A 121,896-nucleotide genomic window follows, 5' to 3' on the forward strand; every position below is an offset into this window, starting at 1 on the left:
AAAAATTCGATTAGCCAGAAGTGTATCGGATATCGGAATCCTCCGCATCATTTCACCATGTCTTCATACGTAACATGCATGTCATATATAAACACAGAAAGTTACAAGAAAAGCGTATTCTCGTACCATCACGTCGATAGCAAAGGATGATAACCTCTTACGTCAGATCTATCGGTATATATACATATTTTTTTAATTTACTATCAGCAGCTAATTATATACTAATAATATCGACGGATTAATAATGCTTAATTTCGTTGAAAGTTATTTGCGCCTTAGATTAAATCCATAGTTAAAATAAACAAAATGTATTCAATATTCAATTTTGCTGGAATATTTTTTAGAGTTCATCGCACATGCAATAAATAAAATACACGCCAGAGTTTTACGTTCTGTAGTTTACATGGCTTAGGAGAAAATTACTTCTCAAAATAATGGAAAAATGATATAATATCAAGTGTTCTCTCCGAAATGATACTTTTATGTCGTCGGGCTAAAAATCAAAGACACATCATGAACGGCAAGGTCGTAATTAACTTTCCAAGCATTTTTTTTTTTGGCGGCATGCGTCACGATGATATGCGGTGCAATACTCGGGTCGAGAGGATCCGGGATGCGCGCTCTAGGCTGACCGAAGGACCCTCGATCTTTCGACTGCTCGTACGTAGGCACGAGTGCGAGCAGAAGCGTGAAAAAGGAGGCAAAGGCTTCTTTTATTACCGCTGCTCCTCTCGGCGTTGTCGCTGCCGGCTGCCGGCTGCCGACGCTGATGCTTCTACCAGCTCTTCAGCCCTCCCGGTGAGAGGGATCTCTCCCGGTAGTCAGTGCACAAAGCTTATTATGCCGGCTTGGCTCTCTTCGTCCAAGGAGCTCCGGGAACGTGCTCGCTCTGCCATGGTACAAGTTAAGTTGATGGCACTCGACGAACATCCTTCCCGTCTACATCCCTGAATCGGTGGAATGCCTTTGCCCCGCGCGTCTCTGGCGCGTTTTCTCTCTCGACCCTTTCACCCTCCGTCTCTATCCATCGACATACGCTTCCATATGCGCTTTGATATATCATAACAAATATATCTGATGATATATAACCCTCGAGATATAAGCGAGATATAATTCGAACAGCATGCTGTATTCACTAATAATAATCTTTGCGTTTAAGTTTCGAAGCTTTAAGTTTAGACGAAGACAACTGCGAGAATGCGTCGAAAATCCGCTCGGATACGCCGATGTTTTACCGCGGAGCTCTGCGACTCAACTGATCGCCGTCTACCTCGAAAAGCCTTATATAGGCTTCCCCGAATTTTGTGGTCCACTTAACTAGAAAACCTGGTGCTTATCCGACTCCGGAGCCGCTGCAAAATTACACGCTTCGGCTTATCAAGCCGTGAAACCGGTATTAAGCATCAGACGAACGAACGCGCGGGAGCCGCTGCACGCGCGCGAGAGGAACCTTCGCCTGCCTTCGCCAAAGAGCGGACCCAGAATGCACCAGTAAGCTCGTTTCCTGGGGTCCCTCTGTGTAACTGTGTACAAGCATTTCGTTCACCTGACCGATCACCCAGACGATATACCGATCAGAACGTCCCGAACGACTTGTAAGCGCCGGAGGGACCCGCTTGGTACAATTTTGCAAACAAACTTCTATATATTGCAGCAACGTTGTTTGCGTTTATTACTTAATGCAAGTAAGAGAGAGAGAGAGAGAGACATAGATAAATATAAAGCATTATAGAATACCGATAAAAAAAGTTTTAACTCGTGGAAGACGAGCGGAAAAAACAATCAACTGTGACAGAATATCATTGAAGTTTTGTAACGCAGTTATAAATATTTCTTTAGTATTTATTGTCAGAGTAAAAAGACTGATGTATGTAGAAAATCATGATTCTAAAATTAAATACCCCTATTTATGCCTTGAAGCTCGCCTAGTGTATTAAAATGTACGCTTGCGACAAAATGCAATAATACAAATATAATAATAACAAATCATGTAACTTTGTTGATAGTCCCGCTTAATCAGTCGACGGAACATGATATTATATAAAACGATGTCAGTGGATTGGCCAATTCTATTAATTATTTAACCCGTATTTCATCAATCTCTCGAGTACTCGACGCCTGAGTGCTTTCGAATCAGCTGCTTTATATTATATTGTAAAACGCCGTTAAATTGCGCGGCGTAATTGTACTCGGTGGATTAAATCAAACATTCCTCATTGATTCTAGACGAAATTGAAATCAAAATCCTATTAGGAATATGCGAGTAATTATGTTGTTATTCTCATGCCACTCTGTTTACTATTCCGATGCACGCAAATTGCTCTTTTATTGCTACCGTGTTCGGCATCATCGTGATCGCTTCGCAGTCATTGATGGAATTTGCTGTTATGTCGCATCGCTTCAATATGCAATCTTTTTCTGTCTATCAAAATTGATTGATCAAGCACTGTAATATAGAGGATGTCGAACGTAAAATCAAAATAATAGCTTACAAGATGCTTCGAAAAGAAGCAGATATTAAAATATATATAACATTTTTCGTCTTTTAAAAACTAAATTATTGTAAGATTAAATTATCTAATCAAAATTTTACCTTTTTTATAATGGCATTTTTTCGCGATTATGTTGAAATATAAAATTTGCAATTTTATGTTATAAAAAAGATTTATAAAAATCGCGCACATTTATATATAAAAATTTATATAAAACTTTTTTCCTAAATGTTCGTTTAATAATATAATGGCGCAGTACGGTCGTTGTTTTATTCTTCGTTGAGGAAACAAAGGCTGCAACTTCGCAGCTTCGAAACAAAAGAGCAATGAAGAAAGGAAAAGGAGATGGCAGAGAGAGAGAGAACGATACTCAGAGAAAAAGGACGGTGATGGCAATAAGGCGGATGAGAAACCTGGATACAGAAACAGATGCTTGCATTCCTATTGCCTGGCTTCACCCCCTTCAAGCCAACCCCTGCAATGACTGACTACCGAGACACAGCTAGGTTCTCTCTTCGCGAAAGGTTCTTTTTGCGCCTAATCTCTGACAAGTCAGTAAATGAAGTTCAACGTCAAATTGTGATGGAACAGAACTCCTTTCGTGAGGGCATTTAACAATCAAGGTGTTTAAAGACTTGATTGTTAAACTGTAGAGCTGTAGAAACGTCATTTGTTTCTCTGGGAAATTCTTTGTGGATTAACAACCGGAGCGGTTGTTCATTATACAAAATTATTCCATACAAAAATTTCACGATTACGAATGCTTTTTATGACAACGAACGCGAGAGAAATGTGTGAATTGGATGCGCTTGCCACAAAATATCCGATGAGAAATTAATGACATTTCTACGCTGTCAAAGCTTTCAACGATAGCGATAATGACATAATTTTGCTGTCGGTGTGACGTCGCGCTTCTTCCGCCCTTTTGGCATCGCATTGTTCCGCGTCCAGCCTGCGAAATGACATACGATGTTCACGCATGCGTTAAAAATGGGGGGAGCAGAGAGATATGCGCGAACGGTGTAACCAGGGAACGTGCGAAATGACGGCTGTGGATTTCCGCAGAAACAATTTAGCGTCTAAGAAGAAATCCATGCTATCGTTTCAAATGCTTTTAAATACGTCTTAGTATCAATGGCTCTCGAGTTTGACTTTTATTATTTGTTACATTTCCTTTAAAAAATTATTCGCCATTAAAAAATATTATTTGCTAGTTTTAAAAATGATATATGATGACAGAGGATTAAAAAAAGTATCTTGATTCAATATTGTAATTAAAAGTAATTAAAGATTACGAGTTTATGTTAAAACTAATAATAAATCTAATCACCGTTTCTTTGAAATTCGAAAATCAGATGATTCTTTTTTCATAGTCTCTTTATAATCTCTTTTCTCGCGAAAAAAAAACGAATGCGTCTCTCAGTTGATTGGCGCCATGGAGACCGACGTGAGAATCAACTGTACGTTCATGACGGCATCGATTTCAACTCCGGCGAACAAAGCACGTGGCTACGAGTGCCCAGAAACGAGAAAAGCTCCCCCTTCTCTCATTCTCCCGCCGAAACTTCGTTCTACCCCCGTCGCAACCCCTGGTCGCCGTCGTCGTGTTCCCTCCGTGCATCCTACGGCGGTTGTGCGCGACGTCGGGTAAGTCAAGCGTTCTGCACACAATGGAAGCGGCTTAAACGGCAGTAATTATATTTGCGGGTGAGTGTCGGCTGGATAGCGAGGCTGCGAGTTGACAATGAAAAGACGGCCGGAAAATGTACCGTCGACGAAATACTGCCGTTTCTGCAAATGCATCGAATGCACTCGATGCGAACGATAGCGAGACTCGGCGAGGTTTTACGATGTTGTCTCGATATTCTAGAAATATTGATATTTTTGTAATATTTCAATTAAGCCTCACTAAAGTAACATTCAGGAATTTTTTACCACCAGTTGTCAATGAAATAAGTAACTTATCTTGCCTAAAACTAGGTCTGCATCAAAGCAACATAGAGCAACGTTTGTGTTTCTGTTTCCTATTTCCGTAAAAGTTCCAGTATGTTTCTGGATGTTCCTCATTGTTGCCAGAAACACAAGTTATCAGTTTCCTAATGTTTCCATAAAGAATAAAATCAAAAGAAATATATAGGTAAGATCAAGAAAAATATAGACAACATTCTCTTTCCGTTTCTCAAACTTGTGTTATTATTACCCGAATATAGACTCTTTACGCTTTGTCACTAAAACTTTGTTGATCTGGTGAATAAGTTGCGGAACTTGTTTTTAGCAAAAAGTTCCTTAATGTTCCTTTGGCGAATACGTAGCTAAAACAGACAACTTATATTTCTATTTCTGACGACGATGAGGAACATACCGGAATTTTTACCAAAAACGGACCACACAAATGTTGCTCTATGCTGCTTTGGTGGAGAAAACGTAGCTTAACGTTTTGACGTGTGATACACGCTGATTGTTAAGTCTACAACGCGAACGTCGGGCCGTGCGACAGGGCAAGCGAATGTGGCTCACCCCCGCCTCGTTATTAATGGCAATAGAAATCTCGAGAGTCATCGAGCGTTCTTCAATCTGAATGCCTTCTGCTCGTGACGTCACGCGAAACCGCGCGATTACGCTGCCGTTCTTGGACGCTTCTCTCGCTTCCTCCTTCCGAGCCTTCTCGACTTCTTTCTCATTTCGCGCTGTCAAGCGTTTTCGGCCGCCCTCCCTCGCCGACGGGTTTGTTGTGTTTTTATTCCCGGTGAATGACTCAATCGGTTCGACTTTGAGGCCGTGTAGCATAAGTGCGCGTAGAATCGCGCGTGCCCCCAATGGGAGAACACTCGAGAGCGCGTATCACCCAGAGACCAATGCTCGGGGTCTCGCTCTGGGTGCAGAGAAGTGGGAGAGAAAGAGACGAGAAATCTTCAATTAACTTCCCTGATTACATCGTGCCCACATGCGGTGGCACTCTTGAAGTCCGTGTCGCGTGCGCCCGGCCACGGCTCCCCTCTCCCCTTTCTCTCCTCGCTACGACTCTTAAATTATTTAATTGCACCGCGCGTTACTTCCCCACTGTACACTGTACAACATGGCTCTCGCGCTTTCTTTGTGCTCGCCGTGCGTCGTTCAAACGGGTTTAAACCGTCTAGACTTTAGATCGCCGGCCGAGATGAATAAGTAATGGGAGTAAATTAATCGCAACGCCGATCAATATTGCAACACGGAAAACCTGATGGCTTTTTTTTTTATACCGCTCGTAACCAGAAGCCTATAAGCTCTGTGCAGCTGTCGTAATACTGAATAATCTCGTTGAAAGCTATTTTCTATTTTAGTCGCGAATTTCCGGAGGCGCTCTCATTTGATCCTTGACAGTTTTTGTGTAGGATGCAGCCGTTCTCTGTCATTGCCCCTGTTAAATCCTACATTCGATTTTTGAAATGCCCTTTTCCACAGTTTCGAAAATAAGTAACTTTTTAGCAACGTCATTATCGTTGCACCAGTAGTTTCCTCTCTTTTTCTCTAAAAAAAAAAAAAAAACTTATCACAGCCAGAAATCTTTTTAAAAGCATTACAAAATGTTACGCAAACTATTAACAGATAATGCTATTTTAAAAATTCGTTAAAACAGATAATGCTATTTTAAAAATTCGTTAAAACACGAAAAAGTCCAAGTTTTAAGAAAATTATCATGAAATTTATCGCGAAAATCTTCTACAAATGATCAATCATACCCTGTCGTTCATTGGCGCTATTAGAATATATTATCTAATTATACATTATTAAAGACACATGCTGTCATCAACGTATACCTGTTTTCCTCTTTTGACGGGAGGCGTTAGCCGGTACACCGGAAGCGACGACGAGGAAGGACGTAAGCGTCGGCCTTTGGTGGGCAGGAACATCGGCTCTCTCTATTACCGTGAATCGAATGATAATGAGATTGTTTGACGGCGTCGGGTGCGCGCCTCGCCGGGCCTTCTCTCTCTTTGGTCACCGCCGGAGGCTACTATTCTCGAACTATTCGGCGCGCGTAGTATACACACCTACAGCTTCCTGCTGCTCTCTCTGCACGTGCACCAATGCATGTGGGCATATACGAACGCACACCCGAAACCACGAACTATAATGCAAGCGCCAGCGGTGCATCGGGCGTCAGTAACGAGATGCAGGAAGTACGGGCGAGGGTGGTCTACAGTGGAGAGAGAGCGTGATGAAAGTGGAATGGTACAGTGAAATGAGAGAGAGGGAGAGAAAAGGAGGAAAGAAAAGAGAAAATGAAAAAAAAAGTGCAAGAGAGAATTAGAGTGCAGGGAAGAAAAGGGAGTAAAAGCGAAGGGAGTAAAAAGACAAAATCGAAAATCAAGAGTGTAACAAAAGAGAGAAACGGAGAAAGAAAGAGAGAGAAAGGTACACACATGCGAGGGTAGCGCAGGTTGCCTGGTATAGCTCCGGCATCCCTCTTCCCCCAGGGTATGAGGGAGATGAGGTCGAGGGCACTGATATCCGCCCAAATGACTGCCACGTAATCACCGGCTAATTATCCGATAGATACCCGGGAGCTTCCTCTCTATCTCCCTCCCCACCTCTCACTACCGGTCTCTTCATCTCGGTATCGGCTACAGCCGTTGCGAGACAGCGCGGTGAATTGCCAAAGGGAGGATGAAACGAGGAGCGAAACGGAGAGGAATACTGCCAATATGGCGTATGCAGGCGGCAGGTCCACACGGAAAGCGCAGTTCCTGCTTCAAGCCTAACGGCGAATGTCAATATCGACGGTGATGATGAGCGCTTCAACATGCGTTGCACATACATAGCTATAATAGCCGAAAGAAAAGTTCATTGTTTTCTTTCATTTGTAATTAATAATGTGCAAATTGTATATAGAAATAATTATGTTTTCATGCTTTATTTGATAATTTTTTGCAGATACTTGAATAATGGGACAAATTATTCGAAATAACGGTTTGAAATATATATTTAGAAAGCAGTATATTAATAAATAATTAGCTAATAGCATTTTAGAAATTAATCTCAGGTCAAATAATCATAATCAGATTCGTATAGCATTATTAGAACGCATTATTTGTAATGCGTTTTCGCATCGTTGAGTAACTGTCTGCCTATATTGCTTCATTAATAGAAACAAGGTCGACCACTCTCCGGGGATCTCTTTGACGGATAGCTAATACTTGCAAACTGAATAGCAAAGCGATACTAAAATCCATCATTGGACATTGTACATATCAGACATTAATGTTTCAATTAAATTAAAATTAAACAATTTCATATTTTATTAAATGACATTTTAGCTAAAGTTTATTAATCTTCTTATTCTTAAAAAACTCTTAAATAGTATTTTAATGAAAGAGAGGGAAGAGCAAAATAAAAATAAATAAAATCAGTAATGGGACTCGTAAAATTTTTAAATCTGAATTTATAGACAATTTTATCAATCTTTTTTTTTTTTATTAAAGAGTTAAAAGAAAAGTTGTGAATCGAGTAATATCTTTGATCCAAGTACTGCAAGGTATCCCGCGTACTCGCGATTCTAAGCAGATTATATAAGGTAGCACAGTTTATATCCAGAAGCGACTCCGTCGCGCGGAGGAGAAAATAATAAAGTGTCCGCTATAATTCCATTTTAGTAATGAAATATCGACGGTAAAGAATTCAGCTACTTTTCGCCGTGAAATCCAATTACTTATCCGGAGGCATGCCTTTAGCCCCGTCGTCCAGGTCGCGCGGGTCACCGTTATCCCGGAAGATTTACTTTCATCGCGGGCACCGGGGCGGAAGACCCGATCGGGGGGCTCGCCGGGCTCCGCTCGATTCGCACGCGGTCGAAAGTCGGGCGCAGTCCGCCGCGTTCTTTCGATACCACCGCGCTTGAGATGCGGAATAATTAGTTAACGGTATGTACGTACCTCGTGTGTGCATATATGCACACGCCGTCCGTGTATATATACGTGTCGTGTGTGCGTTGCGTCGCGTCGTGCCCCCGTTGTGTGCACAACCGTGCGCCGCATCTCTCTCTCTTAGATAACATCTAGATCCCGGCCGTCCTAAGCCTGACTGACGTTTCTGTGCAGGCGCGTCCCCGAGTGTCCTCGTCGTCGAGGACCACTCTTTGCCGATCCCGCGTAGATCCCGATGGATATTTTCTCGCCGAACACCCTCCCCTGCATCTCGTTTGGATAAGGTCATCCTCCTCCCCTTTCTCATCCCTCCGCTCCTTTTCTTTCTTACGTGACGCGCAGTGAAAAACATAATTCGGCCTTTTTTTGGCCACGTGGCGGCGCGACACAATGCCGATTCATCGCGGCGACACGTAACAAATCTGGCCACGCATCGTTTGTCTCGCAGTTTGTACAAGCATTCGTCACGCTCGGGCGGGAGATACGCGCCCGACGAGTTGCTCCGGTGCATAATTGCTTTTTTCAGTGTATTTACACATGTGAGATAATGATTCTTTAACCATCATATAAGATAAAATACTATTGACAATGATGATATGAAAATCAATTCCTTCGGAAATGACGTTATGAAATGACAATTTGAAAATCGAATGTAGGATTTAATGGAATTAGCGGTGAAAAAACGATGTATCCTATACAAATATTGTCACAGAAACCGCATGGCATTGCCTCCGGAAAACTCGCGACTTAAATATAAGAGATTTGTATAAAGTAACTTTTGATGAGGCCTTTGAACATTACTACAGTTTATTATTACAGACTTCCGTCTTAATCACAAGAATTGGTAAACGCATCTGTCTTTTTAATTTCTGTTGAATGTATACGTCCGATGTGTACGACATGTTATCAATTTATTATTAATTAAAGAAGACAATGTTAATGCGATGTATACACAAGTCTACAGTATACTTAATTAAACGGACTAGTTGACTAATCAAAAGATGTCGATACAAGTAATGATTTTCGATTTCTGACAGATTTTTGAATGGTCCACAGTTTGCAGTACGCGTTTTTTCCTCTTATCGATGAATGGCTGTACCGTCGGCGAGCGAAATAAACGACGGAGAAGAAAGCGAGAGATCGAGAGCGCATGGCCGAGCGGTCCGATAGGAAAAATACGGTCGCTCGTTCGAGTGAAGTATTTCAATGAATATGAAAGTGACGGGCGCGTAATCCGGGGTAAATTTATCTGACCTCCTGGATATATCTCCCTCGCGTTGACCTGGGACCACCACCGAGCAGAGATGAGACAGGCGGGGACAGAGGGGCCCCGAGCCTCTCTCGCAGATAACGTATCGTGGCTCGCGCCACCATCGAGGACCCTATCTGTTTTATCCGCCGCCACTGCGTATATTACGCCTTGCCACGGATCCGTAAGGATTGACATATAACTCGTGCCCGATGACCTTTTTACGCTCCATCGAGTCAAGCGGGTTGGGCAAGGCCGCGACGGGCGCGTTAATTAATTTGCACAGCTCACGCTCTCGTCTCGTCCAAGCTATCCGTTCCGCTTTCGGCTTTCGGGGAAACTTTCGGAGCAATGATTCGTGAGACGTGCTTGTAAGTGCTGACATTTTTTTCGCGTTAGTCAAGCAGTTATGTCTAATAAATCTTGAATTCTATCACGCAGAAAAAATTAATGCGTTAACATTAATACTGATATATTGTAATTATTGAACGTCTTACTTTGACCACCAAGATTGATTGCGTCGACAGATACGTTTCTAGTGTCATGAGTCATCTTATCCAAATTGTGAGAGAAAGATAGTCATAGTATTTATTAAAAAAATAAAAAAGAACATAAGGGACACATATAATCACACATTACAATTTGCATACCTTTGTTATATGTCTAACGTTAATTGTGACAGCTCAACTTTTATGGCAATTTTTAATGAACACATAAAAAACTTTGCAGGTCAAAAGTAAAAACATCCACAATAATGTAATATTCAACATTGTTATTTTGAATAGTACACGCATATAAGCTACAGTAAATATCGATTATCTTTGAAAATAATTACAAGAACACATTAGTTAGCAATCATTCGAGAAATTAGTCATTGGTCTTTTTCTCCGTATGGCCATCATATTCTAATTTACTTGTACATATTTTATAAAAATATACAATAAAAATCTTATGTTATAAAATGCACTCACTTACGAGTTCGTATCTTAAAGAATCTTAAAATACGAAGGAAAAATATGTATGATGTATTAACAATTAAAACAAAGTTTCTTCAAATTGATGATGAAACTTCGAGAAAATGTTCAATATCACTGTCGAGATGCTGAAATGATCGATGGAGTAGCGAGGCGATGGCATTTTCTCGAAATTGGATCGCTCTCAGGAAGGCAGGGATATAGGATCAGAAAAAAGGGAGGGAGAGAGTCACGATTTGTCGAAAGAATAGGCCTGTCGACAGAGCGGAGCGCGATCTCGTCACCGAAATCGACGATTTGCTCTTGCCAGGCACGTCGTCCTTCGCGGATCCAGGATTTTCAGGATTCCCCCGACCGAGTTGCGCATCGAGGCCGTCACGCGCTTGTTTGCACGCACCTGCGTATACATATAACAACGTCACGCACACACCACGCGTTCGTTTATTTCTTTTGTTCCGCCCCGTAGCCAGGGGTGCTTGCTCGCGATCGCGGGGGTGGTTCCGACAGCCGGAGAAAGACGTGTCAGATCGCGGTGATAAGCGGGACGAAAGTCAAGGATGTGGAATGCACGCTACAACATCACTGGGTTCGTTACGTAAACGATTTGTCAAACTGAAATCCCGCAAATTATATCGTCATTATTTTGATCGTACGAACTTCTTTCTCTTTATATTACGCGATAATGATATGAAAATATTCTCCAGGGAATATTCCAAAGATATTTTCTCTTTTATTCCTTTCAGTAGAGGAAATTCGCCAATATCGACATAAGTTTTTTAAACCGATACTTTATTATTTCTCTGAAACTAAAATCGCACTTTATTAATTCTGACTATAAAAGTAAAAACTATGTAGAATCCTATCCTATCTAAAAAAGGAGATGTTAAATCAAATCGAATTTATTGTTGCCGCTTTTCCGAGATGCTGATTGGCTGTCTCGCTATCTCGTTGTTTAGTGCGTTGTGACTTTCTTCACTTCGTGTCATTTCCAGCTGTCAAACTACTTCGTGTCATTTTCAGCTGTCAAACTGTCACTTTTGATAGTTGATTGAAATAATTACAAAAAATCAGGGAAAAAGAAAAAAGAGCCAAATAAAAAATATACGAGAGGAAGAGAAAGAGAGAGAGAGAGAGAAGGGGGGGGGAGAAGTAAGAATTCTCTTTCTAAAAAAGGGCATGGCATCGATACTTGCATCTCTCGAAGTATTGTTGTCGCTTTTCCGCGATGCCGATTAAACGTGTGTGAAGTTAGCATCTCAAAGTTTAGCATCTCATAAAAATACTGCAGAATTACTTGCATCCAGCATAGTTCTACAGTTCTTGATAGGTATCAACAATAGTTCCGTTGAATTATCTATTTTAATTAAAATTTTATAAATGAGATGCTAACTTCCAAAATCACATAATAGCATCTCACCGTATTTCGAATATACGACCACAGAGAAGACTAAATCTATAGAGTTCTACCGTTTAGAGACGTTCTATCAATAGTTCTGATGATTAAATTAATGAAAAAATAATTTTTTGTTACAAAACATACGTATATATGTGTGTACGTCTGCGCACGTGGATTTGGTGTAACTGGCATCTTAGATAGACAAAATTAATTAATTAAAAAATTTTTAAAGTATTTTTCAACAACTATCTAGATGGGAAACTTATATTTATAGGTCCAGACATGAGATACTGGTTGAATATTGATAGTTCTATTTTTTTTAACGCAGTTTCCATATAGATACGGACGCGTACAATAGTTTTTAAAAAAGCTATGGTGTTATAATTAATAAAAACATTTTTTTTTTAATTATTTTGCCCGGAAAACTTGAATTTTGAAGGCTGGACGTAAAGTGCTAATCGAATATCGACAGATCTATTTATTTGAACGTAATTCTCATATAGTTCTGGACGCGTACAATATGTTTCTATAAAGTTCAGGTGATATAATTAATTAGAACATTTTTTAAACAATTATTTTTCCCGAAAAACTTGAATTTCTAAGGCTACACGTCAAGTGCTAATCGAATATCGACAGATCTATTTATTTTATCGTAATTTTCATATAGTTCGGGACGCGTACAATATGTTTCTATAAAGTTCAGGTGATATAATTAATTAGAACATTTTTTAAACAATTATTTTTCCCGAAAAACTTGAATTTCTAAGGCTACACGTCAAGTGCTAATCGAATATCGGCAGATCTATTTATTTTATCGTAATTCTCATATAGTTCGGGACGCGTACAATATGTTTCTATAAAGTTCAGGTGATATAATTAATTAGAACATTTTTTAAACAATTATTTTTCCCGAAAAACTTGAATTTCTAAGGCTACACGTCAAGTGCTAATCGAATATCGACAGATCTATTTATTTTATCGTAATTCTCATATAGTTCGGGACGCGTACAATATGTTTCTATAAAGTTCAGGTGATATAATTAATTAGAACCTTTTTTAAACAATTATTTTTCCCGAAAAACTTGAATTTCTAAGGCTACACGTCAAGTGCTAATCGAATATCGACAGATCTATTTATTTTAACGCAATTCTCATATAGTTCGGGACGCGTACAATATGTTTCTATAAACTTCAGGTGATATAATTAATTAAAACATTTTTTAAACAATTATTTTGCCTGAAAAACTTGAATTTCTAAGGCTACACGTCAAGTGCTAATCGAATATCGACAGATCTATTTATTATAACGTAATTCTTATATAGTTCGGGACGCGTACAATATGTTTCTATAAAGTTCAGGTGATATAATTAACTAAAACATTTTTTAAACAATTATTTTTCTCGAAAAACTTGAATTTCTAAGGCTACACGTCAAGTGCTAATCGAATATCGACAGATCTATTTATTTTAACGTAATTCTCATATAGTTCTGGACGCGTACAATATGTTTCTATAAAGTTCAGGTGATATAATTAATTAGAACATTTTTTAAACAATTATTTTTCCCGAAAAACTTGAATTTCTAAGGCTACACGTCAAGTGCTAATCAAATATCGACAGATCTATTTATTATAACGTAATTCTCATATAGTTCTGGACGCGTACAATGGTTTTTTAAAGAGTTACGGTGTTATAATTAATTAAAACATTTTTTAAACAATTATTTTTTCCGAAAAATTTGAATTTCTAAGGCTACACGTTAAGTGCTAATCGAATATCGACAGATCTATTTATTTTATCGTAATTCTCATATAGTTCGGGACGCGTACAATATGTTTCTATAAAGTTCAGGTGATATAATTAATTAGAACATTTTTTAAACAATTATTTTTCCCGAAAAACTTGAATTTCTAAGGCTACACGTCAAGTGCTAATCGAATATCGACAGATCTATTTATTTTATCGTAATTCTCATATAGTTCGGGACGCGTACAATATGTTTCTATAAACTTCAGGTGATATAATTAATTAAAACATTTTTTAAACAATTATTTTGCCTGAAAAACTTGAATTTCTAAGGCTACACGTCAAGTGCTAATTGAATATCGACAGATGTATTTATTTTAACGTAATTCTCATATAGTTCGGGACGCGTACAATATGTTTCTATAAAGTTCAGGTGATATAATTAACTAAAACATTTTTTAAACAATTATTTTTCTCGAAAAACTTGAATTTCTAAGGCTACACGTCAAGTGCTAATCGAATATCGACAGATCTATTTATTTTAACGTAATTCTCATATAGTTCTGGACGCGTACAATATGTTTCTATAAAGTTCAGGTGATATAATTAATTAGAACATTTTTTAAACAATTATTTTTCCCGAAAAACTTGAATTTCTAAGGCTACACGTCAAGTGCTAATCGAATATCGACAGATCTATTTATTTTAACGTAATTCTCATATAGTTCTGGACGCGTACAATATGTTTCTATAAAGTTCAGGTGATATAATTAATTAGAACATTTTTTAAACAATTATTTTTCCCGAAAAACTTGAATTTCTAAGGCTACACGTCAAGTGCTAATCGAATATCGACAGATCTATTTATTTTATCGTAATTCTCATATAGTTCGGGACGCGTACAATATGTTTCTATAAAGTTCAGGTGATATAATTAATTAGAACCTTTTTTAAACAATTATTTTTCCCGAAAAACTTGAATTTCTAAGGCTACACGTCAAGTGCTAATCGAATATCGACAGATCTATTTATTTTAACGCAATTCTCATATAGTTCGGGACGCGTACAATATGTTTCTATAAACTTCAGGTGATATAATTAATTAAAACATTTTTTAAACAATTATTTTGCCTGAAAAACTTGAATTTCTAAGGCTACACGTCAAGTGCTAATCGAATATCGACAGATCTATTTATTATAACGTAATTCTTATATAGTTCGGGACGCGTACAATATGTTTCTATAAAGTTCAGGTGATATAATTAACTAAAACATTTTTTAAACAATTATTTTTCTCGAAAAACTTGAATTTCTAAGGCTACACGTCAAGTGCTAATCGAATATCGACAGATCTATTTATTTTAACGTAATTCTCATATAGTTCTGGACGCGTACAATATGTTTCTATAAAGTTCAGGTGATATAATTAATTAGAACATTTTTTAAACAATTATTTTTCCCGAAAAACTTGAATTTCTAAGGCTACACGTCAAGTGCTAATCGAATATCGACAGATCTATTTATTTTAACGTAATTCTCATATAGTTCTGGACGCGTACAATATGTTTCTATAAAGTTCAGGTGATATAATTAATTAGAACATTTTTTAAACAATTATTTTTCCCGAAAAACTTGAATTTCTAAGGCTACACGTCAAGTGCTAATCGAATATCGACAGATCTATTTATTTTATCGTAATTCTCATATAGTTCGGGACGCGTACAATATGTTTCTATAAAGTTCAGGTGATATAATTAATTAGAACCTTTTTTAAACAATTATTTTTTCCGAAAAACTTGAATTTCTAAGGCTACACGTCAAGTGCTAATCGAATATCGACAGATCTATTTATTTTAACGCAATTCTCATATAGTTCGGGACGCGTACAATATGTTTCTATAAACTTCAGGTGATATAATTAATTAAAACATTTTTTAAACAATTATTTTGCCTGAAAAACTTGAATTTCTAAGGCTACACGTCAAGTGCTAATTGAATATCGACAGATGTATTTATTTTAACGTAATTCTCATATAGTTCGGGACGCGTACAATATGTTTCTATAAAGTTCAGGTGATATAATTAACTAAAACATTTTTTAAACAATTATTTTTCTCGAAAAACTTGAATTTCTAAGGCTACACGTCAAGTGCTAATCGAATATCGACAGATCTATTTATTTTAACGTAATTCTCATATAGTTCTGGACGCGTACAATATGTTTCTATAAAGTTCAGGTGATATAATTAATTAGAACATTTTTTAAACAATTATTTTTCCCGAAAAACTTGAATTTCTAAGGCTACACGTCAAGTGCTAATCGAATATCGACAGATCTATTTATTTTAACGTAATTCTCATATAGTTCTGGACGCGTACAATATGTTTCTATAAAGTTCAGGTGATATAATTAATTAGAACATTTTTTAAACAATTATTTTTCCCGAAAAACTTGAATTTCTAAGGCTACACGTCAAGTGCTAATCGAATATCGACAGATCTATTTATTTTATCGTAATTCTCATATAGTTCGGGACGCGTACAATATGTTTCTATAAAGTTCAGGTGATATAATTAATTAGAACCTTTTTTAAACAATTATTTTTCCCGAAAAACTTGAATTTCTAAGGCTACACGTCAAGTGCTAATCGAATATCGACAGATCTATTTATTTTAACGCAATTCTCATATAGTTCGGGACGCGTACAAATGTTTCTATAAACTTCAGGTGATATAATTAATTAAAACATTTTTTAAACAATTATTTTGCCTGAAAAACTTGAATTTCTAAGGCTACACGTCAAGTGCTAATCGAATATCGACAGATGTATTTATTTTAACGTAATTCTCATATAGTTCGGGACGCGTACAATATGTTTCTATAAAGTTCAGGTGATATAATTAACTAAAACATTTTTTAAACAATTATTTTTCTCGAAAAACTTGAATTTCTAAGGCTACACGTCAAGTGCTAATCGAATATCGACAGATCTATTTATTTTAATGTAATTCTCATATAGTTCTGGACGCGTACAATGGTTTTTTAAAGAGTTACGGTGTTATAATTAATTAAAACATTTTTTAAACAATTATTTTTCTCGAAAAACTTGAATTTCTAAGGCTACACGTCAAGTGCTAATCGAATATCGACAGATCTATTTATTTTATCGTAATTCTCATATAGTTCGGGACGCGTACAATATGTTTCTATAAAGTTCAGGTGATATAATTAATTAGAACATTTTTTAAACAATTATTTTTCCCGAAAAACTTGAATTTCTAAGGCTACACGTCAAGTGCTAATCGAATATCGACAGATCTATTTATTTTATCGTAATTCTCATATAGTTCGGGACGCGTACAATATGTTTCTATAAAGTTCAGGTGATATAATTAATTAGAACCTTTTTTAAACAATTATTTTTCCCGAAAAACTTGAATTTCTAAGGCTACACGTCAAGTGCTAATCGAATATCGACAGATCTATTTATTTTATCGTAATTCTCATATAGTTCGGGACGCGTACAATATGTTTCTATAAAGTTCAGGTGATATAATTAATTAGAACCTTTTTTAAACAATTATTTTTCCCGAAAAACTTGAATTTCTAAGGCTACACGTCAAGTGCTAATCGAATATCGACAGATCTATTTATTTTAACGCAATTCTCATATAGTTCGGGACGCGTACAATATGTTTCTATAAACTTCAGGTGATATAATTAATTAAAACATTTTTTAAACAATTATTTTGCCTGAAAAACTTGAATTTCTAAGGCTACACGTCAAGTGCTAATTGAATATCGACAGATGTATTTATTTTAACGTAATTCTCATATAGTTCGGGACGCGTACAATATGTTTCTATAAAGTTCAGGTGATATAATTAACTAAAACATTTTTTAAACAATTATTTTTCTCGAAAAACTTGAATTTCTAAGGCTACACGTCAAGTGCTAATCGAATATCGACAGATCTATTTATTTTAACGTAATTCTCATATAGTTTCTGGACGCGTACAATATGTTTCTATAAAGTTCAGGTGATATAATTAATTAGAACATTTTTTAAACAATTATTTTTCCCGAAAAACTTGAATTTCTAAGGCTACACGTCAAGTGCTAATCGAATATCGACAGATCTATTTATTTTAACGCAATTCTCATATAGTTCGGGACGCGTACAATATGTTTCTATAAACTTTAGGTGATATAATTAATTAAAACATTTTTTAAACAATTATTTTGCCCGAAAAACTTGAATTTCTAAGGCTACACGTCAAGTGCTAATCGAATATCGACAGATGTATTTATTTTAACGTAATTCTCATATAGTTCGGGACGCGTACAATATGTTTCTATAAAGTTCAGGTGATATAATTAACTAAAACATTTTTTAAACAATTATTTTTCTCGAAAAACTTGAATTTCTAAGGCTACACGTCAAGTGCTAATCGAATATCGACAGATCTATTTATTTTAACGTAATTCTCATATAGTTCTGGACGCGTACAATATGTTTCTATAAAGTTCAGGTGATATAATTAATTAGAACATTTTTTAAACAATTATTTTTCCCGAAAAACTTGAATTTCTAAGGCTACACGTCAAGTGCTAATCAAATATCGACAGATCTATTTATTTTAACGTAATTCTCATATAGTTCGGGACGCGTACAATATGTTTCTATAAAGTTCAGGTGATATAATTAATTAGAACATTTTTTAAACAATCATTTTTCCCGAAAAACTTGAATTTCTAAGGCTACACGTCAAGTGCTAATCGAATATCGACAGATCTATTTATTATAACGTAATTCTCATATAGTTCTGGACGCGTACAATGGTTTTTTAAAGAGTTACGGTGTTATAATTAATTAAAACATTTTTTAAACAATTATTTTGCCCGAAAAACTTGATTTTTGAGGGCTAAAGGTTAGATGGTGTTCAAATATCGACAGTTCTATTTATTTCAACGCAATTCTCATATAGTTCCGGACGCGTACAATAAGTTTCTAAGAAGTTCCGGTAATATAATTAATTAAAACATTTTTTAAACAATTATTTTACCCGAAAAACTTGAATTTCTAAGGCTACACGTCAAGTGCTAATCGAATATCGACAGATCTATTTATTTTAACGTAATTCTCATATAGTTCTGGACGCGTACAATATGTTTCTATAAAGTTCAGGTGATATAATTAATTAGAACATTTTTTAAACAATTATTTTTCCCGAAAAACTTGAATTTCTAAGGCTACACGTCAAGTGCTAATCGAATATCGACAGATCTATTTATTTTATCGTAATTCTCATATAGTTCGGGACGCGTACAATATGTTTCTATAAAGTTCAGGTGATATAATTAATTAGAACCTTTTTTAAACAATTATTTTTCCCGAAAAACTTGAATTTCTAAGGCTACACGTCAAGTGCTAATCGAATATCGACAGATCTATTTATTTTATCGTAATTCTCATATAGTTCGGGACGCGTACAATATGTTTCTATAAAGTTCAGGTGATATAATTAATTAGAACCTTTTTTAAACAATTATTTTTCCCGAAAAACTTGAATTTCTAAGGCTACACGTCAAGTGCTAATCGAATATCGACAGATCTATTTATTTTAACGCAATTCTCATATAGTTCGGGACGCGTACAATATGTTTCTATAAACTTCAGGTGATATAATTAATTAAAACATTTTTTAAACAATTATTTTGCCTGAAAAACTTGAATTTCTAAGGCTACACGTCAAGTGCTAATTGAATATCGACAGATGTATTTATTTTAACGTAATTCTCATATAGTTCGGGACGCGTACAATATGTTTCTATAAACTTCAGGTGATATAATTAATTAAAACATTTTTTAAACAATTATTTTGCCTGAAAAACTTGAATTTCTAAGGCTACACGTCAAGTGCTAATTGAATATCGACAGATGTATTTATTTTAACGTAATTCTCATATAGTTCGGGACGCGTACAATATGTTTCTATAAAGTTCAGGTGATATAATTAACTAAAACATTTTTTAAACAATTATTTTTCTCGAAAAACTTGAATTTCTAAGGCTACACGTCAAGTGCTAATCGAATATCGACAGATCTATTTATTTTAACGTAATTCTCATATAGTTCTGGACGCGTACAATATGTTTCTATAAAGTTCAGGTGATATAATTAATTAGAACATTTTTTAAACAATTATTTTTCCCGAAAAACTTGAATTTCTAAGGCTACACGTCAAGTGCTAATCGAATATCGACAGATCTATTTATTTTAACGTAATTCTCATATAGTTCTGGACGCGTACAATATGTTTCTATAAAGTTCAGGTGATATAATTAATTAGAACATTTTTTAAACAATTATTTTTCCCGAAAAACTTGAATTTCTAAGGCTACACGTCAAGTGCTAATCGAATATCGACAGATCTATTTATTTTATCGTAATTCTCATATAGTTCGGGACGCGTACAATATGTTTCTATAAAGTTCAGGTGATATAATTAATTAGAACCTTTTTTAAACAATTATTTTTCCCGAAAAACTTGAATTTCTAAGGCTACACGTCAAGTGCTAATCGAATATCGACAGATCTATTTATTTTAACGCAATTCTCATATAGTTCGGGACGCGTACAATATGTTTCTATAAACTTCAGGTGATATAATTAATTAAAACATTTTTTAAACAATTATTTTGCCTGAAAAACTTGAATTTCTAAGGCTACACGTCAAGTGCTAATCGAATATCGACAGATCTATTTATTATAACGTAATTCTTATATAGTTCGGGACGCGTACAATATGTTTCTATAAAGTTCAGGTGATATAATTAACTAAAACATTTTTTAAACAATTATTTTTCTCGAAAAACTTGAATTTCTAAGGCTACACGTCAAGTGCTAATCGAATATCGACAGATCTATTTATTTTAACGTAATTCTCATATAGTTCTGGACGCGTACAATATGTTTCTATAAAGTTCAGGTGATATAATTAATTAGAACATTTTTTAAACAATTATTTTTCCCGAAAAACTTGAATTTCTAAGGCTACACGTCAAGTGCTAATCGAATATCGACAGATCTATTTATTTTAACGTAATTCTCATATAGTTCTGGACGCGTACAATATGTTTCTATAAAGTTCAGGTGATATAATTAATTAGAACATTTTTTAAACAATTATTTTTCCCGAAAAACTTGAATTTCTAAGGCTACACGTCAAGTGCTAATCGAATATCGACAGATCTATTTATTTTATCGTAATTCTCATATAGTTCGGGACGCGTACAATATGTTTCTATAAAGTTCAGGTGATATAATTAATTAGAACCTTTTTTAAACAATTATTTTTCCCGAAAAACTTGAATTTCTAAGGCTACACGTCAAGTGCTAATCGAATATCGACAGATCTATTTATTTTAACGCAATTCTCATATAGTTCGGGACGCGTACAATATGTTTCTATAAACTTCAGGTGATATAATTAATTAAAACATTTTTTAAACAATTATTTTGCCTGAAAAACTTGAATTTCTAAGGCTACACGTCAAGTGCTAATTGAATATCGACAGATGTATTTATTTTAACGTAATTCTCATATAGTTCGGGACGCGTACAATATGTTTCTATAAAGTTCAGGTGATATAATTAACTAAAACATTTTTTAAACAATTATTTTTCTCGAAAAACTTGAATTTCTAAGGCTACACGTCAAGTGCTAATCGAATATCGACAGATCTATTTATTTTAACGTAATTCTCATATAGTTCTGGACGCGTACAATATGTTTCTATAAAGTTCAGGTGATATAATTAATTAGAACATTTTTTAAACAATTATTTTTCCCGAAAAACTTGAATTTCTAAGGCTACACGTCAAGTGCTAATCGAATATCGACAGATCTATTTATTTTAACGTAATTCTCATATAGTTCTGGACGCGTACAATATGTTTCTATAAAGTTCAGGTGATATAATTAATTAGAACATTTTTTAAACAATTATTTTTCCCGAAAAACTTGAATTTCTAAGGCTACACGTCTAGTGCTAATCGAATATCGACAGATCTATTTATTTTATCGTAATTCTCATATAGTTCGGGACGCGTACAATATGTTTCTATAAAGTTCAGGTGATATAATTAATTAGAACCTTTTTTAAACAATTATTTTTCCCGAAAAACTTGAATTTCTAAGGCTACACGTCAAGTGCTAATCGAATATCGACAGATCTATTTATTTTAACGCAATTCTCATATAGTTCGGGACGCGTACAATATGTTTCTATAAACTTCAGGTGATATAATTAATTAAAACATTTTTTAAACAATTATTTTGCCTGAAAAACTTGAATTTCTAAGGCTACACGTCAAGTGCTAATTGAATATCGACAGATGTATTTATTTTAACGTAATTCTCATATAGTTCGGGACGCGTACAATATGTTTCTATAAAGTTCAGGTGATATAATTAACTAAAACATTTTTTAAACAATTATTTTTCTCGAAAAACTTGAATTTCTAAGGCTACACGTCAAGTGCTAATCGAATATCGACAGATCTATTTATTTTAACGTAATTCTCATATAGTTCTGGACGCGTACAATATGTTTCTATAAAGTTCAGGTGATATAATTAATTAGAACATTTTTTAAACAATTATTTTTCCCGAAAAACTTGAATTTCTAAGGCTACACGTCAAGTGCTAATCGAATATCGACAGATCTATTTATTTTAACGTAATTCTCATATAGTTCTGGACGCGTACAATATGTTTCTATAAAGTTCAGGTGATATAATTAATTAGAACATTTTTTAAACAATTATTTTTCCCGAAAAACTTGAATTTCTAAGGCTACACGTCAAGTGCTAATCGAATATCGACAGATCTATTTATTTTATCGTAATTCTCATATAGTTCGGGACGCGTACAATATGTTTCTATAAAGTTCAGGTGATATAATTAATTAGAACCTTTTTTAAACAATTATTTTTCCCGAAAAACTTGAATTTCTAAGGCTACACGTCAAGTGCTAATCGAATATCGACAGATCTATTTATTTTAACGCAATTCTCATATAGTTCGGGACGCGTACAATATGTTTCTATAAACTTCAGGTGATATAATTAATTAAAACATTTTTTAAACAATTATTTTGCCTGAAAAACTTGAATTTCTAAGGCTACACGTCAAGTGCTAATCGAATATCGACAGATGTATTTATTTTAACGTAATTCTCATATAGTTCGGGACGCGTACAATATGTTTCTATAAAGTTCAGGTGATATAATTAACTAAAACATTTTTTAAACAATTATTTTTCTCGAAAAACTTGAATTTCTAAGGCTACACGTCAAGTGCTAATCGAATATCGACAGATCTATTTATTTTAATGTAATTCTCATATAGTTCTGGACGCGTACAATGGTTTTTTAAAGAGTTACGGTGTTATAATTAATTAAAACATTTTTTAAACAATTATTTTTCTCGAAAAACTTGAATTTCTAAGGCTACACGTCAAGTGCTAATCGAATATCGACAGATCTATTTATTTTATCGTAATTCTCATATAGTTCGGGACGCGTACAATATGTTTCTATAAAGTTCAGGTGATATAATTAATTAGAACATTTTTTAAACAATTATTTTTCCCGAAAAACTTGAATTTCTAAGGCTACACGTCAAGTGCTAATCGAATATCGACAGATCTATTTATTTTATCGTAATTCTCATATAGTTCGGGACGCGTACAATATGTTTCTATAAAGTTCAGGTGATATAATTAATTAGAACCTTTTTTAAACAATTATTTTTCCCGAAAAACTTGAATTTCTAAGGCTACACGTCAAGTGCTAATCGAATATCGACAGATCTATTTATTTTATCGTAATTCTCATATAGTTCGGGACGCGTACAATATGTTTCTATAAAGTTCAGGTGATATAATTAATTAGAACCTTTTTTAAACAATTATTTTTCCCGAAAAACTTGAATTTCTAAGGCTACACGTCAAGTGCTAATCGAATATCGACAGATCTATTTATTTTAACGCAATTCTCATATAGTTCGGGACGCGTACAATATGTTTCTATAAACTTCAGGTGATATAATTAATTAAAACATTTTTTAAACAATTATTTTGCCTGAAAAACTTGAATTTCTAAGGCTACACGTCAAGTGCTAATTGAATATCGACAGATGTATTTATTTTAACGTAATTCTCATATAGTTCGGGACGCGTACAATATGTTTCTATAAAGTTCAGGTGATATAATTAACTAAAACATTTTTTAAACAATTATTTTTCTCGAAAAACTTGAATTTCTAAGGCTACACGTCAAGTGCTAATCGAATATCGACAGATCTATTTATTTTAACGTAATTCTCATATAGTTCTGGACGCGTACAATATGTTTCTATAAAGTTCAGGTGATATAATTAATTAGAACATTTTTTAAACAATTATTTTTCCCGAAAAACTTGAATTTCTAAGGCTACACGTCAAGTGCTAATCGAATATCGACAGATCTATTTATTTTAACGCAATTCTCATATAGTTCGGGACGCGTACAATATGTTTCTATAAACTTTAGGTGATATAATTAATTAAAACATTTTTTAAACAATTATTTTGCCCGAAAAACTTGAATTTCTAAGGCTACACGTCAAGTGCTAATCGAATATCGACAGATGTATTTATTTTAACGTAATTCTCATATAGTTCGGGACGCGTACAATATGTTTCTATAAAGTTCAGGTGATATAATTAACTAAAACATTTTTTAAACAATTATTTTTCTCGAAAAACTTGAATTTCTAAGGCTACACGTCAAGTGCTAATCGAATATCGACAGATCTATTTATTTTAACGTAATTCTCATATAGTTCTGGACGCGTACAATATGTTTCTATAAAGTTCAGGTGATATAATTAATTAGAACATTTTTTAAACAATTATTTTTCCCGAAAAACTTGAATTTCTAAGGCTACACGTCAAGTGCTAATCAAATATCGACAGATCTATTTATTTTAACGTAATTCTCATATAGTTCGGGACGCGTACAATATGTTTCTATAAAGTTCAGGTGATATAATTAATTAGAACATTTTTTAAACAATCATTTTTCCCGAAAAACTTGAATTTCTAAGGCTACACGTCAAGTGCTAATCGAATATCGACAGATCTATTTATTATAACGTAATTCTCATATAGTTCTGGACGCGTACAATGGTTTTTTAAAGAGTTACGGTGTTATAATTAATTAAAACATTTTTTAAACAATTATTTTGCCCGAAAAACTTGATTTTTGAGGGCTAAAGGTTAGATGGTGTTCAAATATCGACAGTTCTATTTATTTCAACGCAATTCTCATATAGTTCCGGACGCGTACAATAAGTTTCTAAGAAGTTCCGGTAATATAATTAATTAAAACATTTTTTAAACAATTATTTTACCCGAAAAACTTGAATTTTGAAAGCTGGACGTGAAGTGCTTATTGAATATCAACAGATTTATTTATTTTAATGCAGTTTTCATATAGTTCCGGACGCGTACATTAATATTTCTAAAGAGTTCGACAGAAAGTGAAAGGTTTGAAAATTGATTGAAAATTAACAGGTAATATTACATATAATATATTATAATTTTTAATTTATTTAAAGGGGATTAAGTTTGGAGATAAAGTATGTAAGAGTGATATTAAGAAACATGAAAATATAATATAATTAGTAATTTGTGTTTAGTGAAAGAGTAAGGGGCGGAAGGGGGAGAGTGGGAGAGCGTGAGAGATAAAGAAGAGGATTAAATAAGAAAGTAAAGTGTAAGAGTGATATTGAACAATATGAAAATAATATAATTAATATCATTAATAATATAATTAATAATTTAGAGAGGGGGAGAAGAAGCGTGAGATAGAGAAGGGCATTAAATATGATAAAGTGTGTGAGAGTAATATTACAGAAGAAAAAAAAGTGCAATGTTCAATATAAAAATGCTAAGTGGCGCGCGCGAAGCGCGCGCTATGTTGTGTTCTAGTAAAGTAAAAGACATATAGTATTATGAGATTTATTTATTAAGTTCGTAATCTAATTTTTATCTGTACAATTTACATCTCACGAAACAGCATAAAATATTTGTATAAATTACTTCCAAAGTCTTATATTTAGTTTTTGTTTAAGAAATATAAAATCCGAACAAATTCAAAAACGAAATTATATTTTAGTATTAGGGACCTTCTTCTTTTTAAATATTATTTTCATATTAAATATTCTCTCAATTTTATTTAAACATAATTTTTATATATAAAATTTTCTAAGATTTTTGCATCATTGTTATACGCGTTTTTCTGCTTTAATAGTAATATTTTAAAATAATATTTCTGGAGTTCAATTCAATTTGCCGCAATTGTTGTAGCCGAAGAAAATCCTAGAGTTTTGTTTTTACTCTGCAGTTTGTAATTGCGTTTCCCACTGAAAGCCGCAGGAAGTTCCGCTGTCTAAGGTGTCAAGACTTGTGCGGACTAACTTTCTGAAGACGTAGCCGGCTTACCAATTGATTCTCAGCACTTTCTCGACAAATTTTAACGACGAAACTTCCGGGCTTCCTATTATTTTGCTGCGTTTCACCGGTACGATTTTAGGTTTGTTTGGGAAGATAATAGGTAAGAGAGTGCCTGCCCGCCGTCATGGCAAGAGAGGCCCGCATCGTATAACAATTTACTGGCTAATCGAAAAACTTTGTTAAGACTGTGAAACTTGGTTAATTAGCATCTTTACCGAACTGCCTGCTTACCTTGCGGACCGGTTCCGCCGACCGGCAGAGGAAGGAAGAAATTATACAAAGTACAAGCTGCATTATCGATTCGACGACTAATAATGCCAATTTTCACCTGGAAAGAGCTAGGGTCGCCCATAATGGCTATATTCTCCAAAGAATAAGAGCCAACTTATAAGATCCTATTCAATAACAAGAATCGTAAATGGATTTCCTTAATACGCAACAAGTAAATTCAAGAAAAGACTATGAGGTAATCGAATAGATCAACATTTAATCAATTTGGAATAGATTAATTAGGAGAAGAGCTCGGGATAGGAGCTGGTTCAGGCTCATTAAGTGAACACACAACAAGATCCCGCAAAGTATTTGTTTTATTTTCTTCAAGGCGTTATAGATATCCAGGGAATAATCTCTGTCTCATATATATATTTCATTCTAGTAAACATGAACAATAATGTGTACAAGAACGTAGAGGGAAAGGGCAGTTTGCTTCTAATCAGGCTGCTCGATATAAAATAGCGCATTTATTATATGGCATCCTCGGCAACAGTTCCTTACGGATTTGTTCCTTTTGATTTCAAAAGACACTGACCGTGTGTCTTTCTCTCTCCTTCTCTATCTTTCTCGTTCTCTCTCACACATACAACACATACACTCTCTTTCTTTCTTTCGTTCTTATTCTCACTCTCTCTCTCTCTCTCTCTCTCTCTCTCTCTCTCTCTCTCTCTCTCTCTCTCTCTCTCTCTCTCTCTCTCTCTCTCTGTCTCTATATATTCGAGTACGTACTTACACTCGACCGCACAAATCCTATGTCCTCGACTCGTCGCCGACCAGCCGGACTTCTCGAATGCGCGCGCGAGATCGTAAAGCATACATAAATATTCATAGCGCGAAGTTTTCCCGACGAATATTCTATTCACCCCTGTCCGCCAGTGTCTGAGAGTCTGCGACTTCGCCGGCTCGACATCGAGGAGCACCGACATCGAGGAGAACCGACGACTTTGCGTCGGCGTCGCATATCGCACGGTCCTACGATTAGCGAATACAACCTCCTCTTTATTGTTCCACTGCGAATCTTTCAGAACACGGTAACAATCAAGCCACTATTCCCTGCCACATCTTAGAGTCGTGAATATTCCGAGATCGATCATTGTTAGCGCTTTAATACCTATGAAGGGGAAGGTAGGAATGTGATGTAGCGTAGTCGTGATTTAATTACGTGATATTAAACATTAAAAATTTTATCTGTGTAATAAAAGTACAAATTATAGTTACCTATAGTATTAGATAAAAACGTACCAAAAATCGTATGTTTGTATAAAATGGAAATCATGTTTTGATATTTCATAAAGTCTTATTTTATCACATCACATGTTTCCACCTTCCTCTATCAACTGCAGCGTACTGTGACATCACGATAATGATGTTCCTCGTGGTATAGAAGTGTAGAATTTCGTCCTGTTTTTTTTAGACGGTAGCAAATTATGCTCATTAAACAGGCGAGAGAAAAATCTGCCACCACTACGCTAAGAATCGACCGCTTCAGCGTCAAGTGACATAAATGCAATTAAGCGGCGATTGCAAAATTACATAGTTTTTTTTTTGTTAAAGTATTTAGCGCAAAGTTACGCTCGCGTTATTGCCAAAATCCCCATTCGCAAATGATGATTGCGCCAAATGCTGCCGGACGCTATTGCGTAAACGATAAACGGATGACGCGTGGAAAATTTATTATTTCCTTCAACGGCGCGCAGCGTGGCGAATGCAACGTAGGAAAGTGATTTTCGCTGCCTCTACTTCTAACAGATATATCCGATATATATCCGTACATAACTATCGATTATCTATCAGCCCTTTCATACAAGCGTTATAACTACTCGTGAGGTTCGACGAACACTCCGTATACACACGTGTTGACAGATTGCGCACTACAATGCGGATTGTTCCCATGAAAATGATTTAATTGAGATAATTGAGCTAAAAGAACTGAGACTTAACTGGGCCCTCCCGTCTCTTTTTGATCCTGCGCCTAAAAAGAGAGAAATCGTTTAAATTCCAGTTAACTTGAACTAATATTTATGGGACTCGCCGTGTATGAGACAGAAAAAGCAGAGTTATATCCAATTTTTTTTTCGAATGCCTCATTCGCGCAACATTCGAAAAAGCGTGACCATTCGATACCAGATTCGTCTACCCTTCCGTTCCAGCGATCACGGCATTTCGCGCCGTGACATTTCAACTTTTAAATCGCTTCTGGTTCGCTTATTTTACATTTATTCTCGCTATGTACACCTCTACATGTATGCGTATATGTGAAGATTCATTTTTCACATTTCGTTCTTCTGGCCCAATTATTCGTACACTTTCGAGCGGGTTTCAAATTTTAATCCGTCTTTCGGCACTCCTTTAATGCAATTTTGAATGTACTTAGAAGATACAAGCCGCCGCAACACACTTGACCTTTTTAACGAGAATTTCTATCGAAGATCAGAAATTTACAGAGTATAGCTTAGCACTATAATAGAGAATGGCGCTAATAGAAAGTCATTTCAATGTACATACGTGCAACGATTTAAGTGATTACAGACAGGTAGATCTTTTTTGTTTTACGCAAGCGATACAGTACACCTCTTTTTGAAAATACCAATGTAAAAGTAATATGATTGTTATGATTAATTAAATTATTATTACATAGAGCTGAAAGAATTATTAAGACTGATTACCGTCAATGAGTAAATATAATAATTTATTTCGGCAGTGAAATTATTTAACTTTGCACCCGCTGTCCAATCTCGTTGCAAAAGTAACAGTCGCGTTCAAGGCGAATCTGCGCGCAGATCTTTTCGAATCTCCGACTTCATCATTCGATGAAGTTTGAAATTGTAAATCTACGTATGAGTAATCACAATCTGAATTAGAATCGACGGAAACGTTTGCGAGATACCTAATCAGCTAAACGAACAGTAAGTACGTTACATTAATGAAGATAGGAATATGATTCTTAAAAGCGCTAAATCCTCCGCCTTTTAATCTATATTTTATATATTTGAAAAGTGTAAAAGATCGATATATTCTTGGGATTGAGAGGCGAGAAGCGATGAGACACCGCGGCTTTCCAAAGTGTCGACGGCATCAGGAATTACGTGAAAATATGAACTCACAACCGAAATTATTATACCCGATTTCAATCCCTATATCGATCGAAATTCGATGCGCCCCGATACAGAGCGCCCCAGACGCGCGAATAGGTATGTTTGCAATTACCTAAGCTGATTAATAATTAACCCATCCGCGATAATGCGTCGTCGATTACGCGGTTGCGAATTGCGGTTTTCAGCTGGCCGCATTATACGACAAAAAAAATTTAGCGCTCATTCGCACGCAAAAACATGTATCCATCTCGAGGAATGCTGCTCTTTTCACCGAGCTGCATCTTTGTGCGCGTATTACTCTACACATTCGTCTCGCTTCACGAGTCCTCACTGGCGCAGGTACGCGGATTAATACCGGGGGAATATCATTTTTCGGAATTAATAACTTTCCAGGACTAGAGATCGACTCGTATAGAGAGAGAGTTCATATATTAAAAAGTATGCAGAAGTTCGTGCTCCGAAATATTAACTCCCGGCTTTAATATCCCTGCTTGCGCGAAAATCAGGAACAGTTGCATTTCGCGTGTAACGATCCGCGAAATGCATCCAACTACGGCCTTAAAAGCGCACAAATTCGCGCTCGCGACCGGAGCGAAGGTAATATCGACAACTGTACACATATTTTTTTTCTATTTACCATACAAAGAACTGCGGATACGCTACCACCGGAATCAGTTTACAGCGACTCACATTTACGCATGTAATTAAACCGCTGTTGTCAAAATCCGTATTGTGTAATCCGCATTTTTAGAACGGTCGACTTTATTACACATAAAATAACAATGCTGTAACAAAAAAAAATCAAATTTTATTGCCATCGTTCAATGAATAATAACAAAAAATATACAGAAATAATAAGTTCATAAATTACGCTATGATATAATGTCATTTTTGCGATATTCCATTTATTTGTCTAAAGCTCTAGTCAAAAGAATATAAATACACCTTAGCGAATTGCACTATTACCAGAACCTTTGTGGAGTTAACCGACGACGTGTCAAAACGCATTTGCTATGCAAATTTGATTGGAGTAAAGCAAATGAAACTCTCACGTTTATAGGATTGGCGTACATGCGATAAATACATTCGATTATGTAATTACACACAACACCACGTCCATACAAAATTAGCGAACTTGATAAAAAAAAAATAGCGGCACTGTTAATAATAATTATAGCATTAATTATAATTATACGCAACGAAACTTATAAATTATGAAATTTTATTTTTAATAACATTATTCTAAAGAACAATATATAATATGATTTATGCTATAGTAATCGTCAAATATACAAATCACAATGATAAAAAGATCACTCGCAATCTCTTTGGTATATCAATGGAAGAAACTGATTCGCGGTGGTCCGTGTAAAATCTATATATACAATGTATATATGTACACATATACTAAAAATCATATATAATATCGACAGCATAAATCTTATGCCACTATCGGTACCAACGAGCACAAGGTTTATCTTCTCTGTGAAAAAGCATAGTGACGAGACACTGCCTCTTATATCTCAACGGTAATCCATAACAAGCAAAATATTTTCGCTTGTTTTTGCTTGGTCCAAAAATCTTTGTTTGCTATTTGCATTTTACGTCTTCTAAAGACCCACCGTGGTACCAAAAGTGATCAATATTGATCTCATAAGGAAAGGCTTTATGAACTATTTCTTATCTCTTTGCCAATAAAACTTGGCAAATGTATGCAAAGTGTTCCTTTCTTTATAATGAATATGATACTTCTTTCTAAAGGTAGATAGTAAACTATTTTCGTGATAAATGAGGCCAAATTTATCATATATATAATTATTATTATATATATCTTATATATTATATATGCATATATTACTTATAAATAAATATATATGTATATATGTAGAGGAAAAGAATCAGATAATAAATTGGGCGAAATAATGAATATTTGCTAACTTTTTCTAATTTAATAACAAATAACGAGTTGAATTAAAGACATTCATTAAAGACTCTATTTAGTAATAAATAATATCTTATATTTTTTATCTTATATTTTAATCTATACATGAAAACAGGTAATATAAAAATGTATTTATTTGTAATTTAATATTTATTTATTATTAGGGAATGATATAATTATAGAAAATACTTTCATTCTTTATAAAATCACAGTATGTAATATAGCAGAAAACTAGACTATAACTAATATTTTTCATTTTTCACGCTATAACATTTTTATTAAGTAAATAATCATGATAAATATCATCTCATTAGCACATAAGAGTAAGATAATGGTGAAATTGATGTCCTTAAGAAATCTGAATTTAAAAAAACTTTAATTCATCATTTCTTTCAATTAATGCTTTTTTTTTTATTATTAGAGCTAACTTCATCTGATTTACTAATTTTGATAGTCTGGTCGTTTATATAGTTTATATTACACAACGGTTTTTTTTCGTCGGCCGCTGTATACGGTCGAACACGGCAATACACTTGTAAGTGATGAATCTTATTGCTCAACTAAAGCTTTAGTGAGTCCGGAAAAAAATGAATCTTAATACTTTTACGTTTTCCAGGGATTAGAAAAAATTAGCAAGTCTCGAAGTCATTACTCCCTTTTCCAGCATAAGATACATTCACACTTATTTTTTATTTATTGAAATCTAACGATGTCAACTTCAGTCTCATTTATCTCAAATATAGCTTACTTTTAATAGCAAGTATTACATTCAAGAGGAGACACTTGCCAAGTTTCATCGAAATAGGTGATGAACAGTTCATAATCTTTTCTTGTTAGTAAACTTGTCTTTCAGATAGATATATCGCTAATAATTATGCGTATAAAAAAAAGGACGGTGAGGAGTAAATCATGATCCAAAAATGTGTATACACTATCTACTAGTTTTGTAATATCCAAGTATTACCAGTCTATTAATACATCATTTTATTTTTATTATCTAATATTTTGTTTATATTTTAATATTGTCCCGGTGATTTACTCCTCATAATTATTGAAAAATGTGCGTTTGTCAGTCATATAAATGTATAAGTATTATATCCAAAAACGGGCAAGGGAAGTTATTGTTCTCTGTTTCCTGCGACGTATTTCTCTGAAAGACAAAAGGCGGTGATCGAATCGAGTACACGATGGGTTTGCGCGTTGGCACTATTTTCAATTGCTTGCGCGTTTCCGTTGCACGTATTCGCAGGCGGGCAAATCGATGGAATTTGCTCGCTACTGCGGAAAAATGTATCGTGCGGTCATCAATGACGAAAACTATTATCTTCTATATACTACGTACCTTTCTCTTCTTTCCTCCTTGTTTTCTACACGATATACCGTTAAGTGGTACCTGTCGACACATCGATAGAACATGCTGCCTATCGACACTACTCACTAACATAGCTGCTAAACATGAATACATCAAATGCGTAGAATACTTGATTACGTTTCGCGGTCGAAGGAAATTCCGCCGTCGATGTCCATGACTATTTCTGTAGATATCTTATAATTGTTAATGCGTAATGAGCTACGTCGATATATAAATACAAAGTGTGCATGCCTACTATCGAGGTGCTGATGATGGTGTATCGTTTTGGCAGTTTGTCGGTTTTTCTTCCTTCGTGATGGTTTGATAAATTCTGTTAATTTTTCCGTTTTTTTCGCATATATATAAGTGTGTTTCTGTGTTTGTGTGTACATATGCATATATTTATATTTATACTTCTTTGGTTTAGAGAGAACATACGAAGAGAGGACGTGTCTACGCTACATAAAGTTTCGTTTCACTGTAGCTTCTTTTCTTTATATGTCGTCGATGGTACGATATATATCATTAAACAGGTAGTTTTGCAAGACAGCTCAGGTCCTTTAGGCCCACGTAATAAAAATGGAGCGATATTCACGTTGTTATCAATACGTCGCCGTGATATCGAATTCACTTTATGATCAACTTCGATTTTTTCTGTAGATCATATTTCTAGTTACATCATAGAAGAGAAAGTCACTTAACAGTGCTTCTTAATTAGAGGTGATGTATTGTGGGTATTCTGAATTGCGACTCTAAATCTCGTGACACTTTTTTTTTATGAAAGCGTCGAATGTTTTTCCTGCTTCTCAACAGATAGCACTCAAGTATCAGACAAAATTCGATAAATATTCGATGCTATGTTTTGCATATATTTTCTGTCCGCGAAATTTTCGCCGGGTAAATATATTAAAATTCGTCTCTCTTTCAATCTAGTGTTTTTTTTTCCTTCTATATTATACGTTACATAAAAATCGCGAAATATAAAACGAGATAAGGACTTTCAGTCTTGGAGAATAAAACGTCGAGGAAACGGTGGCAACTCGAAATCGGAACTTGGGTATTGGGAATGAGAAATCACGAAGAGAGCACGGGGCAAGGGTAGAACACGGAACGGATTCGTTGGTCACCGTTTAACGAGGGATCGATATTGAGCATTGGTGCACTTATTAGCGCGTCGCACCTTTTCCTTCGTGCCCTTTCCTTTTCCGTGATCCAATGGCGAATATCAACGCGTTCTGTGCCACAAACAGCATTTTCAAGACAAATAAAGGCTCCCGATTTCGGGCGAAAATCGAAACCGCCGAGCTTATTCGCGACAGATTAAAGCTGCACATTGAGAATTGCACATCCAACATTATTATTGTAGCGATTTTACGCCTCGCTAAATAATATCGCGACGAGCGTATTTTATGCCCACTCCTGTTATCGTTAATGGTAATCGACATAATAATACTGCTTACTTTAACGACGCGTTTTAAGGAAGAAAAATGTAATGCTTTTCATTGTCCGCCGGAAGTGCGCGCAGTAAACGATCATTTACTCGTCTTGACGAATCACCTTGGCTAACGCGTACCTTGCATGGCATTCAAGATCATAATCACAGCATAATTGTCAAATGTCTGATTTAAAGATGCAGAACATCGCGGGGAACGACGATGTTACTTACCTTCGTCGTTCTTGAGGCCATGTATATATCATTCGTTATTCCCATATATTATCCCACAGCTGAATCTCATAAAAGCTCCTGCCTTCCGGCGGTGAATGTATATATACGAGGGCGACCCCAAAATGTACGCCATTGGCGAAATGACCAAATCCAGTCGCATAAAAAGAGTTAATAAAAGACATTCATTCCTTCTTACGCGTCAAGGAACTATACTAGTTACAATAATAGCGCAATCCCGATTAATACCGCTATTCGAGCGACGGAATGTCGCTCTCGAATTTTTGCGATCGGTTATTAATCTCAAAATCGTGAGAGACGCGTATCTACATGTACATGTATGATGCTTCGCTTAATCTTTCATGCAAACTTCGCGAGTAATACGGAAATATTGCCATCCCGCGTTCATTGTAAATGCCATTAAATATGTTTCTAAATTGAATGATTGGAAAATCGTTACGACATCATTTCTATGGTGCCAGACTTGCGTCATTTGTGTCGTTGCCAATGCGACGCGTTTTCGTCAGATCAAACGCGTACGCGCGTTCACGTGTACCGCGTTATCATGTATTTCAACTCGAAATACAGTTTATAGCTCCTCGGAGAGTGCGATCGGAGCTCTGGAACCGGGTTTCATATCTTTCACCCCGACACCGATATCGTCCACCGGCGCTGGTGCTAACTTCAATTGATTACCGTTTACCTTGATGTCGTTGACGGAATGAGAGCGGCCGTGGGTGACCAAAGGCTTAGTGGTCTGATTAGTGGTGCTGTTCAAGTTAGAGCTGGTGATCGAGTTCGCGCTGGGGCTCGAGGCGGAATTCGAGCTGGGATTGCAGTTCGCGGTGGTCGTCGTTGAGCTGGAACTGGAGTTGGAGTTGCTGTCCTGCGTCGGATTTGGATTAACGGTATGGAGATTTGGATTGGGTATGGACTTTGATCTCGATTTCATCTTGGGATTCGCGCACGACGTGGAATTGAGAGTCGTGGTATAATCCGCATCACGACTAGCGAACTCGGACGCGGAATCGGGGGACACGGACATTTTGGCGGGCGTCGTTGACTTTGACGATCCAGCGAGCGTTGCTAGTTGATTGGCGGATTGGGACCGAATAGCATGACCACCGAGCTTGTCCTTCAATGCCATTTGATAAGCTACCTCGAAAGCCTGACCCAGAGTCAGAATGACCTCCGTCGCTTGATCCTGCAACGGAATGACGGAGCTTCGTACGTCCGAGCGTGAAATACAATCGTAGAAAATTGTGTACGTAAGCAAAAAAAAAAATTGAACGAAAATGTTTCTCTCAGTTCTCCGTAAAATAGATATTTACCATTGTTGGCACGCAAAATACGTGACAAAAGTGCGTGCGACTGGCGTGGTCCTTCGTGATATACGCAAAGTGAGTAAGATCGTCGGCATCTTGGCAGGCGCAATGAATGTTACGGATCTCATGCTCGCAAATTGGTTCCTACAGTATCGGCGATAAAAAAAAAACATGCTTTTCTTTATTTTCGTCTTACACGTGTAAAATGTTGGCTGTGACAAAAAAGAAAACCTTACATTAGTTAACGTGTTGAGAAAACGAACGCCACGATAAGAGATGGCCAGCATAATGTCAGGGGTGATTCTAGGTTCTCGAAAGGTCTTCTTCAGCTTCTGTATCGACTTTTTCGTCGACTCGGTGCCGCGTAATTCCTTGACGACAGTGGAGCCCAGATACTATATTATTTATAAACAGAAAGAACTTCTTTCCTGAGAACCGACAACAGATGATTTAGGTGAGGTTTTTAAGCGATAGGAATCAGAGAACACAAGAGTTCTGCAATTATTATTTAAATATTCTGAATACATTGCGAATGTAAATGGATTCTCTTGGATTGGAATATTTCGAGAAATTAATAGACAGGATAATTTTCTGCACGAAGCCTATTACCGCATCCTACGAATTAACTAGTCACAGTCGGCCTTGAAGCGATTTAACGAGTATCATAATTTACTCGTCATGCATAATTAGCAGAACAAGACAACATATAAATTCAACAGAACATCGTAAAAACGAATAAAAGATTATGTAAACTTACATCTTATTTCTTTAAAAAAAAATTCTCTCTGACGGTAGTTTAATATCTTTTAAACGACACATTTTTTCATGCACAATCCATAGTTTCATGTATCAAACTATTTTGTAGCAAAAGTTTGATATTGTTTTTTCGTAAACGATAGAGTTTGCCGAAAAAAATAGATTTGCCAATCAAATAGTTTTAACGATCGATCGATCTGGTATCAAAAGTGTTACTACTCGTTTTATTTAAAGAATAAATCGCAAAGTGCAATTTTTTTCGGAAATATATATGATGGTAAAAAAACAACGTAAAAACGAGAAACACTTACGTTAGCGATGTACGTGACGCAGCCGGTAACCAGGGCCTTAGGCTGATGCCTCCATTGCGTCTTGAGAGTAGAGGGCACTCCGAAGAGCAGCTCGGACGGAGCCCTGATCTCGAGCTGTTCCGGGGCCGAAATCGCTCCATTATGCGAACTGGGTCGTTGGGGTGGTTGAGGCGCCGGTCTGTTTTTGCGGTGCCTTAATGTGCCCGTGGCCGCCGAATTCGTGCCACTGGTTATCGACGTACCTCCGTTACCCTCCGCCGTGCTTGCTTCCGGCAATTTCTCCCGTATCTCCTCCTTCAGCTGCTGTATGTTCGTCTTCTGCGGAAATAACATCGCGCAACCAGATTTGAGAGCGCGTCCCTCGCATCACGGGATTCCAAACGGGATCATCCGGCCGGTGATCCCGAATTTGTCGGGGATTGATGCGTAGTTTGGACGGTGTGTTCGCGGAATACGTAATCTTTTGTGTTTTAAGTGCGACGCAATGTGTTTAACGGTTATTCGAAAGTGCAGATACATGTGTTTCGGCAAAGTTTTTATTTTGCTGCGAAAAATATTCAAATTGTTCGAATTTATCGCCTCTCGTGTAATCATCGCAAAAAATTGCATGCCAAAGCAGAGAGTTTTTCACATTCCCTCTTACAGATAAATACCAATTTCCGTGCAATTCCGAATAGAGACTGCCATGTCTGCCCCGAGGTCGCAATTTCTCTGGCAGATATTTTTTTATAGCTTTATCATGACAAGAATCTGCTGGACCAACCGGTTTTAACGAAACGCTAGGCTATGTGCAATGTAAAAAAAAAAAGGAAAAAAATATTGCGCTATCCGAACTTTCATACGGTATATTACCAAGTCGAATTCGTCCCGAGTTTACTTTGTGCAACGTGTAATTACCTTTGTAAATGCATTGTGTTGTAAATCGTTACACCAGAAAGAAACCTTTTACCGGCTTTTGCCAAAACGTTGCATCATGCGGCGTCGATAGTCGCGATATTTCAGCTATTGCAAACAAATTGAATTCGAGTCGGGCGGGCGCGACATTCGAATTCGGATTACAACCCGAATCGCCCGCTCCATCTGGCCTCTGCATATAATTCCGGGTATCACTATTGCGACAAATTGCAGAAGACTCGTACGAAAGAGAGATGAAATGAAAACGCGAGAGAGAGAGAGAGAGCACGTGAAATGTTGGAGAGCGTATGGACTACGAAAATCCGCGGGCGTTACCAACGAGAGTGCCGGAGTCAAACTATGGTTCGTCGGGTTCGATAGCTGCGAAAAATCATGGGAGGAAGAGACCGGTTGAAAAGGCAGAAGAGACCAATTTGTCGGGATTATCGCGAGGATAAACGCGAGCCAAGCGAATTTGGTCGTCGGATACGTTTACGAGGATTTAATGAGTTAATTAAGAGAACACAAGCGGGGGAAGTGAGTACAGCGAGACGTACTTATCAACGCCTGACATGGTGAAGGTATACGCGAACAAAAAGCATTGAGTGGCACTCGACGATCGTCTCGGAAAGAACATATGTACACGCGTGCATCACAATACCGAGCCTCCAATTAACCACGATATTTACATTATGACGCGATCGAGCGAAAGCGCGTCAGGAGCGATCAAGCTTGCCACATCATCGCCCATCCTCGACGCTACATCCTACCCTCGCCGGCAAAATGTACGCTCTTGTCAGACACCCTCGTTGAACGTATTATCCTTGTTCACCGATCCTATCAATGTATCGATTCGCAGGATAAATTTTGGTACTTAATTTATCGATGGAAAAACTCATTTTTTGCATTCCACATATGCCTCTAATTTTTATTTCTCAATGTTTTTTTTAATCAATAAAGGTACTTAATTTTTTGTCATTTTAATTCGTGATAATCTCTATGATTATTCATGCAGAAGATGCATGGTTGTTTCAAGAAGAATATTAATATATTTTAAACAACGTTTTAGATTTTATTTACAGTATAAGGAACTAATTTTGCATCACAATACTATCAGAATTATCTGTCGCTTACCAGTGTGTTGAGATCCTTGTTCAAGTCTTCCAAGTTCGCTCCCGTGCCGTTTCGAGTTTGCGCGCGTGCACTATTCGGACCACTCACGGACGCAAGGATGCGTTTGCGATGCGCCGGCTTCTGAATCTCGAGAACTGCCGCCAGCTCGACCTCCCAGATCCGTTTGACCCGATCCATGTCGGTGTACAGGTGCTTCCTGAATGTCTCCGCATAATTTTCCATGTGAATGCTCTTCAGCCACTCCTCCACCGATTGTCCGTGACCGCCGCTACGCTTTTCCACTCGTTTGTTCAGCAAACCAACCGCATCCATGATCACAGCTCGTTCTTGATCGCTGCTGATCCCCATCTCGCACAAATCCGACTCGTCTAACACCCCGTTCTGCAATCACGACGATTAAACGATTTTCCGTATATGTACGTCCCCCGATTACAATCGCGCGATGTGAAAAAAAGGCATGTGTATGTCTGTACTTACTATGAACTCGAGATCGTCGTAGCCGTAATTAACAAAAAGAGACTCGTAATCCGACAAACCTAAGCTGGACAGCCATTGACCCACAGTTGTAGAAACGACAGGGCTGCCACTGTCTGAACTTAAACCTGAGACATAGAAATATATTTCTCTAATTTAATCGTGATAAAAATCTATCTAATAAACTAATTTTAAAATATGTACGATGTTAAAAGAAGTGCACGTAAAGAACGGTTTTGTGTTAAATTATCTTAAAATTTAGCTAGATCTGAAAGTAATTTTATTAGAAAATAATTATGTAGGATTCTCACAGACTAATTGCTAAGATGTCAAAATTTTTTGCGCAAAACATTTATCATGCTTTAACACCCTGCATAATTATTTTAATGATATAATAAAAATTTAGATTTGTATCTAGTTAAATTTTTAGATATCAGCAGAAATACTTACACTCCGTGTATTTTAGTTACGCAAGAAATAAAATAAAACCGATTTCAAACAAATACATGAATATTACGAACACGTTACATGAACATAAAAGCACTCAAGATCAATGCCTTCGTTGGCGAAATCGAAAGCAGAGCGTACACGGCGATAAGATTACCTAGCCTCGTTTGGAATTCTTTCTCGAGCTCGCTGACGAACACCGATTCTCGTACAAGACCAGTTCCGAATGACGCCATGATCTCGGAGATCTTCGCCCATTCCTCCTGTTCGTCGAAAGGGCTCATTATGCTGAGAGACTTCTCATCCCTGTCGCGATCACGATCGCCGGTAAGCCGAAAGGCGACCTCGCCGTCCTCGAGACGATCACCACCCCCGCCGTCACTGCCGGAACCCATTTGACCATAGACGTTTCGCAAACGGCGCAAAGTACGCGGCCGTTCAGCCGTGACGGAGCCCTTTAACAAACCTACCGGCACGCCAACAGATTACTCTTCTCGCAATCTCGCCGTTACATTCATTTTTATGTAATGTAACGTTAAATAGCCAAATGATAAATTTAGAAATTTTTCAAAAATAGAATCTCTAGGTTTAATTAATTCGTCAAAACCTGTAGGTTACTTTTTTATATAAGATTTGGATATTTGTAAAAAAATTTGATATCTTAGATTCGAGGATGTTCACACATTTTTCTGCAAAGTCAAATGGACAAATCAGTTCTTTAGATGGTGGTTAAAATGAAGGAGCAAACGGAGGATGGAAAAAAGAGGGAATTTATGTTGTAATTTGCGTATATAACTTGAATAACTACCTACATAATATAATGCGGCTGAGGCTGAAGAGCGACAGCGGTAAGCAGACGACACCCTCCGCGATGGTGCTTTAATTAAAATTACGTACGTTTGCATTTCGTAACGTGCACACGTTACTCTCTCGCCTTCTCTTTTCGTTTCTACATTTTATATTTTTATGAGCTTTTCATTAAGGACGCGCCTGTATGCATACGAGTATCTGAGCGAGTGTCGCTTGTGTGCGAACGCGTCGTGTGCGGCGTATTCTCGGAGGAGCAAAGGACATCTTTGAAAGAACATGTGACGGCGGATTAAATTGGTTCTTTTTCTTCCCTTCTCCGTCTTGTCGGTGAATCCTCATTTGCGGAATTCGTATGAAGGGATTTCTATCGCGCGCTTACGGGTCGTCGATTGTCACGAATAACGAATCGTCCTTGCAGGAACGCCACAAAACGCGAGCCTCTGTAACAAGCTCTTTTACACGGGATGCGTAAGAGTCGTAATAAATGAGCGAAGGACCGTAAAAGGGAATGAAGAAAAGAGGAAAATTGGGAAATTATTCGCACCTGTGTGATGCGAAGGAATGTGCAGTTCTCGAATGCTTGAGGGGAAATTAGAGAGAAGAGATACGTACGTTGAATATTTTTTCACTGCGCGGAAAGAAAATGTGTGTGTGTGGCACTCTGTATAAGGACGCAAATATTTTTCCTGCCATTCAGAGAAGTTCCTCTGCAACGTGGATTTATCAAAAACCACGTTTGAATGCGAATAAAGATTTTTTGTGCTTTAGTCTTTTTAATTGATGACACGTATTCGTTTTATCAAAATAGCTTTACATGAAAAGCAACGCAGCTGCTCATAAATTCATATCTGAAATTCAAAATCGCTAAAGTGTCTTGTCGACATGATTGTTTAACGATCGTGATGTCACGGGACAGTCTTGATTGCCCTCCGGTGGCTAATTCTCTCGAGACAATGACACATCTACAATGAATATTCAACGTACCTGTAAACTCACTGGTCTGTGCTGCATATGCATTATGAAGATTTGCTAGACAATAGTAATTGACATGTTCTCGAGGCCTGAAAGCTGTCGAAATTGTACAACCTAGCACAACCAATTAGCGCAAAGTTTGAAACACGTCAGATCAGTTCAAGTTTTTTTTAGAAATTCCAGTAATAGAATATAATCGAATATGATAGATTGTATTTACATTTGTGCAAAGATTTTATAAAATCTAATGCTGTTATGTTTCTATATTTTAATGATATAAAATTCTTGACAAATGAGAAAATGAATAACGTTAAATGTTTGTACAGTTATGGAATTATAGAAAGTAAGCGGCTTTCATTTTATTCTGTCTTTTTTTCCGAGTATAAGCGCGCGACTTAAAATTCGTATTTAAAAACATTACGTGAAATATTAAACGTGTGAATGGACGATATCAGAGCACGAAAAGAACTAATAATATTTTAATATGTGTATGACTCTTAATTGTACTTTAATTGCGATCGTTAATCTTGTTCTTGTAAGGAAACGTTACTTTCGATTGTCTTAATCCTTTTTTTATCGTGGAAATTTTCGTACAGTCCATTAAAACGAAGGAAAAATTGGCGAACAATTCTCATGGGGGCTATAAACATTAAAGTAATTCTTGCGTAAATAAGTGCGTGTGTCGCGCGAGTTCCGGGTCTTCAGAGAAAGAAAGAGATTTCAGGGGATATTAAAAATGTATGACCGTTAAAGAGACTCGTAAACGGTACACCATTACAATTTGTAAATCCGTGCTTCTATCCGCGCACTATTAGATCGATCGGAAAAGTTATTAAAATCTGCAATAAACTCGTTCAATGTTATATTGCCCGATTATAAGGGATTATAAAAACCGAAGTTCTCCCTGTAGATAGATGCCAATAGGTCATGGACAGTATCCGCAAAGAACCGTGAAACGGCACAAATTAATTTCAATGTTACAGCAATTTATAAACAGTCGAATTTAATTTCTCGCGATATCTTAGCTTCGGTTAATAAACATTATGTTTTTAACTATAAATAATCTAAACTTGATATATTTTATTATAAATTTTTGTAAATAAAAAATATGTATGTGCACGCATGTTTTTAATCTTCTATATGAAAACTATTGTAGTTCATGTTACATCGAAGTAAACTTTAAATAAGAAATTATCTAAATTTGACACATATTTTTTTATATTTCTGTAAAATAACGTATATGTGTAATGCAGCTATTTTTAATATTTCTATGTAGAGAGAAATTTTGTTTCTATTAAAGTAAATTTTAGATGAGAAAGTTTTTTTAACATTGTTTGATCACGGACGGAAATTCTGCGGATCATAGGCGCCGCGCGATCATCCATAAATTACTTCAGCCCTCATCCAATTCTCAGTATTATCTCTCACCAGCACATTTATCTTATTAAGTAACAAAGACTTCCTAATATTACTATTATTCTCTCGATTATGAGACTACATAGACGCTGAGAAATGATTAACGCGTTAATACACGCGCTATTGCCACACACCACAGAATATTACCATTTTAGTTGAATTAAATGCACGTACAATCAATTAAACCCAATTGGCCGTAGGTGCGATGAATTCTTGGATAAATTACAACTCTCGTGAAATCGCGGCTTGCAATGAAACCAACGATTTACGCAAGCGATAGCGCGGTTACAGCAGATAATTACTGACCTTGTCGGAGCATAATATAAGTTTTGCGTATAGACTTGCAACGAAAATTACTATTTCAAAATTTTTTGTTTCAGAATCTCACCATAGTCTTTTATGTTTTAACCAATAGTTTTGTATTTATTCATTAATATTTTATATAAATAAGTAGACGAAAAGTTTAAGCTAATTAGCAAAAAATCTTTTTTCTTCCTTCTCTTTAATATAAATATTAAAAAATTAAAGATTATCTTGTGCGAAATATATTTTTTCGTCCTATAATAATTATTTATGAGATAATAACTCAATCCCATGAATATCCCCATGGATATTCTTTGTCTGACCCACTGTACGAATTATCTTTTGGCGATAATCGTTATCTACATCAAACAAGAGGCGTGCCGCATCGCTGTATCAGTTTTCTGAGTATTAACAGTCTATTACACGATAATCATTAATTGTTTAGCGAATTTTCCAATCAACGTGCTGTTGCGTCCGATTGCTAGTGACACTGAGACGAACGTATAACGCGCAAGATCATTTTGTGAAAGGTCTGCGTCATAGGAAGCGCTAATGCTGAAGTGAACGAGAATCGAATGAGAATGATGCCTGTGATTGGTGTGAGCTCGAATGTGAGACTGCAAACCTTCGACGGTTTCCGTTCTCATATCGCTGTACTCAGTTATTCAGGATGGAAATTCTGCGAGAACGAACACGATTTAAACAAACAATTTATTACTCAAAATATATTTAGACTTTGATGCAAATTCTGTATTGGAGTTGAAAAAAGTGAAAGCCAGAACATTGCCTGCTTCTTCCGTATTTCTTGTTCCGTGTTCTTGTGAAATATACTTATTTTATAATAAGTATATTTACACTTAGATATCTAAATCAATGATTTAATGATCAAAGTCATTCGTTATTTCTATGATTTTAAATAAATAACAGGCGCAAGTCTCACTTTATTCATTGTTATGATATATCCAATTTTTAATTTTATATTCTTCATACAGCAGCGTTGTTTTATGTCGTACTCATTAAGCAATGAAAGCAGAATTTTGAAACAATAACTCTTGCTACATATACAAATGGCAAAATATTTTCCCTCAAATATGAAAACAGAACGGTGTTGTTTCAACGAAATATCGCGGGCTGAAACTTTTACCAGACTATGTAATGAATCAATTAATGAAAAAATAAGGTGCCTCATATTTTCGCTGTGACAATGAATTTGTTTTTAATATCACATTATCAATATCTAATACTCGTAAGTTGTAGGATTATAACGTAACACTTATGGCAAGACGTGTGCCAGAACTAAAGATAGAATGCCGCACAAGAATAACAGAATCGCGAGTCTAAAATAAACGGGGCGAATAACACTCAGCCAGAAAGTTCCTTGTTATGTAGCATTGATTGTTAAAGTCAAACTATTAATTGTGGAAACAGATTACAAGTTCTTTTTTGGCATATAATAATAAATATGCATAAATTGCATTAAGATGCAAGTTGTAGAATGCTTTGTTAATAATTACATTTAATTTCGCCAGTAAATTTAAACCACTGACATAAAGCTTTCACTATAAATTCTTTTCTAGAATTGTAAATAAGAAAGAGGTAAAAGAACTTGTTTCACACAAACGGATTGCAAACGGCTTTCTTTTTGTCTATAGTTTTCTCTTTTTTTATCTACACGTACTTCCATATGCGGGGCACAAATAAATGCGCTTGGATTTCTTAAGTAGAATTTATCGTAGTGAAATCAAATCATGTATATATGATTTGAAAGATGATTAAATTAAAATAAAAGCATATATCGAGAGATAAGATAATACTGCTGTACGCAACCGTTATACGTGTATATATTCACTATACTGAATCTGTCGTACCTGTTTATTGCGGAACAAAAGCCTGTCCATATCTTGGACAGGTGCAAGCTAAAAAAAACTAGCTTTGTTACTTCTGTAAACTCCCTTTAAACTCCTCTTTTCAGCCGGCCTTTTGTGACGCACACAATCGCCAGAGACAAACTATTATAACATCAAGCAGCGTAACTAGCAACAAGTATCGCGCTTTTTGCGAGGCACGCCAGGAACTTTGAGCACATAATGTTTCTACGGAGTGCACGTGGCATGACACAGACGCAAACTCTCACACAAACACAAATACGTAGAAGAGAACCCACACCCATGAACGCAAAAGTCTGCTGTCCCCTCTACTATCGATACTCTTCGGTGCGCGTTCTCCACTCCTCGTCTCTCAATGTCATCCGTATTCCTTCTCTCTCTTTCGCACTAACTGGACTCCAGCACGTCCTTTTCTCACGCGAGGAACATGTACGCCCCTCGAAACGCCGTCTCGCTCCAATCAACGTAGGTACAGACAACTGGTCGACGACAGTTTTCTGAACGACAACGGCACGCCCCGCGCGCACGATTCATTTCGATCCACCTGTCCGATCGATCGGCACGACACTGAAGAAACGATCGCGCTGCTCGATCGCTAGCAATCACGATAGGTCCCCACCACCTCGCGCGAGAGCACGTGAGCAGCGTGTCACTTCATCGGCGAAGAATTCCAGGCGAGCTTTCTCAGGATTCCAACTACGTCAGCCCGAAATTCACGTTAACGAACAAGCCCGGAGTTAATTGCTCGAAGAGTTCTCGACGATATCTTCCACCTCGGAGCGCATGTTAGAAATTTCGTTTCGGTTCCCTTTAATCGGAATATTTGCGATAAATGTGGGAGCTCTCCGAATTAACGCTTAGGAACGGAAATGTTATAGGCGCAATGTTATATGACTTCATGATTCATCAGAGAGCGACTACGATCGACACGACTGACCTACTCAAGGACGTTTCGTGGTCATTGACCAGCATGACAATCCATTGCAGTATCGATGACATCGAGAGGCATTGAGCTTCCACTTGGTTACAATCGATCTTATACACGATCGTGTTTACTCCTCCGTTTTTCCCGGATTATCGAAAAGACATTGAAGACCAAATTGCACAATTTTCGGACACTTTCGTGAATTCGTATGGCTTACGGCAAATCGGTCAAGCGTACGCGCCGGGCTCTTCGTCGCGCCGCGAGTCTGGTTAACGAGACGACTAATTCGAACGTGTTAAGGTCCACGAAGAGGAGGTGGTCGTGACGGCAGAGCGATGGTAGTGGTGGCGGCAACGTAAAAGACCGCGGGGAAGGAGGCGAGAACGGTCCTCGCCACCCGCACTCCCGATCGAGAATAATACGCGCGAGAGGGACAGTGCAGAAGGAGACCGGAAAGGAAAGAAAAAGAGAATGAGGAGACCGAGAGCGGGACCATGCGATGGTCGTATTGGTGCAAGGGGCCCGGTGTGTTAGTAGCGTGGAAAGATGACCTCAGAGATGGGACTATCATTCCCCGGGACCCTGGGCCGAAATTACAGCGTTCGCTGCACTTGGCGATGGTGGGGCGAGGACCTCTCCGGTCTTGCCTTTCAACTTGCTCTGTCCAGCAGCTCGCTCGATCCATCCACCGTTTGCCTTTATTATTGATGCTAACACGCAGCAAACGAAATTGCTTGGGGTATTCATTTTCGTGTAGATGGTACACACCGAGAGTACAAAATCTCGGGAGGCACTTTTTTCACAGGTTGTTCAGTTATTCCAATGTTTATCAAGGTGTTTCAAAACCGCGCGAAATTTTTGTTATTAAATCGCCAATTCTTCAACATTATTATTACTTCTTGTTTAAGATGAGTTTTAATTTACGAGATAGAGAAATGCCGGTCATTTATTTTCTCTAATCGCCACTTTTATTGAAGTACGTTCGAAGGGAGATACGATAGGGAGTTTTGCCATAAATTCGCAAATAAAAATAGATCTCTTTGAGCGGCTTACGTAAAACTACACGACTGTCACGGTTTGAAGCATCGAAAAGGGGTCCTCTCGTCGGGATTTCCATCGATCGTCGACCACGATCTGCCTTGCTGAAGTACGTTTACTGTACGGACGTGACACGTCGAAACGAACTCGATTGTGCAGTTAATCGCGACTGTGCCTTCGCTATTTTTGAAAAAAATTTGTGATTGCCTAAGTAACTCACGGCGCTCGCAGTTTGAGTAAGAGCGACTATTTCTTGCTGAGGTCACATTGCGATTATAAAGTCTTCTTCGTATGCATAACTGACACGCCAGTGCCAATAAAGGTGGCAGTCCACGTCCGTTTGCGCTTTCGCGAATGATTTATTCGTCAGCTAAATGTCTTAGGTAAAATCTACGGAATAACATATGTGCAAATATAAAATGTCCATTCGTATTCCACTTGAGTTTATTCTTCATTGATAATATTCAACGGACGTATGAATTTCGTTAAACGCATTATTTCGAGTTTTAGGGGCCTCAGAAACCTTGACACGAACCTGACAAGAAGGCTCAAGATGATATAGACAACACAAAGAATACCGTCGCGTCGAGCACGCTTTCAGATGAAGGAGTCTAGTCTCTTGTTACATCTTGACCAGACTTGATCATTGTCATGTTAATGATCAAATAATAGATATTGATCTAGACGAAATAAAACGGTATTGAGTATAATTCCACGTTTCCACGTGCATGTAATTAATTCGTATTCAATGTCACTCACATCAATGATATATTTAGCTTCATACATTTAAGTTTTACGTCGTCCAAAATTATAATACGCAATCGATGCGTTTTATTTTCCATCTAACGTTTCATTTCATTTTTATATAACTAAAGGCGTATACATTTTGATATTGAGATACGCTATAGTTATAATGCGTCTCATAATGGAAAGTGTTACTTCACGTAGGCGACAAACTCGGGTGCCGAACAGTCGACAAGTTTATTAGTCTGCTTTTCTAGGAGGCTTCTTGGGGGTCATGACTAATGCAGCCTGAACTCGGTGAAACTGTATAACACGCACATCAAAACGCTGCAGGTTGCGCGCGCGAGAGCGCGCGTACATGCGAAACTCGTTCTTTTCCCACCGTAATTAGGTTTCAGGCAAATGCTCATCTTGTCAACAACACCAACCACATCTTTCGGAATAAGAAGAGGCCAGATAACCATCGAGTTTCTCTCTTTTCCAAATTTATTCCTTATGCAATGAGACAAGTGCACACGCTCATACATACACGCGCACACATACATGCAGCTACACTGTTTTAAAAATCACAACTCAGGGAAAGTCGCACACGAATGACGGGAAATTTTGCACAACGAAAGTTAATTACCTATTGCCTAATCGCTGATTAAGGTCGCGAGATAACTTTTTGATGTCTCAACGCTGTTCGTTGATGACTGTGGCATAAATCGTTTATCACTGCAAGTATCCATGAGTGCCGGATTAATCGCGAGTTCTTCACGCGACGAATGATCGTTTCGAACCGAAGTGTTGCCGCCAAAAGAACGAAGCGACTTGATATCGCATGAGTCACATCCCACGGTCCACACATTCCTGCGTGATGTCATAATGTTGCTCTCACGCACACATGGCCGTCGCGCGGTGGTCAAGCAACCGCCGAGAAGTGAATCGGACAAAATATTTAATTTCCCTGAATGCGAGTCACACCGTTACTGCTAAACGCGCGATCTGGTTGACACGTTAACGATAGCTGTAGAACAGACCTTCGATTTTGTTGGCGCGTTCTTTCAAAATAGCTCCATTAACTCCAAAGATTGTGACGATACAAAACTAATATATCTCTATAGAAAAATATACCGATAATTCTTTAAAAATCCACACATTTTTCGTTACATTTTTTTATAAACAGTATAATACGCAAAAAATATGTAAAAAAGTTAATTCTGTGTGCATGGAATTATTTTCCACTTGTTAATTTTATTCAATTTTATTCCCCGAATCCTTTTTTAATTTATATATGTATCTCTATTTTTTCGTAAATATAGAAATATCTCTTAAAAAAAATAAGTTTTTTTATTTTTAGAAATAATTATATTATTCATAAAATACTATTATTATATATAAACTTCTTTTTAAAATCAATAACCTAATTACCAAATTGTGTCCATCGCTTTGAAATACAATTTAAATTAATCGTTAAGTGTAGACGCACAATTTTGTACAGTCAATACGAATCAATCATCGGTTCAGTGATCAAGACATTCATTGCCAAATGGAAAGCGTCGCTAATGGCAAAGTGCGCAACGTTCATAATTTATGGAATTACCAATGACGGGCGAACATAACTAATGAGGAATGACCTTTCGTAACGTCCAGTGAAACGTAATTTGTTATATACGCGTGGCTCATTATGCCAACGTAATTTTTCATCGCGGACAAAAAGATTTGACCCTAATAATCGCGTATTCCTTCACGACGCGACGAGAAACGGGACAGACATTGAACGTTATCGAATGCATCGCGTGTTATCGCCACGGTAAACAGAGAGGTCGGTCATCCTAGAACAATGGTTGCTTATTTTCGCAGCGCTAAATCCATAACGGCGAAAGAGGAGGGGAGGAGGGGGTCCTATAATTTCGTGCATAGAGTTTACTGTTCTTCCTGACGGCGACAAAGGCGGCCACATACTTTCTGTTACGGTCATAAACGGAGCACAATGAGCGAGGTTAACTAGCTGCCTGAAAGTGCATACCAGTTTTGCCTCTTCCGAGACGCTTAAAGTTACAAGCTACGATTTTTGTACCGTAAAACGAAGTGCAATAACCACGCATTAATATTAATAATTCGCTTCTACGAAGTAGAAAATCCAGTTGCTTTATCTTCCAATAAGTTCGAGGTAATTTTAGATTTTTATTGGAATAATTCGGATATTTTAATACAAAATACACCGAATGTATTTAAATAGGAAATGAAATAATGATTAAGATTCAGATTTTACCGATTAAAAAAAAATTGAAAAAGCATCCCTTTTCAAAGTATAACTTGTAAATTGCGATACGACAGAGCATAAAAAAGAAAAAAGAAATGATTAATATTATTAAAGTCAAATTAATTTCTCGCGACATTTATCGGTTATTGCTATACAAAACGATTAGTTACGTATGGCTGTGTGCAATTGCCGTATCTTATTACAAGCTAACGCTATTGAGAACGCACGGTCGAAATGTATTCGCCTGTGACACACGTACCCTACCGGATGTCATAATACCGTTCGTCTTACTGCAAGCAACATATTAATCGTCCACTTACTAGCTATCAAGTGTAACACGATTCGTATTAAAACACTTTGTAATTGTTAATGAAATGGAACTTTGAATCATAGATATTTCTCGAAGATGATATATTAATCACTAATTTTAATTAATTTCTTGGTATGCATTGTCGTAATAATAAACTATTATGATATTAATTTAAATGTAATATAAAAATATAGATAAAAAATGAAATCTAGTAAATAAATCTACTAAGTAATCTTGCGTCATATAACTTAGCGCAATTGATTTATTTGATAGCGGAAGAAGGATTTTGTTCTTATCGTAAGGAAAGTTGCACGGATAACATTGTATAGATAAAGAGAGCATTTGATATCCAGGATCTTATCAGTAAATATTACTGTATCTACTCCGAGAAAGAGTTTCTGCATACTCACACGAAACGTGAGAGGAATACGTTGTAATGTTACGTCACTTACGTAGATTTTGAAAGATGCACAAAGATGTATATTACATAAAATTAATAAAAAAATTGTTTCGCGCTTACAAAGAAAAAAAGATAGTTAAAAAGTTTTAACTTACAGTATGCGTAAGTTGCATAATTTGTCATTATGTACATACAGGTGACAAGGAAAGATCAAAAAAGTAAGTCAGATAAAACAATATGTTATTCATGGAGACTCACCTTGCTCCACTTTTATCTTTCGTCACAATACACGCTGTAATGTATTTTCTTTTTTTGCATACGAGTTTTAAACGCCCGTTCTATACTCACGCTAAACAAATATACACGATATATAAGACTATCACGCTGTGATCACTAAAAATCACATATTATATTGAGAGTATGCAGCCACAGAAATTAAACAAATCGCAAAACATGCATATAAAGTATGAACGTAGCGCGATTTCTTACGCAATATCATAAATAATATTTTGCCAAAAACTAAATGCATTTTCCGTTTGTCAAATACATTTGTTATTTCTGTTTCATATTTACACATTTCAGGGTTAAATCGAAACTGTCATTGCTTTCTGGATCAATTGGAAATATATACGATGTGTGCGTAAATATATCGAAAACTTATACTTCAAATAAATAGATTGTGCTGGGACTTACCATCAAAATGTGACGTGTTTTTTACAATTGCGAAATTTTTTGGAATATATACAAAAATGGCAAAAAAGATTCAATGAAGTAAAGTACTGAAATAGTTTTGTCAAATTGGTTACAAAAATAGCTAATAAAAATAATTATTAATAGAAAAGTTTATCTTGTTGAAAATCTTGTTTATACTCTATTATATTTCATATTCAGAAAAGAAAGAAATATTGAAGTATACCCGAATATCTATTATTATTAAATAATGAAGATTATAACAGGATAATCTGCAAACTACAACGGCATTATGAAGGATAAAAAAGTCTTGCGAAAGCTCAGAGGAGAGACATAAGCGACAAAATGACTCAAGACATCGCATACAATAGCAGCATAACGTTTATTAGCACATAAAGGACATTATAATTGCTTAAATATATCGCGCATATTTGTATAATTTTATATACGTATACACAGAAGAGTTGAATTATTATAATATTTAGACGAAGCATTTGCCGCAAAATAAAATATTAAATCAGTCGCAAAATAAGGTATAATATTATCAGATCAAATTCAATTTATGGATCAGATGACACCTTATTTTCTCTTATTTTAAATTTTTATAAATATTCTAAGTATATTCAAATGAAAGAATCACAGAATTGATCACAATTTAAGTTTATTAATTCATAATTATTCTGCAATTATTACGCTTGTAGTAAATATATGATCATACTATATGCTGCATGCCAATCAGTTAATTTATATGTGATAAAGATGAAAATTGTGCAATACTGTTATTATATCGTAAGATATGCCATTTAATTGGGAAGAGAAGATATACTATATAAATTTAGTAATTTTGTAGACATTAATACATCTTTTGAATATATTTAAATATCTTAACGTTAAAAATTCTTTTAAAAAAAGGAATATCAAAAATCAGGTATATATATTTAATATTATATATATGTATATATGACTCAATAAAAATACATGACAATCTCAACCGACAATCATACAATTATAAACAATTCATTATATATAAATAACTATAGAATCTCTTCTCTTTATCTATAGAATCTCTCTTTGTAAAATATATATCTATTTATATAATTTTAATTAGAAAACATAACAAAACTCCCTTCTTCGCGATATAGTTTCCAGTCTTTTAAATCCTTAATTTCAATTCTCTCAAACATTTATAGTCTTTCTTACAGTCACCTTACTGCACCAAAATCCACATTCGACATGCAATGTATCTTTCTATCAACATCATATAAATATCAAATGTCGAGAAATATATCAACTACTAGACGCATTATATACAAAACAAAATGTTATAAAATAATTAATTTTGTTAAATGCGAGATAAACGTACAAGATTGTACACAATATATATTCTTTTGTGCATGTAATTAATTATTGGAATTATTAAAGACTTTTAGAGAGAAACTTTATTTGTTAACGACGACTGTTAACGATGATTCTCTAACAGACTAGCTATTTACTAGTTATATCAAGTAACATATAGCGCAATCGAAATCTGATTTGTCCCGCATACATTGTTGTGATATATTGAGGCGAAGATAAAAGTGAAGATATGTAATAAAGCGACTATCGATATGTATACATCGCAATAGTAATTGTAACAAGTATACAATCTAAGGAACTATTTATGTTTTTCTAATCGTAACATGCGCAAAATCCCTAATATTTCTAACATTTCTACACGACGAACACTCTGTTTTTAAATTTTTTTTCTATCGTTCGCTACGAAGGACTTTGTCTAATCCATTAGATTAACCAGGAATAACCATCGATAACAGAGAGCACCGAGCTAGCCCGAATAACGAACTCGGATAGTAGTTAGCTTTTTGCACAGCGATTGTGCTTGCGCGGCACGTCTTTCGCTTTGCGTCGGCAAAGATTGAAATCCAGAACCGACAGATTTTATTACCGTAGGAAAACCGGACCCGCGTTTCGGGGAACAGATGCGCCGACCGTATTCCATGTAGACGCCGCCCAAAATCAAAGGAAAATAAAGCGAATTTCGATAGAACGGATCACGAACTACTTCCAAACTGCCGAAACACGACCGATGAAAATTCGTACCTCTTTTTCGGTGTGCCTGAACGCTAAAGTACGTCCGGCTCGATCAAGCCAAGAAAGATCTACGTCGCGCGCTGTACAGAACGTTCTCCCTTGTGGGGGGAGAAAACCGCCCCGCGTGATTTATCTGTTCTTTCGGGAGCAGACTCGGATGGTTCGTTTTGGTACGGCATTACAAAAGGGCGGAGTGTACGATAAAATGCTCCTTAAAATGGGTAATGAAAATATAAATATTATTCGTGTGGATTGCATGTCGCAGACACACACACACACATACACACACGTGCACATGAATAACTTTAATACTTTATAGTTTGCGCATAATATGCAAAGTATACGTTTCTCTTATGAAGTCCTCTTATCTCAACTTCTCCGACGATGCAAGAACTTAAGTAATCAATTACATATATACCAAGCCGTTCGAATAAATTTTAATTGCAAACAATGTTTATACACAATTGCCTTAAGAATGTATCTTGTAAATACCGTTACGCAGACCAGCTGCTTCTAATGTATATTTTATTTCGAGTAAGTATAAGAGCTGTTTTGAAATATTTTTCAATCTCTTATATCCATATACCGAACGATAATGAGATGAAGGCAAAACAAGGTAAAAAAGGAGAAAAATAATACTTTTGTTTTCTCGTGCCGTTGTCATATCCATTTGTCAAACTACCTTCCGGGTAATTATAAAGTGGTATAAAAATATGCCGTGCTGCACAAATGAATTAATGTTAATGTCGATAACAATAAAGAAAAAAATGATAATGAAAGTAATTTAATACATCCGTGATTGCATCGATATCATGGTCATTAAGACATTATTCATATGTACAACTCGCTTCAGCCTGTCCGTTTTTCACCAATACGAGCCAACGACACGTATGCACGTGCATACTTAAACGGGAAAAGTCGAGAGACTTGCTTTAGTGTGCATGTCCCCAGAAAGGTCCCAATCGTCGCGTTAGCGGTGTTTCAGACAGATGGTATAAAGACAGAAACGAAAAACAACGGTTATGCATGTACACGTGGGTAGAAAGAAGCGTCATGCGGTGCAGCCAAGCGTGCGTTGCTGTTTACCTGCAAACGGCACGTCGCCGAAGTATTCCTCGACATTGTCCGTGGACATGCTCTTGTCGGACAGCGAAACGCTGGACAGCGAACCGCTTGACGCGTTGAGTGATCCACCGGTGGGAAATTGCAGCAGATCTTCGTCCGTTTCCGTTTCCATGTCGCGGGACCTTCGCTTGTACACCTATTGACAAATCAGCGCCATTTGAAGAGGAAACTAGATTTCTCGCCTAAAGTACACGCTACGGTATCGCAGTAAATACTGCGGAAAAGGGTATTTTCGACGCTTCGATTTCCAAGCCTTCAATATCTGCCGTGAAAACTCGTACTGATCATGTTGTTGGATTTATGGCAGCTGCGTTTTACAATTTACCCGCGACCACTATTACTCTGGGCATATCGCCGTTATCACGAAATTGTCAACATTCGTATTTTATACACGGATATTTACAGTCGATATAAAAATTCCCCCGTGAGCCGCGTCGCGTCGAGCCGCGGCAAATCACACGATGGAAAAATGAAGCCAATCCTATCGCGATGAAAATTTATTGAAACGAAACGTCCGCGCGCAGGCACGCGAGAAATATGCCATGTAAATCGGAGGGAAAATAAATACGCGTGGTCAACCTAAAGCATATTTATTTATTCGAATAAAAATCTATACCTTTTGACATTAATTCTTTCGATTCCGCTGACGGCGAGTCATAAATGACAAATATAATACGATTTTCCAGCACTCCTGAATTTTATGATCCGCAAAGAATTATTGCTGCAAATATTGCGATGCGTTTTACATCGGAATTACTTTATACATCAAAAATTGTTTTCATTATAAAAAATAAAAGAAAAAGAGAGAGAAAGATGAATAACCTCGATACTGAAATAATTAAAACTACAAGTTTGCTATAATTTATACAGATTTATGTTTTTAAATTGCAGGTGTGTTTTTTTTATTATGTCATATTAATAACAAACCGTCAAACCAACGGCTAACGTAACGTCATTTATGTTTAACAGCGAGGCGAATTAAACGACCGAAAATTGCGTTACGCCACTCAAAGAGACCTCGCGTTTTGATTTACTAAGCGCAAACTACGAGACGGCAAGCTGCTATTTCATCGCGTGTTCCAGAAAGGCTCTAACGCAATTAAAATTTGAGGCCCGACAGACGCTCGCGGTATCATCTGTAAAATGCCGAGAGCGTCTCGAGGAGACAGCCGGAAACCGTCGCTACAAATTCGTGAATTTCTCTCTCTCCTATGGCAACGGAGAACGAGCGTTCGCGAGGCGAAGTCAGACAGGCATAGAAGCCGAGGGCTTCATTATTCAAAGGGTGTCGGCGTCTTGCATTCTGCCGCTCTACTGGATTCGCGGAAGTTGACGGGTGAGAAGCAACCATCCGTGGAGGGTTCTCCCATCTCTTCGTCCTTCCTCCGACAGGTTCACGGAGACCCTCTGCCTTCGTGTGTGTCGAGCACGCTGTCTTCAGTTACCGTAATAGCGTTCGATCTCCATCATCAAATCATATCAGCTGCTCGACGAATTGAGAATACGCTACTCGGATACTATTGCGAGTCGACCGACGAATGTTACGATATTAAATCGCGTAAATCGTGCGATATTAGCAATAGCAAGTTAACCCTCGAAATACCACCCTTCCTGAATTGAATTTTCTAATGCGTATATTTGTTTAATCTCATAACTTGACATAATCTCAAGACTTATTCAAATGAAGAATTCAGAAATGTGTAAGATCGCGGTTCAATGAGGAACGAAGGATTTACAATTCGTCGAAGGGGAGATAAGGAGGTACGAAGCATGTTACGAGAAGAAGGTATCCGTGTCTATCAAATAGACGATTTGCATGATGAAGACATCGATCATCTTCCAAGCAAGCGATGTTACATGGTAGCACTGACTGTACATACGAGTTTGCCGTCTTCGCCACATTCACCGACTCCTTTCTAGATATATTCACCGTGTGATATTTCGTCAAGCGTGTATAGCCGACTGAAAGACACGGATTGCGAATGCATATAGGGAACGGCAGAGAGAAGCTGGGGTGGATGGCAGAGAGATACCGTAGAAAGAGCAGAGAGAGAGAGAGAGAGAGAGAGAGAGAGAGAGAGAAAGAGAGAGGGAGGAAGGGAGGCAGAAGTGCGCTGGAAGCTGCGTCGTGTGCTATGGATATCCATTCGCGGTGGATGGAAATTGAACGTAGTCGGTCTCACAGCAGAACGATCATAGGGCGACGCGCAAACGGCAGCAAACGAGTGAGACAGGCCGAAGGCAGCGGGGGCGGTGGCGGCTGCGAGCAGAGGGACGAGTCCTTGTAAATCGCATCACAGATCAAACACAACCTGTATATTAAACGTAACCTGATAAGACACCACGACGACTGCTTATCTACTGTCCAAGACACCAGGTCAAGTGAGAGCGTTAATGGCGATCCTTAATGAGCGCACGCTGCCAAGTTCTTACGTCACCGAGACGACTTTAAAGGATCTAGAGCAGTTTCGTGTAAACCACCGACGCGCTTCAAAGCCCCCGGAGTTCTCTGCGGGATCTCCACGATCTGACGCGTCTTTTAACGGGGGCTGCATGTCACGACATGTGAGACGAATGTACGTACGTATCTAATGATTGCCGTGCTCTCGAGCAGCAGCCGAGGATGCAAAATTGAACGCCGCCGTTCCACGCTTCGCCGAGTGCCGCGCGACAAATTGCGGAAACGCTTTTCATTTGAGATCGCTAACGTTTGAGATAGAATTCTCGCGAGAAATCGCTACTCTTGTATGCACGCTCATCCGAGTTAATGCGGGGATCGTAAAAAAAGAACTTAGTCGTTTAAGAATCATTCATCGATTCATAACTTGTCGATGTACTTTTACAAAGTAACTTTATTTCACAAAAAAATATTTTCTTTTTTTCAAAAACAGACACATATGAAAAACAAGTCTCATTTAAATACGCCTGAAAATTATTTATGCTTTGGTAGTGCGTAATAAGATGTCACACTGCTATTAATAACCTGTCACTAACTACCCGCTATCTTTTGGACGTCACGCATGTCAATATGTTAACCTTGCGTGGAGTAATAGCCGCTAAAGGAACTTACCTGGCTGAGCGGTCGAATGCGCTCGTGGATGGACTTTTCCGCTTGCATGGCAGACGGCGGCGGATGATCAGGGGTAGGCGGCTGTATGTAATGCGTAGGGCTGGTTGGCAGCATCATTTGCACGCGTTTGAGACGTTTGTCGGTTGCCTCGCGTCCCTCCGACGCGGACTGTCCGTCCGCCATTTCACGCCTCTCATCGAGGAGACTCTCCTGGGAAGACCTCAGGGTAAGAAACGCGCTCGATACAAACGTTTGCTCCTGTATCACGTCGCCGTCGCTGCAGGGTGACTTGTCGGCGTACAGGCTGTTCTCCGACTCGTAGTTCTCGTACGCGTGTCTGCGTAATTTTCTCCGCGGATTTAACATCTTGACCGGTCGATTCTCGTAGATGGACGTTATGGCTACCGGCTCCACGTTGGACTCGCGTTTCTCGTCATTGCCGACCAGCCGCGACTTCATCTCTACGTACTGATCCACGCTTCGCGTCACGTGTCGCAGCTGTTCGCGCCGTTTCTGTAGCTGCTCAAGATCGATGTGACTTCGCGCACCGCTACGCGCCAAGAACAAATACTCGTAATTGCTCGGGCCTACCGAACTGTCGGCCGATAAAGACATCTGCGTTTGCAGGTGCGTCGGGGATACCGAGAGATTTCGTCTAGGCGGCTTCTTGGGCGGTGTCGGCTGCGGAAGAAGAGATAAATATTTCCTCATGTTCACGGACCGTTCAAATTATTTTCACGTCCACAATTTTTTCGAGAAAAAAAATTAATTTGAGACATTCGAAAAACGCGAGGCAGTTTTTTCTCGCTAACTTTTATCGGATACGTAAATTTATGTCTGCGAATATTTCTTCGTAACTATTAAAATATCAGATGAATCGGAGTTCTTACCGAGACTTTATTGTTAGAAGCGGGGCTGTGTAGCGAGCTGGACAGGGGTGCCATTGGCAAGTAAATCCCGGCAGCGTTGGAATCGTTGGGCAAACAACGACGGTCCCGTGGGCTCGGTCCGCCAACGCTCGAAGATGATGACACGCTCAATTGGTCGGACTCTCTGCCGCCCCCGTATCCCGTGGGCAATGTCAAGGACAGGTCCTCCGACACGAAGCTACCCTCCATTGTGCCGCGTGGCACGGGTGGAGTTTGGTACAGTCCGCTGTCGGAGCCCCTGTGCAACCAAAACTCGGGGTTTCAGCGGAACCAATCGGCTATCTATTACTGGTCGATGATAAATCGACCCCGATAGATCGAGAACGTCGGAAACGTATGCTTCCGCTCGATTAATCAGCAAGAAATACAAAAATTTCTCACGTCTACACCGATACATTTGGTACGCGCTAACAGCAGTATCTCGAAGTTGCGTTTGTCTGAAGTATTATGCAGTACTGTTTATAGCAACATCAAGTACGCATGAATAATTTCTGACAAATGTCCTACAGATGAATACATGCGTGCAAGCTACTTTAATTTAAACTACTTTCAAAACTACGTTGATCTGATATTATGAAGTAATAAATTGTTTCTAATGCAACTATGCGGTGCAAAATGTTTGCATGTCATTACCGTGTAGTGTCGAGTGGTAATGGTGTTCTTTTGCTAGTGTTTTGTGGTATATCTTCAGGAGTTTGGTCGGAACTTTCGAGAGTATTTATTGAGTTGAGAGTGTCGGATAGGGACATAAAGACGCTGTCGAAGATGGAACTGGGGTCGGAGTCCTCTGTCAGCTGGAGGGCCCTCCGTACTCCGTTCAACAGTTCCTCGTTCTGCTCGTCTTCACTGAAACGCGCACCCCGTACATCAACTGTTATCGATTGCCAACAATCAACCGTAACATCCAAAGCCAAGCAACATAATCTCGTATATATCGATTGAGCTGCTATTCAACTGTGCGCCACGCAATGAAATTTAAATAGTGTTTGTACGAAATTTTATTATACCCTACCTTATTATGTTAATGTTACTTCATATTTAAAATGTGTCGCTCGCGAATAACGGAATTCTTAAATTAAAAAACTTGCAAAAGCGAAACGAGTAAGAGTCATATTAAATAAAAATGTAAATCGTAAGAATGTAGATCGTGTGTGTGTGTGTGCGCGCGCGCGCGTATAGAAAAAAAAAAGCTGCTTCCATTGATAAAATACAGTTAAAGACTGAGACATTCAGGCAAGTGCCGACTTTTTAATGAGGCCATGTAGACGAGGACGGAACGCAGGACGAATACAGAAGAGAAGCGAAAAAGGAGGTTGCGGCCCCGGGGGGTTGCGGGGGCCACGCGCTTGTAGCACGAGGGAGAGAGCAATGGTTATTAGTTTTATGCTGAGACGGGCTAACATTTACATTGTTTAACGTGATGGATTCATTTCGAGGCGGCCAGGCCGGGGCAACCAACGTCAAACATTGATGGTAGAAGTGCGGAACATCAACGGGAGCTCTCAACGTTTTCTCGCTTCTCTTCTCCTTGTTCCACACGTACATATTGCGTATCCCTCTTTCTCTTTCGCTCGCTCTCTTACTCTCCTTTTCCCTCATCGTCTCTCTATCGCTCTATGTCTTTGTCTTTCTCTTTCTCGCCCGCTGTGCCCGAGCCAACCAGTCGGACTTAGCAGCTAGAGCGGTAGCACTGGCATAGAGTACCAATGGGGTGATGCAGCGGGGGTGACCTAGGGGCGAACGAGGCGGTCGGACCCACCATCTCGCCTGCCTACATCAGGAAAATTAAACCAAGCCAAGCGGTGCTTAACGCGCTGGGGCTACACGCGGCCGTGCCACCTCCTCCAACCTCTTCCTCCACCTTCGCGTTTCACCCCTTAGCGCCGCCCCATATCTAGGTTCCCTTTTCGGTTCGAGAACCTACAGCCTTCTCCACCTCCTACGGGTACCAACGGCAGCGGTAGCAGCAGCGCCAGCACCAGCCGTCATCATCCCGGTGCTTGGCCGGTACTCACTCATTCACTCCGCGCTCCGTCCACGTCTACGCTTTTGTTTGTCCAACATCTTCTATATTAAAGCACAGCCGCAGTCGCTGTGCGCACGCGGAACCTTTTTGCAAAATATTACGAGCCTCCGCGCTTACCCCATGCAATCGCGGCTTTTATTTTTTTTCCGAGGCAACTATGAGGATGGCCTAAATGATAGAGGAATACTTTTTCCACTGTATTTTATGCGCGAAGTCACAATCTTCTTGAATGATTATACATGAGAAAATACGTGTATGAATGTTGCATATATTTTTTTTTGAAAAAATTTTTTAATGTAAGAAATGAATGTAATTTTTGGTCTATTAGTTTCTATTACAAGTACGTTGCTGACAATTGGTTAACATGTTCTAATAAACACTTACATATCGAATAATTAATATATCATGCTATTTTATCCAATCATATATAAATATAATTTTAATATCTTGTTAATATTACGGACACATATATTATTTGTTTTGCTATTTTGTACAAGCATGTATCATTATCATGAGTCATAATATTATATCGTAGTAGGAGGAAATAGCGGAACTGTTTGATATATATACTGTAAAAAAATATGGCAATATATAAAACGTGCAATAAATTAAAAAAGAAATACTTACAGGGACATGACGGATGTGCCGGAAACGCGACGATCGTCATCCCGAGGCTTATGATAGAACTGCCATTGAGTAGGCGACGTCCCTTCCGCGGGGGAGAGATCATCCTCCGGACGAACATTTTCGTAAGGGCTGCCCAACGAGTCGCCACCCTGCACTGGAATGGGCGGTAAGTTCTCACTGTCATCGCTTTCCACACCGGAGGAAGACCGATGCCCTGTTCGCAATCAAAGTGACCATGTAATTATATAATAATAATAATCACCCATAAAAAATAATTTTCAAATTTAAAACAAATATTTTTCAAAAATAACACTAACAAAAGTGCAACGTGACAAAAACTATTATTATTATTATTATTATCATTGCCATTATTATCATTCTGTAGCTGCAAGACAGCAAATGAGAAGGAAACAAAATAGCAGAAAACATTTTAAACTGAGTTTTCAACACCCAACATTTTCAAAGATGAAAATTTTCACGATTATCATTATTGTATAATGTAACTTGTAACGATAAAAATTATAAACGTGCCATTTCATTATTCGTATCCAGTGTATGCAGAACAGAGTTCGGGATTAATCTCATATACTTAATAAAATGTTTATGCAAATACGTTAATCTTTATATGTGGCTAAGAGCGATTTAATTAAACGCTGCAGTAAACTAGAAACGTAGGTTTTCTCGACAGAAATCTACTAATTACTACATGTATGTGTGTGGGGTATATACTATATATAAAAATGTGTGTGTGTGTGTGTGTGTGTGCGCGCACACACACACACACACACACACACACACACATACATATATGTATATTGGTCGTGATGAAAATAAATTGCATGCAAATGTGACCGTACTTTTTATCACCGCTGTGATATCTTGAGTGACGTGCGGCGGAAACTGTCCCAGAAGATCAAGCACCGTGTTTTGCCGGGAATCCCTAATGCCCAAATCCACTCCGCGATCTAAAAGCGCCCGTACCACTTCCATCTTACCACAGAGAGCGGCCTCGTGCATCGCGGTGCCCGCTGACGTTCTCGTATTGACGTCAACTCCAGCGGCAAGGAGGACCTCCACGACCGCTCTGCAACAAAATTAAACGAATTTCTCATTGCACTTCGTTTTACGTTTCAAATGACAAATGTAATGGAGTTCGTAAAATTTATAAGACGCTTTTTTCTGCAATTATTTAAAGTAACTATATCTACATAAAGAGAGATTAGATTACGCTTGAATAGCTTCCCACTTTATTATGTTTCTCTTGAGTAAAAAAAAATAAACGAATAAATAAATAATTAAAATCCAACTTGAAAATTATTACAAAATAAAGTAACAAATTATGAGTTGTAACATGCGCTGTAACAGTGGACTAATTGCGATAAATCCCGACAGGGACCAGAAACCACAGCTTCGAGGTTTTACGCGACCTCGAAGCATTTGGATTCTGCGACTTCCATCCATCGACAAGCCATTAAGACTATCAGAGATGCATTTGCCATGGCGCCTAATCGAAACACAGATTTTGCTCTCCTTCTATCAGATGGGCCGCGCACCGACTGCGGTGACCGCAGCCGTCCGTCGCATATAGGATTGGCGGCTGAAGATCGGATTCGCGTCCACCTATGTTGTTATTACCGTAGCATAGGGGTATTTGTATACTGGCTTACCGAGAGCATCGATATTGAATCCGATAATAGACATTACTCCGCGTCCGCCCCCTTCTCCCCAACTGATCCCTCTCTGCCATCAGTCCCTTCCCCCCCTAGCCCCTCCTGTTCTAGTTCCATAGCTGCACTGGTAGATCCACTAAATATCGTGGTGCGCGCGCGAAACGCGTGCGTGAGCTCGATCGTCGCAATGTACGCAACCCCTCCCTGACGTGCCCGCGTACATACATCCATCTCAGAGATTCTCAAACTTTGCGAATCGGATTCTCCTCTAATATACTTAACAAATTCACAAAGACGCCAAAGAACGTTTAAATAGTCAAGAATACATTATATGTGCAGTATAAAAAAGAAAATACAAATGTATGTAAAATACAGTAGCAATAACAGATACAAAGTATAATGTATTATACATTACTTTAACATTTTATTGGTTTAGAGTTACATAAATTCGTGTGATTCGTTATCCACGATCAACTGTGTCGGTACACTGAGATAAAAATATTGTTAATTTGACTAAATTTTTCAACTCGATTAAATTTCTTTGGTTCAAGTATTTATTCATTTAACTTAAATACATAAAATATTTGAATTTTAAATCAAATCTTTTTTATACATTTGACTAAAGTACATAAATATTTCAATAAAACAAATTTAATTAATTTGAAAAATGTAGTCGAATTGACAACTTATTTTTCTCAGTGTAAGTACAATAGATCCACGAAGACTTTTACGAATACGTCGATATTTCCCTCACCCTCTCGTGGCGTTAGCTGCAGTTTGAGAAACGCTGATCTAGCCCAAACGTCCGAACAGCTCGTGCGTACGCGTTCGCACTCGTACAGGCGCAAACGTCTCGCGCGCCGTTATTTAACCAAAATTCGAGCGATAAAATGTCACGTTCTGCACGCTCTCTCTCTCACGCCCACTCCACCTCCCACGCCACCACCCTCGGCCAATTCTGCTGCACCCTCGCGCCGACATCGACGGAAAATGCAGCCGCCGGACTGTATATCGCGATACGATCGCATTATAAGCGGCAAGCGCCGGTTAAAGCGATTACCGGCTGCGAGGCTGCATAGAAAAACCGGCGTTATACCCGATTACAATGTGACTGCCGTTTCGCGGCGATTCACGATTCGATTCGACCGCCAACCGGACTGTTACGATCGTCCATCCTCCTCGCTCTGTCCACCACTCTCTCGTCTCCGTGGCGTCGATTATACAAAAAGCTCAGCGGATTACGGACTAGCATCGCCCTGTTAAACGAGAACATATCGCACGGCACCAAATGCTAAATGTGAAACGATCAGGTAACGGAGACGTTACAGCGCGTGTGTGTAATACCGAAATGAAATGAAATTTGCCACCGCGAGCCTAAGAGAACGAGAAGGATTTTTCACGTTTATCGAAGAATATAGGCGGCGGTCACAGTCTTCGCTAGCTCTGATCATGAGGGTTCGACGTAATCGATTATCCGCTTCCTTCTTTGTCATCCTATCACGCGGTTCAGTTCATTGAATAATATTACACAAGATACATGGCTACCATTATGACACATTATTTATTCCACGGAGGAGATTCTTCCACTCCAGTTCAATACCGATGACTTATTATTCGTTATATCATTACATATATGCAGTGGTGTGATATCTCGATATGATAAACAACGTAATAAAAAAAAAATTCGTCTTTTTCGAGCTGCAGAGGAACGGTACTTCGCCACTGCTGCCATCACGATTAATATAGGTCGTCGATACGTTTCGGCGGCAGTGATTAATACGATTCTCGTAATCGGGAGGCGGTCAGCAATCCGCACGGATGGACAGAGCGGCTGCCGGTGTGATGCGATCGGATGCATTCGCGTGGCTCGGAAGAGGGACGAGAGGGCAATCGACGGGACGGTAATATGGGACGTGTAACCAGTAGAGGGTTGGATCGGATCATGCCAGTCGGAGGACGCATATATCGAATTCGACGGGATTACGCAACGCGGTGCTCTCTGATTGGCTCTAATGGCCAGCGCTGCAAATGGCTCGACATCGTTATGGTTAGCTCGAACGAATCCATTGTTGTACTCGAACACAATACACGTCGCGCATTATCCAGTAATTAGCATGACCATTTCGAAGGAAGAAGTGATATGCGGTTCTTAGATAAATAAAAATTTTCCGAACGTGTGTGACGGCGTTGTACAATACACTTTGCCGGGACAAGATATAATTAAAATTGACGGAACGAACAATCGATTCGAAAGGAAAAAAGGGCAATCGTGTTTTCAAAATTTCTCTCAGTATGATTAAATATAACAAACTTAATTATTTTAATGAAACCGCTTTCTAGCGATTATGAATTATTCTCATTAGGTGCACCAAGCAAATTGACTCTTACCTGTGGCCATTGCGTGAAGCTAAATGCAATGGTGTATGCGGGAAGATCAGAGATGAGGAAGAATTACGAAGTGATTCGATTAATTCAGGATGCGTTCGCACAAGTAACTCCACAGTTTCCAATCTGTAAAAAACGCCATCGATTACATCGCATCGGTGATGCCCACAGTACACCACTCCCCCCACCCCCCTCCCTCGTGTCGTAATCGAAGCGATAATATCAGTCGCAAAAATTTAATATCCGTAAATACGAAGTGTATACGGGGAAAATATGTATCTGAGTTGATGAAAAAGATATAGTCGTACGCGCGATTTACCTGCCATATTGCGCGGCGAGGTCGAGCGCGGATTCTCCGCGGCTGTTGCGGATACTAGGGTCGCATCCGTATTGCAACAGCTGTGCCACCACTTCCGTGTGCCCATACTGTGCGGCACAATGCAATGCAGTTTCGTTATCCTTTGTCTGTAACCAAATATAATATTTAGAGCTTTTTTTAAATATTACACATTGATTTGTAATATTCATCAAAGTAGTTTCCTGAATTATAACTTTACTTTTGACATTCATAAAATTTTTTTTATTATTTCAATGAAAAGATACTATAAAACATTTTGAGTTTTTCTGAAGTGTATCTTAAAAATGATAGTTTTACGCGTTTACACTATCAGAGAATTTTCATAAGATCGATTTATTATGCTACTAACCGCAAGGTTCACGTTTGGTACTGATGGACCTTGATTGAGAATTAATCGTACAATTTCCGCGTCCCCAGCCCAAGCTGCCAAATGAAGCGGCGAGGAACCCTTAGCGTCGACAACATTAGTGGAAGCCTCGTATTGGAGTAGCAATCTGACTACATCTCTGCAAACAAATATTTTAAGAAACGTTAGAAAAGATATTATCTTTCTTGATTATATTTTTTCAATGAAGGAAAGAGCGTCAACATTTTAATAATCTATAAAATATTAAAACACCTTTAAAAAGTATGCAAGAGAGATTATACCTATGCCCATTCAGAGCTGCATGATGAAGAGCTGAATATCCACTGGCGTCTTGCACATTAGCACCTGGTCCCCGACGTAAACTGCAAATAAAAATATTGCTCAATCGCACGACAGAAAATCAATGAATTAACATTTTTAATGCAATATATAATATTGCATGATAATTAATTAACAAGGAAACCTCGCAGTGTCAAATCTTAATAAAATTTTGTTGTGTGTGTATGTGTATTTTATATATTACATATTATATTATACAGTTTCATTAAAATCAAAATTAAAACTTTGCAAGGTTTCCTTGTAAGCAATTTAGTAATCGTTATAATTATATCGCAAAAATGGGGAATAATGATAGGTCAAATAACCATAGGATCCAAAATAAAATATTGTAGTTCAAAGCTTTTTACAAGATAATCTTATAAGAGAATTCAAGTTTAATTCGCTAAGAATCACATTCGTACGTATCAATCGTTTTTTACTTTGTATTGTCGGATCAATATTGTATCTTTTATTTATCATATTTTCGTGATATTCGAAGAAAGGCGCTATTGGCGGCATAAACTGATCACGTCAAAAAATCGCGACATATCTCGGGATCGCAGACGCGCACCGCATACGGCTAGATGACATAACGTGCTTCGTGAAAAGGAACAGGCTCGCTAATGAAGCTTCCTGCGTCCAACACATGTTCTCATTACGTGCCTTTGTTGCGCTCGCGCGGAGATAAATGTCGCGCCCCCGCAAACACCGTGTAAACGACGGGCGCCCTCGGGAAAAGCGGAAGAGGCGCGCTATATAGCAGCGCTCCTCTTCGGCGACTTATGATTCCCGCCCTCGCCACCTTTCTGCTTCCTTTTATTGAATCGGATATCCAGATATTCCTGCAACGCTTTACCGATAGAGGAATTTCTCGTTATCCCGTCTCTTTCCAAGTGGATTTGATTGGAGGAACGAAGGGGGAGGAAAGCTATTCAGCCGTCCTCGAAGCGTTGAGTATCCGCGCTCAAAGGCGCTTGAATTGACTGGATTTCGAGAATATTCAAAAAAAAGATCCGAATAAAGTTTATATAAAAGTGAGTTCTTCTCTTTTTTTTTATTTTACGAGATACGGAAATAGGCTAAGTCGCCGTGAAAAAGAAAAAAAAATTAAGCGCATAATCGAAATCAAAATCTTTCAAAAGTCCGTAATGAGGAATTTATCGGCGACATGAACCGAGCATTTACGCGCGGTAATGGATCAACATGAAAAGCCGCAATTAATGTTTTCATTTCACGGTAATAAAGTTCCGACGATCGTACGTGCCGTAAGTGCGATATTGCCTAACTGACATAGTCATCCGATGTAGTGTTGTTGTAATGCTGGACACGTAACAGTAAGTTTATTGCCAACACCTAATTAACCCAGTAAATACACTATTCATTATATTCTCGTCGCGCTCGTTGATAACAATTAAAACATTATGGGCGTTAGAAAGCGTTGGTTTAAGAAAAATAGAATGATACCTCGTCTGATACACATGTTTGACAATATCACGACGCGACGCGACGTGTATCTTAAAAAAAAATTAATTCGCAATCTGTACAATGTACGATCGACTGTTTTTGCAGCATATATGTATATTCGCATCAAAGTATGGCTTAATGAGAAATGTTATTAGACAGCATAATATTGACATTAGGCGACTAATAAATGCCACAACTCGAGCACGGTATTTGCGCAGCTCTTATATATCTTCGATATGAGGAGTGAAGCGCAAAAATATATATGTACATTCCACCCTCGATCTATCCATCTAGAAGATAAACCTATGAATATCACTGATTTATGACTTCTCTTTATTAATACACATTTAATAATCAACTCTATTATTGTTATACATGTTATGTTTGTAGCGTAAAAAATACTTTATGATATCTTGTATGATACGTAAAACAATTAAATATCGTCGCACAGAGCGGGAAAAGGAGAACATAAGAGAGAAGGAGGAAGAGAGGAAGAGCAATCGATTCGACTGATATTTAGATTTAAAAGGCAACTTATAATTAAATCACTCATTACTATCACATTAGTTCCAAGCGATCTGAAATGCTGGAATCCATTATCGATCGCAAACTCGCACGTGTGAAGGAAATGCAGGAACTTTTCCCTCGTTAAAAGTGCGTATGTACACACATTTTAATCCCACACCCACGTGACGTTGCCGTCAAAGCATCGCGTTCAGTTTACAAAACAATTACGTAAGCGGGAGACTTTTTTCCAGTATACGAGCGGCACATCAAAGCGCGCCGTCATTAACTAACGTCATCATTAACCCCTCGAATACACGCACTCTAAATCGCTGACTTTCCGTAAGCGGCACGCGCGATGATCAAGCGGCAAAAGCTCGAACTCTACCCTTCATCTCCTCAAGGAACTCTTGTGCCATTGTAACAGAAAGATCAAAAAGAAAATTGTATCGCGTAAGAATGATGTTACAGGCGCGGTAAAATGCACGCACCACTCGGGCAAAAATGAAAATCGCGTGGCACGAAAAGAAAAGTACCGTTGAGCATCATTGGCATCGAGAGAAGTGCGGTTGCTTTCAAGCGTACTCGCGAAATCTTTAATGATCGATTTTACTAACAACTTGTACTTTACCCTGCTCTTAATTCTTCTTTGTTTTCTTGCGCCTACAGTACAATTTGTAAGCTTTAGCCCCGTATGCTCGATCGCACAACTCGCTCTCTATTCTCCCATCGGCGTCTCTCGCTGTTTCGCCTTCTCTTCCGATCGTCGAGATGGGTGTTTGTTTTCCACGTTCCGACAACAACGAGGGTAGTTCTTAAAGCCGTGTACACAAACGCGTTGTGCTGTCATGCGTGTGCGTTTCCGCACACATGCACGAGCAAAGTGCACATACATTGCGAAATGACCGAGGATCGTTCGCGTGCTGCGATCCTCTGGTTAGTAAAGAACATTTGACTCTCTTTTCCTACCCCTCCTCTTCCTCTCTCTTCTCCCGACGTTGCCCTTTCACTTTTCGTCCGCCCCATTCATCGAGTTCATCCGCTCTTCCAAGTTCCTTAATTAAACCCTGAAGATTGTCTGCAAAAAGGACATCGCCCGGTACCCCCGCGTAGTAGTTGAACATTACGAATGAGACGAGGGGTAACAGAGATACAGAGGGGAGGACGATCATTGGTGGAAGGACCGTCTGTTGGACACCGTATAATGGTAATTTCTTGTTGGTTTTAATCAAGAAGTTGCGCGATCGAAATGGGCATCGTGGGTCAGCTTCCAGCAGCGTTGATAATTATAGCTACTGTTCTTTTCCGATTTGAAAATAAGAAAATGTGTAGGCTTGGCTGAACGGGATAAACACATCTTTAATATATTAATTGTTCAGAGTAAAAACGTGTAAGTAATTCAATAAGTAATTTTAAGTGCATCAAAAAACTTTATAACTAAAAAAAATACGTAAGTTTATTACAATATAAAATAAATATTGAGGAAGATTGCTAATACTAACATAAGCCCCTAAACTTCTTCCTACTTTTAATATAAATTTAAAAAATATTTCAACTCTTAAATATTTTCATTTATATATTATTCATTTATATGTCATTATTAAACGATGCGACGATGAACGTACTGGCGCTACCATAATGTTAATGGAAGTTCCATAAACATCTAGGATAAGATTAGAAATATAAAACGCGGATGGATAAACGAAACCTAGTAGAGCTCTTTCGACTCTATGAACGTGAGTGTCTAGCGCGAACGCACCCTTATACCGGAGGCAAAGTGTAGAGGAAAACTAGGCTGAGAGGGAGAAGGGGTAAAAGAGAAAGCGATGAAGAGGAGAGAGGAAGAGAGGCTGAGTAGGAAAGGGAGGGAGAGAGGGAACGGGAGTGTGAGAGAGAAGCTGAAAGCTGTGAGGGTGTATATATGTATACATGTGAGGGGTGCTAGGGCATCAATCGATAGTTTCCTCCGGCAAAGAAGAGAGTGCGTGATACGTGCTGACATAGCTGAATGTCCTCTCTTCTTCAGAAATATTTGACGACAGGTGCCGTGAAAGAAAAAAGGAGAAATACTACTTAATACAAATTATACCAAGTATTTCCTAAAAATAAAAAAGTAATAACGGTAATTTAATCTCGAAAAAATATAGATATAATTTTTTGCTCGACAAAGACTCAAATATATATTTAATTTGAAATACGTTTCAATTATTCCAAATATTATGAAGTAAACAAATCAGTCATAGAATACAGAAAAATTGCAGGAACATTGTACTGCAATATCCAATGTTGCAATGTTGCTGTAATTTTTCTGTACTATGTAAACAACTACACAATTTATCAGATTATTATACGTTTACACTTGGTTTACGAAAAATTATTTCCAACAAATTTGAATTTACTATATATATATAATGTGTAAGGCGAATATATTTATATCCTTTATTACATAATTCATGTTACGGTATTTTTAAATTTTCTTTGGGATTTTCTTATCTCGTAAGACTTTTTCTTAGCTTTGCCTTTTAAAAAGCCAAAGCAAAACTGTGATTAAAATTATCACAGCTATACGAAGTAAAAAAAAGAACTGAACTACGAACAAAGGATAAACACACATTCGCGGGCGCTCGTACACGAAAAGTGGTCCGTCCACTTCGCGATTAGCATCGCAAAATATTCTCAGCTTCCTTGTCGAGGGGAGGCTCGGGGGGAGGGAGAGACGCTCTCTCAGGGCGGTCGCGTTTTATATTGCTTTTCTGTGATCTCGAGGAGGGTAAAAAGGCAAGCGCGTGTCGGGCGGTGAAGAGGTCACGGAGAGTAACGAGAAGAAGAAATCGCGCGGGAGAAGTTGCCGCGGGCTGGCTTTGTAGTTACGGACAAGTTGCGCGGTGCCGACAGGCACGAGAGACAATTCGTTAGGGAAGCACCGCGTTCGTTATGATACATTTAGAAATCACCGACGGCAGATCGTCGCCCTTTTTTAGCCCTTAAAGAAGTAGACGATAAAGGAAAATTGCAAATCTCTCCAACTGCTTCTTATGTGTATAAAATTTATTTTTACGTAAATACATACAATGAAAAACTTAGAAATTTTTTATGTCACAAATTTTTGTGATAAAAATATGGCATTTTACTTTCTGATGTTAAGTTTTGCACGTCATTTTAATATATAATTTATTATTCTTTCTACATTGAGTTTTAACATCTATCATGGTCTAAAGGAAACATAATCCAGGATAGTGTATTTTTGTCAATATTATATAAAACAATTTATCTATTTATTCTGATACAATCTATCTTTGAATAAAATATAGCGAAAGATTTTTCTTTGACCTGTGATATTTTTGATCATACCATCTTGGACATGTAAAAATGTCACTCTTGGACATTTGTAAAAATAAAAATATATAGTTTGCAGTTTAATAAAAATGTTTTATAATTTACAATTTTGGTAAAGAGAACTATATTGCTATGAATAATCATTTGTTTAAGTATATACAAAAATAAGTTATTTTAGTTTTTTAAATCTCATAAAACGTTGTATATATTTCATTCTATAATTATATTGTCTATATTATTAACTAGTTTATTTAGAATAGATTATTTGAAATTCATTATTAATCTTAACTTATAAAATTTACAACAAAAATAAAAATGAGAAAATGTAATAGATACTGTAAAAGGTAAAAAAAGTAAAAAAAAGTGAAGGTAAAAATTAATGTTAAGAAAGATATCACAAGATAAATTTTTACTTTTGTTGAGATTCAATTTGCAATACAGAATTGCAACACCATCTTCCCTTATAAATTTTTCCTCCTTCTCTGTCACTGTAGATGTCTTTCAACTCTTTACATCGTCGCGCAATGCAGTCATTCTTAAACTGCATGAATGCGCTCGTAGCACGTGCGCACACACGCACACACGCACACACGCACGCACGCACGCACGCACGCACGCAGGCACGCACGAGTCCCTCGAAAAACACATCGCGAGCTTCTTGCGCCGTCGTCGTAGCATGACTTAATTAATGGGAGAGAGCGAGTGGCGTCGACAAAGTCCGTCTTTGTCGAGGAGTTCGCGGCACTGGGTCAATAAAGAGCACCGCCACCGCCGAGTAGACGACGGTGTTTTACTAATTACGCGAGCGTCACTCGCTCGGAACGACACCATCGGCGATCGCGGTATAATTGAATGAGGCGAGAACGCGGCGCGATAATAAATTCATTTGGATTTGCGTTCGATCGACTCGCTCTACACATCCGGTGACTAATCGTCTATTTGAATACGCTTGTACGAGACATTACCGGCTCCTTTGTACTACACGACTTTACGACGATCTCCTGAATAGACTCTGTATTTGTCTCCTCTTACTATAAAACATAATCTTATTAATTAAACAAAGTTCGATATTAAAATAAATATGGATTACCGTAAAAAGATAAGAAATGCGATTTATTTCTAGATGTATTTTCACGACGATCGAAAAAGGAAATTTAAAATTTACATCATTTTTAAATAATTAGAACGGTGCAGTTTTAACGTTCCGCGAATCGATGCAAGTATCGCACTGCTCGACGGCCATGCGACAGCTTGACAGATGAATGAACAATTGTTTTACTCTGATTCTGACCATAATGACGACACTGCGTACGTATACACGGGTCGTTATTTCCGCGCGAAACTTTTTCGTTGGGACGAACACGCTCGATTCGATTATATTCGTCAGCGCGTTCTCGCGACTAAATAAAATGTAAAATTACCGGGTCTTCCCTGTAATGTGCGCGTTTGCGAAATCGTTTGCAATTAGCAGCCAATTCACTCGCGAAGAATTTAAATGTCTTCATTCAGTGTGGGCTGATAAAAATGGATTCGATCGTGGAATCTATGCTTCTTCGCGATGGCCTCATAGCGTAGTCTCCGCGCTGTCGATGACCCTTGAAAGTATATAGCCACTCACCAAATAGGCTCCCTCTATCTATCGCCGTAAATAGAAAGTAGAGTGACCGATAAGGTACGCGGAGAGGCAAACAGAGACGGAAATACATTTGACGTTTTTGCGAGAAACCTGAATTTTTGCCGGTCATTATTTCCGCGTTGTGTCGCATCTCTCTTCCACTCGCAGCTTCTGCAGCGTGGCGTAGGAATGTTAAACGGCAAGTGCTAAATACGATAATTGCTTCGTGTTAACAACGCGAAGAAAAACGTTACAGGAAACGTTGCATGCGGCTCCAGATAATTGACAGAGAAGTCCTTGCCTCGGTATCAACATCTGCATGCAACGTCACCGGCCTTTACGTGTTCGATATGATTCACGGTCACGGTAAAATGTTATGAATAGCTCGAACGAACAACGTTATCGAAATGCCACTGGCCAGCGCGCTACAAGTTGGCATTACGCACAATATTACGAACATAATTATATATTTTTATAATACTAATAGGACGAAATTTTATCACCCTATCAGTTTTGGTTTAATTTAGCAATTAAGACAATTCAAGAGAATATGATACTTGTAAGAGCCAGCACAGACTTTGTTCAAAAATTTATGATTAAAGAAACAGTGTGTTGGCTCTCATACGCATGTTCTTTTAATTTATATTCTTCAAAGTCTAAATTTCACGTTTATTGAGGTAACTCGATTATGTACAATCACGCGGAAAGATATCGACAAAATAAAATCATATTAAAAAGAGAAAAAAAAGAGAGTGAGATGTTAACTAGTTTTATTAAATAGCATTACGTCGAAACGTGATTTGATCGACGCCCAAAATTGAAATGGGAATCTCGATACGCGACCGAAATAAAGGTGGAAACGCGGGCGAAATGATTCGCGCAATTAACGGTAGAACTAACGGCAGAGATATCCCGGTCGAGCGGTCAGTTGCGATAGCCATGCGGACGACACACCGGCGCGTTCGATCGAGCATGACGGAATTATCGTAAGAAGCGTCATCACGTCGCAAAAAAAAAATGAGTTGAAAAGAAAAAGAAACGAGAGCACGCCGGCTGCCTCATTCATCGTTCGTGGGAGTTCGTTTAACCCCGTTCGCGTGAGTTTCCTCATCAGCGACCGCGGCCGGGAAGAGAAGATTGCGAAACCGCGAGCCGGGCGGCTCCCGAGGAGGAATCCTCGCGGCAACCTCGTCGCGAATAGGAGTCTGAAGTCGAAATGAGCACGGAGGAGCGTGCGGTGGCGGTTCGATAATGGAATGCGCAAGAGAGACGACAACGACGACGTCCGAGCGCCCGTGTCATGACGGACTCGAATCGCTCGTTAAATCATCAGCGGCTCGTACAGGGAAACTGGGAATGAGGAAATGACCTCGGTGTAACGAGAAAAGGCGAGACGGAAGAGAGCGCGAGGCACAAGGTGTGTGTGTGTCAAGCTCTCCTCTGGCTCTCCGATGATACCCACCTTGCCAGTGGACCACTCCTCTTGGCTCGCTGGCCGAGGATCTTCTCGACTACGGTGACGTTGCCGCTCCTCGCTGCCTCGAGCAGCTCCTGGTCCTTGCCCATGGTCCATTTACCAACCGCGATCGAGCCGCGATGTTCGCCCGCACACTTGTCAATTTGTGTTTTCACTACGATTACTCGCGTTTCATTGATCCAACGTGGCCATCTTGGGCGAACTGACGCGCCGCCAAGCGGCGGCCTCGCGAAACGAACGAACCTTTGGTGAATACGGGAGCGAGCGAGACGGCGCGAATATATCGTGCGCCGTTGTACGAGCGTTTGCGAGCGAGCGTGAGGGCTCGCGTAGAGAGAGCTGTGCGAGAGTGTTAAACGACAGCTGTTGCGCCGCCGTAGGTACCGATTCACAGCGTTGAAAACGCCGGCTCGCAACCTAGACTTTTTGGTCGAGCGGCCAGATACGCGGCCTGATGCACGTTGGCAGCATGAGACGCGCCGTTATCCTTCTATTGGTTTTATCATTATTCCACGGTAACGTGACGACGGCGTTGGAATGCACGTCTGCCGTATCAGTGTCTGGTAAGCGCACCTAACCTCAATATTCACCGAACGTGAATTTTCACCAAACTTCGTAAATATTTTCGTGTGTAAAGTCCGACACTGTAATAGAAGAATATTAGAAATTGGAACTTCAGAATCAATTTTTTCGACAAACATTAAATGTAAAGAACAGTGGGTGCGAACAGTGCCGGCGTTAGGCGGGAAGAGACGCGCGGTCGGTCGCTTGTCCAGGGCGCCAGATCTATAGGGCCGTCGCTGCCCGGTGCCTCTAGTACGCGGATCGAGCCCTTCAATGGGCGCCACGATAATCTTGCTCAGGGCGCCAATATTGCTAAAACCAGTACTGAGTACGAATAAAATGTAAGACATAAATGTATGTCAAAATGCAACATAACTCATTATTTATTCGTCTGTTTGTTTAGCGAAAAAATTAATTCAAAAATTTCAATTTATATTTCTAATATCTAATGTTTGTTTATTATGTAAGATCTCAACTCACAGTTAATAATATTTAATTATTATAAAAAATGTATACATATAATTATACTCCTTATATAAAATATAGAAGAAAGGTTTTACTAAGGTATGTAACAATATAATTAAACGGAACATAAGACAAAGTAATTTTGATACATTAATATAAAGATAAATGAGTAAATTGTGTCAATACGTTGTAAATGTTAATTTTAGAGAAGAAATGTTTCCACAATTTACTTAAAAATTATATTAAATAAATTACATATTATCTTTATATAATTTATTATTTGTTATATTTTTTGAATAATCAAGATTTTGATATTTGTAAATCTTAATATTTATATTATAATTGTATTATAATGGAGGGCTAAATATTTTAGAACATTTTATATAATTAACTACTCTTTAATATTGTGGCACAATACAAATAATATAGATAATACTGATCGGATATTCAGTTGTTATTTTAAATAGTAAACAAATATATCTATATACCGAGACTAAACAAACTTTAAAGTCGATACACTGGCAAAATATGTTTATTGGTTTCAAATCACAATGTGATTTATTTAGTTTCAAATCACATTGTGATTTGAAACTGAATAAAGATTTTATCAGTGTGTCGGCTTTAAAGTTTATTTATTCTTGGTTTTAATTACTGGCGACAAATTATTTTATTTTTGATTATATCTATATAGATATCTTGGTAATTTATCCCGTTCAAATCCTAATATTTCTGTACATTCAATGATTGCGGTTGATAAATAAAAATTAATCATTATCTTTCGAAACCCAAATTTGAGTTTTTAGATATACATATACTAGTGATATGTAATTATTATATATATATTTATTGAATTACTACTAAAATTTTATTATAAAGTATGGTGAAGGTATTTTGATATCTGAATACTTTTTGTACGTTACTTTATATCTAAAACAAGATTTAAAACTCGTTCGGTTGCGTCACAAATTAGATAATTCTATCTAGGAATACAAAAACATTACAGAAATATTTAATTTCCAATAATAAAGTACCATATAATTATTATAATTAGCTTTATTAATATCGACATTTGATGTATTGTATTGCAGACAACGTCGGAATAACCGTATCTTTATGGAATCATCATGAGAATGATGCATTTAAATATCGAATAAATTTAGCTCCATTTGCTCGCTTAAACATCACTGTGATCGATGTTCCATCGGATATTTGGTTTATTATTTTACAAATTCATACATTTCAATATAATGCCACGTTATCTTACGACAAAGCGCTACTTGATAAAGTGTCAAACAGAAGTTTATTTGGCTCAAACATTGGTTTGTACTTAAAAACATACGATGTAACAGCCCCAATCCAGGTATTCTTGAAGCATAACAACGTGCACAATCTCGATGCATTGCTAGTGATCGTTACATACGGTCGAAATGGTAGGTACAAATAATATTAATAACGATAATACTAATAATATATTTTTGTCTTCCTCACACTTTCCTTTTCGAATAACATTAATTTATGGAATTAAATCTGACGCCGGTACAACGCTGCCTATTAATATAATATAAAATTAATGGCCATATTATATGTATAAAGACAATCGCAAGAGGACAATATTTGCGTGATAAAGACCGAAAAATTATATGCTGTATTAAATTAAATAGCCGTGTACGTTGATCGCGGTAGCACAAATAAATCGCAAATCATAACCAAGATGTGCATTCGATTAATTTGCGGCGCATCTCTATTATCCGTCGCGCGTAAATGGGTTGAATGGCTAACCGTTTTCGACGGCGGGCGTAATGGCAAAATTGGTTGGAGCATCGAGAGAATCCATCAACGCCGTTCATTGGATGATTGTTGTTCTCCGCAGCGCCGATACCGGGTGGTTGTAACATGGAATTCGATATCGAAGTGTCGCCGCATCAAAAGCTCCATATGGAAAACGGCATGATAGTAGTAGAGTCGCAGCCAGCTCTCGCTCCTAACGTTTCATCGGCTGTCTGCGAAAAAATCCTAGTACAGTACAAGATGTACCGTCTCTATCTTCCTAGGCAAGACTTCACTCCGGATACATATTTCAATGCGATTGCGAGTATGTTAACCGTGCAAGACATTGTGCAGAACAGCGACGAGGTATCTCATAATATTGAACAGATAAAAATTTCGTCTTGATGTATCGTGGAACTGATAGCGCTATTCGTTACTTCCATTTATTACAATTGTTTCTAATATACGCGAACTGTAATTGTAGCAAACTACAGAAATTCGTTAACAGTGATTGCCGACGCTCGTTTACCATTTACCATAGAATGTATTTTAATAATTTTGATTTAAAAAAATTAACGTATGATTAAGAATATTCCTTGACAGATACCAGCAAGTTCTTTTATGAGTTCTATGAGACGTATCTATAGTGCGTACACTGGTACAGGATCAGTTTATGCCGTAGTCGCTACTTACGAAAATTACTCCTCGGCTTACATTCCGATCTTTACGTACGCTTGCAGTCCTCTGCTTTATCCGGAAAGCTGTCAAGTTTTAAGTATGTTTTATTTTTTTATTTTTTAGATCAATATTCTACATTTCAATTTAGTATGATAATAGGAAGACGATATTTGAGTTTTAAAAGTTACATATTTTATTATACAGAAAGAACGGTTTTGCTGAAATATCTAGAAATTTAGCAATAAATGCATAATAACAAACATAATTTTGTTAGAATTTTAAAATAATTATGTAAGACTTTCAGACTGATTGCTAGAATGTCAAAATTTTTTGCAGCATTACTCATCATGTATGAACATCCGAAAATTATTTTGATAGATCAGCAAAATTATTTTCGGATCTGTCAGCGAAATCTTATTCTTTCTTTGTGCACAATGCTGAAAATGTATCTATCTTTTAACAAGACAGTATTGTAAAATGTGATTTTTTTTTCGAGCAATAATTTTTGTCTGTCTTTCCAAACACGCAAATATCTCGAATATCGTAAATTACTTTTACATTGTGTGTCTCGTTAAAAAAAAATTGTATAATTATTTCGTCATTTTTTTCAGACCCATTTTCTATGGTGATTTGCGCGCTGGTCCTCATGTTAGGTTGTCTGTCAATTATTATAAGCCATAAGGCTTATGTAGATAGCTCAATATCGAACTGTATGATATATGGCGTCTTTGGGTACACTCTGGGTGCATTCTTAGGTGTCAATGACAGCTTTGCAAGTAATCATCATCCATCAGTTTTTAAAATATTTCAACGAAACGATATATATTTAATACAATTGAACTTGTTTTTCGAGAAGAACGCGCCAACTTAATGACCTTTGTCTCTTTCAGTCCTGATAGGTTTGATATTTACTGGGATCATATCGTTAATCTTCCATGTTTTCGAGATATATATATCGTTATGGAATACATTATTGGGATTTTTGTGCGTATGCATCGTATATCTCTATGCTCCAGGTATGTTACGATTACGATTACATTTTGACCAAAGCCACATTTTGAGAAAACTACATGTCTTTCAACGATATTAAGTAAGGAATTTATTAATAAGGATTCTGTTCCTTATTTCAAAAGACACTTTGTACTTATTTTTTCGCGCAAGTAGTTAATTTACACTTTAATCGCCGTGTCCGGAACTACAAGACTCGCAGCACTAAAACGCAACAAACGAAAAGCAATTCAGAATACAGCAGACGGCGAAAGGATAGGAAAACGGGAAGGCGGGAATCGTAGGTAGCCTCTCCACGCCGCGGTGTTCGCGAAGGGCTGTTGCGAATTATAGGAAAATAATGAAAGCCAGGCTTAAAAGCGGAGGGATAGAGCCGCGCTGCGCCGCCACCCCGAAGTTAGTTTGAGTTTGGCGAAGGGATGAGAGACGCACAGTCAGTTTCTCCCCGTAGCTTCTATCAATGCTGACCGCTCATGTGGAAACCTCGCCTGCCGGATCCCCCCTGCAGAAGCGGCATGGCGCATTCACGTTGCCTCCCACCTTTCTCACCATAACGCCGCGACTACCCTTCGCGTACTCTACCCTCGCCCGGGCACAAACGCAAAAATGCGCCCGCCGACGCGCGCGGGATACGCGTGCACGCACACGCGCGCGATGCCGGTCTACCCTGTCGGCGGGACTCCCACGTCACGATGTAACCAGCTTGGAGGAAGATTCGCATTTACCTAATTGTGTCCCCGTTTATTTATTCTGCGCCGGGACCTATTTAGATTACGCGATGCGTGTACACGCAACTGCGAATGGGAGCGACGAATCGGGGCCCAGTTCTATCCTGCCGGCAGATGATCGCACGATCGCTGTTTACCCTGAGCCGACCGCTTTGCACTCCGCACGCCGGCGGACGATTATGATGTATCTGGGCGTCTGTTAATTAGACCACTGAAATTTTCGCGCGCGACAGCGACATACATTGCAATCATATCGGCGACGGCGATGTGATGCATAATTTACTACCGGTTTCTTTTAGCGAAAATGTTTTATATCTTGGAACATAACTGGTTATTCTGGCCGATGTTTATAAGTCTGATGTTTATGATAACCACACTCCTGAGGATTTCCTATGTCGGTGAAATCGTGGCACGAGCGATTTTTGGATCTTACTTCGTAATCATCGCAATCGATTACTTTATCGGAAGTAATTTGAAATATATTATTCTTACTATAATCAGAAGGATAACTGTGCCCGAATTTCACTTAGCATTCGTATATCCGCCATTTCAAAGTGCAGGTACGGTTTCTCGTTGTTTTATTTGGCGTAAAAATAACTCGATGCACTCCATTAACCTCTCTATTTTCAGATATAACTTTGATAATTATTTGGATTGTTCTGATATTAGCACGATTTATTATACAAAAGTGGGTTTCTTCATATTGTAACAATGAAGGTGTTCTATTTAGGACAGTAAATTTTGGTGGACATAATACAGAGAACTTGCGTCTACTGTCTGAATCTGACTTTTATTACGATAGTTATACACTGCCTTAAGACGTGATTACTTTTTGTTGTAATGATTTTGACATCTTTTTGAAACTGCTTTACAGTATTTCTAAAATAAATTTATATCATTCCGTTTACCTTTGTTAAAGCCACAAGAGTCTCAATTGATAACTTACACACACACACACACACACTCTCATAATAGATATAAATAATATATTATACAAACCTGTCTTCCTCCTCGTACTTCCTTAAAATGTGATATTTTCTTAAAACGGGACGTAAAGTTACGTGTAACAATGATGCACAACATATTGGACATATGTTTTTTTACAATTGTTTAACGTGAAAACTTTTGTTTAATAACCATGACATTGTATTCATGTTAATATGCACATTTACAAAGCATTAATTTTATTTTCTACGAAACTTTATTAAAGTATTATATAATTGTGAAATGAATTACATAACGTTGTGCACCATTATTACAAATATTTTGCTGTATATTTTTTATATGTATATGTTAATATTTTTTTAGTACTTTGTAATGGATTATATAATATACGCAATGTTAATATGGAAACTTGATGAATAAAGAATGATGATTTGGCATTAAAATGAAATAACATTTATTGAATCGAGACAGTGACACCTAACAGTGGTTCTCTATTTCCTACTACTTACAATCTTAAAGTTAATCACAGCAACAATATTATCTCATTATTCACAACACTTACATAGATTACTGTCGCAATAATATATTATTTTCATTAATAAATTTGTTAATACTCATACACTGTAGTTGTTATTAGTAATATCATTACAGATAATAAGAAAGTCGCGTAACCACTTCCGCGTAATGTCGGTTGCATAACGACTAAAGCATAATTTCGCTGAAATGCATTTTATATGCATAAAATTGCGGTAACGTTCAATTCGCAAAAGTTCTATGCAAACGCAGAGATTTACAAAGGTAACATAATAAATGAGAAGTACTTTAATCTACTATTCGCGAAATACGGCACAGCCTGTTGCAAGTGCAGCGCCTGTGTGCAGAGGATCTTCGTGCAGACATGTATAATACGCAACCGTTTATTCAATGGATGCGTATTCAATTCATCCCGGAATACTTCGAGCAAAATAGTAATAATATCGATAAATGCAAATGTTTTTACAATTTATTTTTTCGATTTTATATAATCTCATTTTTGCACTGAAGAAGCGTATTTGCATGCAATACATTCAGAATTTTGATAGATTCTTTTTTAATTAAGAGAAAGAGGATCAATTAATGTCTGGTAAACACGTAAATCCATACGATAATTTGGAAAAGTTAATTAACAATAAATTTATTTATAAAGAAGATATCAAATATATTAGTCTACTTCGGATCCCTGTGAATTCTTTGTGGGCGCTTTTTATCTTTCCAAGTGTTTTACACCTTTCCCTCTATTTTTCCTTCATTTTTGGAATTACGTGCACATGCATCTATATATATATATATATATATATATATATATATATATATATATATATATAAGATGACAATATTTTTATATAAATAACAAAAATTATAAAACATTTTATAAATCTGATATAAAAAGAAAATGTATAATTTAATGTTGAAAAAATTCTTCAACGATTCTTTTCCGGCTGCATGAAATTTCTTTAACAAGGAAGTGGTTGATTTAAACGAAAGTTGTCTCGAACTGGAGTTTAGTAATCGCAAGATCAATTTTACAACGGCGCCGTTCAGACGCACCGAAGATTTCCCAACGTTTTTCAGTTTACGCTGGTTTTATTTCCGTTTTCTTCCAAAAATATAAATTTACTAATGTACACAATACACTTTCCATTAAGTGCTCTTCACGTATAAACGTTCAACAAGTTTACACGACCCTACGTGACCGTGTAAACGCCGACGAGAAACGAGCGACGCTACTCCGAGCGGCGTAATTTTACACATACTTCACACGTTACTGTTTAACACAATGTGTATATCGTCCACGGTTATCTATTGGCTGCTGATTAATTGTAGAGAGTTCGTCACCTACATTTATTACGACACGCGTTAGCATTGTCGATAAAACGGTCGTTATGCGTTACCGAGAAAAAAAAGAAGGAAACATCCCTGCAAATATTCACATCGCGACAGAAAATAACGGCGCCCACAATGCCGCCTCCTGAAAAAAAAATCCCGCTGTGTCGAGTTCTGGAACGGGAAAATTCGAAAATATCGAGTCGCTATTTTCACGCCGTTTTTTCCACACCTACGAATCAGTGACTAATTATTCGACGCGATCGTGCGGCGCGACTCAATTACTAAAAAAACGTGCTACTCCTCCCCGGTTAGGTGGTGATCGAAATACATCGATTAAATGGATCACGCATATACACACCCGTTGAAATCGCAATAAGGCCGCACAGGTGGTTGATATTTCTCCTTGCGATTTTTTTTTAAATTATACCATCTAGTTTTGTAAATAATCGTTAAAGAATCGTTAAATTTTTATCTCTATGATCGCTGAAATTATTTACTGTAAAAATTTCGTGATGTAAAGTAATAAACGTTGGTGAAGAGATTGTAGCAATAAATAAAATAGCAATAAATACAATCGCCTTATTCGCAGGATTACCCTTTTGGATAATACGCATAAAATTATTACGCAAAATTCCTGTATTTTCCCGTATTCTTGTCGGTGATTAATTTTACACATGTTTATCTATCCGTTCCAAAACTCGTCTTCGAACGAAAACGCTTACGCGTTCGACTCATTTTGCGAAATGATAGGTGAATAAATGTAGGCTCAGATCATTTGATTTTATTGAAGTTCTGCTGCTGCACGGTGTGAGTAACGGAGTCATCATTTCGGTGAGGGAAAACATTTAATACACGGATAAGATGTTGCATTAGTTTATAAGGTGAATACGTTCGAACGAAACTGGAGAATTCGTCTAATTTACTTACGTATATATACAATGATAATTATTTCTAATTTACAGTACTGGTTTAAAGAGAGTAACAAATGCTATCTTACAATTATCTTTATACAGCATAATCGAAAGAATGTGCTTCGATCGTGTGTGCGGCGACGATTAACGAGTTCGATGCCAATAAGATTTTTCTCGTTACTGCGAGCACCAATATTCGCGATTCGCTTGGAAGGACGAATCCGCCTCCTCGGCCCATTAGCTCAGCGATACATTTACATTAATAGCAATAAATACCCGACGCAAACGTCCACTGCTATTTGCCTCTTTCGGGCGTTACTGTGACACTCGCGAAATCTTTTCTATGATTGCGTCGGTTTATTCCTCACGATCTCGTACATCACTGTGCCTTCATTATGGTAATAATAGTACAAGCTACGGATTGGATTGTCTTAATCTAGAATCGTGTATCTTGGACCGGAATGAACATTGTATGGAGATACGTGTAAATGAGGAGAGTTTCAAATCGAACATTTCCGCTTTGTGTTCATGCTCGCAAATGTGTTAAATAGCTTACGCGAAATTTAAAAAAGTGCTATTCGCGTTACTACGTTAAAGGGGATCTGAAACTGTAATATTGCTATTCTCGATAAATCTTGCACACTGATCTCGATGAGGTTTAAATCTAGCATAATTCGAAATACACGCGGTGATCTTTATTGCGTGCCCAATTTGCAAAACGCGACGAACCCTAGCGTGAAGAACCACTCGCATTAATAATAATATAATAACAATATCTTTATATCAAGTACAACAAACAAATAAATAACAGCACAAATATATATAATATAAAAAATTGCATATTTTTCTCAAAAGAATTTTTTTATTCAAAAGTATAAATAAAAAATATAAAATATTATAAATAAATATAAATATATATTTAAAAATTGTTTCCTTTACATATCCCTAAGATATTTTCCATGAAAATGAGTTGTCGATCGATATACACCGTTCACAAACGGACTGAGGCCGCAACATCCTTTCGAGAGCGGTGTCTTCCGACGCCATATCTGCCGACAGACACGATGGCCGGCCTCGCTGGAAAAAAAGCCGCCCTCCAGGCAGCTATCAACCCCCGCAAACTGTTCCCTCCCGCAACGAAATCAGCCTCATCGGGAGACTGCCACCCTAAACTCTCGCGAGAATATATTTCGGCGGGAGCCGCCTACGTGTCTGCGGCTCCCTTTCAATTTCCACGCGGTTCGCGGCCGCCCTTACACGAAGGAAAATATTTGCCGGAAACCGATACAACGTGCGGCAAACAATATGCGCCCGGCGCTATCCAATAAATCCGGTAATAAAGCTCCCCGATACCAAAAAACGGGAGCCGCTGTAAATTTAATGAATGCTCTTGACATCGATCGACTTCGGGTAACTAAAAGGGAGAATTCGCGTTGGACGAAGTGAAAAATAACTTTTCCGCGGACAGCGTTATATGACATTTGTAAAAAAAAGAATCTTATACACAGCGGTAAAGCTATCGATTGATCAGATGCGAGAGATCATTTTCGAATTATGTAATGAATAGCTTAAGAAAGTTTCTTTTTTTCTTTTCTTTAATATTAACATTAACTAGTGGTTCTTCACGCAAAAATTCTCGACGTGGTAACGACGGTAGCGTAACATAAAATCATTTACACACACTATCGTGAATAGGTAATTACCCTGCGTGACCCGGGGTCATGCGTATACATCTACGAAATCTAGATCAGACACGAAGTGGAAGATGAGTTAAAGTCCATTGGTTCCAGCTCGAATTATAAAACTTATTGCGCTGCCTAAAATTCCGCTCTGTGTAATCAGATCGCGTTGGTAAAAAATCTTTTCATTCAATTTCAAAGGGGAATTTAATTGCGACGAGCTGCTGCTCCATTACGATCGCCGAATGCGGGCGTCGGCAAATTTACAAATTGTTCAAAAAGGGGTGGATGGGGGGGGAGGGAGGGAGGAGACCTATCCTATCTCCTAATCCTAATTGAATAGTTTCGTAGATAGGTATTGCCATTCAGAAAATTGACGGTCGTAAACGACATCCGAGGACGCGAGTTATTAATTCAGCATGCGAGGAAATTACACGACTAATGATATTAACTCTACGAACAATTAAATATCGTCCGAACGATCGGAACACTATAAAGTAATTGCAACGTCATTTGTCATGCTCTCGATAATGTTCCCCGATGAAAGAAGTCTGTTGGCCTTTGTCAGCTTGCACTTACGGACAGAGTGCGCTCGTTAATAAATAAATGAACGCGAAAAAAAAAAAGAAAGAAACGGAATTCTTCAACTTACTCAAGAACGAAGAGAAATTTCCGACACTCGCATCATCAATCGGAACTGTGTTCATTCCACGCACTAGCCGACACTAACTGCGCGTCTTCGATGCGATCGGCGGCGGCGTCACGCTGTCACGCGAGTTACCGAAGCGAGGTTTCCTCGTAGCGTCTCTCTTCGCGTCGCGACGGCGGTCGTCGCCGTCGGCAGCCAAGCGCGAGGGAACACCGCGGCCCTTTCTCGGAACATGGAATCCACTTGCGCGACGGTGCACGCACGGGTTACGGAAAATTCAGTCGTTTCACTCACTGGTGTCGGAGTTGTGCACGGGGGTGGTCGCCGGTGTGCTGGGGGCCTGATGCTGCGTCGTCGACTGCGTCGGTATCCCAAGGGAGGCGAGGAGCGGTCGTGGCACCGCACCCGGGGTGGCGCTCGGCGGCGGCGGCGGGCTCTCCTGGCCTACGAGCAAGCTCGCGGGCGGGAACCCGAAGAGCTGGGATCACTGGAGCCTCGGCCAATAGTTGCCCGTCAGGTCCGGGGTCTGCGAGGGAATCTGCACCGGCACCGAGACGCCGGCTGATATCACTCCTGGAACAGTTCGAGATGTCGGGGGATTGAGCGCATTTGCGATGGCACGTTTGCGAGAGCCTGTCGAGGGGAAACGGAACGGCGGAAGATAAAAAGCAATTCTGTACAGATACAGCACGGATACGAATAATAGAATCGTGCCATATAGGAAATAGAAATTTAATTTTCTACCGGTATTATTTGATGGCCTCGAATCTGATGGAGTTATTATATCTCGGGGTTACCTTAGATTTACATTTTAAACGTAACCCGCTTTAAATATTACGCGTCTTGTCTATTATTGTTTAATGATTTAATTTATTTTACTATTTTACGTAACACCACTCGTTCATTGTCTTCTTGAATTAAGAAAATATCCAAGCTTCAGCGACTCGTCCCGTCCCGTCAGTCGTCTTGCGAGCAAAACGCGTCATTAATCGCGCGAAACGCAATAGGAATAATTCGTTAAAAACAACCGGGTATGTATTTACAGTAGACCGACATGAAACTCGCATTCGCGAGTGTCGCCCGCGGCGACGGTTGCATAAATAGGATTCGGTTATGATAGTACGCCGCGGCTTCGCACACTTCTGCAATTTGAATTAAACACCTTAACGAGCTGCGTCTAATCCAATATAAACTTCCGCGAAAACATTTACGCTCTATGGGGCCTCGCGTCGTAACTTCGTTCCTCGCATGAGTCATAATTATGGCATAAATGCAAGACGGGTAATTTGGCGAACGTTACAACGGGGAACGCGTGCCATAATGACGCCGACCAACTTTTATTCGGCTGTTGAAGTTATTCGAAATATCGATACGCGGCAGATGTAACAATGGTTACGGGTTCGTGCGAGAAGAGGTGGAATCCGATTCACCTTTGCACCTCCGAAATTTAATTCAGACAGCATCGAGTCATGTTTAATTCAAGAGCGATCGATGCCGCGAAACAATTTCTTGGCCACGCGACTTCTTAGATCCTGACATTCAATCGCATCTTGGTAATCTGCAGAACTCCATCTTCGACTTCATATCCGAGGAGCGCTCGTCATCTTGATGTCGAGGGATTAATCGAATATCCGTGAATCTATCTCTTTCTCTCTCTCTCTCTCTCGTTCGCCACGTCCACCAACTGCGAAGCGGCAAACTCGCGCGGTTACGCTCGTTTCCGCGGTCGAACCCCGCTAACTCCGCGGAAGGGGCGGCTACTTAACTATGAAAACGGCGCCGTTTGAGCTGGCAGGACAGGCGCGGCGCTAACGAGCGCGGTGAAAGTCCTTACGGCGCTCGTGCACGTAAAGCGATTATGATGGATAACCCGCGGCTCGTTCCGCACGTAAGGAGCAGGACCACGCGGGGGGACAGGAGGAGAAACAGCAGGAAAACGAGGGGGGCGAAAGAGCGGAAAGGAAGAAAGACGAGGCCGCGCGAGAAGAGTGTGCGGGACGGCGAGAGGGACAGCGGGCGGGCGGGACACGGGGTGCGCGCGTGTTCCGCAGTATTCCACCATTCCGGCTTGCGCTTCGCTCCGTTCCTGTAGGTACGCCGCGCACCCCCGTATTTCCTCCCCTTTGGGTTCGCACGTTATTGAGCGCTCGCCCAGCCGAGGCGAGACCCAACCCATCCACATCCTCTGTTCACCCCTGTATATCCTCAGGAGGGAGAGGAAGCGAGAGAGAGAGAGAGAGAGAGAGAGAGAAAGAGAAAGAGAGACGCGGAGAAAGAGGCAAAAGGGAGCCCGGCGGCAGCGACGGAGGGCGACGAGAGAGACGAATAGATGGATAGACACGAAGGAGCGAGCGCGCGCCCCCGAGGGTGGAAGGGTACAGAGACGAAGAAGGGGATGAGAGAAAGGGAGAGAAGACGAGAGGCGACGCGGGCTGCGAGAAGAGGCGCGACCCTCCGTGGCTTTCGCTAAACGGAAGACGAGAGGGTGAGATGTGGAGATAGACGGAGAAAAGGGATAATAGAGAAAGAGAGTCGGAAAAGAAAAGGAAGAGTCGACCAGAGAAGCCAGCCGCCACGTAAAAAGAAAGAAAGAGAGAGAGAGAGAGAGAGAGAGAGAGAGAGAGAGAGAGAAGTTGAGTCGAGAAAATGGAAAATTCACCAGCTACATCGGCGGGGTTGGAAAACCGCCGAACATCCCATTCTTCGATTCAGCCCAGCGGCGCCATGCGAGATTTGTTTTAAAATCCTTTTACAATTCCGTGGGCGAGCGTGGAGCCGCGACCGCGTCGTTGCCCGCTCGCACTTTATATCTCTCTCTCTTGCTCTCCCGCTCTCTTTTTTTTCTCTCTTTCTCTCTCTCTCTCTCTCCCTCTCTCTTGTTCTGTTAGCAGGACTATGTAGATTGCGTGTGAAGAGGCTCCCAGGTAATTCTCGACGCTTTATTTCGCGCTTTGAGCCGGTTAGAACACGAGGAAGAAACGGCGGCCTCGCGCTGGGCGAAAATTGGAAACGAAAACCTTTACTGGTTTTTGGCGAGGATTCGTTCGTTCTATCATTACGTTCTCGCACTTCTGTATACGTGTGTTGTATACTCGAATACATGGAATTCGTTAAGAATAATATATAATCTAAATAATTGGAAAGATTTTAAAGAAAGACTATTATTGCTGCAAATATGACGTAATTTTTTGATATTTTTACTAGGCGACATAACCGTACACAAAAGGAATGAGATTTTGTTGAGATATCTAAAAATTTAGTTAAATACAAATTTGAAAATAAATTTGCTGGACCATCAAAACAATTATGAAGGACAAGCATGGTGAAGAATGCTTCAAAAAGTTTTTGACGTTCCACAACCATTTTGAACATAATTACTTTGACGATTTAATAAAAATTATTTTTTCAAATCTACATCTAACTAAATTTGTAGACACGTCAGCAAAACCGTTCTCCCGCAGTATGAAATGTTTACTCTTGAAATAACTTCAAATAAAAGATAAGAATCATGAAAATCGATTCAGTTGTTGAATTTAATCGGGAAAGAAATCTTTTCAAGAATCTTCTAAAAAAAAATATCGCTCTGCTAGTGAACGTTTTAGAAGGCACGTTGCATTTGCGCTTCTTAAAGCGACATCATTGATTGCTTCCGGCAAACGTTAATTATTCCTGGCGCTACCTAAATTGTTCTTGAGTGACCTTGAAAGCACGAGGTGCAGAGAAACACGGCAAATTAGTCGCAGCGAGAAGGACTCACCGGTTGCGGTCGAGGTCGTCGGCTGGTAAGGTGCTCCGCCTGGTCCGGCAGGTTGTCCTCCTGGCGTCGTGGGGGTGCCACCGTGAGACGTCGGGATACCGCGATGCGGTTGCGAGTGCGCGGCCGCGGCCGCGCTATGCGCGTGAGAGTAAGACTGCGTGAGCGAGTGGAGAGGCTCGTGAAACACGTACGCCGGGTAGCCCTCGGCGCGTTGCTGAAGACAGCTACCACCCATTGACCCGCCCAGGCTGCTTGACATCGAGCTGCGAAGTGAGATGAAGCATCCATATCGAGGAACAACGGACAAACGATTGACATGCACGAGCGGCGAACTCTAATTACGATGATGTGTAATTTCATTCGCTCTCAAACAGAGCTTTAGGATATACGAGAGAAATTGTTATGTTATTTAACATCGAAATTATGAAATTTGTAAAAGAGATTTAACAAAGTTTCAACAGGGTTATTTCACATTTTGCAATAACGAATACCGCATGACCGTTATCGTATGACCGGTATTTATTCTTGCAGATAAATTGTATATTTGAGAGAAACAGCTGTCGCGTCGCTTTAAAGTCGCAAAAGTCCCCTTACCTGTACGTGTCCGGCATGGTGGCGATCGGCTGTGGTATCGACGAGTACATGGCGTTGAATCCGGCGTTTAAGGGTAGCCGCGGTGTGGCAGGGGTGGCCGCGGGAGGCGCGGCACTGCTACCCCCGCCGCTGCCACCGGCGACCACCTGATCGACGGCGGCCCTCCTCTGGTTCCGTAATTTCTCCTCTCGACGCCACTTTGCCCTGCGATTACTGAACCACACCTGCAACCGACACAATGACGGTGCCTTTGTTACGATAAGTGTGCAGCCGCACACTCGGCGCCGCCGCCGCCGGCACGGTATTTCGCATCATCCGCACTCGTCCTCATTCGCACTCGTTCGCACTCCACGATTCTCCACTGCTTCCTCTCCGGAGAGAACGCTCTTACGCTTCCCCGCACCACCCTGTCGCCTCGCTTCCTTTCCCTTCTTTTTTTCTTCCGCCTCTATCCGACCGATCCTCTCTCGTGCCTACTCTCCCGAGATAGCGCGAAATCTAGCGCCCAGACGTTCTTCTCGCAATTCTGGCGCGGACAGATGCGCGCGCGAATTTGCACGAGGCGCCCCCTCCAATTTGTTAATTGCAATTGAGCAGTTGTCAGATGGGAAATTGAGTTACTCTTGCTCGCTTGGTCCTTTCCCATGCGGCGTACACGTCCCTTCGCCCAGCACTTCCCTCGCGCATCCTCTCCGCACGTTTTTACCTGACGCCCCTCGTCGCATTTGTACGCGTCTCTTTTCGAGAGTTTCTCTGATTGTACTGCAAATTGCATCGAGCTCGATATCCGAGAAAGAGCATGCTGTATGTAACACACCGTTTCAATCGCGCCGATCTCTCGCATTAATAGTCCCGGACGGACCGAAGGTCTTCGATTATTTCTATCTGCGATGCTATTAGATTTTTAAAACGTCGATTAACTTTAACCTTTATATATTCAATCGACTCCTTGTTTCTTTGCAGTACTATAATTAGAAGGAGATGAAGAGTACGTCAGAATTATATAAAAATGTGACGGTGTGATGAAAATACTGAAGAATTAATAGCGGCTCCAACGATTGTCCTTTCACTATGCCGAAGCGATAAGAGGATCCCAAATAACATGACGCTTGTATAATAAAAATCGAGACTTTATCGAGACTTTTCCCTGCGTTGCGCCTGCACGGATTTCCTGATTTTTGTGATTCCTTTCGGCGATAAGAGGATTCGTCCCCTTCGATATATCGGTTTTCCCTCGCCGGCACTTAGAGCAATCCATGAACCGTACATTTGGCTTTCACATCTCTTTTTTACGCGTGTATATATATATATATATATATATATATATATATATATATATACATATATATATGTGGCATTATAGTTCAATAGCGTCAATTTTATACAGATGCACAGATGTGCGAATTTATTACGCTCTTCGATTAACTTGTACAAAGCAATATTTTAATACCATTATATATGATTACTATTATCAAGGTTATTAAATTTCTCTTGTAATTCAAAACCTTGATGTATTAATATTGATTGGCGTATATCATATGGTTCTTACGACTCGATTATTAATTAAGAAAGATCGGAACGTAATAAATTATACGTACTTAATGTACAATCGACAGTTGCGTAATTACAATTAAAGTTTCTGAGAGAGTAACCCCCAAGTTTTTGCATGCTAGTGCGCGCAGATAAAAATGAAGGATAAGGCAATAACGGCAATTTCCATTTCTGTCGATTTCGGCGTAACGAATTATCGCGTGTGCGATACAGGAAAAAAAAGGCGGGGGATGTTTTTCGCAGCGGAAAGAAATGCTATCAACGTAGAAATACAGGTCTTCCGCAATCTCACGTATAACGCCGCGTGCTACGAGCACGACGGGGGCCCTCGATTGAATCAAAAAATAAATTCTATCCTCCTGTCCTCCCATTGGCGCAGCAAATCGTGTTCGGCCACCCCACCGTCAAATATCTGCCATTCGCCCGCAGCGCGGGCTTCTTCCGCCCAATACTATCGTCCCTCGTAAACTCGTCCTCCCTCGTCCTGAAAACTCGTCGGAATCGATCCACGCGAAAGTCCGTGATCCGAACACGTTCGGTCCTTAGTGTTACCTACTCGAGAGAAACGCAGACCTCCTCATCTCCTCGGCGTCGTCAACGGCCGAAATACGGGGGACCGGTTTCCGACTCTGGTTTCTTGGAACCTTGAAACTTTCGACCTTCATTCAGTCGATGTGCCGACTGGAAGCGCAAGAAATTCGCTCGTTTACACGCCTCGCCGGTGCTTTCAGAGACTAATGAAGCGTACGACGAATACTGCCACGCCGCGAAGACTGTCATTTTTACCAAAGAAAGGATGCAAGCGAGAGGAAAATAAACGTCTTTATCTAGACCCTGTCTGGCAGTGGTGTTCAATATCGTTCTCGACAGATTTCGCGCATATCTAACATCCGTGATTTCGTGATTTATTATTTGCGCCCGTTTCATTTGGCATCCCGCTATAATCCTCGTGGCGCGATCGGCCATCGCGCTCGCACGAGACGACTTAGGGAATGCCCGCGGATGATAATCGGCCGGCGACGTGGCGGTAGTACGGCGTGGCGAATCTCGTGGCCATGGCCGAGGTATATAGGTGGAAAAGCGAGGGATGGGCCAATCGGAGGGCGACCTCCCTGGGGACGCGAGCATGGTTGCCATGGTTGCGTCCGAGAACCCTCTTAGGCCTTTTGCACGATCCCTCGCGGTTCGTTCGGGCGGGCCGCGTTTACATGCCGTGCCGCGCCGCTCCGCGCCGCGCTACGCGTAATGTGTTCCACGTTCCATTAGAGTTCCCGGCACTTCATTCTTCGTCTTTCGCATACTTCGACCATTCAACGATCGTCCGGCAATCGGTCCAGCTCGGCGATCTCCGCGATTCTCTCTTTCCTCCTCCCCGGCAATCTTCACTGTCTTTTTCTCTCCACCCTCTTTCGGTTTCGCTCGGTTTCGCTTAGCCTTCCTTTCTCTCTCTCTCTCTCGCTCTCCTCCTCTTCCTCCCGTTTCTCTCTCTCTCTCTCTTCCTCGTCGAACTTCTCCTTTTCCCTCCCACGCCGGAACTCCCGGTTTCCTGCACTTAGCAAGATCAATACCAGCCAACGAGGCTTGAAAACATGCGTCAACATGGTCTTGCACTGTTTGTACGTCCACATAACGCTCAGCGCGCCTGGTTACTACCACCACACCGAACCCCGCGACCACTTCGTCGACCCTTCCGTCTCTTCATATCGCACGATGGTGCAGGTGAGAGTGCGGCAAAAGGTAGAGGGTAAACGCGGCCAAACAATGTTCGATAAGGCTATGTACGTATTAGTGGTTCGACGTTGATATTTATTATATAATTATATACAACACGACATTTTGCACCCCTTGCACGATTAAAAAGTAAAAGGTGTTATCGGACTGAGAAAGTTGCTGAACGACGTCAACACATATTATGGACGTGGTTACGTAACGACAACGTAATCGCATCGAAAATAACATTTCCACGCTGCTAATAATTATTTAGAACAGATCACTATGGCAATGAGACGAAAATACAATACGTATATGTTATATACATATATTATAACTAATATTGCAATGCAACGGTCGAACTATTCATAACTGAAATACAGTGGGTAACCTAATGAATTAAATTGAACTCCTGATGCAATCCATTGATCTCAGATAAGGTAATACAATCAATTAAAATATATAAAGAGTAAAATAAATTGAAACAATACAAAAATGCAATAAAAATGAGGTATAAATGCGAAATAAATTATAATAATTTATTTAGATATCGAGATTATTAAAATAAATCTTCCAAGTTCTTGGGTTTAACTTTTTTATCTTTTAATTATCGCGAAAATTAAGATTTATGTTTTCTTTAATTTGATTATCGTAATTCCACAAGTCGCAACCTTTGTCACATCACATGAAGAATGTAAACTTGCTTCGCAGAAAAGCGATGGCGAACGGAGAGTTTGCGGAAACTTTATGAGGAAACGAACAAGAGGTTGCAGTGACATTACCCACTTTAAATGCGAGGTTTTGCAAGTTTTCCTGATCTTATAATTTAAATGATTCTTCGTCGGGGTTCTGTCTCTCGTTTTCCTCTTCGTGATTCTTGGTTTTGTCGACGCAATCAAAGATTCTTGGAATTTGCAGAATTTTCCAAGTTCTTCGAAACGTCGAGCGAAATTCAATTATCATTTCGGATGTGTTCAGTCCAATAAAGCATTTAGATCTGTAAATCTCATTGTGCTTCCATACTCTTCTTAATTATCAAAATTCATCTAATAATTCTTAGAGTCTGGCGCGGCGAGATTAGAACGTAGCACGTATAAAATTTCCAATATGATCGATGCGTTATTGTCGAGGGATGTATGTTCAGGCGCATACTTTTAAATTCTAACAGGCAAACAAATCGCCCATCTACGTGTCGCAAATGACGAGGAAAATCTCGCGCGGTCACGTATAAGAATAAATGGCGGCGGAGCAGTCGGACGAAAGAGGTGAGAAAATCTCATTGGGAGTCTCGCGGGCGGTATCAAGCTCTCGCCGTCAGAGGTGTTTAATGTTCCCCACGTACGACCACGTGGCCGCACGTTAAAAGCGTTTAATGAAAGGGCGTCGTCGCACTTACGCCGTTCGACCCTCCCGGGAGAAACGGGCGGAATAAGAAGAGAGAAAGACGCGCCCGGGGAAAACGTTGCGAGGGCGAGGGGGTCGGAGCGAGGAGGACAGGTGGGTGGAGCGAAGCGCACACACGCCGCATTCGCACATTCACACTCACCTGGATACGTGCCTCAGGTAATCCGATCTTCTCGGCGAGACGCTCCCGTGCAAACACGTCCGGGTAATGTGTCCGCTCGAATTCTGAAACGAAACCAGTTTGCAACAAGTGCTCGTTATTTAGCCGCGTCGTCGGCATTAATTATCGCGATATACGCGAAGCCGCTTGCCGGCCATCGCGTATTTTCTCCTGACCGAACGGATTTCGGAGATTGAACGGACAAGAATACCTAATCTCGATATATATCGGAGGCACACCGATGGCTTTTTTGTATCGATGCGAATGAATAAGAAAAATACGAAATGTTTTATTTCAAATTTAAGTACCGAGAAAAAACTAGCACTGAACAAACAAGCACTTTTTTTTTAAGTCCAATTAAGACAAGGGGTATAATCGAAAGAAAAGTTTACAGTCGAGGGGGGGTGGGGAAGTACGAGATTTCTGAGGCGGTGTATACTGGAATTGATTGTCAAGATTGATAACCTTTAGGATTTTCTACTGACCTTTCTCGAGGCTGTCTATCTGCTCGTTAGAGAAGGAAGTTCGATTGCGCTGCAATTTCCTCTTCAGCCTCAGCCGCACTTGCGAGTCCTCGTCACCAGAGGAGTTGTGCTCCGAATTACCGTCCGAAGTTGTCTCCTGCTGATGCGACAATAGAGACCCAGTGTCTGGAACAAGAATTAATTATCTTTCCTTCAAATGTATTGTTTCACCCGTCTTAAATATCTTCCACATTTACGATTGCACAATGAGATTCATGTTACAATTGAAGAACAATTATATCGTACATAACAATTGTCCGTTTTGTTTTCTAAACTGTGTCAAGTGCACGGAAAGAAAGATTTTGCTGAAATAAAGCTAAAAATTTAGCTGGACACAAATCTGAAAATAATTACTTGTCAGATCGTAAAATAATTATACGTAGGACACTCAAGTTGGTTGCTAGAGTATCAAAATATTTTGCAGCATTGCTAATCACGCATGAACGTCCACCAAAATTATTTTTATGTAAAAGTTATCTTCAGATTTGTATTCAGCTGAATTTGTAGACCTCAAAAGAATCATTCTTTTATTATTTTTTTCACCACCTAATATTAAAGATCGACTGTCCGAAATCTTCAATATTTTTCTAACGTCGCGACCGTCGCGATTTAATTAGGAGAACCTGCCGTTTCGCGCGGCACATCAATCGGTCGATCCCGTAACGCGATCTCGCCGTTCTCGAGATTCCTAGACACCGCCGCGCGTTCAGGCGTGCACGACCAGTCTTCGGGGTCGCGTCTCGCGTTGCGTCGGTTCGTACGCGCGCAAGGGTAGCCCCTCGTCAAGCCCCGTGGGCCGCGATTACTTTCCGCCTCCGCGCACCACACCCTCGTCTCTTTCCATTCCTCCCAGTGCCTTCCCTCCGTACCTTCGCTCTGTTCGTGTCCGTCCCTCCGTACGGCAATGGAGAGAATGTATATACATATATATGTACACCCTTACGCTCGCGTACATAGGTATGTACATATGTATTACGTATATACATATATATATATATATATATACATATATACCGTTCGCTCGTCAGCTGCTCGCTTTCTCGTTCGCTCATCTCAACCCCCGCGCAACCCCCAATTGGACTCGACCCTGCAAAACCCCCTTGACTAGAAATACCGGCACCCCAAACACGCCTCTTTCTTACCCTCCGGTCCTTCCTGCCTCATCGTTCTAACCATCAGCTCCCGTTCTTCTCCTTCCCGCGAAGCTCACTACCACCCTTCCCTCCCCCGGATCTCCTCGCGAACACCCCCTGCGCGTAACGACCAGACCGAGAACGATCCTCGGCGGTCCGCTGCAGACGGATCGTTGGCTTTAATTTTCTAGGTGACGACGCACGCCCGGCGAAGAAAGAGAAGAGATTAGCCCGATGCTCTCTACAATCCGGCCGTTTAATACGCCCGCTGTGGCCAAAGTAACCGCGATCGACCGTTCGATGCATTCCTGTGCATTCAAGTGTACACTGTAAGCGGCACTTTGACGCATCCAGCAAAGCATAAACTACCTTATAAGTGGCGATTCGATTTTAAACCTTTAAACAAATACAAGTTTTATAAAAATCGTTTAGCATCTTATTTATATTTGACTTAGCGTTAGTGTTATTATCGATATTATGAAAAGAGATATTTTGACATTTTGACAGACTATATGGAGAATGTAGATAATATTAAAAAATATCTATTTCTGGATAAGATTAGATTGATAGATAAAAACCGATATGAATTTCAAGATTGCAGAAAAGTATCGACCACGATATTTTGGAGCACTCGCTGCCAGCGAGGGCAGCACTTTTCTACCTGTCACTTTATTACGATTCACATAATCTGTCTATTGAGGGCGGTCGCATTTGGGTTAGTCATTCGTGGACTGATTCCAGTTCAGAACGGAGCCGCAGGCTCGATTTTCGTGATCCTATTAGACTTATACAGGATGGATCCTTTTTCCCTACCCGACCGCGTATGTGCACGTTCATGCTTTGTATAAGGTGTCGAGGATTTGGAATCGCACAATAAAACGTTCTTATGAATCGAGCGGGATGATACAAGTAGAGTAGATGCAATCATTCGACGAGTCAAAAGCAAGATCGTGCAAATTTTAGTCTGCAAAGACAAATATTTATTTGTCATAATTTTTTAATTAATCTGAATCTTTTTATATTGAAATTATTATACGGATTATTATTTTGCATAAAAGAAAGATCGTTATATCCTTATTCGTAACATTATTGTTTTTAAATACAAATTTTATCTTTTATAATTTGAGAAATAAATATTGAATTGAAATACAGCAGGAAGATAAACAAATATAGGTCTGCACGGTTTCTGAAACGATAATTAAGGCACGCTGTCAATAATATTTTCGTAAACATTTTATCGTCGATCGAAACAAAAGTAAATAAAAAAACTTACCGCTTCGCTTCAACAAAGAATCGTCACGCCCATGAAGCTGACTACCGGGCAGAAGAGTCTGACCGGATCCAGGAGTCGCCGCGGTTGGAATTCCCGTGGCCAGGGGATGATGGGGAGGTGTTGCCGAATACCACGCCGGCGGCCAACCTGCTGCCTGCCCGTTAAACATTCTCAGCTTGTCGTAGACGCTCTCGGCACCCTGATGCGCTTGCACCGCAGCCGCCTGTTGCTCCTTCTGCGAGGCCAGGTTCCTGAGTACCCTGTTAATGGACGACACCTACAAACAGACGAAAATTTTCCATCAGATTCAATTCGAATCGCTTATTATTTCAATTTTACGAGTGTCAAGAAATTGGTATAAAAATTACATCTATCATATGTATTTTTTATTTAAATTTCCGGCAACGATTTTAATTAAAATTCTAAATTATTATTGTACATTTATAAATTATATCTACTTGTCTCTATGTTAAATTCAAAATTGTTCTAGGAAATATGTTTTAATGTTTAACGTGTTTATGAATACCTTTAAGTATAATTCGATTAATTAGTCTGCATATTTAATTTAACACTCGAGTAGCTAATATTAAATCATCTTCAATTCAAAGACTGTTGATACAATTACCATTTTTTATGAATTTTGCTTCTAGTATTCCTAGCTTATAGAAAAAAAAACGGATAGTTCAGAGAAAACGTTGCATCGCTTTTCGGCATTAATAGGCAATGTACCCCTGTGCGTAAGATGCGATCTTCGCGATCAAGGGAAAAAGAGACAGAGGCCACAATGTGACGGATCGGGGCGAGGCTCTTTGTAAAATCTCGCAACCGTAGCCACTTGTCGTCACACGAGAATCATTTCCGTCGTCGTAGTTGCGCTCTGATTGTCCGTCCCTCACCGTTGTCCCCTCGCGCGGGATCCTTCTTCCTCTTTTTCGTCCTCCTGCGGTCGCGGGATGCGAAGAGGGTCATATCCAGATGAAAGGACACCGCCATCCAATTATTATTACATAAAACGGTCTCCATGGCTCTTCATCCCCCTCCATTTCGAGGGACGGTCCCCGTCGTCATCGTTGTCGTCTTCACCTTACGCCCGCAACCGAGCCACTGGCTAACTCCAAAGTTATAACGAGCCGGCGTATAGTACAGGGATCCAAGCATCGCGCTCTCAACTTGCACATAATGGTCCTCGGCGCGCTCCGTACGCGCGCCAACCCCATCCCCCAGCTCTTCTCCGCAATCGACGCGAGGCATGGTGCAGCAGCCGGATATACACGGCCGTTAATGCAGTGCGGACGTCGGATATCGAGCGGAGCTTCTTAATTACGAGGTCGACAAGCTTCGACGAGAACGGAACGAGTACGCACGGTCGATCCCTCTCGCGCGGTTTGAGTCAAAACCGGAATAATGGCCGAGAGAGAGAGTCACCGTTAGAATATACCGCACTGCACGGTCATCTATTATTAGAGTTAAATTAAAGAGGAACTCTGACTTTGCCGGTTTGATTATTATTCGGATACATTCGGGCGAATATTGCACTTGGTTATAACATAATACCTCGATGTAAAGTCATCATGCTGTGATAAAAATGATCAGAAAATACAAGATAAAGTAAAATCTTGTTTAAATCTCCATCCAGTCCCCCGCGATGGTATATTACAAAATTGATTGGAAATGTCGATCGTGATGAATCATCGATCGCGTCCGCGAACCACGTGTTCCGGAGTTTATCGAGCGTACGTAACTTCTACCGTCTCGGCTCATTCCAAAGCTACGAGATAGTAACAGGCGAATAGCGGAAGCGACGTTTCGAGACGAGTTAGCCCCGGCTAACCCGGACCAGGCTCTCCGTCATCAAACCGTCTATCCAGCCTGGATGCCGGGAGAGAGAGAGAGAGAGAGAGGGAGAGAGAGAAAGAGAGAGAGAGAGAGAGAGAGAGATCCCGGCTATACGCTCCGGACCGTTCCACTCTCGCCGCACAACAGCCGCAGCGTCGATGCAGGCCATTACACGCGCGACCGGACACGAATAATTGTGCAACACGCTTAACTGATCCCATTCACCCTGATTCTACCCGCTCCCGTCCGCTCTCGCCGCTGACTAACCCCGCGCGCACCCCCGACACCAACCCCCGACGCGATGTGTACCAGCCGCAATAGCCAACATCACCGCCAATTCTACCAGCGATTCCACCAGTAGTTGAGAAAAGATCGAAACGATCGAAAGAACATTCCGTCGATCAAATAACGTCTCTTCTCTCAATTCTGATTTTCAATTGCTCTGAAAAATAATTCTGCTGGTTTTTGGTTCACTAATCATGATTCCAGGAAATTCGTATATTTACTAGAGGTTTTATATTTTACTATTTTATATATTATCGTAGAGAAGTTTTAATCATTTATCATTGTTAATAGAATGATGATTGTCACTTAAGAAAAGCTATATGATAAACAGTAAGATATATTAAAAGGACATATATATTCATTAATAGAGCGATGCTTGTAACTTCCAAAAAAAATATTAAATAGATCAAGGGATGAAATATATTCTATTGAGCGATGTTCTCTCTCCAATGTAATCTCGCCATTGGCCGGCGTATTACACGCTTGACGACAGGAGCGCGTGCTAGACGTTCTGATTGATCATCCTGCAACCCCCAGCATCCCCCATCAACCTTCTTCACTCGGCAGTTCCTAGGAACACACCGGCAAGAGCGAGCGTTTGGTTCACAAGCCGATGGATAACGACTTGTACGCGTGCCATCCCCCTCGGTATTCTTGACGGGCAGCCTCGGATGAGGGAAAGAGTAGAGAGGCGAAGGGGGTACTACCAGTAGAGAGAGAGAGAGAGAGAGATAGAGAGCGTCCTCGAAGGAGCCAAGATGAGGACGATCGACCTTCGAGGATATTTCGCGCGGTCGAGAGAAGGGAGGTTGGGTGGGCAGGATGTTTGGTAGATGGACGGACGTACAACCGGAGAGGATTCTTCGGGTTCGGAGAAGGGCGATCAGCGCCCGGGAGGGTGGACAATGCCGAGGTCCGCGTAATGGACCGATTACCCCACCCAGCCGATCGTATTGACGAGACTTTGATTAGGGTCGAGTGGCCGGATCCGACGGGTAAGTACACCCGACCGGCTGCGCGCCACGATAAGTCGACGGCGGATTACGCGTAAACTTATACCGTATCCAATCAATGGTACGGCGCCAAACACAGCGGGAAATTTATTCGCGCGTCGCGAATTTATTCGCGCGAGATGGGAGAATGTCCGTTCAATCTCGAGAAACTGGAATCTGGTAGCGTAATCCGCTCGTTTAAATTCGCTTTATTCTAATCTACGACACTTAGCGAAGTACGTTCGATCGAGGGACGCGTTCACCATTACTATCAATCACCTGACACTCCGCGTCCTACTAAATTATATAAGTATGTCTCACACATTTCGACTTCTTCTACTTACGCTGGGTATATTGTCGTTATTGCAAACGCCCTCCTGCAACAGTCGATCGCGAATCTCCCAGGCGAAGATCGAGGGACATTCTCGCTTGTAGTCGGCGATTTTGTTAACGACAGGCGTTGTCGCAACTCGTGGTTTGCTACCGCCGATCGCCCGCGGCTTGATCGAACCAGTCTCGTAATACCTACGAAACGGAGAATTGTTTTTATTTTCACTCTTGTTGCATTAACGATCGTAGCGGGTCTTTTAAACATGATAATTGAAAAAAAAAAAAGGTACGAAAATCTTTATAAAGGAGGTATTATTGGATGAAAGCTAGCTTTATTAATACTCCGCAATTTACAAGAACCACGTTATATTCACACGGAGATATTGCTACATGAAAAATGGAGATGTAACACATTCGCTTGTTATTATATATCCAATTATTTTTAAATCTCTGGCGTCAATGAAACGCTAAAAATAAAAGAAAATCCTGTAAATTTCGTCGCAAATTTATCGATTGGCCGCTAATTGCATCGAGGAAATACAAGCGGTTGTGTCTTGTAGCCATTGAAGTCCGTTGATTGGATTTGCTAATAGACAATAGCAATCAAATTCCTTTGCCACTCAAGTGTCGCGGAGAGAACAGTTTAATTTCTTGATCGCGATCGATCTCGACGAAGTAACCGAGACGCGGCGCGGTTTACTTACCTGCCGAGGATCTTGGAGACGCATCCATTGCTGACCTGCAGTATGCGCGATATGTCGCACGGTCTGGCCCCGCTGTGGGCCAGCTCGACGATCTTCTGCCTCGTGGAGTCCGGCAGCGGTCGGCCGTTGACGTAAACGCCGCCGAGCTGGTTAACCCCGCTGTGTCCTGCAGCCGAGCACCCAAATATTGAGTTCTGTCCGACCATAGAACCCCCGCCAATACCCGCGCCACCCCCGTGCATCAAGTCCTCCTCTGTGAAACAAAACGCGCGCAACGTATACGTCACCTCGCACCAGAACATCTGATTGGTAAACAGCGGATAGTACGCGCGCCGGTACGCGTTCTTATTAGTCTAATTAGCGCTCGCGCCCGTCGCGCCGCACGGATCCGAAAGCGTCAGATTGAACGCCAAGGGAGATGTTTGCGCCGCGATCACACGCTCCGCCGCCCTGCGGATGTCACGTAACGAAGATCAGTTTGACCCTTGCGCGCCGATTAATTCGCCCTGTGCCGTGTACCTTATTACGGTTACACGTCTGCCGTACGCCGGTTGTGTAACGTGCGCGCGGAGGAATCGGCGAAACGGAAATATTATCGCGTAGATACGTGCGATGCCGGCGACGGTAATTGCGACGCGAGTGGACAATGGCAGGTATAACGAATAGATATACGGCACGGTATCGCGTAATTCGATCATTACATGAGAGGCTTCAGAAATTGTAACAGTTACGATAAACCTTTACAAGGTGTATGTATACTATATGTGCATGGTACATAAACGGAAATGCATTCGACTTGCATTCGGGGGATATACGCTGCCAATGAAGACGTTTCAAAGGATATTGATTCTCATGGTGAACAAAACGATTTTTCACCCAACGTATGTCCTAATGCGGGCAAAAGTGGACCTTTCAGCTTCTCTCGTCACTCTTTGTTAAATTTCTGATGGTGCGTCGTCACTGACACAATCCAAGGAAAAAGATGCAATGAGAGAGTGACGGCGCGTGGATGACGGGAGAATTCGAGGAGAACCGCCGCTACTAAATGCATCTTGCAATTAACAAATTTAATTAATTCCCGCTTTTGCGTCGCGCAAAACGACAAGAAATAGTTGGAATGTAATCTTGGACGGTTCGCTTTGTCGCTGTGCGAAATCCCACTTCGTATAACGACACAAAATGGTTTTCTCGCTCGCTGTCTCTTCCTCTCGTTCTACCCTCACGCTATTTCTGTCGTATCTCGTCTGCACCGATGCGAAAAGATCGAAGATCGCCGCATTTTATAATCAATCGTAGTTATAAATATATAAAAGGATAAAAAGTTCTTTGGCAGAAAATTGTAACCATTTCTCAAAAGCTAATAATTCATACTGGCTACAATCATTGAATTCAAATCAATTTAAATCGCAGTTTTTTAATTTAATACATATACATATATATAATATATATATATATATGTATATTAAAGATGGAAGAATTTGACGGTAAAGCAAATAGCGAGATTGCCTTCACGATAAGTTTTAAATAAGATTATTTACTATCTGACTTGTATGAAAAAAAGATGTATTTAGTAAGTGCCGCGTGTGTAAGATAATTCAAAACTATGTTTCTCCTCACAAACTTGAAAGGACTAAAATTGTCGCATAAAACAGAAAACGGAATCTTACAGAAAACAGTAGTACATATAAAACTAAAGCTTTCTGAAAAGAAAATATGAAAGTTGAAACAGTTTGTTCGACGTAGATTTGTTTTATACAGACATTTCTATCTCAACAATACTATCAATTTAGTGGAAAATGTTTTTGAAAGTAACAGACAACGATGGCGAATAGACAACTTATTAATATAAAGACATCGTAGTATATTTTTATTATAATAAATTTTGGAATTATGTATATACATTGAACATGCTTTTCTTTGATTGTAAGAGTATTTATATTTGTTTCCGGTTTAAAATGGTAGTGTTCTAAAAATTTTTTTAGTTAGTTTTAAATTAATTTATAACACACAGTTTAAAATTATTTAATGGAATTTTTACAATTGGCAATATGCTTTGACGAAACCTGTGTTTTATTAACTTCTGTGTAAATTCGCGAATGTATTTTTTTATATTCGCAGTTATTTGTTGGCAATAATAAATCCGTTCTGCAACGTTCTGGCATTTATTGCAAAAGGTTTCCTGGCTTCAGTCGTTTCTGCATTATAACCAGAACTTTTTAAGCGAGCTTCAAGCACGCTGAAAGGAATGGAATATGGTGATGAAGAACGAGAAGCGAGAAATTGGAGTCGAGAGTCTTGTTACAAATAATTCCGCGGCGAGGCAACGCGGAAATTTTCGAGGGGGTCCTTCTTATTCCTGCATTTTATCATAGCATGCTACGATTCGCAAATGCAAGAGGAGAGAAAAATAACATCATCTTTTTTAGGACGCGGTTTTATAACTGTATTTAATTTCATGGTGCCTTTATGCGAATGAAATAATGGTAAAAGCTTTAAAATATGTTGGGAAACATTTTGCGAGGTTTTAAAAAAACATAGAAGAGCTCGATTCATTCACAACGACTGATCAAAAATGTCGGAATATCAATGGCGAATTAGCAGAGAAGAAATTGATCTTTGTTATCGACTTGTCAGTCGTAGTCGTCGCCGCTTCCGCGAACTTAGTTTAATGTTCCTTTGATTACGTACGATGGAAAGTGGATGATAACAATAAAGAACGAGACATTTATCTCAAACCAATTAAAGCGACACTCTCCAGACTTTCTTTTACGATGAGGTAATGAATATTCATTCTTTGCTCAGATTAATAAAAGCACTTAAATCTGCGAATGCGTGCAGCTGTCACCTTTATATAGTAATATGTCTCTCATTGCACATTATAATAATTCTTAAATCGTTGTAATTTCTATACAAAGAAAATGGCCAAAAAAAATATAAACAAGGATAAAATCTGTATTAAAGACAAAAGATAAATCAACCTCTTATTAAATAAGTAGTGCATTCATCCAGATGTTCCCATTATTTTGTTTAGCCCCTGTATATTATTCCATCGTAATATGCCACCGCGATAAACTCTCCTGGAATAATTCTTTAATTAATTTCGTATGCTGCGATTTATTTTTCATATTTTAATTAGCAAATTCGGCTATTCTATTCGGATATATCTATATAGTCGCTATCCGAAGATACTTCGTCTCATACTCTGCTAAACTTCAATCTTTCGACAGAGTAATTTACGTTAAAAATAGGCGCCGATGAAAGCGAGGACGCGTCGCGACGGCCTCGTCCTTTGAAGGGACGGCGCACGAGTCTGTGCTGTTTTTCACAAGTTTAATTCGTTACAAAGGGGACAAGTGTGCACGACTTAGCTGTACACGTATATGCGCGCGAGATTCACCCTTTCGCTCATCGTCTTTTGCCTCACGCCCTCCTCGCCAGGAAGGGGAGGGGGGAGAGCAACCACCCCCGACAGTGGGGGATGATGTCGGCGAGAGAGGGCTCGAATATCGCCCGAGCCCGACGCCGTCGACCCGTGCACACACCCGCCGGCCGCACACATTCTTTATATATAATTTCGCGTTAATCTACGCGGCGGTGCGGCGCAAAAGCGAGTCGCGCCGCAAAGTGAGGCAAAAAGGTTCCACTTGGCTGAGCGTGAAACGGGACACAGATTAAATCCCATCCTGTGCAACCCCGGCGCACGACGTCGCGGCACCCTCGTCCTCCCCGGCCACCCCGCGTCGCGTCGGTTCGCTCGGTCGAGCCACCCCTTGCCACCCTCGCCAAACATCCCCCTCCGTCCGCTCTCACCCGCGCCGGGCGAGAGGCGGCCTTTAAGCGCGAAAACGATCGCCGGTATTTAAGATGCGCGAATAGACGCGCGCGACGAATCGATGTAGCGCCTCGCGCGAGTCGACTTCGTAATTTGGTACCTTCCTCCCCCCCTCCCCCATTTGGAAGTGGTTATTTTCGAGGTCTGCTCGACGGCGGAAACGAAACGGAAGTTAAACTGAAAGATTTATTTGCCGGCGATCTTGAATTTTTAAGACGGTGAACGCCGTTTGTAGGAAATTCGCAGAAACGTTAGAGCATTACTCTCCGAAATTTTCCCGAGACCACTTGATCAATTCCATGAGTCACTGTATACGTACTCTAGACGAACAAACATTAAACTCGTTGGAAAGGAACGATTGATCGTTACCCGATAATAGAAACAAAACAGCCCAGCGGAGCGGCTAATGCGCCACTCCAATTTCCAACGATGACGGAAAGTTTGCAGCGGAATAGTTGTTTAATGGGATGTAATAATAGTTTGCGGGTAATTAGTCCCGCGTTGCGACTCGAAACCGGCCGAACATAATCAGTTACAGAGTGTTCCGGTCCGAATTCATTTAACGAACTGTGCCGTTTATCCGTCGACATCCATAAAAAAAAAAAAAAAATATCGCTTTCGCGGCCAAATTGCTTTCACCTCTCGCCGTCGTTGCGCCGCGCATACGCTAAATAATATAATTATGCGCGCCGACCGCATTAATTAGACATACAAATCGTCCAACTCTCTCAGCTTGGTATAATAGAGGCGATTACAAAACAGATATTTCGGTCGCGGAATGCGATGCAAAGCGCGACGTTATTAGACTGCCGGTGGAAAAAAAAAAGTGGGAGCATTTGGAGTCAGCCGGTTTGACGGCATTGCGGGCATGCACAATCGGGAATTAACGAACATTCACCGCGGCTCAATTACCCCGCTTCGTTTACATTGAAAATTAAGATAAACGTGACGTTGGCAAGCAACCAACAGATTGATAAATAATTCGTAACGGAAGAGAAAGGGGGAAGGGGGTGGGGGCGGGCGTTCCGAGGAGTTCACGCCGGAGCTGCAGTCGTCGCGTTAACGCGTTCTCAACTCAACATTTACAAGACATCTAGTCGCGCTTATTTCCGGTGACAGTCCCGGAGTCCGTTAGTGGCGTAACGCCGAGGCGGTCGGGCGCCTCTCAAGTCGACGCGCGTTTGTCGAGTGTCACCGGCTAAACGTTATTATCACGTCGGTAGAGATTCCGAAGGATGAGCAAACCCGGCGCGGAAAGGGAAGGAAAGGGGTCGCGCAGCCGGGGCACAGCCTCCGAGCGTTTCGTGATAAACTCGCCGGGTATCACGGAGGAAGAGAGAGAGAGAGAGAGAGAGAGAGAGAGAACTTCATCTCGTGCGCGTCTTTCAACGACATCAAAGATGGCGTGCCAGGCATACGCTCTCTAATGAGTTGAATCGCGGTAAGAGCTCTCGCGCTCGACGACGACGGCGATGACGACGACGAATTCATTACGGACGGTGTTAAGAGGCGGCGGCGCAATATTAGCAGCCGTCATCCCCCTGGCAGCGCATACTCATTACCGCGCCCGTTATTATTGACACCAGTGTGTAAAGGGCTGCCTCGCGCACAAGTGTGTGTCTTCCCCGTAGCTTTTCGCAGGTAAATACCGAGCACTCGTTGGCCGCGGGGGGTTTAGTAATCGTACGTTTCGCGTTCGTTACTATTCAACGGATAACAAGATGCTTCGCGCGGGAATAACGCGAGATAACACGATAATCTCGACGCTGCCGCCGCCGCCGCCGCCGCGCAACGTTTAAATAAGTTTTGCGCCGGTAAACGGGATAACGGACCGTGAAATCCCCGACTCGATAAACGCTCATTGTACGAAAGAAGCTATTGTCGTAAACGAGCGAAGGCGACAGCAATCCTTAACATCATCGAAATATTAACTGCGTATACATACGTTCGTACGTATTAGCTCCTTCGTCGCGGCGCGCGATTCCATTGTGATTTTTAAATTATAAACGAAGTTACTCTCAATGTTTCCCATTTGACAATTCGCGAACGAAGAATGTCGCGAACGTGTTACGCAATAGATTTAAAGACTCAATTTAACTCCTGAGATTTAATGGCTCCTTAATTAACGGCTCTTCATGTGTACAAAGTGTCCCGGAATCCAGCTACTGCTCGAATTAACGGAATGCCTCGTATTTTCCGTAACAATATGCCGGCAAAGCCACGCAAACCGGCGTATTCGAAGCTCCCCTATATGTACATGTACTATCCACGGGCAAAAGTTATCGGCGTGCCTCGCGGACGTATACCGTGTGGTGGTCTCTATTGATTGGTCGCGGGGATAATCCCGCGCCGCCGACATTTATTACCCCCTTGGAGCAGCGGAGGCAGGTAATCTCCGCAGCCTCCGCTGCTCTGGCACGCGCGAGATCCGATCCCGGAGCCCGTAACCATTGCGTGCGGGGCCCATAACCATTAACAAATCTCGTGTAGCGACGAGAACGAAATAAAGCGCTCTCGTGAATCGGCCGTTTGAGTCCAATAGCTACGAGGTTTTTATGGAGAACCGAAGTAAGAGAAAGCGCTCTCTTTCTCTGATATACGTATAGTACATAGGAGGAAAAGAGAGAAGGATAGACTGGTGGTTGGACGAATGAAAGAGGGGCGCGCTCGTGCCACGCGAGCATTGTCCGCCTCTGAAGCTATACACGAGGAGGGGATATTATAAGAAGAGAAGAGAAGAGAGGGGGTGGTAGGAAGCACTTACCCTCCTACAAGTCCCATTATGATCTCGCGTAGGCTATAGCCACGTAACGCGATCCCGCGTCTCTGCTCTCGAACGAAGTGTGGGTAACTCCTCGACCGGGGAAAGATTACGTTGCGTCGAGACAAATTGGCGGTGTAAGCGGCCCCCGCTTATTGTCGGGGGTACGAAGGAAGGGAGGTCCGAGACACGCAGCCTAACAACCGATCGCTGCCGGGTGCGGTGGGGTCGCGTTGGGGTCGCGAGGACGAATCTCTCGAGGTGCAAGAGGGCCGCCACCCTTCGCCTCGCCGAAGTCAGAGGCGAAGGGGCCGCTGGCCCGACAGAAGCCGACCAAAGGCGTGTCAAGTTACCAACTAACCCCCGGGGGTAACCGCGAGCTCACCTAAGCTCATAAGCGTACGCGTATTTACTCGTCCCTTCGCTCGTATATAACTCATCACAAGTTCGCTGGAAGGGCTTATCGAAACCGTCTACCTTAAGAAAACTTTGATTCGCGTATGTTACGAATTACTTGTCGCCATTAAATTAAGGGTAATACGATGTTGTACACGGCTCGCGCCACTACCTGCCTGCTTGGGTCTCGCCCTGCGAGTGATAGCACAACGACGCGGCAATAACACGCGTTGCACGCCGCAAAAACAACCACCAAAATCGATTTGCTGTCGCCCCGAAACGTTATATACTTTTAGGTTAATTCCTAAAATATTTTTTATCCTGAATACTCGAAGTCGTCACGAACGAGAGAAAGAATCATGCGAGAATGTCAAACAATATTACTACTAAATTCTAATTACTAAACGATTGTGATTCTTAATACTTTTAATGGGACCTTCTTAAAGAAAAACTTATAAAAGTTATATAAGTTTTCTTAGAGTTAGTGAGAATTAGCGCAATTGATTCTTAACTATTTAATTAGAATTGCAAGATGCGCATACTTGCGAATTACTGAGTCTACATAGACCGTTTACTGCAGTCGCTTCTCCCTTTAAATTATATAACTTGTTAAGTGACCGTCAGATTGCAGTATCGCGAGAAGCCGCTGAAGAACCGTAAAAATAATCGACAATTCAAGAATTTATAAACAAATTTTTCTCTGATATTTAGTCCGCAGGATTAGTAGGATCAAGCTTTATAAAAATTTACTCATCCATTTCATTTTGTTTCACTTTAATGCAAGTAACTTTTCCAGTTAGAATTGTAAAATTATTCTTTTCCATTTTCATCTCACTTATTTAAACAAAGTGTTCGGTAATTGACAATGCTTTCTCGCGGAACAATTCAATGTATGATTCTCGGCGAATGACTCTTTCCATTTACACATGAATTTTTTGCCGGAAAAGTTTATTTGATTTAGAAAATCAACTATATTCGTCTACCGATTATCGCTGTCGCGTCAACGCGGTTCCGGTCAATCGCCAAACACCTCGTTTTCTCGCGGTGGCTCGTCCAAATTAAGTAAATAGATTCTACCGACCTTTATGCGGCATCTTCCAAAAGGGCGGCTCGGGGGTGGGCGAGCAAGGGTTAGCCACCCCCGCGCCCAACAGGGTCCTTGCCGCGTGCAGCGCCGCCGCCGCCGCCTCCCTGCTCCGCACTGCCGCAGCGCTCGGCGGGTATTCCGGAGCGCTGTCACTTTCGGCGATGCCGCCGCCACCGCTACCTCCGCAAGGACGAAGGTGCAGGCTCAGCCGACCGCCACTGCCGCCTCCGCCGCCGCTGCCGCCGCCGCCGCCGTCGCCGCCGCCGTCGCCGCCGCCGCCACCTCCGGCCACGCTAACACAGTGCTAAAATCATTCGAAATGGCTCGGTCAGACTGCCCCTCGACCTGCGATTTGCTTTTAATTAGGTGCTTTCGCGCCTAATCCGCTCGGAAAGAGAGAGAAAGAGAGAGATCGTATAGGTGGAAGAGTATTGATTAAATAACATCACATATTTATTTTATAGAATAAATGCAATTCCCCGGCACTTAACATGACGAGAGAGTAAAGATAAATCTGATAAACGACGTAGTTATTTCAATGGACCCGTTCAATATGGATTATACTTTTTATACAACTTTCCTCATAAAGTTTTTGCACTTTAACTTTCTCGAAAAGTAAACGCAATCTCGTTCCTGTTAAAATAGTATCTTTATGATTGTACACACAGTAATATAATATCTTTCAAAAGAGTAATTTTTAAGAAGAAAGAAAAACTAATCAGTCTCTCCCTCCTCCCCTTTCTCTCTCTCTCTCTCTCTCTCTCTCTCTCTCTCTCTCTCTCTTTCCCTCTCTTTCCCTGTGCTTTATCTAAAAGCAAAAAATACAAACAGAAAAAATTCACCATCGTTTTCACCAAAAAAAAAAAAAGACATGTTGATCGTAAACATGTTAAAATTCGTATAACATGCTATAACGCGGATACCGTATTATCGGGGCGGGATAATATCGCCGATAATGCCGTAACTCTCGCGGGGAATATATCGCTGCACGATGATTATTTAGTGCGGAGCGCGATCAAAAACCAATTTCGGGCGTAACGACGTAACGTATCGGGAGCATGGATTATTAACAGACGCGAGCGCGTTTCGATTTACAATTTCGCGTCGTTCTTAATCGTATTGCGAAATTTTTGCTGCTTGGCGAGGAAAAAAAAGGCGTTACGCGAAAAAAAACAACACAACCAGCGGCGACGGCGGCGGTGGCGGACGTACGTGCGATAGCCGACGGCGAACGGCGCGAGAGCATCGGTGTTAACGATTAACGAACATGCCGGCGCGCGATGGCCGAAATAATTTTACATACGTTCTCGCAATAATTTTATAAATTTACGGCAATTTACGGGAATTCAATTGATCCCTATACCTTTCCGTAGTGCGGGCGCGGCGCGGCGCGTCGCGACGCGACACGACGCGTCGCACACGCCCTTCCGCGCGCGTAAATAACGCGGCTTCAAAGAACATAATTCGGGGGATTATCGCCCGCGAAGCGCGGTAAATATTGGCACCGTCGAAACTGGTTCGCCAAAAGCAAATTTCAAAGTGCGCCAAAAAATAAATAACGCCCGGGCAAATAATAAACATTGCCGCGTCGGCGGTAAATTTCCGAATTTTTCCAAGGCTGATTACATCCCGCATAAATTTGTTCGTATTACTTTGCGCACCGCGGCAATAAATCGAAAATTGTGCGCATACAACGCGAAAGAAATGCCGCGGAAGAAGGTATGCGTCGCGTTATTACAAAGCCGATGCAATTGGGATTGTTGTAATTCCGAAAATTGTGGATTGAAATTGAATCCGATTTCTTTCTGAGACAATAAAAAAGAAACGTTCTCGGATTTGCAACGTTACGTTACAGAGGTGACTTAATAATCGCGAATAAATTTCAGATATCAATAAGTTGCACAATATTTCATATTCTGTAACAATAAATCACCGTATTTGTAAAACGGGCAGAATTATTATGCTCCGCGGCTGTACAGTGACTTTGAAATAACACATACTTATCAGTGGTTAGTCTATTTTTAAAGCTAAAAACCCGCGGAAGATAAGATATGCGCATAAAAAATGACTGCCATTCATAACGATATACAGGTATGATTCACGCGTATCCCTATCGTCAATTTATCAGAGCTTCGATAATTAAACAACATTTTTCCACAAACAAACAAAAAAATGATAATTAACGTGTCCGTGCAAAGACGATTCGAACGACGATGTTAGAACGTGAAAATCAGCATACGACAATCAGTATCGAACACCTGCCGCAACGCGCCTTCTTCTCCGATCCTATACGAGAAGAAGAAGAAGAAGAAGCCCGACGTGTGCGCGCGAAGCGGCCGCGAGAGCGCAGCGCGTCTATGCGCATTCCGGCGTGCCCCTCATCTCATCACGGTTAATCATCACACGCCGGCGTGCGCTCGGGACGAGCGTTAATTGTCATTCGGCGAGACTCGTAGATCATTAGCTCCTTTCAAGCCCGGTCGCGGTAACGTCACGACGGCCGACGGCAAAGCGGGGGACATCAATACCCCGCGCGCCCGGCCGGATCGAAAAGTGCAAGCTGTAAAGCGGCGAGCCCGAGGGTCGTTAAACGTGCTCGGCCGCGAGATCATTCCGCGTCTCGTCGCGACTCACTCAGATCCTGCTTCTCAGGTTCTCGACAGTGAGAGGGAGAGAGAGAGAAAGAAAGAGAGAGAGAGAGAGAGAGAGAGAGAGAGAGAGAGAGAGAGAGAGAGAGAGAGAGAGAGAGAGAGAGATAGAAAGAAAGAAAGAGCGCGGCTCTCTCCCGCCACACCGAGATCTCGATTGGATCTACGCTGTCAAAACGCGATTTCGCGCGACTGGCAGAGGGATAAATAATTTAGTTGTTGATACTTTATATCCTGCAACTTGATGTTACAGAAGCGTTTCCCCGCGGTGGCAGTCTACATCATTTGGCGATGGAACGAAAACGGATAGATTTGCATAAATGTTTCGCAAACGGATACGCGTTACAGACTGTATTTATTTTATTTATAATAATAAATAATTAATCTTGGCGGACTTCGCGCAAGTTTTGAGAAATATTTGCGGCATAAGAATCGTCTGATAAATCTGCGTGTGTGAACGGTGTGTAAAAAGCGTGTGTAAAAATTATTTTTGCTCTTAACTCTAAACTTTCTGCCGAAAACGAAGACGCCGTTTGATTGCGATATCATAATCGCGCGGATTAATAAAAAGCGCGCGGGGGAGACGTGGAAACGGTGGACTACTTCACGCGAGCACTTGAGGATTTTCAGGTAGCAGAGCGTGGAATGAAATAGCAACGAAATTTACTGCCGCAGAGTTATCCGGATAACCGAGGCGGCGGCGTGCAGAACGCGACGGGGATCTGAGGAACGAGCTGCGTTTAGTCTCGTTGAAACGATGCGACTCTACGCGCGCTACCTTCTCGGCACACAAAAGCGGAATATCTCACAGGCGACCTGCATCTCGTCGAGCGCGAAAGGCGGAAGTTTAAGCACGATGCATTAATTTACGCCAATTAGAACGCCGGCAGTAAACTGCGAGCGCGTACTCGCTACGTCGCGCTAATTCGAATCGGATACGAATTCGAGTTAATCGTTGTTTTATTTCTGTCTTTTTTTTTTTTTAATTCTCTGACGCATTCTATCGCGAGTGTGTCCGCAAATGAGTAACGCCGGCGAATCAGATTTCCACGTATTAAACAATGTAATTTGATTTTTTTCCCGCATAAATTTAAATTTCAATTATTTCGTAGCCCCAAAACGACCATTTATTGATTTATGCTAATGTGTTGAGCGTTAATTCTTTTTTCAATTTTAATTGATTGCACAACTATCTGTGCAAAACGTATACGTGAACCAATTTAACGGAATAGCCACGTAGCCCAAGAAAAGGGACGTAGAATTAGTAAATAATTGAGGCTAAGATTTTTCCTCGTCCTCTGTCCTTTTTTTCCCTCCACCGCCGACGCTTCGGGCACGACAAAGGGCTTTTCACGAAATCTCCGAGGTACGCTTTCTTTGTTAAGCACTCGAGGAGACATCTGTTATTTTCCGAGATTGTATCACTTTCAATGAGCGAAGTGTGTTCGTTTCTCCCTTCGTCTAAAAATAATGGCGACTATCGCATGCTTCCCGAATAAACATGCAAGCTGGAACGGCGCAGAGAAGTTTAAACATTGTAAAATACGGGGCTTCTAGCAGTTATACGGAAGCATTTTTTATGAAAAGCAATTTGGCGCTCCTTTCATAATGTCCTTTTAAAAATTACGGGTGCTGCTTATGAACGTGGTAATAAGAATATCGTAATATACACACATCTCTTTCTTTCTCTCCATCTCGTTGAAATTGAAATATAAATAATTACGAGCGCGCGAAATGGAAGAAATATTAAAACTACAATGTTGAAACTTACGTCTAGTAATATCTGTCGCTCTTGTTTTTTATTCTATGCAAAATGTAGCTATCGCACAAGTTTCATCACATCAAGTTAATAACATCAAATACAAATCAGATAGAGATTGAAATGTGAACGGGATATCTGCAATGAATTAGAAAATCGAAATTGCAGTAAAAGGCAATCGCGATAACGCCTCGCACGCCTTCGTTAAACAAGCCCGATGCATTCTGCGTGTAATCGACAGCTTTTTTTTCGCGATCATAATGAGGTACTCGGGCGTTAACAACTCCATTGTGCCACGCGCAATTTGTATCTAACCGTCGCGTCGCCCCGTGCCGCGCGTCCAAGTTATTACATCTATTTCGGTTTATTACAGTTTTTCTATAGATAGTAGAAGAGACGATATTGCAGGAAAAAAATTCACTCTGTCAGTTTTAGACGAGATATTTCTGCTCTTATTACATAAAGGAGATAAGCCTCTCATAATCTTATAAATTATTTAAAAAATGCTTTGTTCAAAATATACTGACAAATATATTGCATAAAAATTGATAAACCGTTTATCAGATATTGAAATGTACTCCATCTTCAAATATATCAAATGTGTGCTGTCCTATTGAATCTACACGTATAATGCAAGCTTCTAAATACTTTTTCAACATTTTACATGCTACACATTATTAAAATTGTGTCAAAGCGAGCAATAATTAAATATAAAGTTACATAAAAATATACAAAGTAAAAATTTATATATTACATTCGAATTTTTATGCATTATTTTAAATTCTAGTGATTTTATAGAAAAAATTGTATATTATCAAGACTAAAATTTCATTCTTTTTTAAAAATAATATACTGATCAAGTAAAATATAAGATTTGATAGTAGTTTGTATCGTTGCATTGTTTCAGAAATGAAAAGAAATTAATTTACAGTATTTAAATCGAAAGTAAATTCTAATCTTCTACAATGACATTCACAATGTATTAAGAAAATATCGCAATAAACAATAGATTAATCTCTCTGTTTATTTGGAGTGAGTGAGGTGATTTGTTAACTGAGGATAAACTCGAGCTTGAAACAGGTCTATGCTCTACGATTCTAAATTCCAAACCAAACAGTTACTTAGCAGCAATTGTCGCGCGTAAGCTATAAGCTTTGCTTTCCTAATGCTTTACATGGTGTTTACGAAAGGCTCGCGTCTGTAAGCGAGAGATTCTCGGACTCGCAGTCGAGTAAAATGCTCTTAGGCGTCCCGTTGGGCGATTCGTCTTTTCATCGCGCGCGAATGAATGCGAAACGTACCGTGTCGAGAATGGCCGTGGTCAGGCCGGATCCAGCCACCAGCTGAAAGCACAATCCGCGACGGCGTTGCTCCGTTCACAGCACTTTCTCGGCGCGGGTTCCGCTGATCGGAGCCTCCACGCTCCTCGTGGTGCACGCCTTCGCCTCGGTGACGAGCCTCGAGATGAATCGGCTGCCGACGAGTGAGTTGTACGCCGCGGCAAGGCTCAACCGGCGCTCGATCTCACTGACACACTACAGAAATCGCACAGTTTAACGAGAGTCCATTGATTCTCCACGCCACGTTGGGGAAATTCACAATGCGTTTGGCAATTAATATCGCGGATTTCAACTGTCAACGCTGCGGTTTTAACCGTTGCGTAAAACACCGTTGTGGACGTCGACGGTTCCGAGACCGGGACAGGACGTGTCTCGAGGACCAACGGCAGCGTGTCGCGAATATTCGCGGGAGTACTGATTCGTCAGGGTTGCGATGTTGTTGAATATACGCCGTGCACCGCGGCGCTACGAAAGAGTATCCAGGAGTCGCGCGTCTCGGCGGCGGTTTTGGCAAGCCGGCGGGATAACACGGCACGGCACGGCACGGCACGGGCACGGGTGTGGATGCGCGGCTTCTCGTGGTTTATCGACGCTTATCGCGCCTGGCTGGCTGCGGATGAAGCTGCCTGCGAGCAACCGGAATCCAGTTGAACGCGCGGCGTCGGTGGAGAGGAAAGAAGCACGTGCCCGACTCCCAAAACAGGGGTGCAGTGACGCGTCGCTGCTGCGGTGCGCGGCGCCCGATTGACCACCAGAGTCTGCCTTCCCGCATGCGGAGATCCCTGCCGCACGATTTTGGCGTCCCCACCCCTAAGCGCGTTCCCTACACATCGTGCTACACCATCTCTCCCTTCGGTCGGCGTTGTGTCCCTGCTCTCGCGTCTGCCGCGCCTCTCGCCGTCTCCGTTCCTCATTCTTTTCTCCCTTCTCCCCCCCTCCCCTCTTGTTCTCGCTCTTCCTCACTCCTTCGTCCTGCCTGCGCGAGCGGAGTCGACCAGGCAGTTGCCTTGCCTCCGGGCAACGTTGCCCCTGACGAGGCTTCTCGGCCAGGACCAGCGCGGCACAGTGCGTAGCTGGGTGGAGCCACGCCGGCGATGGCGTGGCGGTGGCCCGTCGCGCTCGCCGACCGTCGACGGTGGGGATAAACCGCAATTGTGCCGTGCGGCGCGGCATCGCGCAACTCCGCGCGCGCGGCGCCCTGAAGACCCGAGCTTCACGAGCTGTCCGTCCGCTGCTGCTGCTGCTGCTGCTGCTGGACGTTCTAACGGGGGCGGTGCTTGCCGTGGGCGGCGTTCCCTGCCCCGGCAGGAGATCGGAGAACCCCGACGACGCCATTGTTTTCGGCGCGCGACGCGGAAGGTACGGCGCGCGTGTGAGATACACGCCGACGCCCGGCGTCGCGACGCCACTCTCGCACGCAACGCCGTCGCCGACGCCGTTGTCGTCGCCGTCGCCGTCGCCGCCAACCTCGCCGCCAACGTCGTCGTCGTCGTCGTCGTCGTCGTCGTCGTCGACGACGATTCTTTCCCTGTCGACCTCCACCGCTGAGCTGTTCCACGCGGATTTTTTCGCACCGCCACCGCCGCCGCCGGGGTAAGTTTGCCACGTTGTGTGCACGCGCGAGTGTGTGAAAAAATGCGAAATTGCGACGCTGTTTGAGTCTCGCAGTTTGGTTTCCCTTTTTTTTTATTCATGCGTCTGATTAAGGTGTCCCTTTCTGCTTTACCTGCCTTTCTTCTGCTCTTCTTTCGTCAGACTTACCCTTTATAAAATGCGGCAGCAGTGCGACAATTTCTACGAGGTTTTTCTACATTCATTTTTGCTCAATACGATGAAAACTAGAGCTAACAATGCCTATTCTTGTAATTCATTATCCCGAGGCCTTTAATTAGAACGTATTTATACAATAATGATTTATTATATCATAATTTACTCTTCCACTATTTAATAATTTACATTAAATGTCGTTTACTATATCCAACGAAAAATTTATTGAACTTTTGCTGGATTTCTCATTGTACATCATTCTTTACTTATCAAATTAATAATTATTGCTCTCTACTATTCTTTAAGTTAAGTTTCTGAAATCGGCTTTTAAATTTTATCTGGAATGAACTTTTCCATCAAATTGATTATTCTTATAGTGCGTCGGTCACTTCTTTGACATTATAAAATATAAGTTGGATGATTTTTTAATTTATCGGTTTTGCGTAATTTTCTTTTCGTACGTAGTTTGCACGACGGACAAGAACGGTTTGACACGGATGGACGTCAAGTTTGACACATCCCGACGCCGCTTTCACGCATAATGTCCATCACGTTGTAATCCATCTTTCGATTTATCTGCCTTCGCGTCAACCCATTAATTTTATTTTATTTTATTTTTTCCTTGAGTCCGTTTGCATGCGCAATCGCATACACGCGCGAGCTTTGGTGTCGTTACATTTTGTCCAACCCTCTTGTCGCATCCCTTTTCTCGAATCCCCTGATGCCTTTATTTTATCTTTTACGTTTTCTCGTTCCGCACATATATAAGCGTGGGGTTGACATAAGAGGGACGCCACGGAATTGCGCTAAAAGGACCCAACTCTAATGAGAGATAATGGCGGCCGCGAGTAAAAACCGGCGTTTGCTCTTTCTTTGAGAATTAGCGAGCGTTTTAAAGCGATTACTTCGCATACAAAGCAAGTCGCACGAAACGCCGTATTAACGTGGAATTAGAACGAATGCATTTTTGTAACGTGTATCTAACAAATGACGTTTACTGATGGTTGGACACTAAAAGATGCTGTTTCTTTTATATATATATTTTTTACGGCGTTTATTGTGCAATTCACTGTACTTTGAGAATTGCAAGTTGATGTTAAAACATTGTAAAAGGTAAATAAAGTTACGGAAATCAAAAGGATTACATGTGGACCAAGAAATGCTTTGCTCTCATTGCGTCGGTATTGAAATGTAGTATACGTATTAAAAACGCAATTTTTACCAATAGTTTAATAATTTCGTAATTTATCCGATTTCTTTGGGGGATTAAAAGGTAAATTTTCTTTATGAAATCGGTGATTCGTTGTTGAGAAAATTGTCACAAGTAGTAGATTGAGATAGGCCAACCCCTTCGCTTAAAATAAATACCGTAAGAGAGTCGGGATTCCTTTGCCCGGCCGGATGAAACAGGTGGGTCCAATTAGGCGCCAATTACCTGCATGCCTAGCTCTTTCTCGCTGGCGCGGCAATCGGCGCGATTAATGACGCGCTCGGGGGAAATAACGCAGCAAAAAAAAAAAAGAACGTAACGCGCGTGTCGTTGCGAGAAAGTTGCGCGGATGCATTCAGCCGACGCGTAAATTATTTCGATCATTCGTCGCAGCGTATGGAGCCCGTCGCCCGCGAAAAACTCGTCGGACTACCAATTATTTTTATATTCGAAAAGCGCATGTATGCCTGCCAATTGTTCGTGCCAATCATAACTTCGCGTCGGCGGCATTATACGATGAGAGATTGATTTTACAATGCGATTTGCTCCACGCTGTTCCATGCCATTAGTAATGTACGAGTGAAAATAGAAAGCTGTATATCAGCTTTATGTGATCATCGATAAAAGAATTAGAGATTATCAAAAATGTTCTATTTTTCATTTAATGTACAAATTATTTTCTATTTTAACTTAGATTTTTTTACTACGGCAGAGCTATATCACTATTTATGCATAGCTTGAAGTTTTATTAAAAAGCATGAATATTGTTTAGAAATACTGATGAGAACAACTGAAGACATTCCTTATTAATAGCGTTAAAGTATCGAGACATAGAAAAAAAGCCATTATAGTGGTCAAAGGATTAAGAAGTCTATCTTCTTTTGCGAACTATCACAATAACGAGAGAAAAATTTCAAGCGACTTCAATGTTGAGACATCGATTAGACCTCGGTGCGCGTTAGTATCAAATAACGAACTTTCAAGATTAAAGCGAACATTCGCGTGACTTCATCACAAGTATATATAGAGAGAATGTCAAAAGGCATCTAACTACCGATGATCTCGCTACCAACATTAAATACGTACCTGATCGATACGCAATTAATCGGCCAGGCGTGCTTAATCGAAGATGAGAATCGATGAACAAGCTGAACACCTCAACGCGCGTGGGTTGTTCGACGAAAGTTTGACGAGGCTTGCGAATGGTCTTTGGAATATCCGAAAAGGAGAAAATTACAGTTGACAAAGGATAATAATAGAGAGTTAAATCGAAAAAAAATTACGAAATAAAAGTGCAGAAATAAAATAGCGGACGATTAGTAGATTGTCAGATTAACGTGGTAGAATTAATTTAAAAAAATATGTAGAAATCTTTCGGCGAAAAAGATTACTTATTCATTGGTCAATATGCAGATAAATGCTCCAACAAGATTTTCAAATTTTTATAAAGATTCGCGATATAGAATGATTTAATTATATAATTAACTGAAATATGAAGAGTCTATACAGAAATATTATTAACACACCAAAATATAAAAAATTTTTTAATCATTCTGAAAATAATAAACTTCTTATAAAGCATCTGAACGATTCAATATCTGGACAATCTAAAACTCTTTAATATTCTAAGTAGTTCTTCTTAATATGTTGTTTATGAAATAAATATAAAGAAATATTATCTTGATAACATTTTGTAAAATCTTAGTAGTATCATCGAAATACTTCAACTTAATTGCGTTACAAATATGTAAAATTCTTAAGGTTAATTTTCATTTAAAATAATCTATTTTTATAAGTATTTCTTAAATAATAAAAAATTTTAATTAAACGTTAATATTATAAAGACTCATTGAACAAAGAAATTAATAATAAGTTTTCCATGTAAGCGTCCGGGTCTAAGAACATGTTCGATCATTGGAACATTTACCTTTTTTTTTTATTTTGAAACTAGCTTTGAAACTCTGAGAATTCAAGTTTAGCTTCGCTACCGCTGAATTAGCTTATCCACTTGTACCAATATTTTACTTAAATTCGTTATACTTGAAAACCCGATTTATTTACAAGATAAATACATAAATACGTTTCAGCGGCGATGGCGTCTCGAGGAATCTTCAAAGTAATACGCGCTCCTTTCAAACCGATTCGCACGCAGTTTCGGAAACAGTGGTACACCAGTCGATGATGAATGCGAAGAGTGGACGAAAGTCGGGATAATAACGTCTTTATGCGCCGTAGCCTCGACGCTAATATTGCCTCCAGCTAAGCAGCGGCGCTCGGCTGATAGCCGTGAAACATGCGGCAGCAAGTGGCTGTCAAAGTTCGGTAGCGTGTCTTTCGACACGGTCCTCGTGTACCTTTCGGCTTTAGCCACCGCGTACAATTGGATTTATCAAGACGACGTTGAAACGCGACGAATCCCTTATGTTTGCATTTGCCACGACGTACAACGTTGACATTCCGGATAATTATATCGGCGCAGAACTAAATTA

At 39.9% G+C, this 121,896-nt stretch overlaps 3 protein-coding genes across 7 annotated transcripts; 1 reads left to right on the forward strand and 2 right to left on the reverse strand.

The window, feature by feature from the left end:
* Window positions 1-26,897: 26,897 nt before the first annotated feature.
* Window positions 26,898-75,292, reverse strand: LOC105829449 (ankyrin repeat and SAM domain-containing protein 1A). Of its 2 annotated transcripts, XM_012668297.3 has the most exons (18): window positions 75,080-75,292; window positions 66,662-66,742; window positions 66,363-66,519; window positions 65,975-66,120; window positions 65,659-65,781; window positions 62,458-62,684; window positions 61,601-61,814; window positions 59,581-59,793; window positions 58,909-59,185; window positions 58,019-58,699; window positions 54,910-55,084; window positions 40,151-40,459; window positions 39,550-39,674; window positions 39,073-39,453; window positions 37,045-37,362; window positions 36,214-36,372; window positions 35,984-36,121; window positions 26,898-35,856 (listed from the first exon to the last, which is right to left on the reverse strand). In XM_012668297.3, exons 1-18 carry the CDS (start codon window positions 75,181-75,183, stop codon window positions 35,242-35,244), a joined length of 4,443 nt encoding a protein of 1,480 aa, XP_012523751.2. In that variant the 5' UTR covers window positions 75,184-75,292; the 3' UTR covers window positions 26,898-35,241. The 2 variants fall into 2 exon arrangements, with proteins under 2 accessions (XP_012523751.2, XP_012523752.2); XM_012668298.3 differs by lacking the exon at window positions 59,581-59,793.
* A 114-nt stretch (window positions 75,293-75,406) lies between these two features.
* LOC105829450 (transmembrane 7 superfamily member 3) lies at window positions 75,407-81,692 on the forward strand. The gene is made up of 8 exons (XM_012668299.3): window positions 75,407-75,657; window positions 77,212-77,553; window positions 77,994-78,256; window positions 78,494-78,665; window positions 79,180-79,344; window positions 79,459-79,584; window positions 80,604-80,864; window positions 80,935-81,692. Exons 1-8 carry the CDS (start codon window positions 75,549-75,551, stop codon window positions 81,120-81,122), a joined length of 1,626 nt encoding a protein of 541 aa, XP_012523753.1. The 5' UTR covers window positions 75,407-75,548; the 3' UTR covers window positions 81,123-81,692.
* Window positions 81,693-83,876: 2,184 nt separating this feature from the next.
* LOC105829451 (paired box protein Pax-6) lies at window positions 83,877-117,465 on the reverse strand. 4 transcript variants are annotated; one of them, XM_036292814.1, is made up of 10 exons: window positions 116,392-117,465; window positions 110,678-110,987; window positions 102,608-102,860; window positions 101,918-102,098; window positions 98,461-98,737; window positions 96,016-96,180; window positions 95,525-95,595; window positions 90,706-90,929; window positions 90,112-90,374; window positions 83,877-86,987 (listed from the first exon to the last, which is right to left on the reverse strand). In XM_036292814.1, the coding sequence occupies exons 2-10, from the start codon at window positions 110,688-110,690 to the stop codon at window positions 86,839-86,841; spliced, it is 1,596 nt and encodes a 531-aa protein (XP_036148707.1). In that variant the 5' UTR covers window positions 110,691-110,987; window positions 116,392-117,465; the 3' UTR covers window positions 83,877-86,838. The 4 variants fall into 4 exon arrangements, with proteins under 4 accessions (XP_036148707.1, XP_036148717.1, XP_036148700.1 ...); XM_036292824.1 differs by having other exon boundaries at window positions 83,877-86,927; window positions 95,513-95,595; XM_036292807.1 differs by having other exon boundaries at window positions 95,513-95,595.
* Between the last annotated feature and the right edge of the window lie 4,431 nt (window positions 117,466-121,896).

This window comes from Monomorium pharaonis, chromosome 1 (genome assembly GCF_013373865.1).
Source record: "Monomorium pharaonis isolate MP-MQ-018 chromosome 1, ASM1337386v2, whole genome shotgun sequence".
In the NCBI taxonomy this organism is placed as follows: Eukaryota; Metazoa; Arthropoda; class Insecta; order Hymenoptera; family Formicidae; genus Monomorium; species Monomorium pharaonis.

Excerpts from the sequence above, each read along its gene's own strand:
- LOC105829449 (XM_012668297.3), bottom strand. The coding sequence starts at position 75,183 with ATGGGCAAGGACCAGGAGCTGCTCGAGGCAGCGAGGAGCGGCAACGTC. Across the intron at positions 66,520-66,661 it reads GCAGCTCTGAATGGGCATAG|AGATGTAGTCAGATTGCTAC; the intron begins GTATAATCTCTC and ends ATTTGTTTGCAG. Across the intron at positions 66,121-66,362 it reads TACCAAACGTGAACCTTGCG|ACAAAGGATAACGAAACTGC; the intron begins GTTAGTAGCATA and ends ATTTGGTTACAG.
- LOC105829450 (XM_012668299.3), top strand. The coding sequence starts at position 75,549 with ATGCACGTTGGCAGCATGAGACGCGCCGTTATCCTTCTATTGGTTTTA. Across the intron at positions 78,666-79,179 it reads GGAAAGCTGTCAAGTTTTAA|ACCCATTTTCTATGGTGATT; the intron begins GTATGTTTTATT and ends CATTTTTTTCAG. Across the intron at positions 80,865-80,934 it reads TCCGCCATTTCAAAGTGCAG|ATATAACTTTGATAATTATT; the intron begins GTACGGTTTCTC and ends CTCTATTTTCAG.
- LOC105829451 (XM_036292807.1), bottom strand. Across the intron at positions 96,181-98,460 it reads TTCTTTGTTGAAGCGAAGCG|ACACTGGGTCTCTATTGTCG; the intron begins GTAAGTTTTTTT and ends TTCTTGTTCCAG. Across the intron at positions 90,375-90,705 it reads ACCATGCCGGACACGTACAG|CTCGATGTCAAGCAGCCTGG; the intron begins GTAAGGGGACTT and ends CTCACTTCGCAG.